At 39.9% G+C, this 144179-nt stretch overlaps 5 protein-coding genes across 5 annotated transcripts; 1 reads left to right on the top strand and 4 right to left on the bottom strand.

The window, feature by feature from the left end:
- Positions 1-4190: 4190 nt before the first annotated feature.
- LOC110959292 (solute carrier organic anion transporter family member 1C1-like) lies at positions 4191-50952 on the top strand. Its single transcript, XM_022206105.2, has 15 exons — positions 4191-4746; positions 9306-9478; positions 21007-21148; positions 25004-25136; positions 25478-25599; positions 25687-25833; positions 28198-28296; positions 30523-30771; positions 34046-34210; positions 35038-35233; positions 38294-38459; positions 39449-39621; positions 43643-43707; positions 43958-44075; positions 45967-50952. Exons 2-15 carry the CDS (start codon positions 9383-9385, stop codon positions 46202-46204), a joined length of 2109 nt encoding a protein of 702 aa, XP_022061797.2. The 5' UTR covers positions 4191-4746; positions 9306-9382; the 3' UTR covers positions 46205-50952.
- Positions 50953-51010: 58 nt separating this feature from the next.
- bcap29 (B cell receptor associated protein 29) lies at positions 51011-57499 on the bottom strand. Its single transcript, XM_022206113.2, has 8 exons — positions 57361-57499; positions 55977-56109; positions 55730-55830; positions 55076-55223; positions 54860-54995; positions 53174-53276; positions 52692-52792; positions 51011-52276 (listed from the first exon to the last, which is right to left on the bottom strand). The coding sequence occupies exons 2-8, from the start codon at positions 56066-56068 to the stop codon at positions 52241-52243; spliced, it is 717 nt and encodes a 238-aa protein (XP_022061805.2). The 5' UTR covers positions 56069-56109; positions 57361-57499; the 3' UTR covers positions 51011-52240.
- Positions 57500-58669: 1170 nt separating this feature from the next.
- dus4l (dihydrouridine synthase 4-like (S. cerevisiae)) lies at positions 58670-61699 on the bottom strand. The gene is made up of 6 exons (XM_022206045.2): positions 61356-61699; positions 61128-61249; positions 60189-60306; positions 59774-59896; positions 59120-59346; positions 58670-59016 (listed from the first exon to the last, which is right to left on the bottom strand). Exons 1-6 carry the CDS (start codon positions 61445-61447, stop codon positions 58751-58753), a joined length of 948 nt encoding a protein of 315 aa, XP_022061737.1. The 5' UTR covers positions 61448-61699; the 3' UTR covers positions 58670-58750.
- A 1348-nt stretch (positions 61700-63047) lies between these two features.
- On the bottom strand, positions 63048-65713 carry rflnb (refilin B). Its single transcript, XM_022206135.2, has 3 exons — positions 65090-65713; positions 64591-64685; positions 63048-64499 (listed from the first exon to the last, which is right to left on the bottom strand). The coding sequence occupies exons 1-3, from the start codon at positions 65285-65287 to the stop codon at positions 64181-64183; spliced, it is 612 nt and encodes a 203-aa protein (XP_022061827.2). The 5' UTR covers positions 65288-65713; the 3' UTR covers positions 63048-64180.
- Positions 65714-65867: 154 nt separating this feature from the next.
- vps53 (VPS53 subunit of GARP complex) lies at positions 65868-96262 on the bottom strand. The gene is made up of 22 exons (XM_022206124.2): positions 96110-96262; positions 95615-95695; positions 92632-92681; positions 92479-92545; positions 86172-86258; positions 85557-85672; positions 84742-84861; positions 80865-80943; positions 80627-80770; positions 80354-80496; positions 79787-79928; positions 78832-78930; positions 78599-78693; positions 77262-77504; positions 74937-75084; positions 74564-74646; positions 74381-74459; positions 73918-74066; positions 73751-73820; positions 73506-73643; positions 68810-68914; positions 65868-67134 (listed from the first exon to the last, which is right to left on the bottom strand). The coding sequence occupies exons 1-22, from the start codon at positions 96194-96196 to the stop codon at positions 66964-66966; spliced, it is 2496 nt and encodes an 831-aa protein (XP_022061816.1). The 5' UTR covers positions 96197-96262; the 3' UTR covers positions 65868-66963.
- Positions 96263-144179: the final 47917 nt, after the last annotated feature.

Genomic DNA, 144179 nt, shown 5'->3' on the forward strand with positions numbered 1-144179 from the left:
CGTATGCTGACATAACTATGCCGTTCCTTTGCAAAGTAAAAATTGAATTGAACTGACCTAAACTGAAAATGAAGCTATGTCTGAAATCACAACCTGATTCACTTCATCATAGATTCTTACATAAAAGACAGTCAGTATAGTTCTTCATTTGACAATGGTCATTTTAGTTTCTGTAAAAAGGGAGAACTGCTTTATGAGCTTGTGAGCAGAAAGTTGTGTACATGCCACAGACACTGCTTCTTTTGGTCCGTAGGATTTCTGAGGGCATAACATTGTGGATAAATTTATACACTAATGATCCCAACACACACCAATTAAATGACACAGTTAATGAAGAGCACTATACTATATTATAGTGCCATAAACACAGGGCTGGTTTTAGACACAGTCTAAGTCTTGTATGTGGCCTCACAGAATCAGCTATAAACAAACAGCGGCAAAATATACTTACTGAAGTCACACTATTAGTTTTGTGAAAGGGCAAGCATGGAATTCTTTTCCAAAAATTATTTGACTTTTATCTATTTTCAACACAGCAAATTTAAAATGCACAATTTGTCAAGCCCAGAATGTGATGTTCTGTGCAGATAATTAATGGATTATTACTAAAAACATTTTAAAAATATGCTCACATGATGGCTTGATGTTTTTACATTGTGCTGTAATCCTTACCAATGTCATCAATAAACACAGACAAGCTAAACTCCATATTCCTATACTGGACAGGCACAGCTGATGAACTAATGACACTATGAGCCGCACAACAGTTTGATTAAGAACATTGAGGTTTTATTTAAGATGAGTGGATGAGTTCACGGAAATGTCTCTGCAGCGATCTAATCTTCATGGGTCAGCAAACAAGTGAACTATCATATTTGATCATGAGGAGAGAAGTCCAGAAACTGCAAAAAAAACAAAAAAAACAACAACAACTCAGAATACTCAGCAGAGTCGACTACCTGTTGCACTGCAATTTTTAGATGTTGTCTATCCTCCAAGTTAATGGACTTTAATTTATTTTTCTGAGCCCAAGAGTCAACGACATGAGTGTGTCTGTGTGTGTTTTTGTAATATGCATAGTTACATAATAATGAGCGTCACTGCTAACATGTGCAATGTGGCATAACAGGTGCTGTTAGAGCGCAGTGGAAATATGCTACTTGTCACCTTCTGTTTTTACATCAGTCTGTCTTCCTGCATGCGAAGGCTAGGATTTGCACTGTTATCAAGTATTATGATCTGTTCACCTCAAAGGGGAGAGTCATGGCACAGCTGAGCGACACAATATGATGCAGAATCTGGAATATACTGACAGGTTTAAGAAAACTGATGGAGGGAAAACACACACTTATGGTTTTGTATTTGTAAGGAAAACTTTACAAATGGTGAATATCAAATGGTGACACAATCGACCACAACATTTTATTACAGCGTCTAGAACATTCAATTGGCATTAAAGGGACAGCACTGGACTGGTTTAAATCCTACTTATCAGATAGGTTCCAGTTTGTGCATGTCAACAATAACTCTTCTGAGCATACTAAAGTTAATCATGGAGTTCCTCAGGGTTCTGTCTTAGGACCGATACTTTTCACATTATACATGCTTCCTTTAGGCAATATTATTAGGAAGCATTGTATTAACTTCCATTGTTATGCAGATGACACACAATTGTATTTATCTATGAAGCCAGATGAAACTGATCAGTTAGCTAGACTGCAAGATTGTCTTAAGGACATTAAAACCTGGATGACTTTTAACTTCCTACTGCTAAATTCAGACAAAACTGAAGTCATTGTATTTGGCCCCAAACATCTTAGAAACTCGCTTTCAAAGCAAATAGTTACTCTGGATGGCATCACATTGGCCTCCAGTACTACTGTGAGGAATCTTGGAGTTATTTTTGACCAGGACATGTCCTTTAACTCACACATAAAGCAAGTCTGTAGGACTTCCTTTTTTCACCTGCGTAATATTGTAAAAATCAGGAACATTCTGTCTCAGAGTGATGCAGAAAAATTAGTTCATGCTTTTGTTACTTCCAGGCTTGACTATTGCAATTCCTTATTATCGGGTTGTCCAAATAGTTCTCTCAAACATCTACAGTTGATCCAAAACGCTGCTGCGAGAGTACTGACAGGAGTTAGCAAAAGAGATCATATTTCCCCTATACTTGCCTCTCTTCACTGGCTTCCTGTTAAATCCAGAATAGAATTTAAAATCCTTCTTCTGACATATAAAGCTCTTAATAACCAATCTCCATCATATCTTAAAGATCTGATAGTACCTTATTATCCTAGTAGAACTCTTCGCTCTCAAGCTGCAGGCTTACTTGTTGTTCCTAGAATTTCTAAAAGTAGAATGGGAGGCAGAGCCTTCAGTTATCAGGCGCCTCTCCTGTGGAACCTGCTCCCAGTTTGGGTTCGGGAGGCAGACACCCTCTCTATTTTTAAGACCAGGCTTAAAACGTTCCTTTTTGACAAATCTTATAGTTGGGGCTGACTGGGTGACCCACAGAGGTTCGGCTTGTGTCTTCATTGCACAGCTGACTCCCTCTTGGACGTCCCTTCGTTCTGCCTCTAGTCATGCTGCTATAGGCCTATAGGCTGCTGGGGGACTTTTCTTGACGCACTGAGCCCTTCTCTATCTACCTTTACATTTAATATGTATACCGTTATTGCAGTACATTCACTCTGTTTCCCCCTGTGCTATTTCTCCGAGTGTCCCTGGTCCCAGAGCTGGATGCTTCAGATCTGCGGTTGATGTTCCACCAGCTGGTCCAGTCTCCACCATGTCCACTGTGGGATGCTGTTGCTGACCTTCCTCCAGCCCTCTGCTTCCAACTCCCTTTTTCCACCAGTCAACTCTGCATTGCCTTCACTATACTGTTATGCTAACTTACATACTGTTTGAATTTTACTGCTAGCTATATATGGAGTATGTTTAATGTCAGAGCCGTACATCATAAGAGTAAATTATGAGTCAGTTTTCAATGTTAGCTTATACTTTGTCTGTGTCACATATCCTGTCATGCATGTATCCAAATGTGTGTTGTGTTTTCCTTGCTTTCCCACCCCTCCCTCTTCTCCCATCCCTCCCCCTTGCCCTCTTCTGTCCTTCTCAACCCGCCCGGCCAGCAGGCAGATGGGTCCCCCCTATATAGAGCCGGGTTCTGCTCGAGGTTTCTTCCCTGTTAAAAGGGTGTTTTTCCTTGCCACTGTCGCCTTTGGGCTTGCTCTGGGGGTCAGGCATTTGGGTTCTGTAAAGCGTCTTGAGACGAGTTGACTGTAATTGACGCTATATAAATAAAATTGAATTGAATTGAATTGAATTGAATTGAATATTTAAAGTCGTGTTTGTACTGAAAATTTTAACTGATGTCAGTAACACCTTTCGTTTGCCAGAACTCTGAGTTTGTTTGGTGGACATTGGAAGCAAACTGAGCCATAATGCACGTAGCTTTACTCTCACAAGTCCCAAAAAGCAGTTTGGTTAAATAAATATCTGAATCCGAAAAAAACCTTGATCCACCGCAACTACAAGTGAAATGAATGTAAGATTAAATACAAACCCTGACACCCTCCAACAATCTGAAGTTTTCCAGGAACTTAATGGCATAATCTCATCATATGCCTTTTCTAAATCTGGACTGGGTGGATGTTTTATAACAGAAAATAATAAGTAAACAGGACTTTTATGAGAGTGTTCTGGTCTGAGAGGAGAAGCCATTGCTGTTTGTGTGGAGCAACAGAGACCGAATTGAATCACCAAAACAGTCGGATCTATGAATATAGCCTACCACATGCACACACAGAGCTAATATTCTCTCAGTTATCCAAATCATGGGAAACACGGCTCATTACTGTATGCTGAGCATGACTCAGAGACAAAGAAGGGGATTCCACAGCAGAGGCAATTTTGTAAACCAAATCAAGGATGAAAGCACAGCTATGACACAAGTATCTCTTTAAATGTTACATTTCTTTCAGTTTTGACGTCATTAATGTTATTTTACTCTGGGAACTGTGTCATATATGCTTTATATGATCCTGGAAGCACTTTGCAACTTTGTTTCAATGAATGCTGCGCTAATAAAGGTGGCACTATTAGTATGCTTTCGAATAACTCTGTGTTGGCGGTTGATAAATAACACCATGTCCTGTTACAGCTTGTTGACGAAGCCACGACACAGTAAATGTTGCATGATTCCAATAAAGCTCAGTTGAATTGTGCAGAAATTGAGGAGGAGGAGGAGGGGCAGGCGGTCGGGAGAGAGAAAGAAATGGAGAGAGGGGGGAGGAGAAAGAAGGGGGAGAGAGAGAGAGAGGGAGGGAGGCAGGGAGACAGAAAGACAGAGAGGATCTGCAGATTCGCACACCCTCCGTTCTGTGAGAGCACGTTGTACCGAAAGTCTGTCCGAGAAGAGGGGAGGCTCCGGGGTCACTGCCGGAGCGCATCTAACGCGCCGCATCTCCAAGCGGCGACGCACGGAGCCGCCGAGGACATGTGTGACAAGACAAGAAATCCCTCTTCGATTCGGACCAGTCTGCCTGAGAGTAAGGTTGCTGTCGGCTGGAAATTAACTCACGTTGGTCTCACAACCTTCACGATAAGCGCTTCTCCTCGTTTCCCATCCACATGAGAAGTTTGGCCGGAGCTGGCTGAAGGGAGGCTGCCTGCGCTTCCGATTGGCTGTTAAATCTCTGTAGCTCGAGCAACTTGACGACTGTTTGGCAGTACGCTGAGGTAAAGTGGCTTCATCCTTCCTCCCCTTAACGTCCGTGTTGTAGGACATCCAAGCTGGATGAGACAAGTGTTCAGGAGCGTCTGGCTTCGAAATGGCAACAGCATTTTTTCCCCCCTTTGGTCTGACTGCAGCATTACGTCGTCACAATCTGACCTTGTCGGATCTATTTCCATCCCAGTGATCGTAAATAACACCTTATGAATACCTGTGTTCAACAGCAACAAAAAAAAGTCTAATTAAACCTTTTAAATCTTAAAAAACAGCAAAAATATACACTTAACTATGGTGTTGTAGGTGAAAACTTGTGAAATACTTATGTAGTGAGCAGCGATAGTGAATTGTAAACTGGCTATAAGATGTAAAAGCGATATTTTTTGTCCCTACAAGGCACCTGCAGTGGCTGCAGGGCATCCTGCATGAGGAGAGCATCACAGCATCCTAAGTTTCAACCTGAGAGGGGTGTTTCCTGCATCTCAGGTTTTAGAAAAATGATTCTTTAATGGAGATTTCTTAACCTGCTTCATAAAGATATCCCCCACTGTGCACAATGCACAGTTAATGAACAAAAGGATAAATGCAGGATGTAATTATCTGTATTGTAGCAAAAGTGCTTAGTTATGCCCAACAGGTAAATGCTATAAACATTATAAACAAAAGCAGTGACAGCATGCATATAAAGAAACCTTAAGCCGTTGTTGAAAAAGTCTTAAAGGTTGGATATGTAGAACTCTCCCTTGTTGCGAGTGGTCGGCTACTCCAATATTGATCTCCCTGTACGGACGGTACAGTTTGTCCAAATGTCCTACACGGAACCTCACTATCCCCTCTAGTGGCTCATGAGTCATGATTCCTTCATTCTCAGTTGCTGGACTACAGCTCAAAGTCTTCTTGTACCAACGGATGCTGGAATGATTAACCTCTTACACCACTGCACCTCATCATCTTTTTTAAGATGCCCAACAGTTATGAAGGGGTCATTAAAGCTGGCGTCAGGAAGGTCGGACTGATCATTAGAGTGGAGAGCTGATTGAAACGAACCTTCTCCTCACTCCAAGCAATAAAAATCATCTAAATATAGTCGCGTTTGACCTTCACTCGAAATCCACGTCCCTGTTTAGTGGTTGGTGTCAGCATGTGTTTGATTGTGTTTGACCGTGTTGGTTAGATTTGATTACAAGTAGATGGAAAGTGAAGCAAATATTCCCTGGTGAGAGTGAGTACCTTTACCTTTGAGTTGCTTGTGGAAATTTGGTTTTGATTGCAAATGAAAAAGTAATGAATGTTTTTTCTTGGGACAAGCTAGTGTATTAGTCTAGTTTTTGTTGTTCATACAGGTGTCTGTGTTGACTGGTCATTTTGTGCAGCTTCATGGACAGCTGTAGAGTTGGTGTTGCCTGTGACTTCTGAAGTGCTTTGTTTTTGCGGCCCTGCTTTAAAAAACTGATCCTCGGTAAATCGATTGGTAATGCTGACATCATGACTGAGTAACCATCACTTTCTCTTTCTAGGATGCTGATTTTTTTTAGCAGCTTGCTAAAGATTCAGTAGAGAGTGATTATCACCCCCAGGGCATCACGGAACAGAAACCTATGGAGCTATAAAGTAGAGAGTATAAGAGGACACAAATGCCATTTAAGGTATTTTAAATAATAAGCAAGACACAAAAGAGAAGGATGGGACAGCCACTGCTTGAGGCAGGTTAGCTAACCAAATATTCTTTTTTATTTTTGAGCTTATGTTGTTTTAATGTCTTTTTTGTTTATGGAAATATATCTATTATGATCTGAGGACTGTAGGCATCAGTTCATTTTGGGTCCACTGCTTCACATTGAGTGAAATAAACTGTTGTTATATTTGTTACAGAACATTAGACCAGAAAAATGTATTTAAAAAGGAAAAATCATAAAAAAGTATATCATCTGTGTGAAACAGTCTGGACTTGGGAACAATAAGAAAGAATGTATACAGATATATATATACAGAAACCTCAGAGTTTCTGTATATTCTGCGCAGAAAAAAAATCTAATAATTGACAGTTGTGCACTGTCAGTTGTGATATTGTCTCAGAAAAGATAGAATTTTTAGTTTTTTATTGATGGATATTCTGTTGTGTAAAAATGTGTGCTTCAACTAATAATTAGTACAAACAACTAATTATTGTTTGGACTGAATGTATTCAGTACAAAGTCCGCTCACTAGCTTCAGAACTTGAGTGCTGCTGCACTTCTAAGCTCTGAAGCTGGTTATTGGACTTTGGAGTTTAGTTTATCATCAACACAGAGATGTACATTCATATTCCAGTATCTAATTTAAATATATAGAAGAAATAACCTGTTGAGCCTGACTGTCTAGTTGGTGAAATTCTCCACTTCTGTACCTGCTTGGCTTGTTGTATGAGACATGACATAACAGTCACAGATTATATGTTGTTTTACACAGTACTGTGTTGACTGCAGCACAAAAAATTGGTATAAACTTAGTCTGGCGACACACAAGTTAAAGTTGCCTGAGCATGTGTGTTTTTTGTTTTTCCAAACCTGTTGCTTCTGTGGAATTCTGCTTTATATTGGTCGACTTAAAGCTGCTGTTGGTCTAATTCTCTGAAAGTAGGGCAAAGCTGTTGCAATTCGCCGGCTGCTTTAGCCTGTTCTGCTCCTAAAGACAGAGCAATCATTCAGGGGAACATGTAAACGTGTAGCACCGGTGGCAGCCTTGCCGACAGAAATGGTGGCGGTATTGTGTTCTTCTCTGCATAGCAATCACCAACTCAGTCCCCTGGAGCAATTACATCAGTCTTTCACATGACTACTGAAATGGACTGAATGGACTGCAGTACGTGATATAAGCAAGACAAATTAGAGAAGTTAGAGAGAAGGAATCAATAAGCAGGGAGAGAAAAGGGGGGGAATAGAAGAATAGAAGGAATTTGTGGATGGAAAGAGGGGTAGTTCAGCTTCATTTATCCTTTTCATCTCCATTTAGACAATAGATTCGAATAAATGAATACCTGCTTTCCATAATATATAAGTCACTGTTGTTTAGGCTTTCAGGTTTGCTCATAGTTGTTAATATTTCTTTGAAATACCCCATTTTTTAATACACTATTCCATCCCTGCTGTGTTCAAGCACATCAGCCACAATTCAAAAAAGTCTGTCTTGCAGCCAACAGTGATTTACTGCACAGTGACTTGTTTACACCAAATTTCTAATACATAAAAGTCAAACACTCAGATAATTTAAAAAACACTAAATGGCTTTTACAGTGAGGCCTTAGAGACAAATGAGGCAAATAATAACCAAGTCAGATAATAAAACACTGGGGTGCCTTTCTGTTTAGATGAATGGCAAGAATAAAAATGGAAAAATCCTTCTATCATCAACAGGAGCTATAAAACCAGTGAATGTGTAGAAGATGGGTGTTTTACATGATGCCGCTTTTCATTGTTTGATGTGCACAGTTGATGTTGATGACGTAGCTCTATTCAGGGCAACGCAGTCGTGGTTTGACTTGGCTTTAAAGCACTGCATGGATCCAGCGCCGGGTGGTTCAGGAAGATCCTGCTATAAATGCATGTTTGAACAGACTGGCACAACATGGTACATCTGAAGTGGGTCATAGGTTAAAAGTACATGTACATCATCCGGCCATTGTTTTCACATATTCCCATAATACTGCTCACAGTATAAGCAATTCACCCTCCTTCTCGTATGCATATATTCCTTTACATTCAATATTTATATGTAGCATACACACGTTCAATAGTTAATTCCATTCTTCAGTCAAAAAATAGATGTGGGACGGTGGTGGAGACTGCAAAAAAATCTGCAAAAGACAAACCCATTTAAGTTAAACATCACCATGTTGGCTCTGGTGCTTTTCTTATACCTCAGTAGGGGTCTCCAGGGTAATAAAGAAGCACCAGAGTCTTGCATTCCTCTGCCTTTATTAGCACATGTTGTAGATAACTTGACAGCACAGTGAATGTGAGCAGTTATCAGAGCAGCAGTGCCATGACACGGTATACATTATTAATTTTAATGTTGTCACATTTGACAGAATTCAAACATATTTTCACTGTGTTCAAGTGGCCTCGAAGGCAACTGAAGTTCACCTTATAGGAAATCAAATGTCCCCTGAATTGGTGTATCTATGATTACCGTCCACTGAGGCTCTCAAGCTTAAGATTATGGTTGTGACACACTTCACAGCCCGGGCTTATGCCTCACTGAATCTGGTCACATGATATCAGTTACTGCCTGAACAATACAGCAAGGTATGTAGTTTGATATGTGGGAATGTTTAGCTCGGACTATTTGATATTGTGGCTTAAAATAGTTAACTGGAAATAAAAACCTTTTGTTGTGAGAAAATGCACACGTGACCTCTGTCATTACAGAACTGAAGTTTTAGTTGGGACACAAGATTTTTGGAGCAAAACACAGAGATCAGTGTTTGTTTGTATGTTTGTGTGTCAGTCACCTCTTAGACGGTTGCTGTAGACATGTTTGTGTGCTGAGGATGGGAAGTGGGTCACATGCTTGAATTATCCATTTGCAGGGTTGCATGCCTCAGTGCCAAGAAATTGCATTACGTGGGAGACTTCTGCTAAGGAGACGCAGCGACATTTCTGGAGGATGGAGGAGCGAGGCGAGCGAGGACGCACACAGGAGAACGGACGCAGTGATGGCTCGGCCAGAGAACCTCGATCCTCTGCCTGCACCAGTCTGAGGGTAAACGAACAAGCATGTCTTTATAAATGCTAGGATTAAGGCACACCTCTTGTAGATGCAGTATGTGTTTGTATTATGTGTGTGTGTGGGTGTGTGCGTGTGTGCGTGTATGTGTGTGTTGTAGTCACATGCTGTCATAGAGTGTACAGTGCGTATAAACAGTGTTCACCCACCTTGCAAGGTTTCCCCTTCTATTGCTTTCCTGCAGTAAATTATGGTCAAGATAACTAGTTTTATTTGTTGTGTTGGAAAAGAATTTACAAAAGAAGTCTTTCAAGTCAAAGTGAAAACTGATTTCTACAAAATATTGTCAATTAATTCAAAAATATCAAGTGTAATGCGTTGTTTAAAATAAGTCACCTAATTCAACAGGTGCATCCAGGTGGTGCTAGATGTCACACAATTAGTAAAATGGAGATAATCAGAGTGCAGTTAAATGTCTCAAGTCATTGTAGTATAAAGACACCTGTATCTGGAGGGCCCAGTCACTGGTGAAGCCTTACTCCTGGTTATAATTACACCATGAAGACAAAACAACACTCCAGACAACTCCCTGAAAAGATTATTCAGAAGCGGATGGACTCAATAAACATTTTAAATCATGAATGGCCCTCAGAGTGCAGTTAAAGCCCATCAGTAAGAAATTGAAGAAATGTGGCATATATCTACAAAAAATAATAAATAAAGCGTAACAATAGTGATTGCACGACTATTCATCCTCTTCAGGTCAGTATTTATTGGGTGCACCTTTGGTCACAATTATAGCTTTGTGCCTGTGTGAATAGCATGCTGTCAGCCTTGCACATCTGGACAATGTAATTTTACACTATTCTTTTTTTGCAAAAGTACTCTAGCTCTGTTGTTTTGCACAGTGATCATGACTAAAAAGCCATTTTCAAGTCCAGCAACTAATTATTAATTGGATTGAGGTCTGAGCTCAGACTCGGCCACTCTACAACATTCACCTTGTTGTCTTTAAACCATTTCTGTGTAGATTTCACTCTTTCCTTTGTCTCAGTGTCTTGCTGGAAAACAAGTCTTCATCCAAGTCACAGCTCTCTTGCAGACAACTAGCCTAGCCACGCTAGACCCATGCTCTGAAGACGTAAGGGTCTAGGCACGCTCGACAGGGAGGGAGGCGGGCTAAAAGGTTGTCTATCAAATCACTCTGCAGCAATTGGGTAGGTATACAACCAATCAGCGCAATGAATAGGCTCCTAGAGCGCCGGAAATCAGAGGATGCGGGAGTTCAGTGAAGCCTTATTTATACAGTCAGTGGGTGAAGCTCAAGTATATTACAGACATGTTAACAGAAAGATTATTCAGAGTCAGTGCTAATGGAGCTCAACGACTGTTGTCGTTTTTGTTGTCGACCCTGGCAGAGAATTAAATTTGTTGCCGTGAGTTGTCTAGCGCGGCTAGGCTAGTTGTTTCCGGTTGTTTCTGTCAGAATCGTCGCGCCTCTGTCGTCACTTAGTTACACCCGCCTTCTGACTCAACACTTCATGGTGATTCGTCGGCCAGTTTTAGGAGCATCCAACCTCGAGCCTTATGGAGGGTAACTAGACCCACCCTGGCAGAGAATTAAATTCGTTGCCGTGGGTTGTCTAGCGCGGCTAGGCTAGCAGACAACATCAGGTTGTTCGTCTGGATTTCCCTTTACTTTGCTGCATTCATTTTACCCTCTACCTTTACAAGCCTTCCAGGGCTGCTGCTGAGAAGCATCCCCACATTATGATGCTGCCACCCCCAGGGTTCATGTTGAAGATGTTGTGTTTGTGATGATGTGTGGTGTTTGGTGTCTGCCAAACAAAGAATCTAGTCTGATGGACAAAAAGCTCCATTTTGCTCTCATCACACCAAATAATCTTCCAGTTGACTTCAGAGCCATCCACATGCTTTCGGGCAGACTCTAGTCATGATTTAATGTGAGCCTTTTTTTAACAATGGCTTTCTCTTTGCCTCTCTCCCATAAAGCTTTGACTGGTGAAGAACAGACAACAGTTGTATGCTGAGTTTCCCATCTTTGCAGCTGAAGCTTATAACTGTATCAAATGAGTCATAGGTGTCTTGGTGGCCTCCCTCAGTGGTTGAGAACGGCCTGTTCCATGTAGATTCACACGTGCTATATTCCTTCTGTTTCTTAATGACTGATTTAACTATATTCAAAAGGATATTCATTTACTCGAAATTTTTCTTCTAACCATCCTGTGACTTATGCTTTGCAATAACTTTTTCAGGGAGTTGCTTGGAATGTTGTTTCTTATTCACGGGGTAGTTATAGCCAGGAGTACTAAACATAGGAGTACTTCACCTGTGACTGAGCCTTTCTGTTACATGTGTCTTTATGCTACACAATGTTAGGCAGAAAGCTTTTAATACTGTGACTGATTGGTGTATCATTTATAAGAAAATCTTTTTGTGCAGAATCCAGCACCTCAAAATTAAATTGAATACTTCAGGCTAAAAAACACAAGTCTGATTTCTTTGTGTTGCTGAAAGTGAAAATCACATAATGACCCAAATCAAGCACACCAAGGCTTTCTACTCTAGCAGCCACTTGCTTTTACAATAATGCTGCACTTGTGTTCGGTTGCCATAGTGAAAACGTCATGAGGGTTATCGACATTTCTTTCTAAAGCAAGATTGATGAAAATAATGCAGGACATGATGTGAATATCACATTGTTAAAAATAGACCACCTCAGGATTATTTGTCTTTTCGGTCTCCCGCCTCAAACAGCCGTTTCAAAAAAAGGGGGTGGGAAATAACACAATGTCCAATTGGTTGAAAGTATGACTTGTGCTACCAACATGAAAGTTAATACAGGCCTAAATGAGATCAGACACTCTCTTGTTGCTTGTTCCCTACATGAAAGTGTTGTGAGACAATGGTGTTCAAGCAGCTTATCATAATACAGACTGCAGTGTCAGGACGGACTTATTTCTTCTCAGAATTGTTTGGGTCCCTGACCGGCTGGGTGGGGCATGGCACAGCCCGTTTCCACTCTAATCGGCTGCTCCGTGTTACTCTCTGCTTTTTGTTAAATTCCACCGATAAGATGAAAATTTTGTTGCCACAATGTCTCCGTGTTTCTTCATTTCTCGTTCTTTTTCTTTGCTTCAAACACCATCTCAGGACCCCATAAACCCTTTAGAATAATGACATGTATCATGTATAATTCATTATTTTCTACTTTGGCCCATTGCTCTCACAAACAACTGAAAAGCGTGTGTGTGGGTCAGATGCCGGTGTTAGCCTAAGCGTATTAGGTGGGTGACATCAAATGAGCTGAGAACAAAAGCGTTTCGCAGGCCACGAGGAGGCTTTGTCTCGATTTTCACACAGTTTTATTGTGAATCTCTTTTTTGTCATTTTTACTCACAATGGGGACACTGATTATTTGCCATTTGATAGAACACTAATTAAAAGGATAAAACAGGATAAAAATGTCACAATGGATGCCATTGTTGCAAAGTTCCAAAACCAGTAGCATGTTATTCAGAAAAGTTAGTGCTTTTCTTAAATTGTTTGTACAGATGATTCACTCAGTGAGGAAAAACGAGTCACTGATAACGCTACTTTTACAGCAATGTCTTTATTGCGCTTTTTTCTTCAAGCCAAAGCCTTCACTGTCACTGTTCTCTGTAACAGAAAAAGGTTTATTAAGGAGAACTCTTATTGCGGTTTGCTGTTGACATGATTCTAACCTGTACATATTTTACAGGGTAAATGTTACCTTGGCACAGTGATGCAGCTCAAGATTATTCTGACAATTTGGAATGTACATAAGGAAATGTTTTTTTATTATTATTATTATTTTCCTCTAGATAATCTGAAATGGTTGCAATTTGAAAAAAAAGGCCAGTTAAAGGCTGTTTTTTTGTGCAACAATAATTTGAACAAATAATGATTTGGACCTCAGCCAGTTAACTTTATCACCGGTAATGTCGATGTCATGGTTTCCCCCTCTCATTCCTACACTGCAAATAACTTATAAAAAAATAAAAATTATAGTAGTGTAATGGGCTGACATGCATCAGCCATCTAAATCAGATTTCCAATTATTATTTCCTCTAGCCCTCTTCACCCCAAGCAGTCTGTACATTTTCTGCTCCTGTCATGTTATTGCTCACTTTATGCTTGTTTTTAATAGCAATATAAAACCCTACACCAAAAATCTTTTGAGCAGCTCAACAAAATTATAATGCCATTAATTGTAAACAGGACAAAGAAGTAAAGTTAAGTTTCTTTCTTATTGCTTCTTTTACAAAAAACTGTAAGAACCTGGAATCAACATGTGCAACATCCAGGTGTCTACAGGTTTTACCAATACTGGAAAAAAAGAAACTCTACATACTTAACTGCATAGATATTTAATTTATTTTCATACTCCTATTTGCTGTTCAGCACCAAAAACATAAAGTCCATCTAGAAAGAACAAAGATACAAAAATAAACAATTTTTAAAAGCATATGCCTTTAAGAGACACTGTTGCTCACTCTGGTGAAAAGAAATCATTTTAAGGTACAACTAAACAGAACTGGGCTGCACAGTGGTTAGCACTTTCGCCTTGTAGCAAGAAGATCCCTGGTTCAAATCATGAGGTGGGCCTCATTTATTTCCTTATATCTGATCTATAGCTCAGTGAGTTAAGGGTTTGCCTATGGAGCTGCAGGTCGCTGGTTCAAGACCAGACCCTTCTTAAATTTTTTTGAAAAACTTAGCCAAAGACAAAGAAAGAAAAATGCTGGTGGTGGGTCTTGCTCCTGCTACCTTCCACTTGGTAGTCTCTCTTCTTACCCCCTGAGCCACTCGCTCAGATACTAATTCTTGTTTTCTGCGCATTTATCATCTATTTTTTGTCGTTTTCGAGTTTTTTTTTTTAAAACTCGAGTCTCGTCTCGACCGTTTTTCTCAGGAGGTTGGACTTCAGCCTTTGTGCTGGAGGGTTGAACCCTCAGTTCCAAGATTTTCCAAAGCCTCCACACCTCCTGAGTCCTCAGGACCTGGGGCCTCATTTATAAAACATTGCGTAGGATCCATACTAAACGTTTCCGTACGCCGAAAATCTGAAATGGGCGTATGCCCCTCACCCCTGATTTATAAAACTGTGCGTGTGCACAGCTGCACGCAATTTCTTTATAAATCACACACCAGCTGGTAGATTGCCCAGGTGGATCCACCTCACATCCCACCCACAGCACACCCACATTTTACCATGAATGGTCAATGCAAAGTAACTCATGAATGTAGCTGTATATAAATAAGCTGCTGATGAGAACCAGAGATAATTAAGGCCTCAAAAAAGGCCACCAGGGAGAACAACATGGCTCACAAGAATTCATTTTTACCTCTTCTTTTCCTGATCCTGTTTACAGTTGTGCCGTTTATTCTGAGTTTACAGTCTATATTATTTATTTTGTGCCTAGTTAATAAGTTATTCACCCTGCTCCTGTGAGGTCCAGTCAGACCTGCTTTAGTCCATGTCATCCTGCTCCTGTGGGACAGAGTTTAGTGTCTGATTGTAATTCTGTTCAGTGAATGGATAATTTAAGATATGAAGATATATTTTGCTTTTGCTTCAGCCCTTTTTATTGTTTAGTTGGCTGATGTGGCCAACTTGAAGCTGTTGAGTGCATTAAAATCCTCCTAGACAAATGTGACAAAGTGGTTGCTGGAGTTATTTCAATTGTACACATATTTATGGAAAATGCTGAAATGTATTGTGCTCATCCAGCCACAGAACTTTCATCCATATTTTACGAGAAGAACCATTTTCAGTACTGCCTGCCCTTACTCTTTTTTCAGTTTTTTTTTTTAGCTCAATAATTTTTTATTATCCCTTAATGTTATCTCTATAATAAGATTTTAAAAGGGCAAAATGCTCTTAAAATACACCAGAATGCAGGAAATAGGATCAATAGTTTTCTAAATTTTCTGGGGGAGGGCCTCCAGACCCCCTGTCAGCATCCCACCCAAACCAAATCTCACTCTAAGGTCGGGTCACAAATTGGCCGCGCTGCATTATTGTGTTATGAGCAAAAGTCATGGCCACTGTGGCCTAAAACATTTACACAGTAAAGTATCTCTGAATAAATTTAAATCTGTCCAAAAAGTGGAAAAGCAATTTCTCAGTTTTTGTTAGCTGAAGTTAAACGTTCGCTCACATCCTGTGCATCTCCTGGGGGCTAAGCCCCCCTGTCCTTGAAACCTAGTGACGCCCCTGGTGTGAGTAAAGCTTGAGTGCACAGATTTAAACAGCTTTGAATGTGAAACAGTTAAATGTGATGTGTGGGTCACTGCTGATAAGATATGTAGAGGTCTGAAGGAAAGCAACTTGATTTTGTGAAATTTCTTCTTAACCTTTCCCCTGAACATCACTTCAGAACTGCGAATGAGATCTCTGTATCAATACGAGTGCCTCACTGAATTAAATGAATCAAATAAATGAAACTTATTTAACAATTAGTGTGAATTGTTGTTTGAATTTGAGACCATTTTGATTGATTAACGAAGTGTGTGAGGATGGGCTGGAAATAGCTTCCTTTATTTTTAGGGAAACACATGTGATGAGTTACTGTTGTTAATGCCATGCAGCCAGCCCTGGAGGACAGCATGATATCAGCAGTAATATGTTTGGATTGATCTCTCATCATATTGTGTAAATTAAATGATAAAACAAGTTATTTCTCTTAACAGTAACACAGACTCCTTATTATCTTACATGTTGTTGAATTTGCTAACAAGACTTCCCTTCAGACTTTGCTTCCCTCTTTAGCTTTGCAAATGTGATTTTATCTGACAGAGACAGCAGAATAGTATAGTCACCTGTTTCCAATTCAGTTAGCACTAAATGACCAAAAGGTCAAACTGTGTGCTGATTATTTGCACTTTCTATCTGATTTGGGTGGTCTGCATGCTACATGTTGGTCTGTATGGATGTATAGTAATCACAGACATTGTTTTATCTATGCTTGTCACATGTCTGTAAGTTGTAAGGATGATAGGACGCAGTACAAGAACCCTGACTCAAACCACAACCCATTACTTATTTAGAAGCACTCAGAGAGACAAACAGAGATTACTTACACGAGGGCTGCATTCTTCTTCTGTCTAAACCCTGTTCAAAGAAATCATTGTAGTGCAACAACAGTAATTTGTTGTTTTTTGTAAGGAAAAAATATCCCAAAAGAGACAGTAATAATCAAGTGTGTTCTACTGTAGCATAGGACCACGTAACATTAAAGTATTCATTGTATGTTGATTCAGTTAGAAGGAATTTGGGAAATACAGAAGCATACGGAAAAGAGACAGAGTTTAAAAACACTCGGGTTGATACAGCAAAAAGTTCCAAAATCATTTTTTATGTGCATAAACATCTTTCACTGGGTCTGGGATCTTTCTGCATGGAGTTTACATGTTCTCCCTGTGCATGCGTGGGTTTTCTCCGGGTACTCCGGCTTCCTCCCACAGTCCAAAAATATGCTGAGGTTAATTGGTTACTCTAAATTGCCCGTAGGTGTGAATGTGAGTGTGATTGTTTTTCTGTATGTGTAGCCCTGTGACAGACTGGTGACCTGTCCAGGGTGTCCCCTGCCTTCACCCGAGTCAGCTGGGATGGACTCCAGCACCCCCCGCGACCCTAGTGAGGATAAAGCGGTGTATAGAGGATGGATGGATGGATAAACATCTTTCATGTAATTTGCAATTCTTTTGTAAGATGTTTACATCTTTGAAGTTTCCCCTTGTTCCTAGAAGAGGCTGGAGAAGTCATTTAAAAATGGGGAGGGGTGTTGTTTAATAATATACAATATACTATTCACCAGGTCATTTTGTAATTTATCTCCATTTGTCTCATTGATGTCGAGCTGCAGTTTGTTAGCTAATGTAATTGAGTAATTAGAATGAGCAGGTCCTGATTCTTTTGCTGTTACTGCATGCTAGGGCTGTTGTGGTGGCTCCTGTGTGTCTGCTGGAGTTGTTGGAGCACTTTGCTCCATAAATAGGCATTATATAAATATTTTACCTTACATTATGACTTTTATTCATGCATATTTGTGCATAATATACACTTCCCGCCAAAAGTGTTGAAAAAGTGAGGCCAACATCATTCAACTTTTCTTACCTAGAAAAACCTCTTTGTGTCACATTCATGATTTGATGTCAAACCTGAATGTTTGCAGTCTACAGAAAAAATAAAGGAATTGGCCTCACTGTTCCAATAGTTTTGGAGAGAAATTTATGTATGCCTTTGTGCTTTCTCCATATATTTTGTAAAAGGAAATAAATTGATCCTGGACACCATTGTTTGACGACACATATATGTGTGGTGTACATATACCACTATTTTAACTGCTACAAGAAACAAAAATCAATAATAAAAGAGTTGTTTACATTATGTTACATTATTTGTAGTATTAGTACTGTTCAGTGGATTGAAATGACTGGTATGGATAGTGCACTGTACAGATTAGATTTCTGTCTGTGCTTTTTTAATTAATTTTGAGAAGGAGAAAGACTACAGGAGATATAAACCATTAACTACAAGTGGACTTGATTCAGTACATAAACAGGAATCAACATGTCACTCTAGATTAAATGAGAACAGTCAGCCATTCCTGAACAGCTTGTTTCATGGGAAGTTTTTTTATTTAGCAAATAACCAGTGTTTGAAATAATTCAGCATCAACTATTTCCTCATTACAAATGCCCCGACAGGTCAAGACAGAACTCTCCTCTACAAAGTTAAACACATTTTAAGTATGAAGTTTATGTGAGCTTCTCTTTAGGAGAAGTTTAGTTTGTGATATGACAGGAAAATATTTATCAACTCAATAAGTACTTCCTACTAGATTCAAAACACCCTAATGTATAAATGTTTTTTTTATTAAATATATGGAATATATGCAAGTAAAGCTGGTAATTAGAGAGAGATTTGAATTCTCATTTAACTCATCAGGCTTTACCATTGAATCCAAATTCATTCACATCTTTAAAAGATCAATACCTCAGGATAACATCATAGCTTTCATAAATTCACAAAATTCCAAGAAATTTGAGGGACTGTGGTTGGCCTTTAATAAATGCACAAAGACTGCACAGTACATGTTGGTATTTTTTTTCCCATTTCTTCATTGCTTTGAATGATTGCTATTTGCTTTCAGAGTAGCTGTGGATCAGGTGGTAGAGCGGGTCGTCCAATGATCAAAGGATCGGCGGTTCGATTCCCGCTCTCGCCTAGTCATGTGCTGCTGTGTCCTTGGGCAAGACACTTAACCCACCTTGCCTCCGGTGCTCTTCACTGGTGTATGAATGCGTGTGAATGTTGGTGGTGGTCGGAGGGGCCGTAGGCGCGGATTGGCAGCCACGCTTCCGTCCGCCCCAGAGTGAGAATGTGTGAGCGTATGGTTGAATGGAAGCAATTGTTGTATAAGCGCTTTGAGTACTCTGATGAGTAGTAAAGCGCTATATAAGAGCAAGTCCATTCATTCATTCATAGTTGGCTGGTATGTTGGTACAGATGTTTGTTCTTGACAATTTAGTCTACATTTATGTGGCATTAAGTAACTCAGTTCTGTGCACTGACTAGAAGCATGGAACCACAGAATAGAATAACAATATTTAGAAAGAAGTGGGGTAATCAAATTAATGCTGTGTGCAGTGCAGTCTATGAGGGATTTCTTTACTTCTCAGTTTCTTTCAGATTTTAAGACACCGAAACAGAAAGAAGAATTTGTAGTTTTTTTTTGTCTGTTTAATCAACTGCTGTCCTGTTAGATTTTTGGGGGATCCCTTTAGATCCACAGATATATTCCACAGAAAAAGCATAATACTGCTTCCATTACTTTTGTTAATCACAACTGAAAATGAGTGGAATATGGCACTATTAATTAGGTGACAGTCATTATGTTGTGGGAGGGTAAAGAGACAATACTTTGGAATATTGTCATTCAGAATATGTTTGTGGCCTTTGAAGGTGTGTAGTGTATGTAAGAACTGAAACGGTTTTATAGTTGTATAATGTATATACTGTGTAGCAAATGCCAATGTCACTCATTTTTATGTTTTGTTTTTGGCATTCCTACTCAGTGAAAAGTGCTTCAGGCTACAAGTAGGTTCTGTACCACTCTAGTCTGGTGTTTTGGATCTCTCTCATCATTTGATCTGTTCAATCTATTTAGTTACACTGAAGAATATTTTGACCTCAACAGCTTTGACAGACTTAACTGTTCCAGTTGGTTCCTCTCGCTGTTTCTGAGTGTGATCTGCTGCTCACCTGTGGGACTTAAATGATACATAATTTTCAAATCAAAATTGTGATCTGACACAATGCAGTTAGTAAATTGCGGTTTGGGATGTATGTAATGCAGCGTATCTGTACCTTCATACTGCTCTGTAAAGTGTCAGGTTCAACTGCATTCAGTGTTACCTGAATAATTACATTGTTTCCCAGAGTGAAAGAGCACTGCCTTTTTATCCCCCACCAGCTGAAGGCACGAAGGAGGATATTGGCGTGAGCAAGTCCGTCTGTACGTATGTACGTCCGCATTTCATTTTCGGAGCATATCTCAGGAACTACTTGAGGGATTTCATTCATATTGCACCCAGGCCATCTCTATATAGTACAGATGTGCCTTTTGGGGTGTATGACCTTGACCTGATTTTCAAGGTCATACTGAGGCACTCCAAATATTTTTTGGTTTCCGGAGCATAGCTCAGAAACTACTAGAGGGATTTCATTCATATTGCGCACACTAAGCCTGTTGGTAATGTAGATGTGCCTTTTGGGGTGTATGACCTTGACCTGACTGTTTCTTTTATTGTAGTGAAGATGTATCATTTTGTAGGTGTATCGTCCAGTATATATTATTATTTCTTGCACTTAGAGGCACTATATATAAGGCGGGGGATGTTTTAAGCAGAGCGTGTTTATTGTCTTTTTCTGGCTTGTGTTTATTCACACTTAACCTCTTTTGGATTTGGCCTCGGAGCTGTTTAGCCTACTTGATCTTGATTACAGTACCAGTCCTAACTGTGTGAGAATTGTTGATCTGGAGCCGGTTACCATCAGATTATTGCAGAAATTCTGTGTTACTTGTGAGAAACTTACATGTTATTATGTACTGTCCTATGTGATATTACTGTTCTGTTTGCCAGTGACACTCAAATGTTATTGTCTCATTGTTGCTGCAGTTCATGCTCTCTGACGCCCCACACCCCTTCCCTCATCTGAACCACATTCATTCCTGTGATGCTGGCACTTGCTAATTAGTGAATGTTGGATGAGTTTGCATAGATTAATGATGGAGGTCCATGTATTATAGCTGTAGCTGCACAGCAATATCACATAAGTGCTTCTTTTTTCTCAGTGGACAAAAAAAAGAACATCACATAATCAAGTAGATTACAAAAAGGAATAATTAGGTAAACACTACATTTGCTCCTTTTGAAGTTTTGTGCTTCTGTGCATATCAATGTAAAATCCTTTCTCTTTCTTTTTTTTCCCCTCATTTCCTTTCCTCCAGATGTTTCTGGTGGCTTTGTCCTTTGCCTATTTTGCAAAGGCTCTGTCAGGGAGCTACATGAAGAGCACAATAACTCAGCTGGAGAGGCGCTTTGACATCCCCAGTTACCTAATAGGTGTCATTGATGGGAGCTTCGAGATAGGTGAGTCGGCCTGCCAATCACTGCTCTTATTTTGTTGTTCTGTTTGCAGCCTGTGTGTCATGGCCTCCCCTCCCTTCTCTCTTTCTGTCTTTGGGGCAAAAATATGAATGGGGCATCAAGATATTCAAGCTCCAGATAAAAGATTCATCTGGCTTCCGAGAAGAGGCAAGAGGGGTGTGTTTGTGTGAGTGTTTGTGCGTGTGGTGAGTCATAATGTCGAGCAAGGACACAAAGACACAAGCCCTGAGCTTCCTTTGAGCTGCGCACAAGCAGACCCCATGAATTTGTAAAATTTGGTTACGCAATAGCTTGTCTATATTACCAATTTAACCTCTGCTTCTTCCAGTAATATATATGGAGATCAGCTGGCAATTACTAATTAGGCACAGGGTCTGGTTGCCGGTGTTTTTGTTCACTGTCCTGGTTGGTCTGTGTTACTATGCAACCCTTGTAAGTGGCCCTCTGGGATAAATGAAGGGTTTTTTTCCTGATTCTGATTTACTAGCTTTTATCTAACATGTGAATCAGTTACCAGTGACCCTTCAGGCAAAACTAGAATAAGTGTGTTGTGTAAGTGCAACACATTCTGTCGAACCCTGTGCTTATATTTAATGTCAAATTCACTTTTTTTCCCCCCTCCCAGCTTTACTACAAATATAGGTTATCTTAGGGACACAGAGTCTTTTCAATACAAAATAAAAAACAAAACACAATGAAACATAGAGAAAATGGAAAGACTGGGACTTTGGTTTTATCAACTCATTTAGAATTTTGTCTGTGCATAATTACTGAGTCAGAAAAACTGAAGATATGTGATTTTGAAACTATGCTTCAGGGCAACTAACCAGCTGGAAACTAGCTGAAATTCATGAATGAACTAAAGGAAAGATTTAGCCTAGCCGCGCTAGACAACCCACAGCAACGAATTTAATTCTCTGCCAGGGTGGGTCTAGTTACCCTCCATAAGGCTCGAGGCTGGATTCTCCTAAAACTGGCCGGACCAATCACCATGAAGTGTAGAGTCAGAAGGCGGGCGTAACGAAGTGACGACAGAGGCGCGACGATTCTGACAGAAACAACCGGCGCACAATAAACAGTTATCTTTCGACTCGGCTTTGGCCACAGCCCTTAAAGATTTGAAGCTAAAATTCAACTTGAAAGATAAACAAAGGACGGCACTGAAGTGTTTCATTGAGAAGAAAGACGTATTTGGACTTATGCCGACGGGATATGGCAAATCCTTAATATACCAGTTGGCTCCGCTGGTTGGGAAGCTAATGGGACTTAGCCACAATCCGCCGGCGCTCTAGGAACTACGTCAGCCTATTCGTTGCGTTGATTGGTTGTATACCTACCCAATTGCTGCAGAGTGATTTGAAAGACAACCTTTTAGCCCGCCTCCCTCCCTGTCAAGCATTCCTAGACCCTTGCGTCTTAAGAGCTGGGTCTAGTGCGGCTAGGCTAGGAAAGGTTAATTAATATTATAAATTGAAGCCAGTGTAACATCAGTAAACGTCAATGCCTTCTATCGATTCACTTGTTTTAATGCTTTGTTTTGGTGATCTTACTCAGTGGAAAGAGCTTCAAGCTATGAGTAGATTCTGCAACACTTTAATTTGTCTGCTGTTTTGGATCTCTCATCATTTAATCTGTTAAATCAGTTAACTTTGGTCATACTAAGAAATGTTCTGAATTGTTTTGGCACACACCTAACTGAGTCCAAGTGGTTCCTCTCTCTGTGCTACTGTTTATGAGTGTAATCTGCTGCTACCCTGTAGGGCTTAGTGATTCATCCAAATGGCTGAAATTTATGAATAAACTGTTTTTAAAGGCAAACTCAATTAATATTACAAAGTAAAGTCAGTGTCTAGGGATTGGTAGATGGTACTGCATATGTGTGAACAATTGCATTAAACATTTCAGAGTTCCAAGTAGAGAAATCTGAAAAAAAAAAAAAAATCTATGGCCTTCATTGGGTTGAATTATTTGGTCAAAACACATCAACTTTGTAAAAATGTGCAGCCGTTTAGTACATCTTTCTTGCAGCACTACTGTATACATGCCACAGCCACAGTACGTACTGTATGTAATCAATGGTTCCTCTGCACAGCGGGGAGTTTTTGATGACATTTTGCAAAATGTGCTCCTGATTGTACCCTGACCACTTTCTAGGACGGTTATGTAAGTCGACTCCATTCAACTTAAATGTCTCCTGTGGGTTATAAATCATACATAGCTTTCAAAACGAGATCAGACCCAAAGAAACACGAGTCTTACAGGATAAAAGTCAACATCTACTGTAAGCCGTTCTACTTTTGTTCTTGTGCTGTCAGACAGGCAGTTTGGATCCACTGTGACACAATAGTTACGAATATTTTACATTTCCCTTCAGTAGCATCATGAGTTGTGTGTGTGTGTGTGTGTGTGTGTGTGTGTGATTGTGTGTGTGACCTGCTGGTAGTGTATCTGCCACATGGAAAAGGTGATGATGGCACCTGAGGTGCGGCCAAAGCTGAATACCTTGATTCTCTCTATCTCCATCTCTCCATCTCCTGTGAAAGCTGCTTCATTCATGTGGCCTTGGCAACAAGCCTTTTCTATAGGACTGTTGCCAGGGTAACATAGAGGCAGAGCAGGGCAGCGTGAAGAGGAAAGGAAAAGGAAAGTGCAAGAAACAAGAGAGGAGTAACAGAACGCAAGAGAAGACAAAAGGGGAGAAATTAAGGATAATGACAAAAAAGAGAGTAGAGAGTGGTATTGACAGATGCTGATCTTTATAGAGGCAACGTCTTGCAAGATAAAACCAGAAGACTTGTTCTGTGTGTACTGTGCATGACTCATACTTTGCGTGTGATTTGCACATAGTGTCTATCAAAATTTTAAAAAGTTAAAGAAACAAACCAAAGTTATTTCAAAAGCATAATATATTGAAATTAGCTTGAAGGAAGCACACAGCCCCTCTACTTCCAGTCACTAACACTGTAATTACCTTGTAGAATATTGTGTCAAATATATGCCCTTCCAAGATTTTCCTGAAGCCATATGTAAAGGTTACAAACACACATTTACCAATAATTACTGACATTTCTCTCTGTTTGTCACAGACACTCCCATTTATAGGATGACAGGAGTATGACTGCTTAATGTCATCCCATCAAAAGAACCTGTACAATAGTAAAAGGTCGGATAGCGTGATTTATCTTTCTAGGCAAACTTTCCACCTCATTTACAGCGGAGTTTCCGTGTGTCACTGATGAGGGATCAAATGAATTGGACAAATTCCACCTGGCATTGTTTCATGTTTATGTTTCCTACCACGTGCTGAAGGTAGTAATAGTCAAGCAAAAGCACCTGTTCTTCTCCTCAAACTATGAACATTCACAGCAGTGTGCAGTAGCTGTCAGTTTTTATCTTTTCAAAATTGAATGCATATGTCATCCTACAGTGGCACACGATAATAATGGGAATGCTCTTGTAATATGTATCTGCGGAATATAATAAATATTTTGCTAGCTAAGGCTTATTGGGATCCTAAAGGATTTGTTTTTGCTTGTCCGTTGCAATTCTGTGCCCTGTTCAAGTACACAAAGTAAAATTGACGCTCCTTCTTTTCACATTTCACAACAAGCAAATTTACCTTTAATCTACTGACGTGATTTAAAACAAAGCTGTCAGAAAAAGAAAAATACTTGGCCAGCATGCAGAGGCAGGGCTGAATCAGGCTCTGCACAGGAAAGCTGTGAAAATCAGATGTGATGACTCTACTGACTATTTGCTCTACCTCTGGCATTTTTTCATTGTAGTACAGTTCAGTGGCTTTCTAAGTCAATGGTTTTTCTGGCTCCATCCTCCCAGGTAACCTGTTGGTGATAGCTTTCGTCAGTTACTTTGGGGCGAAGCTCCACAGGCCAAAGATCATCGCGGTGGGTTGTATATTGATGTCCATTGGCACCTTTATCATCGCTCTGCCTCACTTCATCATTGGACGGTGAGTAAAAAGAGCCAAAGGTGTGTTTGTTGTTTGGCTTTAGCCATAGAATCAGTCTAAGATGTTAAAATATTTACTGCATAGTTACACTGAAAAACCTGATGTCAAATGAAGAGTTCATGTTTTCCATATTTTGTGTATACAGGGTGAAAATATGACTCATTTCTGCCATTAATTTTTGTATATACCACATTACTTCATCTCTTATACTTGAACGCACAGTTAATGGTCCATTACTTTCATAAAAGCTCCTTCTAGCACAGTGTGAAGCCTATAACTAAGTGAAATGAGGATTTTCTCTCTGTCCCTCAGGGTTTGAACTATTTGTATTTTATGTGCAGCTATGAATACGAAACCTCGGTGCGTTGGGTAGTGAACTCAACTCTGAACCCGTCCCCATGTCCGGTGGGCTCACCAGCAGAACAGACACAAGATGGTAAGCTGCCTCAAGTGCCAGCCACAGGTGGGTGTTAACACGCATAACAAAACACTAGTGTAAACAAGTAAAGATGTCCGACTACACGCTGTCATTCTGCATCTTTCTCTCCAGGTTGTGAAAGTGAGTCCAACCTGTCTATGTGGATCTACGTGCTCCTGGGAAACGTCTTGCGGGGGATTGGGGAGACACCGGTTCAGCCTCTGGGGATCTCGTATATAGATGATTTTGCTACTGAAGAGAATGCTGCACTATATGTTGGTAAGAAAAACATCACCCAGTGGTTGATACAGATCAAAAAAATGAATGATTTTATCATTAATATTCCATGGACATGGCCAACAAAATGACTGTCAAAAGTAGATTTCACTAGCCCTAGCCGCGCTAGACCCATGCTCTGAAGACGCAAGGGTCTAGGCACGCTCGACAGGGAGGGAGGCGGGCTAAAAGGTTGTCTATCAAATCACTCTGCAGCAATTGGGTAGGTATACAACCAATCAGCACAACGAATAGGCTCCTAGAGCGCCGGAAATCAGAGGATGCGGGAGTTCGGTGAAGCCTTATTTATAGAGTCAATGGGTGAAGCTCAAGTATATTACAGACATGTTAACAGAAAGATTATTCAGAATCGGTGCTAATGGAGCTCAACGACTGTTGTCGTTTTTGTTGTCGATCCTGGCAGAGAATTAAATTTGTTGCTGTGGGTTGTCTAGCGCGGCTAGGCTAGTTGTTTCCGGTTGTTTCTGTCAGAATCGTCGCGCCTCTGTCGTCACTTAGTTACGCCCGCCTTCTGACTCTACACTTCATGGTGATTGGTCCGGCCAGTTTTAGGAGAATCCAACCTCGAGCCTTATGGAGGGTAACTAGACCCACCCTGGCAGAGAATTAAATTCATTGCCGTGGGTTGAGATTTCACAGTAGTTGTAGGAAAAGCACATTTCTTGTGTATTTTTTATGTTTTCATGGTTCATCTTTTTCCATAGGCTTTATTTTATTTATTATGACGGTGATGACTCTTACATGCAAGTTTGCTTGACACTTAATAATAATATCATGGTCTAAGGGCAGGGTGGGGAAATTTACAGCTATTAAAAATGTCAAGCAGCAATTACTCACTGTGAGTATCCTATAATAACGTTTTCTATCTCAACCAGGGGAGCATGTGCATCAGATGTTGAAACACAGCGATCAGACCAGAACACTGTGTAGTTTCATAAAGCTACAGTTTGGTTTGCTTTGGTATTATCACATGGCACTGAGCCAGGGCCAGCAGGCAGCTCGGCCAACTCGTGGCTCTCGCCATTGATGAATCCAGACCAGAGCACAGATCAGTACTGTATTAAAGAGACCATATTATACTTTTTTGGCTTTTTCTCTTTCTTCTCATGTGCCATAGCTTTTCTGTGCATCTAAAAGTCCTGAAAATTTTTAAAGTACAAAGCCCACACCAGAGGGAGTCATTCCCCTCACAGAAAACACTGCTCCTTACCTGCCTGTAATGTCATGTTTGAAGTCCAGGCTTTTCTTCTGTTACTTAATTACATCGCCAAGTAATGTTTGTATAACACCTTGCCTAGTTGTTGGTTTGCTTTAACAAAGAACAAGCAGCATCCTTGCAGTTTGCTGTAATTTCCTCGCTAGAACCACTTCTGCTAGGGGTAGATCTCCAATATCTGGGGTTACAGTACAGAACCAATTTTTGCTTGCTTTTTCAAGTCATCTGACCAATCAGAAGATGAGATTTTTTTGGAGGGGGGAGGAGCCCCTAAAGAGAAAGTGCCTAACACAGTGAGTGTTTCAGATAGAGGTGAGAGGAGGTGCTGCAATATGAGAAAAGTGTTGTCTTTTGTGAGCATTCATTTCATATTCTAGTGACTTCATGAGTAAGATTACAAACCTCTAAATATGCGCAATATGGGCACTTTAAAAATCCTCAACAGATGTCACAATACTAGATACCACAGAACAACCAAATTCCACCACACGGCCACAACTTGGACAATATCTTCTATTCATCATCAAAAACAGCTTCCTCATGCAGCTTAACCATTTCACAAACTGAGTGCCATCTTTTCATCCTTCTTTTGCCATGGAATGAACACTGACAATGAGGCTGTTGACGCTGGTTATGTACGAACAAAAATGACTTTCATGTTGTGTGAAGCAGAAACATCTCTCGCAATGCTTTGAAGTCCCAAAACATCTGTGGTGGCAAATCCACAATTTTCAGCATTCTTCAAACTAAACAGTCAAATGATTGTGCTTTTTAGCGTAGCTTAAAATGTATTTTTAAAAAAATAATCATTCGCCATGCTCACATGTAACAGTGAACACAGACGTCTTCAGTTGCTCAGAATAATGCCGTGCTTGCATGAAGCTCTCCCATGTGGTGTTTTTCTCAAGCATGAGCAAGGCAATAAATCTTTGTGTTACTCAGCAAGCCTTTTCCAAACAAATTAGGGTTTAAAATAAGCTTTGTATGTTTGTAATATAAGTACCAATATCTATGTAACATCTATCGTACAACATCTGTGTGGAGCTTTGTACGGTCTACTGCATCTCAGTGGAGTTGCAAAAGTGCTAACCAGATTTTGTGTCTCTCTTGTTTTCTTTACCAAATCCTAGGCTGTGTGCAGACCATTTCAGTGGTTGGTCCTGTGTTTGGATACCTGTTAGGCTCCCTTTGTGCCAAAATCTACGTGGACATTGGATTTGTGAAAATGGGTGAGTTTAAACACAAGTGCGTTTCTATGTATTGTAGGACAAGACCATCAGGTACATTTACAAACTGTCAAACTAGATACATTTGTTATCATTAACCCCCTCACTCATTCGTTCATGCATAGGTCCAGCAGCAGGTACAACATATGGCAACCTATCCATCTTCAAAAGTTAGTATACAATTGTTCCATGGAATAACGGCTTGGCCACAATATATTGGAAATATACATCCATTTGTACATTAAGGGCTTCCCATCTTTATGTTTGGTCAGATTCAGCCATGAGGAATTTTAGTCTATATTTGTATGGTGCAGCAGTAGTGCAACCATGGCAGCTGATAGGAGATAATAAATACGTAGTGATTTCTGACCCCTAGGTAACAATCGAGTCATCAGTAGGAGGGTCCTGACTCAGACAATGACATAAAATGATTTTTCCGAGCACAACATTTCATAACCAAAACTCCAAAGTGAGCTTTTTTTTTTGCAGAAGACATTTATCTGGGCTGAATATGGTTTTAGGTTGTAGGGGCCAGAATCACAACATTATGTGTAAATTCATGACTAAACTGTGCGTAAAGCCCAGAAAGACAGACCTGCTTCTGTTATATGAATCCAAGCCAACTTGGAAACATATGCATATGACTGACTTCCAATTTCACAGTTAAACTGATGCATAAAAATTTTGTTTACTGTAATTTTTGTAACCGAAATAAACCATTCATTCATTCATTCATAAATGGAACCTTTCAGTGAGAAGAAAGGTATAGAACTGTTTAACCAAGTGTCCAGCAGCAGAACAGCTGCCTTTATGTACAGCTGTGACATGTGACCACCAATTTATCACACATTTGTAAATCCTCACTGAAGTGATCGCTCAGACATCATTATTAAACATCAGACAGATGATCAATCAGTGCACTAAAGTGCATAAATCACATTTCACAAACAGTTCTTAAAAACTGAGCCTGTGATTGGACAAAATGCTGTGTAGATTTCAGGAATAAAAACTCAGTCAAGGAAATGGGCTTACTGAAAAATTTAACTAAACAAGGCTGGTTATAGGATACGTTTTCCAGCTCACATTTTATCTCTATTTCACTTGCAGCTTGCCTTAGAAAACTGTCTATACACCTGGTCTGAACTATGCACAGAGTGCACAGTCTCACCATACATTATTCTTTTAGACTAAACATGAGTAAATATGTCTAAAACGGCACACAAACAGCTTTTTCTGCATATGTATCATTTATACATCTGGTCCCAGTCATCGTGCAATTTGAATACAACAGAGCCATTGTTAATGTTATTAGTATTACCTGGACTCTTCCTGCCGCCACTGGTCAACATGTCTGCTTTTCATTCATAAAACTGAGGCACCGTGTTATCAGATGCAGAACTGGATTGCAGTCAGAGTGTGCACAATTCAAGACTCAGAACAGGTGTGCAGCATTAGCATCAATTAGCTAATTAATGAGGCCAGCGGAGATAGAAGAAGGACAAAGGCCTCTGACAGACACCAATCAAATAGAGTGCAAAAGGAAGAGTGAGATGAAAAAAGACAGGTAAAGGTTGCATGACAAATCACAGAGCAGAGAGAAAAAAACATAAAAATGAGAAAACAGTGATGACAAGGAAGGTAACCAGAAACAGGAAAAGAGGAAACAAGTGTTCTTCTGCACTTGATTTCAGTTAATGCTCAGTCGAAGAAAGAACTTGAGTTTGTTTTTTGTTTTTTTTTATACCAAATGTAGTTCTCTCCTTCTGCTCATAATAATAGACACATCTATCAGTATGCTTAAAGGGCCATTTAATAAAACCAAAAACTATTACATAAATTCTTGGAAAAACCTATCTTGATTAAGAATAAAAAACTACAGTAAATGATCAGTTTTCAATTTACCACACACTCAAAGGTGGAACAAATGAGCTTCTACTGCAGAGCTCATTCACATGACAAGGATGAGACTTAGAATTCAGAGAGTGAGGCAAAGACAAGACTGACACTGTTTTTTGGTCTGTTCTCCTGATCTGTTGTGCTTTCATGATGAAAAGTATTCTCAGTACTTCGTTTGGCTTTAGAAAGCCTGTAGACGAAAATATTTAAAACCAGCATGTATATCTCACTGTACAACTATTCAGCTAAACCGTACAGCAGGCGTTAGACATTAGGCAACTAATATGTGCATCATTACTTACTGTACCTTTTGCCCTCTGTTCCCCAACATAGAAACCATCACCATTACCCCAGCAGATGCCCGCTGGGTGGGGGCCTGGTGGCTCGGCTACCTCATAGCTGGGGTCATCACTCTGCTCTCTGCAATCCCGTTCTGGTTCCTGCCCCGCTCTCTACCCATGTCCGGGCCCCGGGTCCCAGAGAAGTGTACGCCAGAGCAAACGAGTTTCATTAAAGAGTCTCCACTCCTGAAGCACAAGTATCCAGCAGACGATCACACTAGTTTTATAGAGATGGCCAAAGGTGAGGATGGATAGATTTTCAACTTCCCGACAGTCACTGAACTCATCTGTGTGATTTCATTCAGAAAGTTGACCAAAACTATATGGAGTCACAGGAGTGCCAAATCAAAATATAAAGAGGAATAAATAAATAAATAAATAAATAAATGTGGAAATATAAAGAGAAATAAATAATTAAATAAATAAATGTGGAAATATAAAGAGAAATAAATAAATAAATAAAAGGAAAAACGGAAAATGTAAAAGCAAAGACAAAATTTTCCTTTTTATTTATTTATTTATTTATTTATCTTTATATTTCCACATTTATTTATTTATTTATTTCTCTTTATATTTCCACATTTATTTATTTATTTATTTATTTATATTTTGATTTGGCACTCCTGTGACTCCATAAAACTAAGCTTCACATTGGGATATTTTATCAAAATCACTTTATTCTTCTTGTCTCATTAAAAAAAATTGCCAAAAAAAAAACTGTTTGCACCAACCAGAGACTGTGAAAAACAAACAACTTGATGCTGCTCGACACATCCTGGAAACTGTTAAATACTTCACAAAAATTTGACAAAACTTTGGGATCTTTTGGCTGAACTGCAGGCAGTGTTTACACAGAGCAGAGAGGAGACAAATATGGAAACTAATTTAAAAAAAAGACTATCTTTAGTATGTAGAACACACTTTTTGTAGTACTAGGTAAAGCTCTTTACTTTTAGAAAATGGTTGACTCCAGGTTTGCTCAATTCTTGTAAAATAAATTCTTTTTCAAGATATATGGCATTATGATGGTCACATACGAAGAAGGAGACATTTTTTTTTAGTTTTCTCTACTTTTAGACATGGTTGTGTTGTTTTCATAGAGGTGTAGAACTTTCAATTGCAGTGAAAAACGAGCCCAGAGTGAGTAAAACTGTGACAAGAACAAAACACAGGCATAAACTGCTTCAGGTTCCGAGGGTTAAATAAGGACAGAACATCCTGATACGAGAGGCAAATCCATTACGACAGGTACAAACAGATGCTAAATGATTCATGATCTTGATTTTAAATTGTTCAAGGGTTACCGAAGAATTAATTTGACTTTGTAAGGAGTTCCATGTGGTCGACTCATGAAAACTAAAAGCAGATCTTCCAAACTCAGAACAGAGTTGAGTTACATGGAGTGAAAGGCTGTCACACAGCTTGATATAGGCTGGAGCACTAGTTTACTACAGAATAAAGGCCCTAATAGATAAACAACAACATATGGCTGTCGCATCTTCCAGATAGAGAAGACTACCAGACTCCTTCACAGAACAAGCAATGCTGAGTGCTGTGAACAGAAATAAACCGAAGGGCAGAATGATAAACAACGTCTAAGCGCTTTAGAGTGGAGTCAGAGGCAGGCCTATAAATCACTGTAATCCAAAACAGAGAGGAAAAACAACTTCAACTCTTCGTCCTATAAAACACAGGACAGTTAGTCCTATTTCTACACACACAAAAAATGTCGGTTTTCTTAAGTATTGTTGAACTATGTACTAAATAATTTTAAACCCCATATGTAGAAATGAATAGGCTGTAGAATGAAATGCAACAACACATGGATGGTTTATTTCTTTTTAAATAGACCACAACAATAATTCTGTCTTGCCTCAATAGTATTGAAATTTTACACATCAGATCTTTAAAATTTTCTTTTTGACCAATGCGACTGTTGGAATTTCAGTCTTTTATCCTGAGCAGTTTCCTTGGAACAAACCATTTTATCACCAAAATGCACTGTGAATATCTTGCAAAACATGTTTAGGTTGAAGGTTTGATTTTTAAATCAACATTTTAAATCCTGAATTGTTTATATCCCATATATCGCTGTCTTTATTTGTGAATTACCATGCATGTCAATGTGCTACATACATGTGTGCATGTTCTAAACAAACAATGGTGATTCGTGTTAAAATGTTGCTTCATAGCATTTCCAGAAAGCAAAACCTTACCAGCTATCTTTAAGATAAAAGTAACTACTATTGGAAGAGTTTGTTTTCATCCTTGAGGGCACTGAAATCATTGTCAAACATCCAACTAGCCTAGCCGCGCTAGACAACCCACGGCAACGAATTTAATTCTCTGCCAGGGTGGGTCTAGTTACCCTCCATAAGGCTCGAGGCTGGATTCTCCTAAAACTGGCCGGACCAATCACCATGAAGTGTAGAGTCAGAAGGCGGGCGTAACGAAGTGACGACAGAGGCGAGACGATTCTGACAGAAACAACCGGCGCACAATAAACAGTTATCTTTCCACTCGGCTTTGGCCACAGCCCTTAAAGATTTGAAGCTAAAATTCAACTTGAAAGATAAACAAAGGACGGCACTGAAGTGTTTCATTGAGAAGAAAGACGTATTTGGACTTATGCCGACGGGATATGACAAATCCTTAATATACCAGTTGGCTCCGCTGGTTGGGAAGCTAATGGGACTTAGCCACAATCCGGCGCTCTAGGAACTACGTCAGCCTATTCGTTGCACTGATTGGTTGTATACCTACCCAATTGCTGCAGAGTGATTTGAAAGACAACCTTTTAGCCCGCCTCCCTCCCTGTCGAGCGGTCCTAGACCCTTGTGCCTTCAGAACATGGGTTTAGTGTGGCTAGGCTACCATCCAACCACACAGAGGCTGGAATTTTTCACAATGCAGTGATTTATTCCCACTATTCCATATTGACAGAAATGCAATCTTTAATGCAAAGTAAATTCAATTCAATTTTTATTATTTATATAGCATCAATTACAATCAAATCGTCTCAAGACGCTTTACAGAACCCATATGCCTGACCCCCAGAGCAAGCCCAAAGGTGACAGTGGCAAGGAAAACACCCTTTTAACAGGGAAGAAACCTCGAGCAGAACCCGGCTCTATATAGGGGGGACCCATCTGCCTGCTGGCCGGGCGGGTTGAGAGGGACAGAGGAGGGCAAGGGGGAGGGATGGGAGAAGAGGGAGGGGTGGGAGAGCAAGGAAAACACAACACACATTTGGATACATGCATGACAGGATATGTGACACAGACAAAGTATAAGCTAACATTGAAAACTGACTCATAGTTTACTCTTATGATGTACGGCTCTGACAACATACTACATATATAGCTAGCAGTAAAATTCAAACAGTATGTAGATTAGCATAACAAGTATAGTGAGGGCGATGCAGAGTTGACTGGTGGAAAAGGGGGAAAAGTAGTAATTAGGAATCATTATACTCAGCAGCCACTCTTACTATTACCATTTTTGTCCCTCCACAGACTTTTTCCCAACCCTACGAACTCTGCTGGCTCACCCAGTGTACCTGATTTACCTGTGTGTGACAATCATCCAGCTGAACTCCCTCATTGGCATGGTCACCTACAAGCCTAAGTACATTGAGCAACACTTCAGGCAGTCTGCATCAAAGGCCAACTTCCTGATGGGTATGGGACATGATTCATGAATATTGCATTGTGTTTTATAAATTATTTGCATATTACAGCTGGGAAAATCATCACGAAACAGACCTGGGGAAGGCTTTTCTGCTTGGTTTCTGTTTGATTGTGAAAAAAACTCTTGGATGTGCCTACTTTGCTCGAATTAACTCTAATGTCACGTATGTACACAACATCACACTAATGTTTACTCATTTGGAGTGTTTAGAACTACAGTTTCATAGGGTTTCCTTTGCATTCAGCACTCCCCCCTTAGTTTTTGGATTTGTTGAGTGAAGCAGATACAGACCTACAGAAAGAAGATGCTGTTACAGAAAGGAAAACTGGGTTAGCTATGGTCTCATTAAACCCACTCACTGCCACAGCTATAGAGACAGAAGCTTTGTGAATGTTCTGCTCTGCACATGAAATAAAATCTCTAATGAAGTTTGTAGCATAAAATGAGAATATCTAGGTTCATGTAGTCACATCAAGGGAAATGGCTGTGCTGACCAGACTGGCTGCATATGAAAGAGAATGTAATATTAGGGACCAAAGCTAAAGACATTGGAATAGATAAAAGACTTTGTCTCCATACTGATGTTAAATGAAGGTAAAATTAAGCAGTGCTCTTGTTTGATCATGGCCACTTGGAACTTGTTTAGTCTTATTTTTCCTCTGAAAGTCTCTCAGTAGTTAACTTCACTGCAGTATTTACAACCATGAAGAAGATTTTGAGCTTTGATAAAATATGAGAGTGTATTGTTCAACTTTGATCGTGCTGTTAAAGCAACTTGGGTAAATTCTGATCATGCCTTTTGTTCTCTTTATTTCAGGTGTGATAAATATCCCAGCTGTGGCACTGGGGATGTTCTCAGGAGGTCTGCTGATGAAGAGGTTGAAACTGAACATCATGGGAGCAGCCAGGTTTGCCTTTGGCACCTCTTTAATTGGTTACATCCTGTCACTGTTCTTCTTCGCAATGAGCTGTGAGAACGCCAAGGTGGCCGGGGTGACGCTTTCATACAACAGGTGAGCCACAAATAGCGGTGTGTTTGGGGACCACACATCACGCAGACCTCTGTCTGTTGTCTTGAATGCAGATATTTGTTATTCTGAATCCACCAAACCCAGTACAATTGGTAATCTAACAGCCAAATGAGTATTCTACTTGGAGAAATTCAAGTACATGTGGTTCGGAAATAACAAGAAATTGCATTTTTTACAAGATGAATCAAGCCCAGAATTGAGTGGCCTTGATGAAATAGATAATAGATAATAAATAAACTGAAATAGATCTGTGTCACTAATATCAAAGTTTGATGATTTCATAATTTTAAAAAGCAAAACAAAAGTCATACATTTAGATTCTCAGTGAACCACAACATGGTATTCTTGAAAGCTTAAGGCAACCGTTCAGTTTTTTTTTTTTGATACCAAGAGACTTCTTAAAGTTCAGACTAATGAGGAGTCTCAGATTTATATTGTCAACCCCAACTCACATGGCTAATGATCTATTAACAACTAGGGCTGGACCCGAATATCCCGAATATCCGAATATTCGTTCGCTACGGCATTATCCGGATATCCGGATATTAATTTGATAACCGAATATTCACACCCCCGCCACCGTCGGACGTCACCAGGCGGAAAGAATATGCAGCCTTACTGTCTTCCCTCCACCTTCTGCCCACATCAGCTCATCTCGTCCTGTGATCACAAATAACATATACACATATGTCTATGTGATCACCCCTTTCTCCCCCCAGATGAAAATATTCGGAGCTCGTCTCTTCTCTGCGCCTTCGGCCCATTTCGGCTCATCCCGCCGTGTTCTTCGGCTCATTTCGGCTCCTCCATTCTTGTTTGTAAACACCACCCGAATGGCCGGGTGGCTGCCGACTCTGAAGTCAAGCTTCACTTCGTTGCATAAACACAAGACAAGATGCTGAAGACTGGTGTTTGGGAATTCTTCAGTTTAACTAAAGACTAAACGAGGGCAAAATGTGGACCCGGGAGACCAGATGAACGGATCCGAATATTCGGGCCGTCTCCGCCTCCGCCGCGCGCAACATCCCCCGCCCCCGCCGGTTGGACGTTAAGGTGCGGAACGAATATCCAGATATTCGTCTTTAATAGGGCCCGAATATTCGGAGGTCAGAAACCACTATTCGGGCCAGCCCTATTGACAACCCATGACTTGCATGCTTTGAGGTGTGAATGGCTGTGCAACTGCTAGTCAGGGATGACTTAAGATGCTAATAGTGGTGAAACTTTCTGGAGAAAGCCATCGAGACTGCATTACAACTACCTGATAATTGGTGTCAAAGACCCCCCAATTGTTTGGAGATGGTTGTTCTAGGTTAACAGAGATGGTTTCCTTCAGTCCTCTCTCAAATCATGTGTCCAAGATCAATGTCTTCAAAGGATTATCCCTCATCCTTTAGATGCAGGTGAACTGCTGAGTCTTGTCCTGAGGAGCTGGTTTCCCCCTTGTTTAGTCATGTGTTGTCTATCTGTTGTTTAGTCTCACCTATATACAGGTCTGTGCACTACTTGCTGCATCTTAGTGCATTTACAGTGTTAGAATGTCAGCTTGTGTGTGGATGTTTTATCCTGAACCAGTGTTTCAGTGTTTCTGGATCTGAAGTGCACTCCTATGTTTTGTTTGGATAAAATTCTTCTAAATAACCCAGATACACCAGCTATATATAGATCTTGGATGGGTAATAGACCACCAGCCGTGTGAGTTGAGGGTGACAGTATAGATCTGAGTCTCCCCATTAATCAGTTAGATTGAAGAAGCCCCTTGATTGAGAGGTGAAACATCTTCAAGAACCCAAATATAATGTCCACTTGCTTTTTACTGAAGCTCTTAGGGTTAACATGACCTAGATTACTGAGAAACTACATGGACCACTTCTGACAAAAGTCAAGAGTGAGAAAAGTGAGAATGTAGACTTTTCTCCAGGCAGAACTGGGACCGAATGGGTTTCCATTTCTATGGTTACTGCACATGAAAGAACAGCAAGAGAAGTGCCAACAAAACAAGCCAGAACATGCAGGCTGGTACGACACATCGTCCACAACCAGTGGGACATCACAACTGATACAGAAAAAAATATTACAAACTAGCAAAAATGGTCCTGTGGGTGTGCCCAGTGCACCGCAGTCTTAAAACTGAACAGCAGAAGATGCTGAAGTGACTCTGCAGGCAAAGAAATTACGAGCATTGCTAATTAACTTGGGAATGTGGTGAAGCTTGCACACACATTTAAAATCCAATACCACATGTAGTAAATAAAATGTTCAGTTTTAATGAGTGAACACTGTCCTGGCACCAACATTTTCTAAAAAAAAAACAAAAAAAACCCCTGTCAAATACAATCAGTTTTCCTGCATCACTTCTTCAGAGCAGTTATATTTGATATTCTAACAATAGTGTATCAAATGACTGTAGAAACACATTTACAGAGAATAAGCACCTGCATCTGCAGTTCCCCTCTGCTTTATGAAGCTTGACAGTGCATTTCAGCTCACTGTATAGCTGCAATTCTGGTTCCCTCTCGCCCCTCTCATAGCGTCGCTTTCAGATGGTGTTAGTACAGTTAGCAACTAGCTGATGAACATTAACAGGTACAGAGCCACATTTTCCCTTAAGCAAAGACCAAACAGTGGCCTGAAAGAGAGTGACTTAAATTTCCCTGCTGGTCAGGAACATGGCTCCAGATTAATGATGCTGTTTGCTCCCCAAAAAAGTCCCACACGATCAGTTACAGCAGGTTTAACTTGTTAAAAATGGTAATATAAACCTTAAAAGAGCACATTATCTCTGAAGATTGTCTTTTTGTTGTCCACCAAATGGCTTAAAATGCATGAAGTATCTGCTGTTTCTGCCTCATCAGTGTGCAGTAATCTTTTCCCTAAAGAATTAGATGCACGCTACGGATTTAAAGTTAATACTGATTTTGTAATGAGGGATGTTGGTAATTTATATTTAAAAAAACGAATTTTAGGTAATACCAATATATGATGGTAGTAAGGAATATGGCTCTCTCAGATGCACTTCTTCGTCTGCTCTCTTTCCTCCAGCTTGGATGCGATATCTTATGATAAACACTCAGTGTTCACAGCCTGCAACTCAGACTGCTTTTGTTCATCGAGCGACTGGGACCCCGTCTGTGGAGAGAATGGCATCACATATGTTTCTCCTTGTCTTGCTGGCTGCACTGCCTCTGCCGGCTCAGGGAAAAACACGGTACGCTGACAAAGGACTCAACCTATATAAAATACTACACATAGGAATTAAATGGGAATTATAGCGGTACAGACCTCAGTAGTGCGTTGGCTGCGGCAGAACTTAAAACACTTTTGCTTGCCAAGTATATATAGCGCAGCTTTGGCCGGCTCTGAGAAATAACATGACAACAGCTGAGCTTATGTTAAACATATGCTTAGTTTGAACCGCACACTGTTGTTATCTTGTAGGTTTGTTGGTGGTAACTTTACTGCACACAGAGATGATACAGAGCCACCTGTACATGTCTGTGTAGTCATTTATACTCCGCTGTGAGAGTGAATTAAGTTTCTACCACTTTTGCTGTCGAAACATAACAATCCCTCTGTCGTTGTTGGAATTTTTATAACATGCAATGAATGCTATAACTCAGATAACCTTGCTACACCTTCTAAGTGGTTTAATTTCCTGTTATTTTGTAGATGTATGCGAGTGGCATTATTGTCAAACTTAGCTTTAAAAAAGTGTTTTTGTGTCACTTCATCATGACTCTAAAATGTTGGAAATGTCTCAGATTTAGGCAGTAAATCAGAGATCTGGGACCAGACTGGGTGGGGCTTTACTGTACATGATTGGACTCTATTTTTGAAATCATTATTGCTGATGGCAGCTCATAGCAGATCCTCCAACAATAGATTCAGTAGATTTTAGTAGTAATCTCCTGCCGCATTCTTTTAGAATTATAAGAAAGAATATAATGTAGGGCCAGTAAGTCAGAAAGTTGCTTGTTAGTGCTTTATAAAAAGCAAAAAAAAAAAATCACCCACAATTGCTAAATCTTTCTGACTGCCTGAAAACAAAGGCAATAAACACTACAAACTACTGCACCACACATTTCCACTTGTATATTTGTAAATAGTTTGTATTTTTGTGTCCATATATATATGTGTGTGTGTGTCTATATCCTGCTATACGTGGTCATGTGTGTGCGACTATGCATATCTCTCCAGGTCTTCTCTAACTGTAGCTGTGTCGGTGTGGCCGGTAACTTTACGGCCAGTACAGGTCAATGCCCTCAAAAGGACGACTGTGACAGGATGTTCCCGTACTTCTTGGCTCTCTCGGTCATCACCTCCTTTATCATCTCTCTCGGGGGGACACCAGGCTACATGCTTCTCATCAGGTTAGATTTAAGCTTGAAGTAACTAAACTGCCATTGCTTACACAGATACAAAGTGTCGTTTTAGCAGTAATGTCCTGATGGCCATTATTTCAGTGTAGCACAGCTTTTTGGTTGGGAAATGTAGCGTATTTGAAAAACAAAGAAACTTGAAAGCAGATGAGAGCAGGCAGCAGCAGTAGTGTGAAATAACTGCTGTTTTAATGTTTGTTCTGTACAGCAGACTAACTCATTAAAATGCTATATAGGCGACTTTATCATTATGACATTTGTAGTTTCATCCTCTGAACCCCAAACAGTTTCTGGACGTTTTCTGCTCACATTTTTAATAACTGGCCTCATTTTTTACTGTAATATAAAGTCCTACTGCTCTATGGAAACAAGGGGAAACGGCTTTTTGTGCAGTATAATAAAGTTACGATGCCATAAATCACAAAAAAAAGGTGTTAAGTACAAAAGTTGATTTTTTTCTTTATTAATTGTACAAAAACTTATAAAAAAATGCAATCAACAAGTGCAACACTTTATCAAGTGGCCACAGGTGTTAGTAGCATTGGAAAATGGTAACTCTACAAACTATGCATATTTTACTGCATTCATTTTAAATGTATTTTATATTTGTCTCCTAATTCGTTCTCTGTAATCAAAGCTGGCAGCCCAGCACAGTTCAGCTGACAAGTCTCTGAGTTTTTGTCACGTGACTGTTCCAAGCTGACACATTCATATCTTTACGGTTGTTCCAAGTAGCAAAGAAATCTTTGTTTTGTTTTTGCAGAATCTGGTTTGAACCAGTGGTTTATATTTGGAGAAGTTCTAAATGAGACATGTAGAATTAAATTATTTTCATGAAATATCACAGTTTTCAGTTGGGTGTTAGATAATTTTCTTTTTTTTTTTTTGCAGCTAGCTGGTAAATTATGTTTTATTTTTTGTGATTGTTTTAAAGATACACACAGAGAGCACTGTCTTTAAAAATGACATCTAACCTATGTTGTAGTCAGTCTTCCGTTGTTGATGCGTTCTGTGTGTTTTTGCCTCCTTTCCAACTTTCAAAAGCATTTCTTGTGTTATTCGTAGGATGCATTACAGTGCAAATGGTGCTGTGTCACATTGTACAGTATGGTGACCATTTAGGACATGAGATACAACAGCAAGAATAAATAAATAAATTAATACTTATGTGATCATATAAATGTTCTGTTTTAATTTGTACCTATCACCATTAATTAAAGACCACACTTGCCCTTGGCTGCTGAGGCCTTTCTCCATTTGTTTAGCAATTGAAATTATGTGTCGCTGTGATTGGCACAACTTTTCAGAACAATGAGGTCACTGATGTGACTGGTTAAGAGGAAACGATTACCCACCACCCTGCAGTGTACATTGCACTTCAGCCAGTCCTCTTTTTCATGTTGCACTGTTAGACATGACATGTGAAGAAATACAAGGCTTGGAGACACATGGTCCTTGTGCAAAAGACCCACTACTGTGCACTTGTGGTAGTGCTATCTTGCATGGTCAATATAGAGCCCATGGCCTATGTTCCATGTGACATGCATATATACGTTTACGGGTTTTATACTGATGCAACTTCAGATCCAGCATAGGTGATTTGGACCCCTGAGAACTACATGATTTGTGCTGATTTCAGAAGCCCTTTTAATGTCAACAAATGTTGGTAATTATCCTATAGGTTAGTAGAATTCTAACTTGTAGCAGTTTTTGTTAAATCGGTTGTTCAGAGGCACGTTCAGATTCTGTTAGAATATTTCTATAATTTACTGCTATGATTCAGGTATATTTAGATGTTTTTTACAGGTTTGCAGTGGGTTGTTCATTTCTGATGCTTTTCACAGAACTTATGTGACTGATTTGCTCATTTCTAGAAATCATAGAAAGTGAATATTTATATTTTGCTTCCTGAAATGTTAAAGCCTTCAGAGACAATTATTCCAGCCATTTACAGCTGACTTACTGGTATTGGCAATACTTCTCTACTTGTATTTGCCTTTGTCTGTGTGATCCATGTGGCTTTGTCAAAAAAAACCTGTTAAAAAACAGCCTGTTGAAATGGTCAGTTGAGGATCACGGAAATTCTCAAAGGCAAATCTCTGACGTGTTGCCTAGAAATAAGTTTAAGAAGATTGTTGAGAGCAAAGTGAAAAAGAGCTGCTGCTGCTAACTTGTTGACCCGGCTGGTCTTGCAGGGGGAGCACATTAAATGTTCGTGAGAACACTGGTAATTACCTGTGACAACAGGTACCAGTTTCCACAAAGCACATCCTGCTGAGTTAAACAAAACCTGAAATGCAACGTGCTTAGTGTCAGGTATGTTACAGATCTGTTCTTTAGAACTACGAGCGCTTTGGGTATCTTTCAGGTGTAGTAAAGCACCATATAAATACAGACCATTTACCATTTACATGATCACTTTTAGTTAAGTTATAAACTCTGTAAGAAGCTGCCACAGAATGATAACTTTGTTGAAACTGAATCAGTGAGTTGTGTTACCAGTGACAATAAATGCTGTTTGGGGTTGAAATAGTGAACTCATCCTTTATTCACTTATGATGATAACTAGCTCTCCTCATACAAAAGAAGTAGGTCATGACACTCTGCTGCATCTCTCCCACTCATTTTTCTCAAAGGAGACTGTGAGGCATGTCTGTAATCTCCCGTCCCTGCACTGATGATGGGTAGTGAAATAAAGTGTCAAATTAGTATGACAGGGATATGGCTTTCTGAGTGCAATCTGTGGGTGCTCAGGCTTCACAGGCCCTGACACTTCTGTAATCAGCAAAAGTAATGGAGGAACGTTTTGGCTTGCTGGCAAGAGGCTGGCTCTTCTGTGTTCCGATTCAATTTAAATCAATTTTGTAGAAATTATTGTCATTCGGGGCGTTAAATTCTCAGTGGGAACAGTCAAACTGAAAGGTAATGGTATAAATCTAATAATCCTTGTGACTGTAATCTGAAGCACCTCTGTGTGGCTAATCATCTGAATTAACTCCGAGCATTTCATCTTGGATTCAGTCTTTCCTGACAGCTGGATTAGAAGGATTCATTTGATAACACAGATCTTTCTGCATCCTGTTATATTTGGGTTTTCTCGGTAGCTCCGAGGTGTGGATGAGCCTGCGAACTGAAACACAACCAATATGACTCACACAATAATTATGTTTTCAAGGAAAAATGATAAAATCTAGTTAATAAAATACAGACATTTTGGGGTTTTACTATGGGTATTGCATGAGTATATATACAGTAAGGGCTGCATGGTGCTTCTGTGGTTAGCTGGGATAGGCTCCAGTGCCCCACGGCCCGACAGAGGAGTAAATGGTGTATAAATAATGGATGGATGGATGGATGGATATATACAGTATACATGTGGCTCTGCCCAAAATCATGCACAGAGCAGTAGCTGTAAAACACTCTGTACAACAGCAGCCTCTGCTGGCTGATTTTTCACTTTACATAGAGACATAAGACCTTCCATAGATACTTTTGCATTTTTTGTCCTGTTTTGCTCTCTCTGTATCTCCATATATATTCAGATACTGGTGTTTTTCCCATCAAAAAGCGTGAATAAAAAGAATTTTTACATCTACTCACAACATGTGAACCCAAAGACACACACATACAAGATCTCCTAAAGCCATGTCAGCTGACCCTGTTGGAATGTTACGGCCTGGCAAGAATGTAACTACTCTGTGTACTGTGTTCTCTTTGTTTGATTGTACTGCCTATTTAATGTGTTTTCTTCATCCCTCTGTTGATTTCTGAAATGGTTATAGCTTGCTTTAGAAGATGGTAACATGCCCCATAAAACATTTCTTTATCTTAGGGGACATCAGCTGTTTATAGTTTGTGTGTACAATGGTGTCTCCTTGTCTGTGGAGCAAGAAAACAACTTGGTTCACTGAACTTGAACATGTTCTGTTCTGTGCTTTGGACATAGCTGACATTGTCTAACCATTTCCTGATGATATTCCCTGAAAAATGTTTGCAATTTCTCTCCGTGCAGGTGCATTAAACCCCAGCTGAAATCTTTGGCCTTGGGTTTTCATGCTTTGGCTACACGCACCCTTGGTAAGTCCCCTTCTAAGCCCATCCTGTACTTGGCATGTCTTAGTCACTTAGTGTTAAGGTAAAATGTGTTACCCTTGGTTTTAAATTTGTTTGAAGACCATTGCAATGTTTTTTCCCCCAAAATGCATCTTTGCCAAAATGTCAGTGCTTGAGCCAGGTGTTTATTTTGACTGCTCTGAACAGTGCTGCCAGAATTTGAAGTTTGTCAGTTCTAGGAGATGTGACTGTGAAAATGACTGTGTTCTTGCAGCAGGGATCCCTGCACCCATCTACTTTGGAGCGATCATAGACACCACATGTCTCAAATGGGGTCAGAAGAGGTGTGGAGGTATAGGAGCCTGTAGAATCTACAACACTACTGCCTACAGGTAGTACTACATGCACAATATTCAGTCTGATATATCTTTCAACTGTTTTTAGTCATAACATTCAGAGTTTGATCCATCTGTCGTTGTTAGTCATCAGAACATTCAGTTAATTTTGCATTCTTGGAATGGTCTACTTAAGACTTTTTAACCTATTATATTTCTGCATGCAAAACCTGAAACTAATTTGAAGCAGAATATCCACTGAGTTCATTAATGTTGGTAAACATTTGACATTTTTGTCTAAATCTGTTATAAATCTAAATCTGTTATATATGAAAGCAATGCAAAGAATCAATATTTATAGAAAAACTACTCAAGCCGCAAATGGTCAGTTCTTTGTTTTTCAAATGTTACATATAGGCCTATACTATGCCATGTTGCCATGTAAAAACACCTACTGCCTAAATGCCATAATGTTCTCAAATCATACCCTTTTAGGGACACATAACCCTGTAAAATCTGAACACACACTTGAAACAAACACATTTTTAGATTCAGACACTTTGTGAGAATGTTACAGAACTTCAAATGGGATCAATCTATGTCAATTCAGGCAGAATTCATTAAATATGTTGCTGCATTGACTCAGATTTTATTCACTCTTCATACATGTGTTCACTGGGGCCAAAAATGAAGGTTTTTTTGGCGTCATTTGGAGAATTTTGGAATTATTTTATACCATGAAAATTCTCCATTTGTTGGAAGCCACATTTTGGTTTCAGTCTCTCCAGGAATATAATTCCAAAAGCCATAAAATCTGATGTGGACAGAAAAAAAATCCAGCAGATCCAAATGGAGTTGCTCAAGCAGATGCCAATTTTGAATTACTGGAATGGAAAATAGTCCACCATCTTAAAACTAGGGTGTTAGTCGGGCTCCAGAAAGTTCCTGTAACTCTATGTATATGAATGTATCCATGTTTCCTACTATCTTTGGTCGACATTTCACTAATTTAGAGGAAGGTACAAAGTCATATGTGGCAACTATGGCAAGTCATTGTTCCAGTTTTCTGCTCTTTTGACATGTCAAACGTTTTTATAGAACTAAATTCTGTCTTCCTAATAGCAAATAAGTGAAGATGATTTCTGAAGTAAGGGAGTGAAATAACAGACTGACCTAGTAGCTAATTGGGAATACTTCAACAGTGCTACTTTTCTGAGATATGAGCAAATATTTGCCAAAAAATGGTACTTTTTAATTCCTGTTTAACAGCCCACAATTTACTACTGAATCATGTTTAGCCATAGCCTCGCCGCGCTAGACCCATGCTCTGAAGACGCAAGGGTCTAGGCATGCTCGACAGGGAGGGAGGCGGGCTAAAAGGTTGTCTTTCAAATCACTCTGCAGCAATTGGGTAGGTATACAACCAATCAGCGCAACGAATAGGCTCCTAGAGCGCCGGAAATCAGAGGATGCGGTAGTTCGGTGAAGCCTTATTTATACAGTCAATGGGTGAAGCTCAAGTATATTACAGACATGTTAACAGAAAGATTATTCAGAGTCGGTGCTAATGGAGCTCAACGACTGTTGTCGTTTTTGTTGTCGACCCTGGCAGAGAATTAAATTTGTTGCCGTGGGTTGTCTAGCGCGGCTAGGCTAGTTGTTTCCGGTTGTTTCTGTCAGAATCGTCGCGCCTCTGTCGTCACTTAGTTACACCCGCCTTCTGACTCAACACTTCATGGTGATTCGTCGGCCAGTTTCAGGAGCATCCAACCTCGAGCCTTATGGAGGGTAACTAGACCCACCCTGGCAGAGAATTAAATTCGTTGCCATGGGTTGTCTAGCGCGGCTAGGCTAGTTTAGCCATATTCTGAATGAAGAAACATCCATCAGCGAAAATAGGTTGAATTTTCATCAAATCACTTGTTCTTTCTACTTCCTTGCTCCTCAGGATAGCATACCTGGGCCTGACTCTGAGCCTGCGGACTATCTCGTTTATTATATGCATCCCAGGCTTCATCCTGCTCAGTCGACAGCTGAAGGAGGAGGAAAGAAGCGGCATCCACGGAGCTCTGACCAACGGCGGAACTGAACTGGAGGCACTCAGGAAGGAAGAGTTTGTGATTTGCAACTCTGAGCAAACACAACACACATCAGACAACAGCACAGACAGACAGACACGGCTGTGACGGATCTGACAGAGCTGACCCCCTCTTGTCTCTTTCACTCATACATATACAGCCACAGTATGTACAGAGTGACACTGTACACGTGCACACACTCACATGAACGAGATTTGCAGGGAATCACATGTTGTATCTAATCATCTCATCTATGGCATAAAAAATTCTATATTTGTACTACTGGACCTGTGAAGGCTTTGCGAATTTAACACAAATTTGATATAACTGAAATAGTTCTTGAATGTACATGCTGTTGTTGTTCTCTTTTCCTTAAGAAAACCGTACTGATATTTTTCAGTTTTAATGCTGGCACAAGAGATCAGACAGGAAATGTGACTCGTACAGACTACTGCAAAACTATTGTTGAACACCAGCATTAATTAAGCTGCCTCTTAAGTTTTTCTTCCTGACGCCAGTGTTACTGAACAGAAGAGGTAAAGTGGCCTTAGAAACCAGAGCAGAGGCACAACACACACACACACACACACACACACACACACACACACACACACACACACACACACACACACACACACACACACACACACACACACACACACACAAATAACAAAAAAGGGCCTTCAAAAAATGACAGGGGATATTTTTTTCTGAATTTTAAATAAAATATACACAGGTTAATGTAGAAATACGTGCTTGGACATGTATTTCAGCCACTTAAACAAGACTTTGCAGTTGTCTATTTGACGCATGTGCCTCATTCCCTCAACAGTTACCTCCAAATGTGTGTGTCATCTGTCTTGCTGATGGTAGACAGCAATTTTGTTACATTTTGAACAGAGGTATTTGAGTACTATTTCATACTACCTACAAGTCTTTATACTCATTCAGCGACACAGGTTTCATTTCTGACTGACTAAAACTTCTGCCTTTTCCCTAAAGCCCACAGTTAGGTTTCACTGTAATGCAGTTTGTGTTGTGCGCGTTCTGGATGTGAACTTGTTCCTTTGGTATTCAAATTCACTAAAAATGGAAATTGTGTTTTGCTTGTTTAGTGGAGGTAGTTCTGGTTTTAATATCAGTGATGACTATAAGGAGGCAGCTGTATTTACTTTCAGTAAACAGCGGCCAAATCTGTCCCTAGTTTTACATGATAGAATTGGGGGAAAAAAATATTGTAATCAGAGTACACAGCACAGTAAACGTGTTTAAACAATGAAAATGAGTATTTATTTAAAATTGCCCAAAATGATCTCTATTGGGCTTATATGGTTTCATAGAGAGACTAACCATTGTTGTGCCTTGGATGAGGCATTGTTAATACCGTTGTAAAAATTATAAATGACATAGTGTTTATTGTCCTAGTCTTTGGGCAAAATCCCCTACTGTGTGTAAAGTGTTACCACTTTGTATTTGGTGCCGATGTGTCAAAGCTCTGCTTCCTCTTCTCCAGCCATTGATTTATATGTGTCACTGGTTAGTTAGTTTTTATGCTGTATTGTTTTATTGTGCATATTTTTGTATGTGAAAGAAGTCAGCTGTGCCATATCCTGAAACATCAAGGTCTCCACTCAGGTTTTTCCTATCGGTTTATTCTCATAAAAACTCAAAATCCCTTTTTGTGAAACCAGACAATAAACTTTCAAAATAACGTCAATCGATGAGTAACTGTAAGACAGGAGCAGGTGTTTATTTTCTCAGACTTTTTTAACTTTGGGGCCAGTTTTCGGGTCTTTCCAAATGAGAAATGAAAAACATGTTGGATATTTTCAGCACGTCTGAGAGCAAACTATCAAATATTCGTAAGAACTGACATATAGAATTGGGGCTGTGTTCAGGGACTAGGTTAAGTTTGAATAGCAGGATGAGAGGAAATGGACTTCTGGTTATGTTTTAAAACACTCTAAATACCTCACAAGGTTTTGCTTTTTTTGAGTGCACACAAATTGATGGCCAAAGTACTGATATCAAATATCAAAATATTTGCTCCATCACAACATTCTTCTTTAGTACAATAGTATTTGGATCTTTGCTGCCGTCGCACAATACCGGTGCTTAACCACCGCTCACATTCAGCGTTTACAGAGACTTTAAACCTGTTGGAAAGTAAATACTGGACAACCTCACTCAGTACCAATCTGTAATCGGTATCATACAGAGATCATTTAGAATGTGTTTGATTTGAAATGAGTTCTTCTGATCTTTTCTTTATCTCAGCCCATAATAGAGTTGATGTCAGGTATGACTTAACCACCACTTTCACCTTTTGCCACTGCAGTCCTTGATTAAGTGATCAACAGAGAAAAGGACAAAAAAATACCCCAGGTTTGGCAATGATTATAGAAGTACATTGAGAAATATCAATGATGCACTAACATCAGAAATGATGGCATTAGTCTCCTTTATATATCACTAAATTAGCTGCTTTTAATAAACAGTATCTTATATTACTGCTAACCAAAACGTGTATTAAAACCAAATGTTGTGGTATCGCCCAACCTGAACAGCAGCTTTACCTGTTCATGTCTGAGTGTGAGCATCTTTTCAAAATAAAGTGTAGCCTTTGCTATAATAATAATAATAGTAGTAGCATAACCTTTGAATCCTTAATGAAAATAAAAATGCTCACAATGCAGCACATGTATTGTTCATCTGCTGTAGGCTACGGATGTCTCCACACAGAGGGCATAAGAAGCTGTTTCTGACAGTGCTGAGGCTGCTCTCTGGTTTCATAGTTAAGGGGAACTTAAATGACAGTATTAAACTACTGATTCTCAGTTGTCTTATTGTTGCGAAAAGGTGATAGATGGCCTTAATGTTATTTAACACTGCATCAGACAATATTCTCTAGGTTAAAGGAATTTGGATTAAAGCTTTCACAAACATGAAACTCAAGTCTAAACTCTTAAACTATTGTAGGACTAATTTGGGAAAGTCCAAGTATAGTTTGTGTCGCTGTCAGAGAGAAGCTCCGCTGAGAGCTCCCACATAACATAAGAAGATATTCACCAAATCAGAAAAACACGGAGACTGTAACTTTTACTTGCAAGGGTAACACAGCACAGTGTAACAAGACACATTAGTGCGAGCTACAAAGACTGCTCCCATACGAAGTTTATTTTATACACAAGCAGGAATGAAGACATTGCATAAGATAAGAAACAGCTCGAGTTACACAAGGGGGTGTGCTAAGCTGAAAGAGTGGAAATATACTGGGATGTGGAGACTAGGGAGAGAGAGGGAGAGATGTGTGCAGATGGAAGTGAGTGAGTGGTATTCTGATAAAATAGTCATGTAAAATACTATGCACACACAGTTAATGCTCTAAGGCTTGATTATGATAAATGTATTTACAAATTCAACTCTAACAGTCGCTCAGCTTTTACAAGTGTAAATATGGAGATTTTTAAGATAGATCTAGTTTGTTTTTGTCTGTATGGAGAAATTAAACTCATTTTTTTCAGTAAAAGTTGTCCTAAACCTGAAAGCAGGTCAAAAATTGCTTTTATAACTAGGATATTCAGAACTGTTCCAGCAATTCAAAAGGATAAAAAGAGGATCTGTTAAAACTGTCGGTGAAGTTTCCCTTAACTGGTGAACAGCAAGTAAACTACAGGGTTGTTTGTCTCGGTTATTTGCAGTTTTTTCCATATCAGGCTACTACAGTTTTTCATCAAACTGAAAAGTGAGTTTGATTTGAATTCAGGTTATTCCGAGAGTCAGTGGTTGTTGTCCTCCAATTACCATGGACTTACACTTAAAGGAGACTTCAGTAGAGAGGAAAATGGAATAGGGAATGATCCCCAAACATAGCATCCGTACGTCAAAGAAAATTTCCTGATGATTTATTTCTTGAAAAGAACGGGAGCCCACCTCATTTCTAAAACGGACCCATACCATTTTTCAACTTGCAGTATGTGGCGACTGTGTAATCTTTTGAATTCAGGTTCATTTTCAGGCACAGAAAGACTCAGAGAGAAGCAACAAGAGGTTTAGAGGAAGACACTCATTTTCTCAATAATGTAAGGAATTTACTTGCATTAAAGAAATCAGAATGTAAATAATTTTTAGGGCTGGCCCGAATAGTGGTTTCTGGCCTCCGAATATTCGGGCCCTATTAAAGACGAATACCCGAATATTCGTTCCACCCCGTAACGTCCGACTGGGGGGGGGGCTTTTACACAGACGGCCCGAAAATTCGGATCCTTTTTCATTTTTACAAAGTTCTGGCCAACATTTCCTGATGACAGATTGAACCCAGTGTAAACCGACCTTCGTTTGCCTTCGTTTTGTCTTCAGCAGAGGTCTTCAGCATCTTGTCTTGTGCTTATGCAACGAAGTGAAGCGTGACGTCAGAGTCGGCAGCAACCCGGCCATTCAGGTGGTGTTTCCAAACACGAATGGAGGAACCGAAATGAGCCGAAGAACACGGTGAAGTGGGCCGAAGGCGCAGGGAAGAGACGAGCTCCGAATATTTACGTCTGGGGGGAGGAAGGGGTGATCACATAGACATATGTGTATATGTTTATGTGATCACAGGACGAGATGAGCTGATAAGTGCCGATGTGGACCGAAGGCGGAGGGAAGACAGCATATTCTTTCCGCCCGGTAACGTCCGACGGGGGGTGGGGGGCGAATATTCGGATACCAAATTAATATCCGGATAGTACCGTAGCGAACGAATATCCGGATATTCGGGTCCAGCCCTAATAATTTTCTTGGATTATTTTTGTAAAATTTCAAGGAATATCTTAAATGTAACACTAAAATAAAACTTTTAATATGCAATCAAATAATGCTGTTGGTGTCATTTATTGATTCCGTTTATGTAAAAAAAAAAGGCAAAACAAGGCACAGGATCAAGATTTTACTTTATTTATTAAAGAAAATGTTCTATATCTGCTTAAAAGGCACTTCAATCTGATTTCTGTGTACAAAAAAAACATAACGGAAGCATTTATCTAATTTCATGACCAAAAATGAATTGTGGTGAACCCCTATAACAGCTACTTTAGCATAAAGAAGCAGCAAACCTTAGTACATGGTAATTACAACCTAAGCTCCTCTTTCACAGTCACATAGCTCTGTCTAGATAACAGAAACACAGCAAGCATACAGTCCTGTTTCATGGCCCACACTGTAGGTAAAAATCCTAGCATGCCCTAATAAGTGTGTGGAATTCAATGCAGCAGATGTAAATGAATTTAGAACTTCTGTGAATCGGAAACATTCGGAAGACATTCTTTGACCCGCATTAACTCTATTTTATTCCAAGGCTAAAATACGATCCTAAGTGCCTGTTTTTATTTATGCTTATATGTATGAGATTTGCAGCTTTAAATTAACGGAGGAAACTCAAAAGGGAAACGAAGATATGAACTCAATGTTTTCCAATTATTATTATCATCCGCATACAACCAAAACCTGTCAGGATGATTTGTCCAAGTGCAAGCGTACATGCAAACTCTACCTAGACAGTCGTGCAGGCAGCCACACACTGACTTAATATACTTCTGTCAAGCGCAAAGTGAGTGCAGCAGGAGTCTCTACAACATACAGTAATAAAGAAGAAAACCTTTAATAGAAAAATACATTTGAAGACGTTTAACGCAGGAATAGGTTGCTCTAGCTCTCGACACATCTTGCACTCCACGCTATGCAAATGGCTGAAACAAACAACACAAACCACAAACACCTATCTTTGTTGCATATTTAACACACTAAGTGCTCTGTGATTGTACCTGAGTCAATTACTCACTGAATTCTCTCCAATTACCTCGTACAATTCACCAGCCAGATAGCATACACTTGAAAAAGCAATCCTCTTAGTCACACTGCACCAGGCAGAAACAGGAAACCGTCTAATATTACTCAATTTAAGCCAGTCTGGAGCCCAAACAGAAATTCACCTCCTTTAAAACCGTTACTGATACCAGCCAAAAGTCTGTTCTTCAGCCCATCCTGGTTTTGGGATATGCACTATGACACACAGCATTATATGAAGGTCAAGCATATGCAGTGGCTCTCATGTGATTGGTCTAAGCAGCCGTGTAAACACACCAACCGTGAAACATTTAAAGAAAGCTAGTCATCCTTTTTATTTCCACTGTCTTGAAGATTCTGAAAGGAAAAGGATATGAAAAAAGACATCATTTAATATGCTCTGATCCTTTATAAAGCTACATAAATATATTTGTTGTTTTAATATTTGACAAATTAAAAAAAAAGGGTATTTAAAAGAAATAATGTAGCGGTAGCTTCTGCTTGCGTGTTATATTAGTTGAGAGTCTGACTATTAATGGGATTTGCAGTCATTTAGTAGTAATAAACCTTCCTTTCAATGTTTTCACACAGCACAGGCCTCAGTACTTTTTCAACTGACTGTAGTTTGATGACAAAATGAAAACTCCTTAAAATCTTCCAATCTGTGGCTGCCTGATGCTAATGGATTTGAATGCCACTCTGACAATGTTTTTCCTAAGTGGTGAATGACCCAACAAGTCATTATCCTGCTGCGTTTGGAGCTTAGTCTTACCTGGAGCTCCTGATGTTCTTTCAACAATCTGTCATACTCCCTGGCGAGGCCCTCCGTCTGCTTCTTCATTCCATCTGCCTCTGACTGGGATTTCTTCAGGGCTGGAAAAGAAAATCACACATCAACAAAAGCTGCCTTCTGTTTTAAGATATAAGACGTAGCAAGCTGTTATATCAGCATTTCTTTTTTTTAAGTTAAATTTTGGGCCTTTTATTGTTGATAGTTGCAGTGGAGACAAACAGGAAAGGAGGGAGAAGAGTGGGAGTGTGTGGGGCGGGATTGCAGCAAAGGGCCACAAGCGGGAGTCGAGCCCGGTCCTCTGCATCAGGGAAGCCCCTGTACATGGGTCGCCCGCTAACCCGTTGAGCTATTCGGGCACCCATTATATCAGCATTACTGACACTATAACAACTATAACACTAAGCCTGAAAAAGCAACACAAGTATTCAAGTGGGTATGTGCACAGATATATGGATACCAACCATCTCCTGAAGTCTTCAGTTCTTCCTTTAGTTTCTCTACTTCTTTCCTCAGCAGTTCCATGCCCTCTGCAGTAGCTTTGTCACCCTTCCCTTCCATCAGAGTCTGAAATACATGAAATTACATGAATTTGAGGTGTACAAAATCAAACAGCTATTAGACATGCATAATTAATATAAAATGTTGTGTATTTACATATAAAGCAGCCTCATGAGGGGAATCAAACTGTGCTATACAGCCAAATAAAACAGATGATCTGTGCTGGCTTAAGCTCACTGGATGTCAGGAAATCTGCATCACACAGATGCCCAGGATGAAACAAACATAACCCTCAGACCTAATATCGCAGGCTACACATATAGATGCAGTACAGATGCGGATTAAAGGGTGAGGCTGAGTTGCATTGTGGGTAATGTAATCATCAGTATCTGACAAGAAAGAAGATGTGCAGAAATAACAGGGATGTGATTTGAGGAAAGTGAAATTATCTGAAAAATTCAGCCGGGGGTCTGGGGGTCAGCGGGTCCAGGGCAGCGCCCGGTGGGGGACATGACGTATGCATACTTAATTAGGCAGCTGCGCGCGCAGACCCGGTTTAAAACAAAGCCTGTTTACCTGGCCAAGGCATGATATTGTAAGCACATATTACGCTAAATATGCCTTCTTGTTGTGCTGTCGGCTGTCAGAATCATAGTAAAGCAGATGATATGGCAGCTGTGACAGCGAGCAGGTGGAACTTGCTTTGTTACCGCGGCTAAACGTTTGGTTTACTTAATACTGATTTCCGCGTTCTCCGGAGCAGTCGTTACGTTGATATCACAGTTCCTGCTGATATACCGGAGAAGCCCTGAGCCCGTTAGCAGGACAGTGCAGTATGTCAAAGTAGTGCCTGATAACGCATTGAAGGACTACTTTAATACCCAACATGCCGAACCAGGCCAGCAGCAACAGGACAGCACACCATCTGCTGCATCCAAACAGCAAGAGGCCGTGTCCGGCAGGCAGCAGGAGGCGGCTGTCAGCGGTTGTCAGCGGCGGCAGCCCCAAACAACAGCCGCCACCGCCTTCTCAAAGCGAGCCCATTGATGCGGCCAAAGCCGAGACGTGCAATTTCCTAAACGCTATCTTTCTGTTCTTGTTCAGGGAACTCCGAAACACCCCAGTCATCAGACACTGGCTCACCCATTAAATTAAAGTGGAATGTGGAGGAGCTCCTGCACCGGGTCTGCACGCGCTTACCTAGTGTTAGTAAACACTGCAAGGGGTCTATACGGTCTCGGAATATCTAAAAGCCGTACCTTGGGGGAAACGAAATCTGATTTTTTGGGGTGAAAAAATCTGATTTTTTTTTTTTTGAAACGTAAAAAAAGCGGAATTCCGCGAATTCGCGGAAAAATCACATCCCTGAAATAAACATTACAAAAACATCAGGAGTCAGTAAATGTCATGGGATTGCAGTGCTTAATTAGTAGAATACATTTTGAACATGAGGACTAGAGTAACTACAAGCTTATATATGATTAAAGATTTGGAAAATCTGTCTTCTTTTAGTAGCACAGAATGCCTTAATATCTGGGTAACGCATTCTAGGCAGTTTCAGTTCTAGAGTGGGCTCTCAACAGCGTACAATAATAGTGGAGGGATACCTGGATACCTTTGAGTCATTATCCACTGTGTGTAGAGCCTACCTGTTTCAGCTGCTCATTGTCTTTCAAGTATTTCTCAGCAGTCTGGTTTGCACTCTCAGCCTGCGCCTGAAGAGCAGCTGTATTTCCAGACACAGATGCCAGTTGGTTAATTAAGGTGACCAGTCGCTTCATAACCCTGAAACAAAAAACTGTTTAGGAGGAGATCTGTTTCAAGGTATAGATTTGGGGTTGCACTATATAACAGTAGAGACTCACAGCCAGAGGAAGACGGCAAAGCCAGAGATGTAGAGGTTCCTCTGGGCCCTAAAGAGTTTCATGTGCAGATGGTCAAACATATTTGGTTGCAGCTTGGCATCTGTGCCAATTTCTTTGCCAGAATACTTCCTCACTTCACGGACAGCATCTAAGAAAAGAAACACACACCACAGGTTACAAATCATAAATTTCAGATTTATACCTTCTTCTTCTTCTTCTTTTCCTTTCGGCTTTTCCCTTCAGGGGTCGCCACAGCGAATCAATTGCCTCCATCTAACCCTGTCTGCTGCATCCTCTTCTCTCACACCAACTACCTTCATGTCCTCTTTAACCACATCCATAAACCTCCTCTTTGGTCTTCCTCTAGGCCTCCTGCCTGGCAGTGGGAAACTCAGATTTATACCTGTTCTTCTGCATACTATTTTCACAGAGAAAATTTACCAACAGCAAACAATGTCTTAATGGACAAGATTTAAAAAGTTTAACATGGCTTTCCCATTTGAGCTTTCAAAGTTACACTCCTCATTTTCATTGTAGTGTCCAGTAACTGCACCAACTCCCCAAAACTCTGCACAGTTGACAACTTCGCTTTAGAGTTAAGACCCAAAGACAAAGCAGATGAAACAATACGGAGACAGCTGAAGTTATGCTTACCAAGGAAGAGAACAATAAGTATTATGATCATGGTGAGAAACACTTTGTTCCAAAACCTCGCCATAAAATTCCAGATCCTCAGTTGGAAAATGCTCTGCCATCTGCAAAAACACATGCACACATGACGCATTCAACCAGTTGTCTGCAGGATCAATACAATGTTAAAGTATTGGTGTCCCTGCAAACCACACAGGCTGCTCCATTTGTGGAATGCAAAGCTTTAACACATGCAGTGACTGTTACTTACCTCCTGGCGGAGATGAAGGGTAAGCAGAGGATGACAATCATGGCAATCTCTGCATACAGAAAGATCGCCACAGCTGTCCATTGCAAACCCATCTTTGCTGAGGGCTTCTGAAGCTAACCGGTTACAGATAGACCTGCAACATTGGAGAATTTCAGGAAAAACCTGAGTCTGACTCACCTCTCGGACAAACAACACAATAAAGAACACACACCTCAGTATAGTTAGGAGGCTATGCTACAGAGTGTGTAGGATTTCTATTGTGAAACAACAATACCACCAGTGCTGGGAAAGAAAATCTTCAGCTGCTCAGCCACTCTGTTCACAGTTCACATACCTTAACATGAATTCACAGAGGCTACAGTTAATGCCGTCAAACTCCTGTTCATTCATTCAACCGTTTAATCTTTACTTAAACATTGAGAACATTAAGGTGTGAATATAAGAAAATAAGTAAAAAATAAAGAAAATAAGAAAATAAATGATGTAGGTACACAAAAGAAAGAAAATAAAGTAAAATACTAAAAGGCGAAGTCAGCAAAATTAAAACATTAAATGGAGCATTTAAGTTTAAAATCAAATGAAAGGTAAAATCTCAATTGACATATGGACAAAAATGACTCAAGCTTTGGACCATCCAACAGGTTATACTAGATTGCAGGTGAACAGTGGGTGAAACTGGGTTACTAAAGCTCAGTAAAAATCTGAACTGCATCATTTAGTTGTGCACAGTAAAGAGGTAATGCAAGGGGCATAAACCAGTAAGTGCCTTATAAATAAATAAAATCCGGTGTTTATCAGGCCATACAGAGAGATAGTACAACCCAACCTTAGCATACAGCTTACAGGGATGATTACCATCTCCAGTAATAAAATTTAAGGTTGAATGACAAACAGTGTCAACCACTTAAGGTAGTATAAAATGTCACCATCATCAAGTACTGATAGAAAAGCTATATTTGTAAGAGATACATTTTTAGAACTTATTCTTAAAAGAAGCCATATATTCTGCGTATTTTAGGCGTTATTGTGGACACATGATACTTAAACGTCAGCTTCTAATCTAACCAAATTCCTACACATTGTTCTATTGTTAAAAGCAACGTCATTGTTTCCTGTCTTAATGGCGCCAACACAAACAGTAGATAGCAACAACGTGCATGTTAATATGGATATCAGAGGCAAATATAGACATTATTTCCCCTCTTTCATCTTCACTTCACGTTCAAAATCATAAACTCAACGTTGCGTTAGCATACTAGCTAAAGCTAGCGTTGGACTAACGCGGATGATGCGGACAGAGCTAAGCAGTTACACGTTTAAAAGTGTCGTTATAGTAAATATCTAAAGTTACGTAATAATTCGGGTGGAAACATAAATAACTTACCAACAAAACGCCAAACGACTGAGAATTGACTCGTAGTTAACTTGTGAAATCAGCCACAGCAAACTTTCTCTTCCTGGTCCAGCGTCTTTGGCAGCCAACCAACCGTCTGGAGGATCAGTCCAGTTTTTCAAAATAAAACTAACATGAAGCGATTTAATGAATTTGCACTGTCACGTTATCATCAAATATTGTTCCTCGGAAGTACGTCTGTTTGTTAACTAGTTTAGCAACAATTACTTGTAATTTTTTACAGATCTGAAATTTCAGTCTGTGTGCGTGGTTTTGTCTGCTCACTTCCCTTCTTATTTTTAACGTATTCGTGACTTTTATTTTGAAGGCACACTTACATTACTTGGGTCTACTACTAAAAACCAAGCACAACCAAATTACCATTAAGTATGCTGGTATTGTCACTGATTATGTATTTATATTCTTTCTGTTGTTATTGTACTAATCGTTAGTAAAAAAATAAAACAAATTACAATAGTTTCTAACAGCAGAAAATAAATCACTATATTAGTATAGTATTATAGCTTTTGTAACTTTTCTACATTTTTTACCCAGAATTGTTAATTTGCTGTATTACCTTTTACACTGATGGTTTTTTTAAAAATCAAAACATTCTTGTGTTCCTTGTAGGACCTACAATGGTATATAGTATACATGCTGTGAAAGTAAAATCGGTTGTCAGCTCTTAGATTATCATCTGTTTATATGTTAATCATCTATTCATAAATAACTGTTTATATACTTTATTGATTTTACTCAATTAAATTGCTTACATTTGGGGTTATAAACATCAGTTTTGGCACATGTGTGAGTAGCATGATTCAGGTTAAAAATAGAGATCTCAGGTCTTCTCAGGTATGGAGTTTCAGAGACTTCTCTGTCAACTTTTTTAATGTAGACTATACTCCAGGTCTTATTCAGAGGATGCCTTAACATCTCTGTTATCTTTCTTAGAAATACAGAACTTTAAGGTTTTATTACATGGTATGGAAACCTTACTACAGGTCAAGTCATAGTGCCTTTTGCAATGATTCAGTGACAGTAGCGTTGCATTCTCGTCATGATTTTTGTTCCATTGGTGAGAGAAGGATGCTGGACAACTTTTCTGTCCCTCCCCATTACAATGAAAAAAAAATATTGACAACCCAGTAAAATACTTGGTTGTTTAACTGTTTTAGGTAATAAGAGTCATGGTACAATTAATACCGGTATTAATTACAGCTACACATAGTGTTTAATTTCCTTCATGAATACTGTTTCAGCTTGAAGAAAAAATAGGAATAAAGACAGACATCAATGATTCAATCACAGCTTTGCAATTTTATTCGGCATAAAAACACAATACAAATGTTAAAACGGAAACCATCACATTTCAATATGCTCATGTTCTGAGATCATGAACTGACCCGTATGTGTTCTGGAGGTAATCTATTACAGCTGAGGTACTTGACAGAGAATTGAACACTTTTCTCTCAGGCTGGGAGCTAACCCTCTCCAACATGTAGATAAGATGGTGGTGGAAGCATGTGAATGGAGTTCCCTGTTCTATAGAGATGTCCACCCAGTCCCATATACACTCTAACGGAGTGTCCTCGTAGCCGGCGAACATGGCAGGGTTAGCGAGCAAACCCCGAGCTGCCATCACACCTAATAAGGAAATCCAACAAACAAGAGAGGACTGTTGTCATTTATGCATCTGTGATACATAAATACTTGGTCAATAGTGAAACTGTGTGGAAAGCAAACATACCATCAACACCAGTAAGCTGGTGAGTGGACTCCACATCACGGAGGTACTTTATGTCCCCATTGGCAATGACGGGGACGGAAACACTGTCTTTGATTGTCTTTATGGCGTCATAATGAACCGGCTGGTGGCGCTCTTCGGCTGTACGGCCGTGGACTGTTATCCAAGACACACCGGCAGATTCAGCCTTCTGACACAGATCCACTGTCCGCTTCAAGTCCTTGTGAATTCTGTGGCGGAAGGGATTTATTTTTTTATTTTTAAAAAGTACAATAACTATTATCAGTATTATAATAATTATTGTTATCCTGAATTTGCAAATAAGATGTTATAGTTGCATAAACAAAATAAATTGCATGAATTTGGATATACCCAACATTTTATCTGCATACAACATATACAACACTATCAAGACCTCTTGGATTCATTTTATTAATTTAATGAAGTTAAATTGTAAGAGGAACACTGAGCAAGACATTTTAGTTGAGATCACATGGTTTCAAAATTACCATAAACTCAGTTTCCCATATTTGCACTGCACTTTGCAGTTACTATTACCAGCCAGCATTTACATACAGACTGTTGTATCTGCAGTAAGCTAATATCAGTCAATTTATCAAGTACAATTTCAAACTGTAACTTTATTTTATTTTGTACCTTATTTTGATGGATGCGGTGTAGTTTGGATTGTCCACTTGGTTTCTGACATGTCTGACCATGTCTTTCACAAGTTCAGGCTTGTTGATGAGGCATGCACCATACCCGGCTGACATGGCCCACCTGAAAACACCACAACAAAACTGATCAAACAACTTTTGCAAGATCTGTAGCCATTTTCTGCAGGCACACGGTTTGAAGGATTTGTATCTAACTTTCCATTCTGCTAATTCTAATTAAGTATCTGATATAAAATGGAAATAAAAAGGATCAAAGCAGAAACATACAAGTTTCCACGGAAAAAAATGAATAAGTCAAGCCCACAGTTTGATCTGCTGTAAAATCTGCTGCTAAAAACGGTCTGCATGACAGTGTAATAAAAAAATGACTGGAGGCCTAATGCCAGTATCTGCACCTCTGGGGACAGCCACAGTTCAGATCAACTCCATCTGAGAAAGGTGCTACCACACAGGCTGCATCAGCCAGGGTCTGGGCATCATGGGCAGCAAACTGTACTATCAGGGGCCGGTCACCTGAGGAGAAAAAGGATAAACAAACCTTGGTAAACATTTGTCATTGTCTTGTCATTTCTCAGGGTTATGACACAATGGCAGCATGTATACTGAACAGAAATATCCATTCAAGTATTTGTTGTTTGAACACACAGCATCCCTATAACAGAATGAACATCATAAAACAACCAAGTCGTCGTAATAGAATCAGTTCTAGAGCAAGGTCACTAATCAGAAATCTATAGTCAGTAGCTAGTCACACATCAGCAAGGCATAGAGCCAATAAGGTTGCTGATGTAGACTTGTCTAATGTTCATCCTGAGTATAGTGTAGCAGATTGTCTGCTGTGCCACGTTGTCTGAAATGATTTCTGAGATGACAAATGGTTCTGCTGTGGACATTCATGTGCCTGGTTATGGCTTCAACTGACAAACCAGCACCCAGCAAGCCAACAGCCTGTTCTGGTCCTTATCTTGTCATCTGTGGGACTGTGTAATTTAAATAAAGCTGCCCGGTTACAGCGGCCTTTCATAGTTTTAAGTCAAATGAATATCTGTGTTCAGGTCACACAATCTGATCATTGTCCTTTAAAGCCACACCTCACTAGAGTGAAGTAACAGTTGAGAATTTGTGACCACTTAAACAGCTTCAAAATCATTTTCTATCCATAACAGGAGCACTGAGATTTTCTTGTTAACATCTCTCCAAGTCAGAAAACAACACCCTTAGCGTGCTATGTTTATAGTTTCGTTCAGTGCACAACTTATTAACAATCTGACAGGAAATCTAACAAACATAAACACATTTAGGCGACCAACTGTTATTACAGTGTTCCTACTCACGTTCATTCGTAGTGAACTCGCTGTCTCTGGCTTTGACAGATCGCATGAAGTCGGCAGCTACTATCATGGGTGTGAAACAAATATCACAGTTGTACTTCCGAACCAAGGACCTGAACGCAAGTCTGTGGGACAACAGACACAAAATAGCACATATGCTTCACGTGGTTCAGTATTACAAACAGTTGAATTATCAGAAACAATTACTGAAAGAAAACAAATTCCTCTCACTTTGAGTATCGAACCATCGGTGCACATATTTTCAGTACTTTTCCTTTTTCAAACATGTCCATGATGTTCGTGCTGCTGCTAGAAGTCTTCATTCTTCGCAACGTAGCGCTGTTAGCATAACAAGCTAACTGCCCCAGTATCCGAGAGAAGACTTTGGCTTAACAATAAAGTCTGTCGTCTGACATTTATATCATTGTTTAAAGAGTACAAATAGGCTTGATATACACCGTAAAGCACAATTCTGTGGCACACACACAGACACTATAACGACGTTTACCACCATGTAACAACGATGCTTCAGAGGAACATGCGAGGAAAAAAAGTGGGCGTGTTTACGACCTCTGAACTTTTACGTCACATAACTCACTGTTTTTTAAAATTTCTTTCTTTTTTATAATAATTTTTGACATTATAAAAATCAATTGTTTTTTCAAATTGTTTAAGTTGCAATTTTAGTTATTTATTTAGCTTACAAACACTGATGTCAACCGTAGAAAATGTAGTCCCATCTAATTACGATATAACTACGGTCATGCAATGCTGCCTTCAGGTGCTGTGGGGAAAAGCAGCTTTCGAGTTTTCTGATAACTAAGCCACATCACTGCATTCGGATACTGGAATACGAATTACTTGTTGAAAGGTAAGATAAAACTTTATTAATCTCGAAGGAAATTCTTCAACAGGGTTCATTACATGCATGTGAGTACGTGCATTTTTTTTTAATGTCCTCATAAAGTTTGATTTTCACAGTACATGCATTATACATTTATTAAAACAAAAAAATTGAACATATTTTTCGCTGTGAATTACTTATCTCCATTGTGTTCTGGACAACAAGGATGATGTGAGGTATAAATGTGTAGATGAATTAAAAGTATCTATTTTAACAAAAATGCCAAAATCTCAGTATAAAAGTTTCATTTTAACTGATCAGTTCACTGCTTGTGACATGTCACAGATGAGATGAATTCTGCACAGTAAAAAGACCAAAAAGTAAATAGGTGGTGTTGCAAGAAGTTTCCCAAATTCTATTCCTCACCTCTCATCAGGGCAGGACTTACTGAAGGTGGAAGCATGTTTTGAAGAATCCCCTCTGGCACTAATCTGATCAAGACACATTTAACTAATGGAATAAGCTCTAACACTGCTGTGATTTATTCATACCCTAAAGCCAATCAGTGGAGAATACACACACAATATACAGGGTAAACCTTGCTCTGAAAGAAACCAAATAATCTCTTGCACTTTCCCTCAATAGCCATAAGAGGGCATTGCAGTAACAATTCAAAACATAACATATCCATGTCGTTTTAAAGGGACAATTTATCCTAGAATCAAACTATGCATTATTGTGATGCCTCAACAAGTCAACAGCACATACATCACTCCTGATTATTTTAGCAGCTGAAGTATGAACAGCTAAACCCAACTGATCAGATACTCAGTGACATGATGCCTGACATCCAAAGCTTCAAAAACTAATAAAAACCCGTAAAAGTTATTTTTGATCAGACACCAAAGACCTTCTCCTGTGCAGACAGTCGGTTTTCCGATGTTGAGAAGGATCACCTACTTTGATAATTTATACATGAAGTTTACATTAGCGCATTTATCATTTTGCAGGCCAAAATAGTAGCTATCAGTTGTCATCCTATATGAAGGATGAGCCCCACATCCTCATAAAACACACAATTGTTGAACTGAAGATCACTTTATTTCAAACTGGCACTGAATAAGTGACTAATATCAATAAGAAGCATCAACAGAAACATCAAAAAAGTACAAAAAGCATCACAAAAACATCTCTTGCCACAACAGTGGAGAGACCCCGTTATTCAGGTGATAAAATCTCAGATCTTAAAACTTCAACAGAATAAATACAATTTCAATCCAAGTCACGGCAAAGAAAGAAGGTTCTAGCAGTGGAATGCAGCTTGTTACTTTCACTAGTTAAGCGAGTGAGTGATATCAACATAATCTCCACTTTTCAGTAAACTCCACATTCATGATCCATCTGTACTACCTACTTAGTTTTAGCTTACACATCTCAATGAACAGCAAAGTTCCCTTAATCTATCAACATGTTAAACTGCGGCTGTAAACGGTGGTGAGGATTCAGGCCTGCAAAGAGCTTAGTTTGTGTTACGCTGTGCACAAACACACAATACCCTCTGGAAAAGAAACGTGAAAAGTATCAACACATCCTTTGGACAGTGTGGCTATGTTAGCGATTTATCATCAATCTAAACCCCAGAAACACAGCTAAATGCTCTTGCACTCTAAGTGATTACTAAACTAGCAGTTTTAAGATTCTCCTCTCTTTGATTACAACAAATTATATATGCACTGAAGCAGGCCTTGTTGCTTTAAAAATTTAAAACGGCATCACTTGACCAACTTGATATAACACAAGAGTGATTTTGCTCAAGGCAAATAAGCATTCTCTTCATCTTGGTCCATATTAGTCCGTACGACATCCAATAAAATATGATCATGCCTCTGAAAACTTTTCAACGAGCTACAAACTGAAGCATTTAATAAAACAGCCATGCCAGTGGATAGATTCACTCATTGGCAGGGGTAAAAACATATTAAGACACGGACTGAATAAATGTTTAATCAATTCAACTCGTGTCTTTGCCAATCTTTGCCATCTGTAGCAGCACAGCACAGATGCCTCCAGTCCACAGCTTGTGATGGGTACTAATAGGACAGCGGGCTACACAACTGTAAAAAGACAACAGCAGGTCAGCGGCAGCCAGCTTTAGAGGAGTATCGAGGGCATGGGAATGACTGTCATTCCATGTCCCTAGCTGGCTCTGCTCTCACTGAGATAACTTTCTGTGGCCCGCTGTCTGCAGCTCCACACTCGAGAGGAATCTTCTGGATAGCCGGTGGCAGTCATAGCTCAGCTCTGTGGTGTAGACGGTGCTGGTTTTCTTGGGGTAGACGATGGTGGTGCTCTTGAAGCGTTGGGGACGATGGCGGGGTTCGAAATCCAGCTGCGTCTTGTAGTGTCGCCAGGTGCTGTCGGACATGGCCACGATGGTCTGCCTGCAGTGTTCGAGGCCCTGACCCCAAGGCTGCAGGGCCACGTCCTGGATGAAGTGGCGGTCCGAGTCATAGTGCACAGATGAGGTGTATCTGTGGATAAAAGGAGAGTATATCATGATTTTATTTGGTGAAAAACAATGCAAAGTCTGCTGTTGCAGCCGTCATTCCAACTCCAACCCACCTCACTTCCTTTGGCGGTAATGGATCGAGTGCAATGCCTTCCCCAAAGGACAGCGGGTGCAGCTGTGGGAAAGATCGAGCAGGTATAACTGGAACCTGCAACACAGAAAAATGAATCAGCCCCACAGTCAACACATGAGGAGCTGCAGGTTCTCATTGACCCAGTTCAGTGCTGAATTGACCCACTTTCTCCAGCTGGCCAGAGCATGGAGAAAGTTTTCCCCTTAAATCAAGTTACTCAAAAACATTATTTCACTAAAAAAAAAAAAAACAACAATGGTGTGACTGACAGACAGCGGCAGTATCTGAGCCAACTTCCTGCAGATAGTGGCGACATCTACTCAAATGCAAGACAGCTTGAATTGAACAGGACAAACTTAAGCATTAGTGGAAGGCATTTGGAGAGTAATATGCCAAATGCTACGTTTGCGGCCTTGCTGCAAAAAATAAAGACTTTAAAATCAGAGGAGTAGTGAGAAAGTAGGAGCGGTGTTACCTACCAGGGAACCCCGTCCTTCGTCTTCAGACACCGGGCTCACACCTCCGGCTTTATCTGGACCCACAGGCAGCAGCCAGGCGCTGGGGCTCGGACTGGGGGGCAACCCAGAGTCCGGGCTATCAAGTCCTCTATCAGCCCTGCAGCTCATATCCAGAGGATCTCCTTCACACACATTCGGCAAGTTCAACCTGCCGACCATTTCTAGTGAAAAGTTGCAAAACTCCAGCGAGTAAGACGCAGGTTGCGAAAGAGAAATACGTCCTGTTTACAATTCCTCCTCTTATTATTTTCTTGCAAAGTCCGTCGGTGCTGCTGCTCAGCTTCTTCCCGGACAGCACGCACAGCTGCACGCCGAAAAGATCATCAACCAGGAGGATCCACAAACGCATCCAACCTGGATCTCCTTCCCCTTCACATTAAAACGCATGAACCAGCTCCACAGTGGATGTGCGCAAAGAAAGCAGAGAAAGTTTTACTCCCGTGAAAGGTGGAGAAAGAGTGAGTAGGTCCTACTGCCCGCGGCTCTTCTTCAAACTTGTTGCCCCTCAAACGGGGCTTTCAGATCCGCAGACACAGAGAAGGAAACGCCCTTCAGAGCCTTTTCCTGGCTGCTGATTGGTTGGAAGATAATTGGCAACCAGACACGAAGCCAGCAATGGGAACTTTTCCAGATCCTCATTTAAATTAGTAAAAAATCAGGTTGATGTGTCTTCCTGGTATTGTGCAGAATGCGTAAAGTGGAACAGCATACACCCATTTGAAGAAACATAAGGGGAAAATCTGTGGGAATGTTTTAATAGTGTTGCCAGTGGAGCATACAATTCAGACAATAGAAACGAGTAACATTTAGTACCCAAAGGCAGGACTTGGTACACTAATGCAGTTGTTTATCTGATCTACAAGGACTCGCAAAACTGAGAGGCACTGGTATCAAAACAAATGAACGCAGCCAAATAAGTTTTCTTTCCTCTCTGGAGAGCGTGATCCATTGTGTTTGATATCATCGAGAGAGCACTTGGAAAAATGACGGGACAAACCTAATCCTGTGATCATTTTTATGACAAAAGATATTGTTTTGATGTGGAATTTTTCAATGTGCCCGTCGGTGCTGATTAAATGAAGCAGAAATGAAAACACTTACTGAAACAAACCTTTGATTGTTCTAAGGAGGCAGAAAATAAAAGAATATTCTGGACTTTAAAAATTGATGTTTACTATGTAGTTAAAAAGATGACCTTGTGTCATCCGGAAAATGCACGGAATCCAAAAATCCTCTTTGTCCCAAGCTTGTGAAACTATATAAGTTCATTTTAGGCCACTGTCCCCTTTATTGGATGGCTGAGAGCCACACCAATTCCAACCCATTACTCCCCATATGAAATTAAACAGCTGAGGAAAACCATGGCTACCCTTGAATTAATTATATTCAGAAAACATCAACTTTAATTAAGATCAGGCTTCCTAATAATCACTGTTGATTAGATATGTCACAAAGAAGCAGCCAGAGGCCCTCTGAGCTGAGTTTAGTTACCAACACTACAATCAGTCTTCTGAGTGCAAATATACTGTGCAACAATGAAGTAATGTTACAAAGCTCAGAGGTTAGTGTTGCAAAAAAAAAAAAAAGGTGGACAATTACAGAAGTACATGACATAGAACAACAGCAAGTAACAGTTGAAGTTTCTTCATAATCCAGCATCAGCTTGGGTTCATGACTGTCAGTCAGAAAACTCAGTCAACATTTTGCTCTTTCTGTAATTCTCCACACAAACTGAAAGGAGCGTAATGAAGTCTTTGAGATGAATAACTTCAAGAAAGTCGAAGGCCATCCCAGCCTACACTCTTTTTCACTGTCGAGATGTGATTTCAGTGTGTTCACAGTCTCTTCTTGATGAGTTTCTCTAGTTTGCGGATACGAGAGGACTCCTGCTCAGGGGTGGGGGCACTGAAGGACAGAGAGGGTCCACCGTCGGCCCCAGAGGGTGGAGTGGGCAACCTCTGCCTGAAGAGATCCAGCATGCTGCTCTGTTCACTGCGCTTCAGACCCTACATCCGCGTATTAAACACATAAAACAACATGAAGACATAAAAATGAGAGCATGTTGGGTCACAATAAAATATCAGACAACATAGGCAATATAACATTTGTGGAAAACAGGTAAGATGGGATAAACTACAAAGATGTGACTTGGAAGGAATACTTTGATATTTTGGAAATGAGTTTATTTGCAGTCCTTTGGAGAACTGGATGAGAAGTATAGTCGTCACACTATAGTTTTGTTTTTTTTTTTTTACTGTATTTTTGAGTGGAAAAACAAACACGATATATAAAATGTGGAACTGTAGAGGTTCTGGTAGCTGCATGTCATTGCCATTGCATTGGAGATGGGTATGGACTTTAGACTAGAAAACTGGCAATACAAAATATGGGACGCAAGAAAATGCAAAGATATGATTAGAAATTATGATTACCTTTTATCCTTTACACAAACATGTGCAAAAGTGTTTATGAAAATAGATACATTTTAAAATTTGCAGATGACACTGTTATTGTCAGTTTGCTGCAGAATAATGAATCCAGCCATGGTCCAGTCCTGCAGGATTTCATCAGTTGGTGTGACCTTTCCTTCTTGGTGCTGAACACGTCAAAGACAAAGGACATGCTCATTGATTTTAGAACACAGGGTCCAAACTGCGACCCCACAATCATTAAGGGCCAGCCTGTTGACCGTATGGATTGCTACAAATACCTTGGGACTGTTACTGACGCCAAACTGACTTTTAGCAGGAATTGTGAAGAGCTGTGCAAGAAGGGACATCAGCATCTATTTTACTTGCAGAAGCTGTCCTGTTTTAATATATACAGATCGATGCTGACCCTGTTTTATTATGCCGTATTGAGTCGGTATTATCTTTTGCCCTGGTTACCTGGTCTGGAAATTTGTCTCTACAGGACAAAAATTCCCTCAACCAAATGATCAAGTGGGCTGGTCGGTTAATTGGGAAGCCTCAACCCACTATGCCAGCCTTGTATAGCACACAGCTGCAGCGCAAAGCCAGCTCCATTCTAAAAGACTGCTCACATCCCCTGAATGGGGAGTTCCAGCTCCTTCATTCGGGCTGCCGGCTTGTGGTCCCGAAGGGACGGACAAAACGCTATAGGTGCAGTTTTGTACCCTCAGCTATTTTAATGCTTAACTGCAAGTCCACCAGGTGAACACTCTTGTGCAGATTGTTTTTAGCTAGATCAGGATATGTTGGAGCAGTTCCCCTTTCCCTTTTTCTGATTAATTCTGCATTTTTGTTGTGATTTGTCTGGTATGAATGTTTGTCGGGTGTTTTGTCATTTCATTTGTTGTTGGGATCGCTGAGTTCCTTTTTGCACAACAATTTTACCATTTGGTACAATAAAGAAACCTTGAACCTTGAACCTTGATAAAGGAGTAGTTTGACATTTTGGGAGATAGATTTAAATGCTGTCTTGTCGAATATCCACCTTCTTATCTGTATGTTCAGCTTTTTCCAACAGCTACAAAATCAATCTACCACAACCTCTAACATTCACGTGCTATATACCTTGTTTATTTAAATTTTTAAAAAAACAGCTTGTTGTTTAACAGGAGGGTATGGCTCTAATCTAATTCTCAACAGGAATGCAAATAAACATATCCCATAAAATAAACTACTAATTCACATAAATGATTGAATCAAAGTACGTCACCTTCATATCCAGGATCTTCTGGAAGGTCTCAGGGTTGCCATCAGCCAGGAGCTTGATGTAGTTATCAACAAATACCACAGGTGGTTCATGTGGGGCCATCACCACCTGCAGAAAAACGGAGCGCAATGTTGGCTTCACTGCACACCACACACACATGCACATACACACACACACACACATCCCTGTGAACCATCATGCGACGACCCAAGAGATCTTTAAATGATCCCACATGGGCCAGCTATGGCCCAAATGAAGGAAAGAGGGGGGGCAACAACTGACAGAACCGAGCAGTTCTAGCTGCAAACAAAGTGGAGACCATGATTCTATATTTAGGTGCCCAATCCTCAGACTTTTTCTCCTTTTACACACCAATTATTCCACGCACGAGTGGGCAAGAATTAGCTTCACCGGTAATTATTTTGGGGGTATAATGGGTCTGGGCAAAAATCAGCATTAGTCAAGAACAGGCAAAAAAAGTTTAAAGGGGCACAATCTTTCTGGATTGAATTCTCTTGGTTGATTTTTTTTCCAACAATAGAGACTGGGTGGAAAACGTGAATCGGACAGCATTTCTTGAAGCCGCAACAAAGAAGGCAGACCAACACATGGCTGACAGACCCCCACCTACCATCTCAGAGGGATCAGCTCACAAACCCTTTCTCCTGTCCTTCACTTCAAAAGTGACTTAAAGTCTCCTCTCAAGATTTACTTCTCTTTTAACTTGAGGTAAAATACACGAGAACACGAGCTGCAGAGGGAGTGAGTGGAGGAATCACAAGCAGGAGAGACAGAGAGGGAAGAGCTGGCATGAAAGGCTCAGGATTGTGTGGAATTCTTTGCTCTCTTACTAGCGTTGCTGACTGAGTGATTTACTTAGCAACTGTCCTGGAGCCAGGCCAAAGGAAAGGCCTGTAGGGACCTTGTAAAAAAGGAAAAGAAGGGGGGCAGAGGGAGTTAAGAATGAAAACGGCTATAAAAAAAAGGGAGAGAGAGAGAGAAACAGAGTGAGGCAGGGGGGCACTCAGGCTGAACAAGGGTGGGGATGGGGGTTACCTTTTAAACACTCCCCAGAAGAGAACTTCAGAAGAGGGAGAGAGAGCTGGGCTATGGTGGGCTGGGCTGGGATAGTGTGGAAAACAGCCACGTCTCACAGGCATTACACCGGCCAAGAGACGCTGTCTCAGACAGACAGAAAGAATCCTATGTACTTTGAACATAACTGAGCGCTGGTTCACAAAGCAGACAGTCCAGAAAAATGTATCTCTAACAATCAAAGCAGATACTTTGACAGCTACACAAAGATTTAGGAGATGGGATCTTCACTGGGAACATCACAGTAATTACTCTCCTTTGAGAATTGATGTCTAAGCCAATATTGTACCTGTTTAAATCTACACTCATCGAGATATTTTTACATCATTTTTAACATCAGATCAAATGACTGTGTGGAATGTCAATGGGGTCTCTGGAGTAATTATCAACCAACAAGTAGTTGGCCTGAGCTTTATGGATTGTTTTTGCATCTTTCAGGTCATTGTTTTGGTTGTATGACACATAACCTTATTGATATGATTCAGCCTTATCACTGGGTACTTCAGACAGCAGCTGTTTATCAAACAAGAGTTAATATTCCCACCGTGCACTACCTACACAGCAGAGAAGCAAAGCAAACAACCAGCAGGCGAACACTGAAGTCGGTGGAAACCGAGCTAAAGTGTATGAATATTGGGTGCACATTAACCATGAAGCCAGAAATAGATTTTTTTTTATATTGTTCCATAGTTCCAAGATGTGCAATGTTTGCTAACCCACAAACTATAACTCTATAAAATGATACTACATCGCTGTTGTGTTTACAGCTTCTTCTGTTGCTTCCAAGAGGCACACAATGACAATTTATGCCAATCTAAGTTGTCGTTACATCAATTCACAACATCAACAGCAGAGTGTTGATTAGTGTAAGATCTTTAAATAAAAAAATAAGACAAAATATGTGCAGCTTTTAAAGCAAAAAAACAACTGTCTTAACCTGAATATGGTGAATAATTATTCTTCTTTTTCTGAATTGTAGCACAACAACATTATGGCAATGTCTTAGATAATTCACAGAGGAGCTCATTTAAATACTAACAATACAAAAACAAGCTTTTTTTCCCACTCCAGTTTATCCCTCTGGATTATTTATACAAGTTCTATATGAATCAAAATTTGAAATACAATACTGTTTAAGTTCAAAGAGTAAAGACTGCAGTTAATTAATTCACTAATTAATATGAGTATGCTGCAGTGGGCTGTCTGCCAAAATCTCAAAGTGAGCTTTAAATACTTAAAGTGCTGCTCTCTCCCACTGAATTGCAGTTTCTCGGTAGTGGGAAGCCAGATTTAATTTCAAGCCACAGCATCACTGAGTGTAATTTAAAACTATCGAGTCCAGCCAGAGGAATTCTTGCATTGACCTTCTTTCAATGGGTTTGCCTTTCAGGAGCTTCAGTCTTAGCCAAAGGTGGAAGCAATTACCTGTGAGGAACCTTGATGTTACACAAAGTCGATGGCTAAAATGTTGGCCACGGTACAAAGCTTCTCTCTTTCCAAAGCCTCAAACGGTCACAGAAGTAATCATTGAGTGGCTCTTTACAAATAGTTTCTTTTAGACTGACAATACAGAGAGCTTTCCCCTTTTTCTACAAGGGGCAACAGTTGATTATATTTTTTCTGCATATTTATATTACTGTGCAACATTTCTATTCCATTTAAATGTCAACAAATTGGATTGTATCATTTGTCTGTCATTATAGTATTACCGAGAATTTTTCTTCTTTTGTGTTTTTGGTGTCAGGGTTTTTCTTTTCCAGCTGCCAGATTTCTATCCTTCACAATGATTATTTCGTGCCATGCTGTCATAGTAATGCAGGTGGATCAATCAAAGGCCTCATGGCAGTGTCAGCTACGTCTGTGAGAGTTCTTCAGAAACCTTATAGATCACATTCCAGCTGTAGGGGCCCACAGGCAGGCGAATTCAGAAAAAGCAGACAGTAGAGGGCTGATGAGAACGTATTCATATAGCTCTATATAGTGAAAGCCTCTTTAATGTATGGCAGATGACTGGAAATTCGCGTATTTACATTCAGAGCATTTTTCCAGGGGACAGACAAGCTTTACACAGGCCACATGGAGCAGTGTGCATCCCAGGAGAAAACAGACAGACCAGACAGTCAAATATGACATGGTGACGTGGTTTGCTTGACTGTCAGTGACGGAGACAAAACAACGTTAGAGTGAATATAAGACAGGGCGTAAAAGTGGTCAGCTATAAATCAGAAACTATTCCGTACACAGTCTGCCACCGATCCATTGATCTTTATTTTGAAAGCAGGGCTGGCACAGCATGATTACAGGAGGTCACACTCGCTGATATAAACATCAAGAAAGGCCAACTGTAGGAAGGAAACCAAGCCCCCTGGGAGTTGAAGGGAAGTCAAGCGACAGACAGACGTGCACTCTGTGTGTGTGTGCATTTCTCTACACTCTTGGGACAGTTAATTAGGGTGGGGTTAATCTATGGCAGCCACATACCAGTGTCCTCTAGAGGCTCATAAGGTAATTCTGAGGCGAGGCCAACTGAGTCCTGCGATTGCTCTCCTCACTGAAAACAACATCCTATATACAGCAAGGTAGTCTGCATGCGTTGGGGGGTGTTTTCGTGAGTAGACGCATGGTTGCAAGTATTTATTTATTTATTCACTCACACCTTTTGACTGGCTCAAAATCAACCACATACCGAGCTGAAGAATACGCGTGTGTGTGTGTGGTGTTGGACAACTTCTCGCTCATTAAACCAGCAGTACATTAGTTCCATTCCTATATCTCTCCGCACTTCATGTGAGATTTTGTGGAAACATGCTCATAAAGTGCTATTGTGAGTGGGGTTAAAGACACAATTAAGGGGTTATTCTGCCGAAAATAAACTCTAAGTAGACAATCTGCGCAAGTGACTCAAGACAAACATTTAAAGCTGGCTCACCAGTTCAACCACAAACACTCACAGGAGCAATGTTTGTTCAGTCTTTTGCTTCTTACGATGAAACCTCAATCAGTGGAAAAGCAGTTAGCTGCAGGTTGTGCCAGAATATTCTCGGTCAAGTGTTAGCGTCAGCACCGCAGCTCATGTTTAACTGGATGTGTCAGAGTTTCAAAATCAAATCTGCTCAACGGCAAACAAGAGATAAAGAAATCCCACTTCGACCGCACTCGCACAAAAGGGTTTGTTCAAAGTTCCAAGCCTTTAAAGGTCAGAAACTGCAGCTTTGGTTGTAAAAGTGGACAGCATGAATTTAACCACCCAGTGTTGAATACCATAAAATCTGAAGTGTCCCATAAAGATTGAGTATCACCGATACTGTGTTTAACTTGAATTGTCTAGTATTTAGAGTTAAACTCAGGTTCTCATTCAGATCCATCAATTAAAAGTGCAAGCTCTTTCTGAGTTTATCTGTGAAGGGTAAACTGTTTAAATGAATCTCTAGTGGTCTTAGGAGCAAGGTTGAGTGTTTTTCCAACATTTATCTAACAAAGGTTAGGCTGGCTTCTTTTAAATACCGACAAATGTACGCAAGAAAGCTGCACACATATCAGTGTCTGAATAGAGCTGCTGCACTGAAATGTAGTTCTGGTAAAAGACCCCCCATGCACTCCTCACCTTAAGTATCATCTCTGCACGCGTCATGCCTTTCACCACTATCTTAGTGTAGCTGGCAGGTGCTTTGCGTAGCACCTGGGAACCTATGGACGGCAGATCCAACAGGACTGTCTTCAGGGAGTGTGTGTCAAGGAGGAGCTGGTGGAGTAGTTAACAAAGACAGAAATGTAGGCATAGAAAATCCTTTATTTGGGATCCAACCAATGCACATAATGCACAGTCAGATTAGAGTCAATTAAACTTACCTGCTCAGCTCCCACCATGCTGATGGGCTTACATCTAAACAGGTGGTTGATGAATTTGGGAATGAAAGAACTAAGGAAAGAAAAAATGACAAATACATCAACTTTAGGAATATTTACATGTGGTTTATAGAAGACTGCATGCGTTTGTGTGTAATTATGTGCCGTACTTTGTGAACTTGATGCAGAACTGCGTGAAGTATTTGCGTGTCGAGGCAAGATTGTCTCTGATGATTGGCACATTTTGTTTAATGTGCATGATAATTGATGTCACATAAGGACTCTGGTCACCCACATGTTCCACACTCTGCCACGGCATCTGAAGCAGAAAGATAAATGTCAGAGAGAGAACCTCAGCACAAGGAATTACACACAAGTAAGATACTATTTGAAATATTTTTTATCACTTGGCGTATGTGATAATCCCTTTAAATACACTACACATTAAAACAAAGGCAAATGTTTGATGACTGACAGCGCAGAGACATTCACTAGAAAGCGTCTTCTTACATTATCTCGAGGGCAAAAAATATGCTAATTTTTATTCAACTTTTGTCAAACAATTGTATTAGATTCCAATCTTATATATCATATAGTACAAGCTGAATGTGTGCATGTGTGATTGTGCTCAACCTTGCTCATAGCCGTTAGAGCAGGATCGCAGGCTGCATCGAGATCTTGAACAAGCAGCTGGATACTGTTTGAGATCACACTGTAAAAACATAAAAAGGGACACCAATAAAATATCCTCCTCACATAACAGAAGGTAGCCTCGTTTTTATAAGGGAAAAAGCCTGGTCTGCAGTCGTCACGTACGTGCTGAACGTGTCCATCTCCCCAGTCAGATTAATTCTTTCCACCAAGACTTTATCTACTTTCTCCTTTAGCTTCTCTTCCAACTGGAACACACACACACCATAACATGAATGCTTACATACACACATAAAAAAGCTCCTTGAATGAGAGCACATTTGTTTAAAATTAACTTTAAAGAAATTTAAACTGATGTATGTCAGTTGCAAAAAAGAACAGATGAAACCTATGAGTTTTTTGAAATATCAATTTAACACATGCCCATCTCTTAACTGCTATCATGATAGGTATTTTATGTATTTCCTAGCAATTACAGTCACTGCAGATAAATATCTATTTCAAATCATTTAAAGGCAAAAGTAATTTGTAAACATGCCTGTTGTGTGGTAGCCAGACAGTACTCTGCAGTACTAAGAATGCTACAGATCAGGCAGAGCTCATCTACAGTGAACTTTGCTGCTTCAGAACCTTCTTTTTCCTTCAGCAGACTGCTGATGGTGAGACCCCCACTGTTACTGCTGGATCTGGATAGAGATTGAAACAGCAGAAGGAAAAAGAAACAGTAAAAATAGAAAGAAGAGAAAGACAAAACGAAATGATGTTTAATATAAAGATCAGAAAACGTTTCTGGCAATATATAGCATGTTTTATGTACATGGTGGTAAGAATTTTGTCGTCATAAGACGATCGTTCTCCCAACATGCTCTTTCTACATCTCTATAGATTTAAATCTACGTATTTAAAAAACTATACATGTTTAAGTGATACCTGTGGTCAGTCTCGGGCATTTTAATCGTTTCTGGCAGGACTTCAGATTGTTTACATTTCAATCATAGGTTGGTTTATTTTGTTTAGTTATAGGGTGAATTAGAGAGATCAAGGGTTGAGATTAACCTTAAGATCCTGTGTATTGTTCTTCCTGAGACTGGCTGCTGCAGACCCCCTTTGCTACAGTTTCAAGAAAAACACTGCGGTACACATAGTTTTGAAGCACAGGTAAAGAGGACCATTTTTAGTAACTGAGACACGATGGGTAAAACTACACACAGAAACAAACGTGGGGATGTTGGACCAATGGGGCTTCACTGGCAACCCTGTCATTAATAAACGTCATAACAGAGACATGTGGGTAAAACCACAACATAGTTCAAACTCCTTTCGAGGGCCCCTTTCAAAACCTCACAAAACTAATCCACAGCACACCACACTGGACGGGTGTCTGCATGTGTCTGTAAGCGTATGCACTTGTACACAGACTAAGTGCATCTATGACAGCGCATGTAGACGGCTCAGAATATGGTACACATTAGTCAGCAAACACAAGTGTGTAATTATCCTGCATGCACATCTGAGAGAGAAACAGAACACGCCTGTTTGTGTGTACACAACAGCCGGTGATTAGTTTGAATATGGCCAATAAGCCAGAGATGTTTAACTGGTATCATATTAGGCTTTGCCTCAACATAACCAATTCCAGATCTCTCATAGCATGCCATCCTAATCCGTCAAATACAGTGAGGACTGAACATGTTGGTTCCAAACTAAACTCCTAAACAGCCCCAGCACCATACCAAAAGGATGAACAAGCATGGGCGTGACATTCTTGTGTGAAAAACTGATCCCCCAGAAATTTGTGTTTGTGTTTCTGCCTCGAAAAAAATCTGATCCTTATAGATGGAAGCTCTCAAAATACTAGAAATACTACTTTTTATTTTGTATTTTATTTCTATTGAAATTTGATGCTTTTTGTGGCATTATAAGCAATTCCAATTACAGGTTTGATGTGAACATCAAATAATCAATAAGTTGCTTGAGGGACATTTTGAATCTTTGAGTTACATTCTTGCTGCTAAATCACTGTCATGCTTGTGAGTTCACTGAAGCAGAATATTCAAACTTGAGCAAAGAACAAGCAGTGTGAGATTACTGTGTACTTAACTTGATGTCAACATATTCCAAAAAGTTAAAAATGAAAACTGTTTAAGTATATTTCTCATTACTTTTTTAAAAATTTGTTACCGAGCTCATTTAATCCTACTGAAGAAGTAAACCTGAAAATACTCTAATTAAAAGGCAAAGTTAATTTCTAAATGATTAATTCATTGACAGTTTGGACTTTCTAACAAATTAAAGGGAGTCAGACTTTCTACTGAGAATCTCCCTGTTACCTTACAGTCTGTCTTACAGGTCTGAGCAGCTTCAATACTACCTTCAGCAAATGACTGTGGCTGTATGCTGAAGCAAATTCAGAAGCAGCTAAATAATAATGTTGTGTGATTTGACAATGCCAATACAAAGTAATAATGTCATGTGAGTGCTGATTTTTACAGTGAATCTCTTTGTTACCAGCTGTGATGTGAAGCTGGTATTGTTTCAACACAAACTGTGGTGCTGAAGACACGTACTGCAGAAGAACAACAATGAGATGGTTTTGAATATTTTGGTAGGTCTATATTTGTCTGTCTGAGTGCCTGTCTGTAGATTTTAGTAGATTAGATTTTGTCAAAACAATATCATCATAACTGTAAAAGATCCAGTGAGGAAAAATGAAAGCGGACATGAAATAGGACTAACTCCACTATGGGGCAAAGGTTACTTACTGTAAAACACCTCTAGCTCCATGCTCATCGTATATCTTAGAGAAATTGCATTTTTAATGTAATACCTGTGGTGTAAATGACCAAACCTGAACCAGTCTTACTTGGGCAGATTGCCAGAGAGAATTTTCCAAGCATACTCTCTGAGGAATTTCTGGAAGATGGTGGTGAGGGCGATCATTGGTTCTCCTGTGCTCAGTTGGGAGCACTGCACCATACACTTCTTGTAATAAACAAAGAGATCAGCACAGCTGGGCAGTACTGCTCCACCCTCCTCGGTGCCTGCCTTGGGGGGTCCTTGTGCTCGGAAATCAGCCACAAATCGGTCAATCAGTTCACCCAGGTTCCTGCAGAAATCCAGAAATGTACTATCAAATCCACACAGGTTCACACACACATATGGGTGGTTGGATTAGGGGCACATGAAAGGCATTAAATGAATTAAACACAAACTTGAAAACATATGTTTGTTCCCTGACCCTGCTAAATAAATAAAAGGATAAAACAGCAAATAAAAGGGCAGAGAGTCAGATGGATAAAACTGAGAAAATATTCCAAGCATCAAACTCCTCAGTGCTACAGTCAACAGGTCCACAGCCAGTTGGTGTGGCCCAGTCCTACTGAATCTAGGAACTAAAGCCAAGGACAAAACAAGCAGGCCACTGTTCTCTCCTGCTATGTCCCACTGGGGACAAGCTGATTTGGCCCTTGCCTGTTTAAGGCCTTTGGACTGAACTGAAATGAGGCTGTAGTTGTAGAGTAGGTCAAGCCTGTCTCCTTGGACAGACAAACTACATTTAACACTCCAAAGAGCCAAGAGCCAGGCCCTGCATGCAAACTTTGTAGTCCCATAACTGTGTTCAGTTTGAGGAGCCATCCCCAACACTGAGGGAGGGGAGGGACTGCCAGAGAACTGAAGGATGGTGGTAAAATAAGAGGAAGGGGAGGTGAAAAACGGGCAGGAAGAAGATAAATAAAGAGTAAACCAGACTGGAAGACAAAGGGATAGAGTTAAAAAAATCAAGGACAAGATACTGACAAGAAAGAAAGAAAGAAAGAAAGAAAGAAACATAAATTACACAAAAGGAGACTGAGGAAAGGCTACTAAAAAGAAAAAAAATAAAGAGGTGGGAAAGAAAATAGGCAGATCTGCTGTGGCAGCACTTATCCAACCTCCTTCTCTCTTTCTCTCAGTGTCTGTGGTTGTGCAGCTAATGGGAAACATTTCTGCCACAGTGGAGACTCAGGCATGTACAGGAACAAGGGATGGAAAGACAGAAGAGGCAATGAAGTAGAATAGGAGGAGGGGGCTCTGATTGATGAGTGGGCAGTGGAAAAACCACACATGTGCCAACTTTACACCCAACCTGCTCCCAATTCTGGGTTTGTGTACCACGACCCAGTGTGACCTTTTCAGCTTCAATGAGTGTGTGTTGCTCACTTGTCTTGGGATTCTATGTAGACATATAGATGAGGTTCAAAGCACTTCGAGACAATGCCGTGGAAAGGGTTGTCCGGAGCTTTGGGTTTCCTGGGCTGAAAATGTGAAGAAAAATGTGCTGTTAGTGAGACAAACAACAAGACAATTTATTCAGCCAAACTGTACATCATAGGAACTTCTGAGGGTGTCTTTATGTTGCACAAAAGATCAGAGGTCAATTCAGGTCAACTCACTTTAGCAAGATCCTCATCTTTGTCTGTGCCCACATCCTCTCCTGGCTCATCCTCCAGAAAGGGGTTAGTTGGGTCTAATGGGCTTTCTGGCCTTTTTTGCTGTACAAACAGAGATATAGCATAACTTCAGCACTAATCACTATCACCCCATTAAAAACCCATCGTCATTAAGACATTCCAAGCGTATGTGTTACATATTTTTGCAATATTACACAATGTCATTTCAAATGAACTCCAGATTTCATCACCTTCTTTCATGTGCGGTTGTAATGAAACTGTACCTCCAATTATAAAATTCCACTCAGCCAAATCCCTGATCGAATGACAGAACCTGACAGGAATGAGTGCAAATTGAACTGAAGACAAAAGGGCCTCTGTGCAGCCTAAACATGATCAGTTCTGAGCAAGGTTGGCCTAGTTGGCTTTAACAGAACTAATCGCATCGCCTATGATCTGTCCGCTGTGTGTGTATCGTTTTCACCTCTACATGCCACCATGACCTGGATTAAAAGGTTTATTCAGTCTGTCCCACTCCAAACACACTCAATATGTGCACAAGTGTAGGAAACAATAAGCTACAAATCCGTAGTTTTTATGTGAATGCTATTGTACAAATATAAACAAGGAATATCAAAGAAATGCTTTGATGCAGTGGGTTTAATCCACATCTGACCAGTTTGCTAAGACTAGCACAAAACTTGAGTGGAACTATTTCATCAAGTTCTGACGGAAGAACAGTGTATACATACCGTACATAAAATTTTACATGAACTTGCTATATGACAGATCTGGATAAGACATCATGAACCAACAAAGGTGCCAGAGACGGATGCATTTATGCTGCACTTATCTATTTTCTTTTCTTAAATTTCAACTGGGTTTGTACATTTCAGCCTGAAGTTAACAGATTTCTATTGTCAGACATGTATTGTGCATCTGTGTGTGTTTTTCTCACTCCAGGTACGTCCGTCAAGGTGCATCCCGTGAAGCGTTTGGCCAATAAACCCTCGAAGTTTGTGGTCCTCTGAATGGCAAACAGAAGCAGTTTCACCTCAATCTCTTTAGCACGTGTTCGCATCACTTTAGCCAGCTCCACCCTGTAGGTACGAACACACAAAAACACACAAAACATAAAGTGTCAATTGTGTATATTACAACAGTCTTTTTAGCAAAATCATGCTTCGTCAGGAACTTCAGAAATGACACAAAGACTGAGAAGTGTTGACACCAGGTCACTGCTCATGTAGGCCACTTGTGTGAACTGTGCAGAAAATTGCACCAACTCCCACAGTCACGCCACACATGCCATAAGAGCTTAAAGTCCTAACGAGCAATTGCTTTATTTGTACCTGATTAATCTAAATCAGTTCCTCCTCTTTTTTCCTTTCCTTCCTCTTGTTTTGGACAGACACTGTATTCCATAATTTTCATTTATTAGACCAATAATGTACCACAAGATTCCCAGCTTAAGCTTGGTGTCAACACGTCTCTTGCTCGTATCACATGTTTTGTGTTTCCGTACCTCGTGATGTGGCAGAACTCCACAGCAATACGCTCCGTCATGCACCACTCCTCAGGAAACATGCGACCATATTTTTCTTCGTAGTCTATAAGTTGCCGTTTGATCCAGGCATAGCGACGATCGATTTTGTCCAGCCATGCAACCTGAGCAACAGGGCAGGATATTTCTTAATTAATACTTCCTGTCCCCAATTTCATTTAGGTTATTAGATTAGACCTGGAACCTCGAGTAAGAAAATAATTTAGTGATATTTTTCTTCCAGCCCTTACTCACATCTTGATTTTCCTGGAAGAGGACCAGATACTCCGAGAGATGCTGCCTGATGAACTTTTTGATGATCTCCTGTTTGATGCGCGGGTCGAGAACATTTGCCACCAGACAGGCATCTCTCAGAACATTACTGGGTCCACCTGGTCTCTGTGTGAACGGATTAGATCATGAATGTCGGCATTGCTTTTCTACAGAGAGAAAGAGGAACATTAAAATAGAGATTTTATATAACACGATTTACCTTCGTTCCCTGCGAGGGGAATGCTTCTTCAAAATCTGCCAGGATCTGAGTCCCCAGCTCGCTCTGTGCTGCCTTTACTCTGGAGACGACAAAAAAAAACCAAACATATTGTCACTGTACAATAAATTGTTTTTTCCAATCAGTCCAGTATGTTACTGTATTGGAACAACATGCGGCAGTTTCCACAAAAGATTGAAGCTTCCTGCAGGGCTTGAGTGTTCTGACTCACTGGCCATAGTGGTTGAGGTTTTTAATGGCGAATGGCCAGCTAAAAGATTCCTAATCTAATTATTGTCCAAGAATTGAATAGAAAAACACACCAAACCTTTAAAGATACCAGCTTTCTATTTACAATTTACTTGCGGGAAACCATGAAGACCAGTGATTTTTTTGAAGTGTCACAGCACCCACTACAAAATTGCTATGCTATAAAACATTGTAAAAACTTGAAATATGGCCTGAGTGTGTCCAGTACTTGGGGCGTTTGTGCTTGCCCAAAGGTTTCCAGGCCAGGTTAGCCAAGGACAGCGTCCAAAGCCGTGACAATCATCCAGAATAAACAGGAGAGGGTGGAGAGATATTATCACAGCTAGATGCCAGTCTTCATTTCAGTACCGACTACACACAAAAGTTCTTTTCAGGTGACTACCTCATGAAGCTCATCGAGAGAATGCAAAGAGTGTGTAAAGCAGTGATCAAAGCAATGGGTGGCTATTTTGAAGGATCTAAAATATAAAACATGTTTTGACTTATGCCACACTTTTTTCGTTTACCACATAATTCCATATGTGTTCATTCGTAGTTTTGATGTCAATGTAAATAGTCAATGAAAACAAAGAAAACTCATTAAATGAGAAGGTGTGTCCAAATTTTTGACCGGTCATGTATTTTTAATTATTTATTCGTGTATTTGATAGGGACAAGTGTGTACAATAAACAAGTAGCACACCAAAAAAAACAAAACATTCATGGCCAAGGCTAATTTGCAATGTCTGTCCCTAGATGGGCTTTTACAATACAAAATTACATTACATTACATTACAATCTGACATAAAACAAACACTGTACAACAGTACTAAAAATGAGTACAGACCTGATCCCTTTTTAAAACAGACTTCAGTTTAAGTTTGTATATACAGTCATGGACTAAATTATTAGATCACTCCTGCTTTCTTCAATTTCTTGTTCATTTTAATGTGTGGTACAACTAAAGGTACATTTGTTTGGACAAATATAATGGCAACAACAAAAATAGCTCATAAGAGTTTAATTTAAGAGCTAATATCTGGCCATTTTCCATTGTCTTTTTGGAAAATCCAGTCATTGGAGGCAGGAAAGCGTTTCACAGCTGATGGAGGAAGACTGTTTTCAAGAGTAGTCCTGTACATGACCTGGTTCATTCAGCCTTCACACAATTGCATTTGCCCTGTTCCACCCATACTAAAACAACCCCAGATTGTCACTGATCCACCACCATGTTTTACTGTAGGCTTAAGACAGTCTGGTTTGTAGGCTTCTCCAGGCTTCTTCCGAACCAGTAAGTTGGCTGGAGTGGGCATCACTGAAAATAGGATTCATCACTGAAGAGAAAATTAGTCCAGTCATCAACAGTCCAATCCATGTGATCCCCAGCAAAGAGTAATCGGGCTTTTCTCTGCCTTTCATTGATGAAGGACTTCTTCTGTGCCCTGTGTGACTTCAGACCAGCTTCAAGAAGTCTGTTTCAAACTGTCTTTGTCAAACAAATCACATTTCTTGACAGCGCCCACTCATTTTTAAGGTCCCTGGAGGTCTGACGACAATTCCTGACACAGGAACGGATGAGTAACGGTCATCTCATAGTGTAGAAAGACATTTCCTGCCGCAGCCAGCTAGCAGTAAGGTAGAACCATGTTCAGCTTGTTTTTTTCTTGGTGTAATGAACGGTCGCCTTGCAGATCTTCATTTTTTTCGCTACCTGTCTCTCACTCGTGCCAATTTCCAGCAGTGCCAAGATGGCTGCCTTTGTGGCTTCACATAATTGTTTCATTTTAGGCTTTATGTGAGAGCTGACAGCTTCTGAGCTGTGCTACAGCTTGTATGTAACCAGGAAACCACTCTAGGCCTTTGTATGTGCAGTGCTGCTGATGACATGAAATGTCCTCTTATAAACCCTCTGGGACTACAATTAAGCTTAAGCATGTCAAATAGGACACAAAGCATGATAGAATCAGCTGCATTTTATTTTGTGTTCATTGTATTCTTAAGATAATATACCTTTAGTAGTATATGGATTTTTTTGGATGATTGTGTGTGTGTGTGTGTGTGTGTGTGTGTGTGTGTGTGTGTGTGTGTGTGTGTGTGTGTGTGTGTGTGTGTGTGTGTGTGTGTGTGTGTGTATACACATGTATACATATCTATAAGATGCACACAGTGCAGCTAAGCACAGTCAGTCAATCACTGCTTCTGTCTGTGCTGCAGCAGAGTACTGTGGTTTTTACATGCAGGAAAGCATTAAGTGATGAGGAAGAAAAGGCTCATTAAAACATAATCAAAGTTGAACTTGTTCAAAGGTGACAGCTGCACTGGCCCCATTTAGTCATGGTTCAAAGTACTGTCAGGTCAAAAGATTAATTTCTCAGTGAATTAAATAGAGAGATGTCAAGGAGAGGCTGTTATAATGCTCTCATTTGAATATTAGCCTGTAACCCTCTTAAAAGTTTTACACTTAGAACTAGAAGAACTAGACATATCATCTTTAATCCTAATATAATTTATTACTAAATCTATAGATTATCTGTATCTTTCTATAGTCTATGTCTGCTGTCTGTAACTGTATGATGACTGATGTCTGTCCATGTTCCTTAAAGACAGGCTTTGATAATTTCTATTAACTGTTTGCATCCGGCTGTCAGCCCTGCCTTCATATCTTCCCCTTCCCTGTGTCTCTCCTCTCATCCTTTTCTCCAACAGTCACTTCTTCCACGCAGCTGTTATTTGGTATGAGCACTATCTACCACACCTCAGTCATAACAGAACAGAAGGTCATCCTTTTTTGCTTTTAGGGATCGGCATCGCTTTGAACCTGAATATTAAGCTGGCCAATGTGTCCCAAACTGATTCTGGCATTCTTGGAAAATATTAGTGAAGATGGGAACTTAGTCAGAGCTGTGTGAAACAGCAGCTCAACAAAGAACTTGTCTGTGTGTGCGTGTTTGTGTAAATCCTTCTGTGAATTCTTGTGTGTTCAAACGACAGCATTTAGATATTGGGATGACTGACTCAAGACGGAACAAACATCAGCAAGTGAGCAAATAACTAAAGGTTACATGACTGATAGACATGTTGCAATGTGATCGACCCCACACACACACACACACACACACACACACACACACACACACACACACACACACACACACACACACACACACACACACACACACACACACACACACACACACACACACACACACACACTTAGAAGAGTGTGGCCCGGCTGTCTCACAATGCAAGAAATGCAGGCATAATGGGACCCTATTCAGCAAGTTTCCTTCCTGTGTTTTCCTGTATCTGTGGAATTGTGTATGTATGCGTGTACATCTGCATAAACAGGAAATGATATGCAAAACACCTCACCAAATACTGTGACCCTTTTTCCACAGAAGCTGCTGAGCTATGGAGTATTTCAGTAATAAAAAGGATCAACCTCTGGCTTTGGGAAATGTGCTTTAGAATTATGATGCTCACCAAACAACCTACATGAGTTTGAGCAAGGCATTCTCCTTAATGTTCAAGAGTTGTTGCAATGGAGGCACCTTACAGCAGCTCATATATCACTGGTAGAGGGTATATATGTGCCTGTGTGTTTCTGTGGAAGAGTGTGTATATTAGTTACCTCTCAGAAAGCTGTCTAATCTGGGGTATGCCCATGTACTTGTGGAAATGTTCAAGTACATTCACCACTCCCTGCAGCAGGTTGGCCACCTCACCATACTGCCTCTTTCTGGTCATGGCTCTGGAGCAAAAAAAAAACCCAAAACAAAACACATTGAAGACTTCTAGTATTATATTAACAGTATATTTTTAATAAATATCCATCTTTACATTATCTACAGATGTAAAGCCAACCACCTCTGTGAATACGTGTATAAACACTGGTCTAGCAACAGTCTAGCTGTATCTAATAAACACATTTTAACCACAGAGATTAAGATGCTTAAGCCGAATTTGGGAACAATGTTTCAATCTATCTTTTGTTTTTATCCGAAACAAGATTAAATTCTATAGGATTTTCTCCTTGTTCTGCAAATAAATCGCATGCTCCAGTATGCAGTGGAAGCTTTAAAACCTTTTTAGTTCATGATTATATGTATATATTTTGATCAAAGAGAATCCAACAATTAGCTATGAGCAAGCACTTGGAAACAGTTCATTCTTCCCACTGTTGCCAAATGCTTGCTCAAAAGGAATCAATAGATTTGTTGGGTTTCTCCCCTTAATACAATATTGTATGGTCTTCATTTCACTACATGAAGCGCCCTAAGATGACTTATGTTGTGAATTGGTGCTACATAAATAAAATACACTTGAATTGACGACAAAATCCATCTTGTGCCAGCATCAACTAATCCCTAATCCCTTAAATTTTGGTGAAATGAACTTGACAGAAATCTGGAGAAGCATGTTGGTGTCGGATGCGATTGTACCCACTCTAAAGAGTCGACGCCTCCTGCTAGCATGTGTAGGTGGTTCAGGGTGGTGATGGAAGTTGTGAGGTGGCGCTTGGCATGGTCCAACTGCTTTATGTCCCTCGTAATCTCCTTGACCTGTGCAAGAACATGTCAGAGGATTTGTGTAAGTTATCCAGATGGAGAAAGAAAGAGAAAACAGCATGGAAGGAAGGAGGAGGTGAATGTACACAGATGGAAAACCAAGATGAACAAAAAGGTGAACAAATATAAGAGAGTGGTGCATTGGACAAAGCAACAGGACAAAGATATAGAACAAAATGAATGGTGCAGCCGCTGCTTCTACAAACAATTTCTCCTACATGCCTCCTAAGGGAGGGTCTGCTCGCCAATCCCCCCACACCACCCAAACCCCATCCTTTCTGTACTCACCCAGCCTACTGACCTTCCTATGACTCTCCCTGACACACACACAGTGCTCCTTGTAACAGAAACACATGGAAGGTACATTACCTCGACTTTAAATAACTCAGGAGGATAAAGGCTGTATCTTTGCTTGCTAAGGTCATGCTCCTGATGAGCTTCAACTAGCGACTTTTGTGTATATGGTTGAGTGTGTATATGAATGTGTGTGTACCATTTGTTCAGACTTCTCTGCCTTGTCCTTAATGTCTTTGATTTTGCCAAAGAGCTGCTGGATGGCTATCTGAGCCTCCTCCAAAGCCTGCACAAAACAAAACAAACAGAACAACATTAAATACACAAAGATGACATATTTCAGCTACTGTATCAGAACCACCTAAAACGGATACTCTCACGTACTGTTTGAAGAATGTTATGATATCAAAGCTTGACTGAGTGTTTTGCTTCTGGGTAAATATCATCTTCATTGTTGTAAGTGGAGAAATGTGAAGCCCTCCTTTAATTGGTTTTTAAGTGACTTCAAGCTGTACTATCTGTCACTCAATAAGACAAATTCCAATTCACTTGCCAGAATGATCAGTGCTGACTTTTCCAATTTTCTGTTATTTTAATTTTGTTTTTTGGACTACAAGGCTATTGCTCCTTTTTCTCAAGTATATGCCTGGACTCATGCACAGGTTTTCTTTTCAACTCCCCCTTTCCTTTAGTTTTAGTTTATTTTTTATCCGTTTCTTTTCTCATGAATGTCATTTTGCTTGTATTCCTGTAATGTGGCTTAATATACATTCTGTACTGTCATCCTCTACGAGATGTTGTATGCTACATATGTTCTGTTTAACCGTTAAATAAAGAAGAAGAAGAAGAAAAGGCCCATCTGGGGACAAGAGTTGGAAACTAGCATTTGCTATAAACTCTCTGTGCAGCACATCAGATTCATGCTAAGTAATGGAACTATGTTAAACTGCATCGTCCCTATCAAATAAATAAATTCAATTCAATTAAAAAAAAAAGGCTTAGGGGGAAAAATACTAAAAAAAAAAAAAAACAAAACTTGACTGAGTGGACATCAACACAGTTTTCTACCTGTTAGATGGTCAATCAGTCGATCTGTATAAAACGAAAAAGTCTTCACAGTTCAATGCTTCTGCATGAGGTGCAATACGTGTGTATTTGCAGCCATACATTTTAACATCAACAAGCCTTATTCATTACAAATTGTATTTTATTGTACTTTCTATGTAGTGTGCATTCATAAATTGAGCGGACAGACTGTGAATGAAAAAGTGTGAATGAGTCAAGCTGACAGATGGACATCAAACTGTATTTGTCTGTATGCATAATAATAAACTTTTGTTTTACAGCTCAGTGAAAGAGATGATCTGGATTTTGTGTTACATATACATGCATTCATAAGGCCGACGGGTTTCTTTTCAAGCCAGCATATAAACACCCCCCAAAAAAATCATGAGCATAAAACACACAAAACCCGTCAACAGTAGATGGTGAAAACGGATGTGTTTTTCTTTTAAAAACTGCAGCTGAAATAGGAAATCTTCTTGACAGATTTTCGTTAGCAAAAGTAAGCTGTTCCTCCAATAATGTTCTGCTGTTGGGAAGCAGGTGTTGGGTAGAATATCTGTGAGTTATTTGTGGTTGTGGTTGTCTGGGTCAAATTTCTAAGGAATATCTTTTTTATCCAGTCTCACAACTGGCTTTGCACCATGTGAAAAATTCTCTTGCTCATGCCCATTCCCAGCTTGAGAATAAGGGGAATGCCAAACGGACTAATTGCGCCTCTAATTGACAAGCTATCTAGATATCTTACACTGAAAGATCTTAAGTTGACACACAGGCCATAAGGCTGAGCTCTGAATAGAGGCTGTCACTATAAAGGTTAAAGAGATCATTAGCAGTTTTAACAGCCTATAAAGCCAGGCCAGATTAGATAACACTAGACAGCTACAATTGTAAGATAGCTTTGGTACTATTCTAATATTTCCCCATCATCTGACAGAGCAGCTGTGCTTTGATGGGCCTAAACAGAGACTTTGCTCCGACATCCGATGCCAAGGTAATTGGCTTCATTTGGCTCGATGCTGTGGTGGCACTGCAGACACAGCTTTGACTCTCCACAGACTCTCTCGCACACACTCGCACACAAATGCACACAAGGAATGCTAACAGCCGGCACCAGCTGTGCAAGGAATTTACCGCTTTTACAAGCACCTCGAAGAAACAAGTGGACAGTGGGTTAGCGAACGCACAGAACCGTGCATGTGCATACACACAAGCGTTAATACACTTGTGCGCTGACGGCAGAAGATTAATTTCCCTTCCTGACTGGTGTCAAACAGCAATGACTGGTGACAGTGTCATGAAAACAAGGTCAAGATGGCCCCATATGAGCAGATTATAAAATGCCAACAAAATCATTTTGGGATTTACCCTACAGAGAGTGTTTAAATCTGAATATTTCAAACTCAGCTACAAGTTCAGCTACTCTACACAAAATACGATTTTACATCACAACAGACTTCCATGGAGGCCAGACGGAGACCCTGGTACTGATTACCCTTCAGTCAAGATGAGCAAAATTTGCCTCTATCTTACATACCTCCTTCTTTCTTTTAATGCTTCATACCACTCTTTGATTGATAAGTGAATTAACTGAAGCCAGGTTCAGTGATTATTCTTTGATCTGAAGGTATGGGAGGAAGGGAGTGCTACTGAATCTTTAAAGAGGTTCCCTAGAGGAGTTCTTGAGCAAACAAAGTGCATGTAGAAGAGACCAGGACTTCCAAAGCTGCAATTGCCGCTCATGCAGACTCAGCTGAGTGAATCTGGCTCACTTCCCAGTGCTCATTTCCTGTATTTAGCCTTGAGGAAAGCTGAGAGAGACCACTGCCCAGCAGGCGCCTCCATGCCAGAGATGTTATCTGCACTCACACAAACACACACATGCAAACCAGTGTATCCCTAACATGCAATAAGCAGCAGATGTTCCATGGCACACATATATAGTATTATGGAATTTAGACAACAAGCACGCTCTTTGCAATGTTTGCACATGCTTGGGATGAACTTCACTATTCCTTCTGGCAGATTTCAATTTAACTTTTTAAAGTAGAAGGCATATTGAATTGTACTTCTGAGTTTTAGGCCAAATAAAATAAATCAGATCAACCTAACAGTGCTATTTTAACAGTTGGAACGCTGCCCGAGCACAAATCTTCATGTAAACATGTTAAGGGGGACAATTTAGAGAGAAGAGACGAGCTCGAGAAATCACTCCTCAGGTCAAAATGTTTTGTTTTTTTAATAGCTTACCCTGACAGAATATCATATCAAAGGAAACACTTTTTTGAAAGAGTAATAGGCTACTATGGTGCTGCTACTATTTTTCTTGATAGTTTAATTTTCCCCTCATATTCAGTTCTGGAAAATATAAAATACTGGCACAGTTGTTTTTTGCAGATGATTAAAAAGTCAGATTTAATAGGTTATACCAAAAAAAAATAATAAAAAAAATAAAAAATCACTGAACATAACTGAAGCAAAGGCTCATAGAATCTGCAGAGTGACCCAGATTTTTTTGAAGACATACAAATACAGAAAACAGAAAGTTATAAACACTATAAAACTGTAAATTATAAAACCAAAAAAAGACAGTGTAAGGAGGGCAGGAGACAGAGTATAATAGGACTGAGCTTAAACAAGATGAAAGCACGGAAACTAAAACAAGCTGCGAACAGTCTTTTCTGAGTTAACATTAAATATTTACATTAGGCCATTTCTACAGGAAGACCACCTGACACTGTGGACATACAGTATAATGACTGTCCACACATGGACATGACTGAAAGAAAACACAGATGTCAGGCTGCCAACCATGCGAGGAGCTCAGCCTCACTACAAGGCTGGAAGAGGATGTGACTGTATATATGTAATGGTTGTACACCGCTGTGAACAGCAGCTCTCTCTGCAGGGTTCTTCCGGCATATAGGAATCTTTAGCACCCCCACACAGGTTTTAGCCAGCACTGACAGAAAATCACTTTTGCCAAAATGATAGTAATTAAACATCTAAAAAAACATTGATTTTTAGAAGAGCTTTGTCAATATTTTATTCAGACACACTTTTGTTCATCAAATGGTCAGAAAAAAACAGAAAATCAATAGATTCCTGTCAAATAAGGCAATGCAGAGACATTATCTTTACTGTATACAAACTAATCATGCTTACTATTGTGCATAGTCCCCCCTCTAAAGGTCTATTCTAAGCCAGGAAAACTCCACCTCTGTGATGAATCTGAGCAGCAATCGATTTACAGGGAAATGAATAGCAGGCAGTAAATGACAACAAATGTTTGGTTTGGTCTGCTAAGCCCACAAATAGATTCAAGTCAAAATGATTTTGTTATCCTTTGTTTTCATGACAAAACATGAATGAATCCAAAATAACCTCTTCGATATTGGGCTCAACTGACAGGAGCAGGTGCCTTATCGACATTACCATGACAACAGGCAGGCGAGAAGACACACTAGCAGCTGTTTGTGGCAGAAAACCTGCAGACCACAACCAGATACAGATATTTTCCATGTCTATGCTCTGTTGTGTACACAAAGCCAGATTGGGAAGGAAATTCTAACAACATGCCCTCATCATCTCCAGCACATTCGGTAATAGCATCTGTAATATTTTGGCCGCATGAAATCATTTGGGTTAGTAGGTTCCTATGAAGCCACAAATGAACACAGTCATCATTTCTGCTTAATACCACAGTTCTTGTCATTATAACTTAGTTTGTCTTTTTGTCTCTGAACACCGTCTATTACAGTCATTCATACTGTCACCAATTTGGCTTGATTTGACTTGTGGGTCCCTCAGTGTGTTCAGTCTTTCCAGGGTTTTACTGCCCGTAGAAAAACTACATCAACTTTATAAATGAATCGAGGTTGTTCCTAAAAAAACATCTACCAAATACTGATGTCATAAATCACTAAAATCCTTATAAAACTACATCACCTCTCCAACATTCTCATCAGCATTTTTAAGAGTTGGTAATGCCAGTAGTGCTGCATGCTGAGGATCAATTCCATGTTTTACGACAGCTTTAATGACATTCCCAACTGTTAGAATAAATTCAGGGAAAAGCAATGCAGTAAATTCAATACAGTGTGGGCAAGAAAACAATGACATGTTAAAGCAACACAGCCATCGCCACACTAAATATCATCTCCAGTAGCCGCCAGACTCTGACCACTAAGACAGTCACATTTCCACATTCTCAGTCAGCAACCATATTACTGTCTGACTCCCTGCCGAGAAAAAAAAACCCAAGGGAAGTTATTCCCCAGAACTCCTCAACTTTCTCCCTCCATCCTTCTCAATAAATGTTACCATCTTTGGTTTCAACTTGGGGACAGCATTCAGCTCAGTGAGTGAGTTCAGTCAACAGCAGAAACGACTACACTGCTGATCTTGTTATTCTATTGGTGTCTTTATGTTTCAGTCGCCTTCTTGAAATGAACACCTCTCCGTCTTTCCGTCTGCCGAAAAGATTTTCCCTCTGGAAATATTGGAATGGCTCTGAGGGGTTGGAAAAACAAACTAAAATTATTGTGTGTGACTGTTTAATGTTATTAGTCTGGAGGGGATTACAGTGTTTCCGCTACCAAACAGTAGCTAACAAAGAAAGACAGGGCCACCGAGCCAGACGCCCCGACGATAATGCACACCTAATCATGTCAGCTGGTCAGAACATACATTTCTCACCCATCAGGTGTCACATTCCCTTTAAACCACAACTCCTAGACAGGGCAAAGACCTGGATTAAATCAGCAGGAGCTGCTCTTTTCCATCATGCTCCTACAAGAGACGGCAAGGATTCAAAAGCGAGGGTTTTAAAGAAATCTAAGTATTTACATCCAGGAATCTATTTCACAGACGTGTTTTCCGTAAAGAGGGGCAGTTTGAGCTGCGGGAATGGATCTGAGTCATATTGTCCTTTTCCATGGAAGTAATATGGAGAGAGGAAAGAGCAGGAGAGGGGGAGGAGCACAGCTTTCTGGGTTAGCTATAACCAATAATACCATTGTAAGTTCGGGAGAAGGACACAAGTTCTAACGCAACAATTGATGATTACATACATGTATTAACCTTCCTTGTCTCCACCACTACAGTGTGACACGTCTACAAGGTCTCCACAAAACTGTATAATAATGCAAGCTGATTTTCTCTCTAAGACCAACACACATATCAGTCCACCTACAGGGACAATTCCCCTGTCCAGTGTAAATATTCTGCTGTTGTGCTTGATCACCATCACTATAACAAAATATTATTCAAGCACTTCTTCAAAATGCAAATCTGATACTCAACTAAAACAAAAGCAATGTGTTTTTATTCCAGTCATACTGCCAGAAAGATTATCGAGTCATTTTAAGAAAAACAAATTCAAACTCAATCAATTTTGTCTAACTACGACAGTCTGCTCCTTTGTGAACTGCAGCTCATCTTACCTGTCGGCCATCCTGACCCACATTGGTCTGGCCTCTCACCACCGTCCTGATGTTGTCATCTAGGCGTCTGGCAAATGTGACACAAAACAGCATTTAAGACACATTGGGGTTAACTTAGAAGCAAATAAAAAGCACTATTTAACATGAACTCACCGAATCTTCAGACGTATCTTGTTCACCACATCGTCGATGTTAGCCAAAGACTGAAGGGAAATACAAACGTGGGACATTACGGAAACATACGCTTTTTATGAGTAACACCTTTTACTCGATCATTTTGGCACTTTTCTTGATGGTTTATGTGCGCTTCTGTTTATCCTATATTCTACACAAAACAATTAGCATCTGAATAGAAATACAGATTTTGTTTTACTCCATACATTTGTGCTTTCTGTCCTTCTCAACCCGCCCGGCCAGCAGGCAGATGGGTCCCCCCTATATAGAGCCGGGTTCTGCTCGAGGTTTCTTCCCTGTTAAAAGGGTGTTTTTCCTTGCCACTGTCGCCTTTGGGCTTGCTCTGGGGGTCAGGCATTTGGGTTCTGTAAAGCGTCTTGAGACGAGTTGACTGTAATTGACGCTATATAAATAAAATTGAATTGAATTGAATTGAATTAAATAAGCAGATGACTCTGCTGCAGATTTATGTAAATTTCCTGGAATATATCTACATGTTATATCTACGGCATGCGTTACCTCTCATCTGTTTTAAATAATATGCAGAAAATACAATTAAGTGAAAAGGCATGCACAGCTATGAGCCCTTCTGGAGAATAAAAGCACAAACTATAAGGTTACAGTGACCTCTTATGGAGATTTAATATACATACAAGTGCACAAGAATGGTACACAAAGAACTCAGTTGTTGTAGAAAATTAGTAAATAAATTATAACAAATGTTGACATAATACATTTGTATTCATTTGAGCCAAAGTCCCAGTGGAATGCAGCCAATTAATTTGAAACACATACTGTCTGCCTAATTCAACTATGCTGAAAGGTGAGTATTCAGAAAAGAAGTGCAACAAAACCAACAACAAAAATCATTCTGTTCTCTTATTTATGATTTTTTTTATGTCTGATTTAATCTTCCAGGGCATGAATGATTGTTGTTCTATCAGTCTTCTATTCGATTGAAATTGTGACACACTTAACTAAGTCAGACTTTTCACTTTTTTATTTTTTAAAAAACTTAAAGCATAGCTGTATGAGTATCTCAGTGTGTTGGGATCCTTGTCCTGTTGCAAAATTCCTCTTCTGCCAAGCTTCTTCAGACCAGTAGTCACCTTTTCATTTAGTATTTGCTTTCATAGTGCCATCAGTATGAACGTCCCTCCAATAGAGCCATTTCTCTGACACAGCCCTCATATCAGCACAATCTCACCTCCAAATTTCACAGAAAATGTCAAGGCCCCCTCCTCCACCCCTGCCTCAGCCCCCCACCTGACCCCCTCTGCTGGTCTTCCCCAAACCCCTACCTGGATCTCTCCCCCTGTCTTGGAAGGCTCCTGCTCCACCAAACCAGTGTTCATCCTGTCCACTACCCATTACAACCGGCCCGTGCTTCCCCCCCAGGAATCAGAACCTCCTGTCCGCTCTCCGCCGCCGGCCCACATCTCCCTGGACGTCGACTGGACCGCTGATTCCCGGTCCCGTCACCCCCTCCCCATCACCTCTTCCTTAGTTAGTTTCCTGAGCTCCCTCCCTCATATTCTCCTGAGTTTATTTTTCTGCCTCAGCCTTGTCTCCTCTGTTTGCTCTCAGCATGGGTTCACCCCTCGCATCTTGACAGAAATCATGATATAACCCTTGTGTTGGTCCTGGCCAGGCTCACACCAAACACGCTGGACTCCGTCTGAGCCAAGCAAATTTGTTTTGGTTTCATCTAACCAAAGATTGTCATGCCAATTTTCATCAGACTTCTTTTCCTTGGCAGTTTTATCTGACAGTTTTGAGCCATTTTGTAAGCAGTGGTTATGTTCTTGGATAACCATTGTCATGTACTGTCATTAACAATTTTCACAGATAATCCTTGCACCAAGTCTGCTCTTGTACAGTATAGTTTTTCCTATGTCTCCTAAACATTGGTTTTGTATTTAAGTGTATATGCTGGAGCGTACTGATGTGTTCGCGTCCTTTCCCAGTCTGGTTTCTTTCTTGTCCAGGCAAGTGGAGCCATGATGCAGTAGACACAATGCGGGGCAAAACTCAGACAGTTGTGGTGTGTTCACATGTTTTATACCATATTCATGCAATTAGCCTTCAGTAGAAATCAACTATTTTTTCAACTCTTGCACTGAGATTTCACTTTGGTGACCATACAACTTAAACATAATGCCATTAGTATAGGATGATTCAATTTAGAGGTATTACAATTGAGTGTCCTTACTTTCATACATCTGCCAAATTGAATGTATACAGGACCTATGCATCCATACTTTCATTGGCATGTGCAGTACGTATATTCATATCAAATGAAAACAGTCATACATACATTTAATCTGTTCAAATCATTTTGCCTATGCTATAATGTTACCTACATTGCTCCTGCTGAATAAAACATACATTCAAATTCAATGTACAGACTGTATAAATTCTTAAAATTTCTGCATTTTTTGGGGAAATTTTGCAAAGTAAGTGTTGTGCTTATCAATGGCAATCACTTCTTTTTCATGACATAGTCAAAAAAGCAAAGGCGTTAACGTTAAAATTAAAAAATCTTCATTTAGCTGCTCCAAATTCTGTGGTATTAGATTTCAAGGCTAATGAATACGTGGTCGTACCCAAGCCGCTGTGGCACAGTGTCCTGGGTATGTGAAAGGCTTAATGTGCAACTCTAAACCAAACACAATGGAAGACATGAACCTGTTCCCCAACCTGGAATCTAATGACTCCCACTCCAGGTCCTAGTATCATGCATGCTGGTTCATTCTCACACTGCCATCGCATATTGGGACATCTTAGAAGACGCTACATTGCAAATCGAAATGTCTGATAAGAAAACGGGTTATTATTTCGATATAAGTCACAAACAACTCTCAAAACAAAACCTGCCACTGCATTAATCATATTACAACCTATAGCTGGGTCACACTAATAAAGATATCGGTGTGGCTGTTTATTCATCACTTCACTGTACCTGCTCCGTGGGGAAAAGTGTGTTGATGTACTCCACAGCATTGAAGTCTGCTCTGTCCAGTGGATCCTGGCTGGGGAAAACCTTGTACAAAACACACAGTCGACATTTAGTCTGGCACTCTGTTAAGTGGATACTTGACAGCTTACCGTCATGACTATAACAACCCCGTCATGTTGGCCGTTGACCGACTACTAACGTGTAGCAAAACCAGTCGTGAGTAGCTGATAACATACAAGCTACCCTGACATTCACAACAATGCCTCAGATGAAGAAGACAGCTAGCATTGCGGTTAACAGATGTATTAACTATGTGATAAGTATTTCAAAGCCAAACACTTTAAATATTGTAGGGAATTCAGTGTTTTCTAGCTAGCAGTGTCACATCCAGTGAGTCTCCCCGGTTAGCCTGCTAGCAGCTGTCTGGGCGCTAGTAAGACACAAAAGCAATAACGGATATTTCTTAAAAAGGCAGAAAGAACAAAGTCAAGCGGATACCTGTTCAATGGCTAGTTGCACCTCTGGTGTTAGGTGCAAAATAGCCTCCAGGTCCTCAGCAAATTCAAATTCTTCTTCCTCCATCATTGTCAAAACAAAACCAAAGCAAAGTGCTCTCCGGCATACTACTTCCTGGTGAGGAGGATTCTGGGATACTCGATGACGTGCCGAAACATGTTGCATTTCAGGACGGTCGAAAATCAGAATTTTTAAGTTCACAGGTTGATTTTAATTACAATATATAATAGGGTAAACCCGTTCAGTCTGTGGGTAAACTAGGGTAAGATGCCCCTCGAGGTAAGAACACCCCCTCTCATTGCTAATAGTGGCTTTGCTCATATGTAAATAGCATTGGAAATTCACTGGTGGGAAGAATTCAGAAGAAATGAATTTGAGGTATGTTGATGGAAAATGTTAACACCACAAAGTCAGCCTCCATTTAAAAAAAAAAAAAAAAAAAAAAAAAAAAAAAAAAATATATATATATATATATATATATATATATATATATATATATATATATATATATATAACAATGTACATATACAACAATTTTTTATTGTTTACATGAGAGTCCTATTGAGGGTTAACCATTAGTTTACCAAAACAAACAAACAAACAAAAAATATAAATACAAAACTTTCTCGAGATATATATATATATATATATATATATATATATATATATATATCTCAAAACAAAACAAAGAAAGATGTTGTCAGAGATTTAAATTATGTGCTAAAACATTTTATGATCTTCACAGCTTTACTCCTTCTCACAGTGGCATTTTCATACACCAAAACCGGTTCTTTAAAAAAACTGCCTCATACTACAGAAACATACTGTGGTCGTCTGGAGCACACACTGTCATTTCAGGAGCAGCAGTGCCTCCTGCTGTTCCAAGAAGATGCAACACACAAACACACGCATACAGACATGCTCCCATAAGCCCCAGCTTCAAGGCACTACTTTTCTTTTTTAATTCATAAGAGAGCTTTTTGTACATCTAAGCTGGGCAAGAAGAGGGAAAGCAGCAAAGACGCAATAAAGCAGAAGATGATAGAAGAGTGAAGGGAAAAGAAGACCAAGTCTCAAAAAGCAAAGGGGGGATTAAGGAGAAAGAAGAGGACAAAAAGAGAGAAGGCAGTCACAGTGGTATAAGGTTTAACTAGAAATTATTGTAAGGATGTAAATCAACCTGGTAGGAAGAAGGTAAGAATAAACAGTCTCCATAATGGCCCATCTTTATAGGTGAAAAGTAAGACATGCAATTTAGAGAGTGTGAAATTTATGACTCATAGCATGGAGATATGAAAATTAATTAACAAATAAGGATTGCCTGACATTTTTAAAGGATGCAGGGATGCAATGAAATGCAAAGAAGTGTGAAAGTGGAACAAGACGAGCAATGAGGGCAAGAAGATTGAAGACGTGGCTGCAGAGGAGCATTAGTGTGGGACGGAGCAGCTGTCATATAAATCTCTGCAGAAACACATCATATTGTGTGACTCACAGAGGTCACAACTAGCGTTACAGACAACCAGTGTGTGTCTGTACATGTGAGCATGCATTCTGTGATAACTTAATGTGAAATTGCAATGTATTATCAAATCCCAGTTTGGTTAAAAGGACAGAAGAAAATGGCTTCTGGGTAATCTAGCTGCATCAAAGTGTGTAACTTTGATGGAGATTGTTGAAAACTGAAACGTATTTGAAAAATGTGGAGTTGTAGTATCCAGCTATGTAAATCAGCAGTTGAGAAAAACAATAAAACATTTCACATAAGTAAATATGCAAGTACAAAAGTGTAAAAATACTGCACTACAAGTAACCGTATTGAAGGAATAATTTTAGGAAGGAAGGAAATGTTATTGGTGAGCGTTCAATAAGAAATTTAATACAATCAATCAATTTATTTCAGCTGCATTTTATTTATATGGTGCCAAATGACAACATCAGTCACCTTAAGGTATTCCTTATAATATTATGAGAGAAACCCACCAATTTCATATTTAGTGGACATTTCACAACAGCGGAGAAAAACTACCTTTTTACAAAAGAAAACCGCCAACAGAACCAGACACAGGCTATGTAGTCATCTGCATCGAACAGTTAGGGTGAGAAAAGATCGGAAAGAGAAAAGATGAGAGATTCAACAAACAGTATAAGAATAAACGCTGAGCAGGTTGGCGAAGCCAGTAAGTCCAGATCAGAAATGTGTAGCTCCAGAGCCAGACATATTTGCAGGAAGGTAGATGCATAGAGAGGACAGAGAGGAGAAAGCACAGACTGCAGGAGAAAGTAGACACAAGGTTAATGACATGCACCAGTGGCATATGAATGCACGGCGAGTAAAACAGAGGAGAGACATGGGAGGTGTCCAGGCAGCACAGGGCTCCAGCAGCATAACTAAGGGATGGTTCAGGGTCACCTAAGCCTGTCCTAACTATAAGCTTTATCAAAAAGGAAAGTGTTAAGCCTAACCTTAAAAGCAGAGAGGGCGCCTGCCTGCTGAACCCAAACTGGGAGCTGGTTCACCAGAAGAGGAGCCTGATAGCTGAAGTTCTATTGGGATGATATTGTACCTTTAAGATATGATGGAGCGTCTTCATTTAAGGCTTCGTATGTGAGGGGAAGGGTTTTAAATTTCATTCTGGAGGAAATAATTAAGATAATATGACAGAAATATGACCTCTTTTGCCGGTTCCTGACAATATTCTTACTGCAGCATTGTAGAGATGTTTCAGAGAGTTATTGTGACACCTGATGGTAAAGAATTACAGTAATCTTGCCAAGAAGTAACAAATGCATGGACTAGTTTTTCAGCATCACTCTGAGACAGGATGTTCCTCATTTTGACAGCACTGCACAGGTGAACAAAAGAGACTGTCCTCCTTGAAAAAATGACCACATAGGTCGTCTGTACACGCCCGCATTACGACCGAGTGTTACATTTTGAAGTTAAGCGACCTCTAACGGTTGAGTAAATATCTCAGCTGAAACGTCACCATGAACAAACTTTGACCTAACCCTAACCCTAACCATAACCCTAACCATAACCCTAAACCCGTCTTGCGAAAGTGAGGGAAAAGCCGTTTCGCGAATTAAATCCCGCAATGCCTTCCTGTCCCCAGTAGGGGCGCTAACCTAAATACGCTCTCATGGGTCGTATTCAGGAGCACGTACATACGACCTGTATGGTTGTATGAGTTTGAGGGCTTGTTGGAACAAAAGCTGTCCAAGAGACTTCCTTTATACGTATGTTAAAATGAAGGATATATCCTGGTTAAAAATAATACCATGCATCTTTACCGTAATATGGAGGCAGAACTATGTCTTCCAGAGTAACTCTATGGTTGGATAATCCGCTTCTTTTTTATAAAAAACAAAACAAAACACTAAACTGTTCCTTTAAAAGAAACAAGACTGACTTTAAATGGCCCCTGTGAATGATAGAGTCTGGTTTTAATAACAGTGCATCCATAAGCAGCATTTTATTGCTGTAGCTGGATGAGGAGGAGCTCATTTTAATTGCTTCATATAGGGTGTTTAATTCAGTGCTTTCCAACCTAGAGGTCGAGCCTTCACTAAAGGGTCGCAAGATGAATCAGAGATGGCATAAAGCACGTCTGAGTCTGAGACTGTGGGCATCCCTTCAGACAAAGCTTAGAAAAAGATGCCCCCTCTTTCTTCTTCTTTGTTTACTCTCTTAGTTTTGCTCAATTCCTTGATGCCTGCAGGATTATGATTATATTGTTTGATCCCATAGGCACTCGACAACTGAGCCAAGATACCCTAATATTACTGTTTGATATAACTTCAGACTACACAAACACTTTAAAAAAGGCCCGTCCTGAGGCAGTCATTAGTTTCTGACTCACGGAAAGTAGGAAAAACAGTAAAACCTCACAAAACTACTGAATCTCTGAGCTCTCTTTAACCAAATAACATATTTAGGCGATTCTATGTGATCTTCTTTTAATAACTAATTTTATTTTTTCACTTCCATTCACTGAGCCTCCCTTCAAGCTGTTGGGAGACCCCCTAGTGAGGCCCAGCTCTCATTTTAAAACCCACTTATAACATGATTAGGGTACAAAAGGACAAAAAAACAGCACAAGAAAACTCTATTCTGCCACACACACTGCCACGAACATTTTGAAGTTTTTCTTTTTTATTGCTGTTGGATCATTTCATTGCTTTGATTCTTGAAAGATTTTGTTTCCACGTGATAATGGACACAAATTGTATTAATTAAAATGGATTTTAGAAGCGTGTTGTGTGTTTTTGAATGTAAAATGTTAATATGCAAGTAACTGTAGCTGTGCAGTAATTGTAGTTCAGTGAAATATACAGCATGTCTCTTTGAACTGTTGTGGAGTAGAAGTATAAAGTAGCAGAAAATGAAAACACAGCAGAATGAGTAGATAACCACAATCATGATATAACTTAATTAGCCAGACGGTTTTTGATAGCTTGCTGAAAGCCATTTGCTGCTAATGCCTGAGCTGAATATCCTGGACTGTTGTCACTAGCAGCCTTTTCTGTCCTGCTGGCTGGGCAGCTTTCACCACAAACAAGAGAATTCAGGTCTAGCAAAAACAAATGTTTCAGCAAGGCAAACCATACCTAAGCTTCTAGGGTAGAAAAGCAAGGCAGATGAGATTGCTGCATGTCAGGATTGAGTCGTCACCAGGTCTTGGAGATATTTCTGGAGATGGAGTTGATGTCTTTCGTGGTCATGAAGAGGTCAAGATCTAGAGCAGCTGATTCAAGGCTGTGAAAAACAGACACTTGATATACACCTCTATGTTGAGGCTGAGCTACAAATCAATTTTCTGAATCTGAACATGTGTTTTCAATCACAGTTTTTCTTTCGCAACATGAAAGTCTACAGTATTACCTGAGTGTCCACCTATCAGTCCCCCTAGCAATCCTGAGAAGTAGCTGTGACGGTCACTATTCATCACAGCTTCCAAAATGTAGACTCAGCTGAGATTCTTTTCTCCAAAATCAGCTACTTTGGGCATAATTTGCTGCTGGAAAAGCACCGACGATTTGCAAAGTGGATAGAGCAGCTGGAGTTTGCAGTGTGGTCCAAGGATTTAACTCCTCCTGAAAGAAAAGGAGTGAACTGTCAAAGATCTTAGCAGAAGCAAATTTCCCTCAACATCCAATCATTATGGTTGCATCTGTTCAGTGGACTGTTTATTAAATATTTAGTCTTACTAAAGCAGAGTGAAAGGATGCTGAATACCGGATAATGTGCAAACAATGTAAAATGCTTTCAATGCTGTACAAAGGAGATCAGACTTGCCAATTCTAAAGAATATGCCTTTGTCTCAAGTGTCACAGAGCTTCTGAAAACAGATAAAATCTTGACCTTGAACCCAGCCTAACTAGAGAGGACTACAACCACTTTTAAGATTAAGTTACTAGCAAGTGCAATACAGTGATTTTAGCTACATTCATCTGCTACATCATCCTAACCAAAGTGTGCCAACTAATACAACAAAGAAACATCTGACTGTAGTGAACCTCAGAGATTAAATTGCTCAAGCTCTGTGCTTTGCAGCACCAGGCCAAATTCAAAAAGTAAGCAAAATGTTGTGTCACACTAACATTCTGGGACACAGCATCAGCTCTTAAAGATGTCTTGAAGAAGCAAAGAATCAAAATGAGCCAGTGGTAAATACAAAATTTCTGAGTTAAGAAAAAAAAGTATGAGTTGGCTAAGAGCTCTGATCAGGTCGTAGAAGAAGAGGAGAAAGAACAAGAACAAGGAGAAAAATACAAGAGGGTGATGAAGAAGAATTTACAAGAAGAGCTATAGGAAAACAACAGGAAGGGACCTAAAAGAAGAAGAACAACTGTAAGAAGAAAAACTACACAAAGAACTGCAACAAAAACAAAAATAAGAAGCAACTAAAAGAAGAAGACAAACTACAAGAAGAGTATAGGATAAAGAACATCTACAAGAAGAAGAAGAAAGCAATGAAGAAGAGAAACTGCAAGCAGAAAAACTGTAGGAAGAAGTGGAAGAGCTACAAGAAGATAGAGGAAGAGGAAGACCTGCCAGGAGGTACGTACAAGAAGAGGAACTACAGGAAAAAGAAAAAGGTCCTCAAGAAGAAGAAATACAAGAAGATCGTCAATAAGCAGAAGAAGAATGCAAAGAAGAACTAAAAGAAAAGAAACTGCAGGAAGAAGAGAATGATCTACAAGAAGAAAAAGAAGCCATACTACAAGAAGATGAACTACAGGAAGACTAAGAAGATCTACAAGAAGAACTACTGGATGACCTTTAAGAGGAAGAAGAAAATGAAGAACTGCAAGAAGAGAAATTACAGGAAGAAGACGAAGCTCTACAATAAGAAAAAGATGACAGCAAAAGAAGAAGAAAAAGAACCACGGAAACAAGAGGAAGATCTACAAAATGAAGAAGATAAATAAGAAGAAAAGCTACCAGAAGAACTACAAGAAGCACTACAAGAACGAAACGAGAAGAAGAAAATGACAGACATGGAGGCAACATTTCATATTCAAGAAAAACTAATTGTATCTTATTTTTGTACACTCACTTGCCACTGGTGAGAAACAAGTAGCATCTACACAGACCTTGTGACCTTCAAGCATACAGTAATAAACATGCATCTTAGACCCTTATTTCTATTGCTGCTAATAGTCTGCATAGATGTGGGACTGCCTGCTGAATGTCAGATGACACGCTTTTAGCTCTCAGGGTCTAAACCACTGGTCTGGTCTTTTAAAGGTGACCTCAGCGCATAAATCACAATGCATGTGGGACATGAAAACAGCATGAAACAAACAATCCACAGTCAATCCACACCCAGTATCAGTGTAAGGGAAAAGCTGCTGCAGAGGAGAGAAACTTGCAGAGGCAGAGATCCAAAGCTGGCAGCACTCGATGCTTGGCACTCCAGCCAGTCTTCAAGCAGCAGCCAGACAGCTTTCTGATCAAGCTTGAAAACTGATCAACTGAACATGCAGATCCTGCCATATGAGCACTCCCTTTTTATTTTCTCTTGGTCTCCGCTACTCATATAGGAATTAAAATAATTTTAAATTAGATACCGTTGTAACAAAATGTGGCTTGAACATGCTGTCATTTAAAAAATTGCAAGAGTTAAATTGAAGTGACATTCAGGGGAAAATAAAGAGAGCGTTTCTGTTCTGTCTTGTATATGTGTTGCCATGAGGTACAAACAAATATAAAAGAGGCTAAAGGCTAAGAGTTGTGTTACTTTGTGTTGCACTTTGATGATAATCATAAAAGTGTGCGTCTTGCTTAAGCATGATTAAGCAAAGTTAAATATCATCTTGAAATCTCATTTGTCAACCATCAGTCCTTTGTGGTGCAATACGTACCTGCGATGTGTGACACTGAGCAAAATAACAGCACACGGTTTTAACCCTCCCTTTAGCATTTAAAATTAACATGCAGATTTAAATGTCAAAGTTAAATCTGATGTGAAGATTTAAAGAGCACTGGAATCATCATATTTTGCCAAGATTATCTGTCATGGTGGATTTAGGGTCTTATTTGTCTTGAAGTCGATTGAAAAAGAGGAGATGGAATCGAAATTATGGTTAATTTTAACTCTTAAACGATTTCAGTCGTATGGATTTTGTTCGTAATTGTCGCAGCGGGATGTAAATTCAAAATGATTGCATTCATTTATTTGCAGATACGGGTACAAGAAGACAACTCCCTCTGTGAAACAAATTATTTAATTACTTATGTAAATTGTGGGTTCGCATGAGCAATTATGTAAACCTGACAAAGTTTGTTCTCTCAGTTGCAGACGAGTTGAGCAATTTTTTAATTAACTTTCACTGACACGGTGCACTTTTTCACAAAGTGATTTCTAATGGAGATTTTACACTCTCTTCACACCATGCTAACAACAGCCTGGAGATACTGAAGGAAAGGTTAGCATGCTGGATTTGGATGCTCTTTAGCAAGCTGGCTGAAAGTAGGAATCTTTTATTTTGTGCTTAGTGTTCAAGTCTAACACTCTCCTTTATCATTCACAGATTGTTATTAAAGCACTTTGTCAAAAGTCTCATTTTCAGCTGTTGCAGAGAACAATTCATTGTACACTCTGTTGCTCCAACATATGACTGCATAAACAATCATTTACACATACAGTATTCCCTTTATTCGTGCAGTTTAGTCCATGTAGGTGTGTCCATGTATGTATGTGTGAGAGCTGATCGCCTGACTGGCTTAACCTTGTATCTGCCTGCACAGATATCTTTCTGCACTGCTAAATCACAGGAGACGCAGAATATAAAATCCCCTGAACCCTAAAGACCCACATAAACACCTTCCCCTGGTGTGCACTAATTTAAGTGTGTCCATGTAAAATACGAGTGAAATCATTTGTGTTTATGCACATGTATGCTCATTGTGTGAGTTGTGCTAGGCGTGTGTGTGTGTGCGTGTGAGTGTGTATCTGTGGTGACAGATGGTCCGTTTAATAAACTTGCTAGGATGGCTGCCTGTGGCGTTGGCATGCCCAAGATGTGGGAAGTGACCTTGCTTTTTATGACCTGTTACACAAGGGAGTGTGTATTGTGTGTATGTGTGTGTGTGTGTGTGTGTGTGTGTGTGTGTGTGTGTGTGTGTGTGTGTGTGTGTGTGTGTGTGTGTGTGTGTGTGTGTGTGCGTATAACATCATCAAAAATTGAAGGTCAAAGTTTAATAGCTCCTAAACTTCTCAAGCTTTTATAAACCACTTACACACTTGGATACCTTTACAAAACATTGCCTGAACGCCCCAGCAGTGGGATGAGTTCATTCAGGCTAAATGTCCAGGAAACAAAGGTAAACATTATAAAGCATTTAAAAATGTGCATGCTCTCACTGGCTAACTTGATGAGAGTAAATTAAGATGAATTTAAGTTTGACATAAGTTAGTTCAACACAACAACATACCACAAGCATCCACAAATCCAAGAAAAATCCTCTCATCACTTAACATACACACCCTCTCAGTTTGGTCGTTAATTTAAGGTGCGAAAAAGTTCCCAGCTCTCTGTGGAGCATGACAAGTAGCATCTCAACGCTTCTGCCGCCCTGCATTAACTGCCAGCTCTTTTAGCCCCTCCACCACCCCAATATCCACCTGCAGGGGGGAGATAATTTCTCATCGCTCTCCGATATATATTTGTAAACATATCTATGGGGAGTGATGAGCTCGGAGCCTAGATGGCTAACTTACACTGCAGCCCTGATAAACCATTCTAGCATGAGTTGCCTACCTGACATGTGCAGCAGAGGAACTGATAGGTGGATTTTTTTATTTTTGAAAAGAATCTGATGAGCTGTTTATTTCTCTGTATGCGGAGGGGGGTGGGGGTGGGGGGTTGGGGTGGGGCAGGCTCAGGCAGGGGACACCCTGGACAGGTCACCAGTCTGTCACAGGGCTACATATACAGACACACAATCACATTCACACCTACAGGCCTACAGGCAATTTAGAGTAATCAATTAACCTCAGCATATTTTTGGACTGTGGGAGGAAGCCGGAGTACCCGGAGAAAACCCACGCATGCACAGGGAGAACATGCAAACTCCATGCAGAAAGATCCCAGGCTCAGGCCGGGATTTGAACCGGGATCTTCTTGCTGCAAGGCCAAAGTGCTAACCACTACCCCACTGTACAGCCCGATTCTGAGCAAGAAACCAAATAAGTATATTTTATAAAATGTCAAACTAAAGAATTTAGCTGTGTTACCCAATCAAATTGGGAAAAAAAGACTTTACTAACACTGCATCAAAATTTACATGAGATACCATACAGTCAAGTCAGAAGACAAATTGAGCAGGGATTTTAATCAGCACAAAGGACGACTTACTACACATAATGTGCAGTTTCAGCAGTGAAAGTCTGGTGTGACATACAGCTGAGCAGGAATGAAATCTGTTTCCTTTAATGCAGCATGGTGAAGAACGAGACACAGCATCAGAGTTAAAGAGAAAAAGATGAGTCTTAAACACACAGCATATCGCATTCAGGATAGACAAAAATCCTCCTTCTGCTAACTTAAAAAAACAATTTCTATTTCATTAAAATAAATCCTTTTACGGTTTTACTTCTCTCCGATCTCCCTCCATCTGCCTGTGCCTCTGTGCAAAATTGCATTTCTTTCTTTTGTGTTTCATTTCCCATCTTATTGTCTGCCCTACACCTTAATTGCCCTTTCTTTCTCTTTCCTGCAACTTAGCTCAGCAGTGCTTTGACAAATGAGAGCGCTACCTACCGTTTGTGGGCGCGTTTGTGTGCATGCATTGAGGTGTAGGTGCAAATGACCATAAAACGGTGTGTGTGTGTGTGTGTGTGTGTGTGTGTGTGTGTGTGTGTGTGTGTGTGTGTGTGTGTGTGTGTGTGTGTGTGTGTGTGTGTGTGTGTGTGTGACTGAGTAGGGTTTGCTTGCTTGCGTGTTCCAATGAGCATGTCAGTATGAAGAGTGTCGATCTGTGTACCTTCTGTGCCACGAAAGCGAGGCGCTAATCAGAGCAAGGAAGATCCTGGAGTGGCAATAATAGTAGCAGAACAGTAGCAAGGCGATAGAGCAATGTCTCTTTCTAACTTCTCTCTTTTTCCTTCCTCTCCCGATCATGATTTCAATGTCTGTCAGAGAAATCAACAGGGTAATTACAAGCATGATTACGTTGCTCGCTTTTATTCTGCCTGTCTGGATGGTTCCTTCTGTTCCGTTGCTATTTCCTTTTGACTTTTTTCGAAAAATATTCCAATGTTCTTCCTTCTTCCCTCTCTCCCGGGGTATTTTTGAGCGAAAGTGAGGCTTTATGCTGATGTTCAATCGAGACAGAGAATGTGAAAAATAAGACGATGATATGGAGGAGAGAGGGGAACATGAGACAATAAATCATATGTGCAGGAAGAGAGGCCAAGAAAAGATGAAAACAAGGAGGAAATCAAAGACAGAGACTCAAAGAAAAATGAAGCACTTGAGCAATTTTGTCATTTGAACTTAAAAAAATCTTAACATTGAGAGATGGACTTGCCGATGTCATATATACACTGTACTTGAAGGCTGCTCGGAATCTATTTAGGCCTTTTATCCTTTTAAAATGAACAAAATCTATGTATTTTATAGAAACAAAGTGGATTCTAGATTCCACACTTTGATTTTTGGCTTTGAGAGGCATTTTCTTTCATGTTCAAACACTCTTAGGACTTTTCTCAAAGTAAAAAAAAAAAAAAAATTGGCTTTTTCTATAAGAAACACTCAGAAGCCCGGCTAAATGTGCTCTCCAAAGGGCTTATTGTTAAACTATACAATCCCTACACAGTACACAGCTTTATTTCAAGCACTAGAGCTACTCTCGTCTCTTCGAGGATGCAATCAGTACCTGTTAAGTCTGTGATTACCCCTAAATATTGATGAGTACATTACAGCTGTGTAATTAGTTCACTGAACTCATCTATTTCCATTGCCAGATAAATCTGCCCTCAAGCTGTTGCAACGCACACAGGGATACGGACACGCAGGCAAACACACACTTCATCAGACCGGATTTCTGGGATCTTCAGGAAAATCCACTTGTGAAATGAATGGCATATGAGCCGAATGGAAATTCTAGTAAATTTAAATCTATGTATGTCTGAAATGTTATTACCATTAAGCCACTGAACTGTGTCCTACACTGTGGATTGTACGTGTCACTTCCCTGATTTTTCTGCTATGCTACGCTGTTTGATGGAATTCCACGGAAAATTCAGGGAAAAACTCCACATTTTGCCAGTTTTGCTGCCCCTGATACGGACTTTGTGCTCTCTATCTGCATTAACACTACCAGTCAAAAGTTTGGACACACCTTCTCATTCAATGCTTTTTATTTTGTTATTTTCAACATTGAAGACATCAAAACTATGAAAGAATATGTATGGAATTATGTTGTAAACAAAAAGTGTTAATCTTCACTAACAATTTACAAAGTAGAAAATAAAATAAATAAATAAAAAGCACTGAATGAGAAGGCGTGTCCAAACTTTTGACTGGTAGTGTAAGAAGCATCTGGTTTACTAAGGTCTTCACTCGTACAATCAGTTCTCAAGTGTTTTAAATATTAGCTAACGATGTTAATTAGGTAGCCATAGCCTGAACATATTTAAAGAAGGGAGCATTTCAGCTAATGAACACTGATTTGCTGACTGAAATGATAACCACTGGTGTAAGATCTGCAACATGTGATTAATCAACTTAAGAAATTGAACAATTGGCTGACATGACAGTGCCGAGTCTTCCCTGCAGTAGGACTGGGACCCACTGATTCCACTGGATGGCTAGTGGGTAAAAACTGAACCTACAGGGTAACAAAACACATCAGTTGTTGATGGGTGCATGTAACAAAATATCCAGTGATGCATTCTTTTTAACCAGTAGGGTAATGTGATTATAGCAAGCAGTCGTGCCACTTCAGGGAAAATGCTCAGATACCACTCGAAGTTCTCTCTTTTCTTTAGGAACAGTGCCAGAAGCTAATGCAAGTCGAGGCTCAGAAGTGGCACTCAGAGGCATGATGAAAAACATACATAAATAATGTGAGTACACATCATGTATCTGCAAAACTAGGTACTTGAAATGAGGAATTGTACGCACACGTCCTACAAAGAGTTGTGAGTAAATACTGGCCATTAATCTAACCCAGACTGCCCAGATAGCCTTGTAAGTAATTTAAGGCAGACTTTCCTCAGGATTCAAATAAATAGGAGGCACGACAACTTACCACAATATTTTCATCTGCAGTTGTAACACTAAGAGAAGCGTAACAGGAATAAAGGAGACAAGCTATTAGGAAAGACATGCAGCAAAGGTTTGCAGCAAGATGTCAGTGGTCAGTGCCTTAACCTCTTGGCCTTCTGGATGCCCCATAAATGTATTATTGGCTCTTCATTCCTTGTTCTCTCTGTGAAAAGTATTTCACCCTTTTCAAGGTTTTGACTTTGCTTTTCAACATTGGATCATGGTCAATTTAATTAGTTTTTGGACAAGACATTACGAAAAGTGAAAACAGACTTCTCCAAAGTAATGTCAGATAATTAAGAATATAAAATGTAAAAATAAGTGATTGTGATTGAAATGGTTGAAGTATTCACTCTCTTCATGTCAGAATTTTGTAAATGCACATTTGGCCAGAATTACAGCATTGAGCCTGTGTGGATAGGTCTCAGTCAGCCTTGCACATCTGGACACTGTGATTCTACCCTGTTCATCTTTGTAGAATTGCTTGAGCTCTGTATGGCATTCTTGAGTGAGCAGCCTTTTTCAAGTCCAAACACCAATTCTCTATTGGATTAAAGTCTGAGTTCTGACTCAGCCACTCCAAAACATTCACCTTGTTCTCCTTAAACTATTTCTGTGTTGTTTTGGCTGTGTGCTTCGGGTCATTGTCTTGGTAGAAAACAAATTTTCTCCCAAGTCGCAGTTCTTTTGCAGACTACACCAGGTTGTCCTCCAGGATTTCTCTATATTTTTTTATAGACCCTGTATATTTCTGGCCATTCTGACCCACAATCCTCTGTGCAGTGGATGATAGGTCAAATCTGTCATAGTCTCTGTATATGTGAGTATAAACATGTTTGAACCGCTGAGAGCACAGGCGGACAACAGCTCATTTGACAGATGACATTGCATTCAGATGTCACTGCTTGCGTGCCACTGCGCTGAGTTTGGACCTACAGGTGGGTCAGGAGGAGATGAAATTCTCTCAAAAAATGACTAAACCACTAGGGAAGTGTTTGCTTTCAAAATCGTACAGGCAACCGAAGAAATGCCAAGAACAATAATATGGGCTGATTTAGACTTGCTTAAAAATGTCTGAATATTCAATTTACACGTTTGAAGAAGTTCATTACCAGAGCATTTGGGTTATTTCATACTGCAGAAAGTGATTGGACACAGTAGGATGCTGGTACTTATGCCAAAACCGTTTTTAACATACTATGTACTGGGACGTGCTAAAACTTTCTTCTGGCACTCTAAATAGTAATGTAGTACGGGTAATGTAGCACCCATATTTGTTGAAGTCCAACCCTTGATTCCTTCTGCCTCCTCCTCTGTCCGATCATTTCTCAATTTTATCGTGCCTTGTCTCAGTTGCACAAAGCAAAAATACCTTCAAAACAACGTAACGCAAACAAAGAAAGACATTAATGTTTTGTTTAATGCGCTGCATTGTTGCAGCTTTCGAGGGCAAGTCTCTTGCTAGTTGGTGTTAATCTTGCCTTCATAAAATGTGGTAATGCCCAGTGTTAATCAAGGCTTCTACCACATGTGACTGTGTGAACAACAGGCTGCTAAATGTCAACTGTTACTGGATTATCTGCAGCCTGGAACCCCGTGATAATGATATATGCGTTTCTGTGTGGGTGCTTTGGAAAAAACGGCGCATGCATGCATGATCGTGAGTGTGCACGTGGTGATTAAGACAGGCTATTTCTATTTTCCTGGCTCCCTGAATGATTCCCTTTTTGAGTGTAAACCTTTTATTCTGCCGCTTTTATTAATCAGAGGAGGACAGACAGAAATCGCGACAGAGGGAAGAAAGAGAGTGTGAAAGAGAAAAAAAAGATGCGAAGCCCGAGAAAAGGAAATGCTGAACAAAAAGACAGAAAGCCAGAAGGAGAGGGAGAGACAGAGATACATGAAGGCAGACAGGAAGAGTTTTAGAGGGGTTTCTAATCCCTGTAGTGTTTGTTGTCGCTCCTGTCTGCAGGGTGGTACAATCTGAATGCTTCATAAAAGCCTGGCTTGGGTTCAGCCATCCCAAATCACACAGCAGTTTTCGACATAAATGCCTCATTTATTGTTCTGTCAACCTGATCACAAAACCAAGAAAAAAGGATGAAATAAAATTCAGTGACACAAAAATGATTAAACACTGTTTAACCACAACTAGAACAATCAGATGCAAGAAAACTCCTGATTGTCTATTACATACAACTCTACTCATCTAATAATCAGTATGCATGATGGTGCGAATTAACATTGTGGTCTAATAACCTGACTTAATTGAGTCATTCCGCTAAATAATGAGGTCACTTTAAATCGTTTGGATCTGTGGGACTCAATTTCAGTGTTTAGAAAGTTTAAGAAAAAAATGGTTTAATTAATCACTTTTTTTCAACCTGAGACTCAATTTCTGTGAAGATCATGTTCAAAGACATGTTTTAAATCTATAAATACTACATAAACATCCACACACGCACATTTATATCCCGTGTGTCGTATATAAGTGTGGAAACTGTAAGTAACAGCAGGTTAAAATATATAATAAACAGTTTGTCGAAAGCTTCTGTATTGCTTCGAGGATTATCTCTTTCCGTAACTGGGCCATCGGACCAGCTTGGCAGGAGAGAATCAGGCTATCCCCTGGAAACAGACAACTGAGCTCCACCCAGTTGTATTCCAGTGACCTTTTTGCAGCTTCTGACATGGAGGCTAATCTGAGGGTGCTGACATCATGTAAGGGGAATCCCTGTTGGCACCAACAATGTAGGGATTAAGCAATCAGCTCGCAAACAAACACCAGGATGCTTGAGTTTGCCAGAAAGATGCGTTCACATTGATTAATTGTCTCTGTTCCATTACAACAAGGCGTAATGATGACATATGCAATAGGCTTACTTCACTGAATTGCTACAGGAGAAGGCTGGCAGTCTACTTTCTGGGGGAGCTGCAACCTCCTGAAAGACCTTCGTCCTACTGGAATAAGTTCCACGATTTTATTTAGCAGTATAGACAGGCTTTTACATCATATAGGACATTTGGGACTTCATTCTTGGTGAGCTGCAGGTGAGAGCTCCCAGGTTTATAGATTGTGCAGATGTGGGGTACGCTATCTTATGCAATTTGACCAGCCAGGGATATCTTCACACTGAAGAAGATAAAACTGATAAGACGGTATACAACACTGAGACTGTGTTCTTTCCCCCTGGATTATTCACAAGTTCTGCTTTACTAAATATATTTGTGTAGATATAAATTTTTTAAATCTCAATGTTTTTTTCGTCTTTTCACCAACACCAGACCCACAAACAGACAACAATCTAACAGATCTAAGGTAAACACAGCTCTATTCCCCCAAAAATGGTCTATTTAACTTGTCTACTGCAGTATTTATTTGTTATTAAGATTGTTAATGCATGATTTCATTCTTCAGCATAATCTGGACATGACATGCCCTGGATCTAATCCACTGTGTCAAAATGCTTCAACTTTAATTTCATTCTGGGGAAGTGGAAGAAGTTGTGGGGAGCCAAATCTGGCAAGTAGTGGGGAGCGACAACTGTGTTAGTGCAGCCAAAGACCCATGCATTTTTAATGCGCTGTGAGCTGGTACAGATTGGCATGGTGGCATGTGCCACAGTTCATTTACACCGAATGTTCTCACTCAGACGGACTTCACATCCAAATTCCCCTTTGAAAGGCTCAACTTGGGAGATGAATTTAAAGTGCAAAGCCTTGTAAATGTTGTAAAAAAGCACTAATCATTGTTTTGCTGGAATGTTGGTTCTAAAGACTGCTGCTTGGTCTCTAGGTCACAGTTGGAGACTAAACCTCTGTCAGCAGTCATGGCTCCTGACACTAAGGTTGGCTCAGTTTGATGCAGAATTGATGTTTGCTATCTCCTTCAAAGACTGCTTCAAAGTATAGCAGTCAGATGTGAATCAGGTAAGCTTTTTGCTTTTTTTTTTCAGTCTTGGAACTTTTTGATTGCACCTTGTACACAGTACCAATACCAATTTAACCTCTAAACTCATTTGAAGACACCAACTATTAATTCTAACTGACTCTAACCATCACTGAGGTTGGAGTCTGTTGCAACCACAGTGGATGTGGATGAATTAGTAAAATTTATCTGACATTTTCTTATTCATTTTGATGAGATTTTAATTAGTGGTAGCTTTCAGTATTTACCTGAGTAAGGCCTAAATGACATAACTCTTGACATTTTTGCAACACACAAAAACTGCTCATCCAGTCTTTGTATTCACTGCAGTGGTAACACCCTTAACTTGATTCTGTCTCTGGGGTTGATGCTTTCTGCTCAAATTCCAGTGTCACATCTGTGATTTCAGTTCCCCTATTTAAAATTAAATTTAAAGTGGCAATAGTCTGTCCTTCTAAAATAGTTCCTGACACATTTACCACTTAGAGGCACATTCCACAGTGCACAGGATCGAAATGATCCACTGCCAACATCCCGGTGCCACACACCACAGGACAACTTCAGAGGTCCCAATTCTAGCTGAGGATTTACTGATTTTTTTTCTCTCAACTCTTCAGTTTTATGTTTTGAAAGCTAATTGTTGGTTGCAGCACAGTTCACTCTAACAGAACATGAATATATTTTTCATAGCTGTTTTGACACTGCAATACTACACAATATTAGGCTGGCGGCTTTAATTTCGTGGCCTCTGCTGTAGACAGGAATCAAATCTGAAATTATTAATTGAAATGAACAAGTCATCCTGTGAACACTCACATCTCTGCCCTTCAATAAAAACATCCATAAGCGTTTTCCTGCAAAATGTGACTAAATCCAGAACTGCCTCGGCGTAACACCAGCTGCTGACTTCATCACTGCAATAACAGTTCATTGATCTGACCTGTGATTCAACAATGAGACTGCCATTTCTTTCAAAGACCTTGGCTGCATATTCGATTGAAAATTTGAAAAAGGACTACCCACTGCTAGGTCAAAGTCCTGGCCACATTCCTACCTGTGTGAAATAGATTTTTCTACAGCTGCCTCAATCACGACAAAATACCCGTCAAAGCTGGACATTGAAAATGAGCTAAGAGTAGCAGTCTCACGGCTGCTGCTCAGCTCTGAATGATCTGCAGCACAAAGCAAATCCCCACCAGACACCGAAGACTGTGGAGCTAGAGATGTAATTCTTGAAGACAGAGTGTTTTGTTTTTTGTTTATTCTCTGTTAGTTTGTAAACACAGCACTCTTGTGCAGAGGGAATATTTAACAAATTGCATAAATGATTTTACACATTAAAACTGCTGAATTGTTGTTGTGGTTATGAGCTCATGAGTGAATCTGATTTAAAAGTGAACAAAAATCTGAATAGGTACAGTGCAGAGCTGTAATTATTCCAAATTTAATTACAATGTTCCAAAGAATTCTGTATGCGCTTTTAAAAGCAAATGACATCTGAGAGTGTGTGTGATGTGGGTGTATACTTTTCTGTCTCTTTATTTCACCTCTTGAGAGATTAAACACTGTCATGTAATTATTTTCCATGGTGAGGATCATCATCTTTATTTGCCAGTAAAGCCAGATGATCACTGTCAAATTATTAAATTACAGGCCTGCTGGGAAAAATGTAATTTTCGGCTCCTACTGATCACTGACCCCACTTACCATCAACACTAGTTAGATCAAGTAACGCTTGATAGATGTATGATTCTTAATGGCGCATTCATTTGTCTGTCTTTGTTCTCTCTTTCAGTCAGCATAGCTTTTGTTCTGGTCTGCAATGGTTGAATGTAATTCACACTTTTGTTTCATCCGACTTGATTATTTGGCATTTTATCTTCAGACCTGCAGTGTGCTAAGGGTTGACAAATGGTTGAGAATGCTGCTGCAGAAAGTGTAACTAAAATGTACACAAATTTTTAGCTTCCCTTCATTGGTTCATGATGTGTGTCTGATCAGATTTTAAGGTGCTTCTGATGTCTTACAAAATTCTACATGGACATACCGCTTCGTAGCTGTCTGCCCTCAAACTTCTGATCTGCTTAAAATGCGGGACTTCTGTCTGTCCTTGGATTTTGCTGCCGGCCTTTTCTTATGGCCTCTTCCTGTGAAATAGAATCCCTGCTGACATCAGACAGTCCAACTCTGTAAAGGCCTTTAAATCCAAACTTAACACTCATCGTTTTTGTCTTGACTTTCAGTTAATTGCTATTGTGTAATTACTTCAGGCCTTGTAACTGCAACCGCTAGCCTTCCAGCAGCCCAGTTTCAGTTTGAATAATTACATACATGTACAACTACATATATGTAATTATGGGGCGGCATGGTGGGGCAGTGGTTAGTACTGTTTGCCTCACATCAAGAAGGTTCTGGGTTTGAACTTGCTTGTTAGCTGAGTTTTTTCCTCCTGCAGACAAAATATGTACATGGTCGGTTAATTAGCGATTCAAAATTAGCTGTAGGTGTGAATTTGAGCAAACACTGTCATCTGTCTCTTTGCATTAACTGAAAGGAACTGGCAACCTCTCCAGGGTGTACACTGTCTCTGATTATCTAGCTGGAATAGGCTCCAGCCACCCATGAACTTCTGTGAATAAAGCCTGTACAACTGATGGATGGATGGATATTTTCTCAATTATGTCAACAGGTTCCTTTGCGAAGTCTCACATTTATCAGCTGCACTAGGCTCAGGCAGGAGGTGGCTGGAGTGGACAGTGGATGCACAAAACACACAACCACAATCAACCAACCAATCACACGAGAGATTTAGGTTTTCTAGAGTTTTTATACCCACAGTCCTGTCAAAAAAAGCACTTTGGGTTCGGTAAGGTGAGGGAAAGTTTGTTGTTTCAATTACAGCTGGGATTGAAAAGGGAGTCGGTTAGGACCTTTTTGTTGGACAACTTGGGCATGCTGAAGATTTGGCACTCAAACTGCCCTCTTAGGACCAAAAGACTCACCATATGGATGTGTCTTGGGGCAGCCTGGAGCAGCTAGAGGGCAACCCAGAGTTTGTGGACAGTACTATCACTGGGGATGAGACCTGGGTCCTCCAGTGTTACCGCGAGACCCCAAGTGCCAGAGGCTCCACTAGGAGATGCTGTGTCACCCAGACTAAACAAATCCTGCATGCCCCAATCATCCAGATTGTTCCTGACTGACTCCCTATTCAATCCCAGTTGCTCAGTCTGCGATCACTGTGCACCAGTTCCTTGGTCTTCTACATGTTGACCTCTGTACCTGTTGTTGAGGGACAGTCCGGTTTTGGACCATCCTGCTCCATTGTGAACCTCTTGTGCCACTCACAGACACATGTACTGGACATCGTTTGCTCCTTATACTCATTCTTCAGCATGGCAAGGGTTTCTGCTGGAGCTTTACCACAAGTAAGCCAGGAACATTTGCTCCAAGTTCATTCTGTGACAGAGGGTGCTTGATTGGAGCTAGAAACCCACCTGTGAAACAGAAGAAGGTCAACTGAGGTGTTGCTTTTCTCATACAGTGTTGCCATGTTGGGCAACAATATGAGGTACGTCATGACTGTGCTGCTGTTGAATCGTGTGATCAGCAATCAGTGTCCCAGACTTTTCCCACTGTGAATGCTTATTTTTATATGCAAAAAAAGTCAGATAGTGCCCTAATTAGTATATTGGATATTGTTTGCATAATGGTCTATTTTGATGGAAAGAATAGTTTGACAGAGAAATTATATGCTCTGTGTCACCGCATTTGCCACTTGCTACTGCAGTTTTGTTGAATGTAAGTATAAATTACAGAGGACAGTGTTAGTCTGTATTCATTGCATAAGCTCTTTTTTACTCTCTTCTCAAATACCCAGAGTTAAACAATAGAGACCTCTGACCTGTGAGTCTGCACTGGCAGCTGGAGTCTGCGCTGAAACAGTGAAGGTATGCTTGAATTCATCAGTCACTCTGACTTTAATATAAGTGGACTGAACGAGGAGTGAATTACAAAGGTGTAATGTGGCCACACATTTATTCATCCTCAGCATGTAACACTGCCTGTCATTACTTTATAAGCTGACTGAGATTTGACATGATACATGCCACCACGTGTGCTGCCTGCAGTCATTGGAAATGGGTTTCTTGACACATGCGGCACAATAGAGAGCAGCCATTTAAAAAGTGTTTCTACATTATTAGTTAATACCTATGACTACATAGGCTGACTTTACACTATTTTCAAACCATGAGGGTGTTTATTTGCTAGGGAATGGAGAGAGAACTACAAAGAAGTCAAAGTCTCAGCCTCCACAGTGGTTTGAGGAAACCGTGAAAGGAGCACAAGTGTAGCTATGAGAAATAAGTGCTCTGCAAAAGCAAGCTTGAGACGAGTCTTTTGAAACTCGCTGCAGTTACTTGTATGAGGTCCTTCATTAGCCACTTTTAAGAAGCCAAACTGCCCACTTAGAAATGACTCTACAAAAACTTTTGGTATTACAGAGTTGAACAGTAGAGATTTTGCCGCAGTAACTGAATGCTTCAAAGTTTCTCCATATATTTTCAGTGTACAAAATAACAAATTTGTCCATTTTCATTCATGAAATGGTGCTTTTCTATAAATGTATTCTCCTGCCATCAAATTTGATATGTAATGTCACCCACATGACGGCCTTGCTATGCATTCAAAGCGTAAAGCCTCACATTCACAAATTTCACCTGTCGCCATATCTAGAAAATCAGCTTTCTTCTTGGATTAAAAAAAAAAAAAAGTCGGGTGGTGGATGTTGAACTTTAAATGTCATTGCTGAATCTGCCATTCTGTCTTTTACACTGAGTGCGATACAGTCGACCTCGTCCCTGATCACCACTGCGATAAGGTCTTCGTATTTTCCCCTGAGAGTCATACAAGGAGATTCCATCACAGTTTGCACAGTCTCTTCAGCAACTCTACGATCTCAAGTCCAACGGTTCGGTGTAGCGTTTTCTTTCTCCACAATTTTCATGGACATGGATTTTAGTATGTTTCGTCATCATTATCAGCTGCCGTTTTTACTCTTAAATCATCTTAATTTCTGAACTGAAACACATCTTTTTCTATTCTAATGCACAGGGTCATGAAGTGTGTCTGTTCAGGTAATGTTAATTGTAGTTTCTCCTCAAAAGGCTTGAAATTTTATAGAATTTTAACAACTGATATTTTGCACCACTATTTTTAACAACAGAATGGCTGCCTTTTGATCACAGAGTAGCAGTAACAGTTTGTGGAACAGACTTAGCTCCACTGTGTTTTTTTGTGTGTGTAAAATCTGAAAACAAACCTGTGTGCAAAGATTCTCTGAAGCATTGTGGCAATAAAAGGATAACATTGCGTTGTTTCAAAATAGGCTGATTCCCCCACTGGTACTAACTGATGTTGCTGATGTAACAAATGATCTTGGCACTGTTAAGATCTCAGTGCAGACAGAAACAATGCAGTGTTCTTATAGGCTGCATGGCTCCACTTTGAACCACACTGCTGTTTATCTGATCCATAAAGATGACAAAAAAAGAATAATGTCGGCCGCTTTACGACCCAGGCGGTGTATTTATGTGCGTTTCTAAGCTAAAGATGCAGCGACTGCTTTCACCTAGGGTAGCACATCCCCCCCCTGACACACACATACAACCTTAAACACAGATCTGGAAGTACAGATATATACTGCATTCACATTTGATCCACACAGAGGGTTATTTAATTCGGCATCAAGGCCACTTGAATAGTAAGAATTTTTGAGTTGGTTACTTTTACACCCACAAAATAAAACATTAAAAAAACTCACACACAAACATAAAGTCTGAGAGGAATCACGATGCAGGATTTAAGATATCTGTGATAACTTCAGGTTTAACCCATGTTTTTTGGGGTTAAGAGCGTGGTTCACTTCTTATTGCCATACATCGCCATGGTAACCTACATTGCTCCACAGCAGGTTATGTTTGAGACAACAGATCAATGCATATAAAAACACAGACTACTGACCAATCAATTCTCCTTAAAGCCTGGGTCTCGTAAGAGGGTAAGCACCTTAGATGACTGTTGAAAATCTTTTTCTTTCCCTGTTGAGAAGAGATATGAGAAATATAGATTCTCAGTGAAGGAAACTCCAGTCTTTCTTGCTTTAGTTTTCCACGTTGACTGCAAACAGTTCCAAAGCAATTTATTTTATTGGACTGACTTTATAGTGTTACTCATATCCTGAAACAGAGACTGATAAATGACTAATGTCTTGTACTTGTTGACCGAGACTGTCCTCATTTCAAAAACCACCACATAGGTCGTCTGTACACGCCCGTATTACAACCGAGTGTTACGTTTTGAAGTTAAGCGACCTGTAACGGTTGAGTAAATATCGACACTCCGGTGTCTCAGCTTTGAACAAACTTTGACCTAACACTAACCCTAACCATAACCATAACCCTAAACCCGTCTTGCGAAAGTGAGGGAAAAGCTGTTTCGCGTATTAAATCCCGTAATGCCTTCCTGTCCCTCGTAGGGGCGCTAACCTAAATACGCTGTCATGGGTCGTATTCAGGGGCACGTACATACGACCTGTGTGGTCCTTTGAGGGCTTGTTGGTTGACCGTATAAGATTTACAGTAAGTCGTTTAACATCATCCGGGCAAAAGAATAACACTGTCTCTGTACCATAGGTCCAGGCTACATTTAAGCAACATCAGATCTATTCATGCCTTGATGATGGAGCAGTGAAAATTATAAGCATATTAAATTACAGCATTCACCAACTTTCCTGCAGCTGCTGCAGCAGAGGTATTGCTTTCAGTCTGTATTATATTTTTTAATTCTTCATACGTGTTTAAAAATTATAGTTTTTTCTTCTTGTAAGAAATATGCAGTTCTACATCTGACTGCAATTGGTCCCTTGGTGACATCACCGCCCCTTTTATATGAATATGCTCATTGCAATAAAGATTCATTCAAATTTGGAAACTTTGAGTTAGCTGAGTCGATAACCAACTTTATCTGAACCCTTAGTGTGACTGCACCTTTGTCAAGCCAGATAACAAAAACATATCCTGGAAATGTTGAACTTGCTTCGTATTACAGGCCACAGCTATTGACAAAAGCTCCAAGCTGTGATTTACCTTCCAGCTCTGCAACAGATAAATACAATGTCCTCTGTTGTGTCTCCTTGTATTTTATTCTGGTCTGGTTTGGTCCGTCACCTGGCTTGGTCTCCTCTGTCTATCTTTTTGTTGTTTTTATTGTTGTTCTTCTTGCAAGTGAAAGCGAAGTCTTTTTGACAGTGGTTAAGGGCAGTGGTGTAGTGGTCCCTGGAGAAGTGGGTGTGCTCTTAATTTTCACCTTTTTTTTAATTAGTCCAGAAAAACGCCCTGTTTTAGAAACAGTGACATAGAAGACTACTCTATTCAATTTTTTCAGTAATTTCTACTTGCCCACTATTATAAAATTATCATGACTTGATTAGGAGCAGTTTGTAGTTATTACTGGTCACAAAAGCAAACTGGATTAATGTAACATGTATTTATCATGAGGCAAACATGGTGTTTCAGTTACTTTTGAGCATTTATTTAAATAAAATACTTCAAATATGAAGTTGACAGTGCATCCTTGTCCATATTTCATCATGAATAAAACCTCAATATTGTTTTAGGTCGAATCTTAAACTACCTGTCCCCATTCTTGTGTTTTTGCTTACTTTAAAATCAACTACCAGCCTAGAGGTTTTCCCACATTATCCCAATCTTGCTAGCTTCAGACTTACGTTAGAATAACGTTAGCCTTTCAAAACGTTAGTCAGACTCGGCCCGACACTCATTAACCCGCTGCGCTTCAGTTACACTTCAGTGTCCCGCCCGCGGAACACTTTGAGATCTGCATAAGCAATTTGCTAAATGTCTGAAACTGCAAACGCGATTATACAAACACTATACACCGATGGAAACCTTAGATTCTCATGAATCCGCCGGTATAAACCACTTTCAGATGTGATTACCACAGCGGATAATATAAACACATTTGTCCGACAAACAACGAATATCCATCCATCCGTTCTCTATACACGGCTTTAACGTACACAGCGCGACTCACATTTCCGGGTTCATTATTACACACAGATGAAAATATTCCACAAAAAACGGCCATAATCCAACCTTGGACATCCAGACGACACAAGCCAGTAAACTATTTTGTCCAAAACATGTCTTGAAGTCGGTATATGATCCACGAATTGGTCGTTTTCGAGGAAATGCACCTCGCGATGCGTGTCCAATATTCCCTGTATTTCTCGTCATATTTTTATTTACAAATAGAATATTAGCGATTTTTTTGTACTGAAAATGGCTGGAATTGACTGCAGCTTTAACCACTGGCGACAAAATATCCTCTCCTTGAAATGTGCAGTCATGTTGCCAGTAGTTTAAAACAATAATTCATTTGGAAACCACTTTAAAACTTACCTGAGAATTATATCGTCCATGAAAGTAGGTTCGCTCGATACGTGCCACTCACTTGAAAGGTGTTTATTCTGACTTTCTCGCATTTCCGCGCATCTTTCAAGCAGACCTGTCAATCAACTGGAGTGCCACAGAGGTGTTAGCAAAATTTTCCTCTGTATGACCCGCCCTACTCTGCCTCTGATTGGCTCATCCCTAAAGTTAACCAATTGAATCAGTGAAGGTAGCATGTACCAGCCAATTACAGGCAGAGGAGGGTTGTTCATGGCTTCATCATCCTTAAGGAAAAGAGGGTTACCTGGCACAGATATTACTGAATGATGCGCACCAGGGAGCATTAGAAGTGGGTATACGCAATGCTAACTGAAAAATAAGTGGGCATACGCCGTATACCGCCGTATACCCTGGACTACACCAGTGGTTAAGGGCCTGGACTTCTTGGATTTCGCTATTTTAAAAAAAATGCTATCCTCAAATTGTTATGTGAAATACCTTGAGATTCCATATGTTGTGAATTGTTACGATAGAAATAAACTGAGTTGACTTTGAATTGAATTTTATTGTACTGAACTAATATGTTCTACTTTTTTTGCCATGTTTCTTTGTATGTCTTATGCTATTTTGATGTATGCGCTGCTCTGGTTTCTCTAGATGTTTTGCTTCTTTATTCTCTCTTCTGTGCTTCACAGTGGCTAGTGTTGTGTAATAATATTATGCAGAGTCATTTAAAACTATGATAGTTATTAAACTGTTCTGTATTTGGGATAACAACATTCCTTTAGATCAGGGGTGTCAAACTCATTTTGGTCCAGGAGTTGACCATACAACTAATTTGATCTCAAAGGGGCCGGACCAGTAAACCTATAGCATAATTACAGAGAAGTAGGGCTGGGCGATAAATCGAATTAATTTCGATTAATTCGCCTTTACGGGCCGTGGTAGTGAAGGAGTGAAGCATATTTTATTTTGTGAAACTACGTGAACTTTGACTCTTTGAAGAATATCTTTCTGAAAAGGTTGTCCTGACCAAGAAGAAGAAACGTATCCGAGGCTGGGATTTTCACAGCATGGATGATAACTTGTCACTTTATAGAAGAATGTTCTATAATGTGCTGTCCACAAAACACCCTCAGAATATTGCATGTACTTGCAATGTTCTATGTGAATATGTATCATTATCAGAACATTTTAAAAACTTTCTGTCATCTGAGGCCTGGAAAACATCTTGGAAACATTTCTGAATGATGGCTTGTTCTTCTTTAGTCATCATGTAACATAATCTGATAACATCCTCTGGATATTCCAGTGAAAACGCTCTGTCTTAGTTAACTTTAAACCTCATGGGAACATGATTCAAAATGAGAAATATCATTAAAATATTCTTTGAACATTAGATTGAAATGTTTTCTTTGAAACACTTTAGAACTTGTAGGTAATTTTTGCCAATGCTGAACAACACTGATTACGTCTGAAACATTACAGTGTTCTACAGCCGTCATGTCACTTAGCACTCATGTTTTTCTCATATTCATGTTTCATCCTTAAAAGAACAACAAATGTGACTGTTGACACAGTTATTAATGTGAAGTGTTTGTGCACAGACCAGGTAGCTTAGCCTACTTTGGCTAGTTTATCACCCAAAGACAGGTTGTGAAATGCTCATTCAACATGAACTAATTGAACTAATGAACTAATAACAGTTCCTTCATCATGAGTAGCACGACTGTGAACAGCAGTATTATGCACAATCCAATGTGTTTGGAGCTTTGTTTGTTCAGGGGGAAAAAAAGCCAGGATACTTGGACCTCTGCTGATTTAATTGTGACCATTATATCTTTAACCTGCCTCCTGTGAGTCCTTTAACTTTATGGAAGCACAATGCTAAACTGCTGAAGTGCCCCTTAAACAGAAAGTATGCTTAGATTATATTTTAAATAATGTAACATTGGAACTTGAATTATTCAAACTTTCCCAACATTTCACACCTAAATACACCCATGTGCATGCCAGTGCCAGTGAACTGTGTTTTGAATAAATATGGAGACCAATTTAGGGAAAGAAAGTGCACAGAGAATCGTCTCACCTCCCCATCTCTCTATCTCTAACTCTTTTACATTGTTTTTCTTCCCACTCCTCCTTTCTCCACGTCCTCCTTCCTGCTAATGCTGATTTCTCCATCTTCTTCTCCTGTCAGTTGTCCCCCTTCACCACTTCCCGTCTCCCTCCCTGGCTGTCAGTTGGTCCTTTCCCTCGAGGCACAGTGGGTTCCTAAAGAAACTATTTCCGACAACAGACAACAATGCCCTGAAATCATTCTAAAGGCAGCGAGAGAGCGAGCGAGCTGCAGAGACAGCGACACGGTGTTTCTCCGGGGAGTGGAAAAGAAAGGGAGATAAATAGAGATTAGACATGCTGACAGAAAGAGGGGTAAATGAGGAAAAATAGGATCAAAGGGTGGAGGAAAGATGACATAAAGAGGTCTGTGAGGTAAGGAAATAATAAGGGAAAAGTAAACGATAATAAAAGGATGCCGCTGAATCTGTTTTAAAGGGAATATTTTACACACATCTTACAAACACTACCCTGGCATTTGTGCCAGATTTTTACAGAGTCAATAACTGACCTCTCTGATTGTTCTGAGCTGCTCTGATTATATCAGACCTAGTTGACATTTAGAGTCTGGAGGGTTTGAGAGCTGAATATTTATTCCACACTGGAAATTGAAGCCAGTAAAGTTCACAGTGAGATAAGTTGCAAATAAATTCTTGCAAATATTTGCATTTCTTTTCCAGTACATTCATGTATTTTTAGTTTTTTTTTTTGTGTGGACATTTTCACCTTTACGAGACTGTGAAAAAAGAGAGACAAGAAATGTAGGATAAGAGGGCAAGAGAATGGCATGCAGTTAGAGTTCAGGCTGGCCAGGAATTGAACCGGCAACTCACTGCTGACAGAATCTGCTTTCATAGTGTAGATCTGAATCATTCAGCTATCAGGTCGCTCATCTTGCCCATTATATATTAATCCCCTATAGACTGAACTACATAAAACCTGCTGAAACCTTGAGCGAAGAAGTTTTAGAAGTCATTGAATAATCTTTATAAATATCCGTCACAAATAGTTTATAGTTTTTAATGTTTTTGGTTTTGACTAAAAGCTACAGAATTCAGAGAAATATGCAATCTTTCTTTTTTTAATGTAGTTCAGTAGTTCAGAGCGCATGCTTCACTGTCACGATTAATAATTCATGAAATATGTGTTTTAGAATTTAAAACCTTAGTTTTTTATACATTGGCTTATTGGCTTATTTATAACTTCAAATGGTTGGCAAGTTACTGCTATCAGTTTGCTGCTAAATCCTTTTGGCTTTTTTGCATAAGCCTATTACTGTTAAACAGTCTCCTTACATTTTACCTCCTTCAGTCGTTTATTCAAATTTACCTCAGTATACTTCATTTAACAGTTTTTAGCTTCAAACCTTGTTCTAAATACACTGAGGTCACAGAAAACTCTCCAGAAACTGAAACAAGTGAGTAGACATTACTGGTGCAGATGTGACTGTATTTCACACTAAACCTTTTTCTATTCAAAAAAATGTTCCATTGAAGAAATACGCATAATTCAAGCTGTTTCGTTTATTCTTTCTTCGAAACTCATCATGGTGTAGAAGTGATCTCTGCAGCTGGTAGTAGTGCTCGCTCAAAGGGAATCACTAGACTTGTTGGGTTTCTCTGTCTAATAGAATGTATTAAAGTATTGACTTTATATGTGAAGTGCCCTTAGATGATTTATGTTGTGAATTGGCGCTATTAAAGAATGAAACTGAATTGAACTGTATTGAAATGGTAATAAAAAGTAAATCTATATTCAGGTTCTGATGTATGCATGTGCGTGTAATGTGACATTGACTGTGTACTTGGATCAGTCAAGTGTGTCTTACAGCTTGGGTTGCAGGTTAAAGAATGCAGCTCAAAGACTCAACACACAAACTGGAATGTTTCTTTCACAAGCTGCATGAACCCGTACCTCCGTCCACGATGAAGTTTTGTGTTTCTGGTGGCTTCTACCTGTCTGTTTGTGATGCTCCTGTCATGAAGGTTAAAAGTTTTGCTACCGGGTAGATAAATTCCAGAAGAGTGGAATTAGTTTAATTGCAGAAATAGATGAAAGGCGTCTGTCAAGCATCTATTAAACATGGTGTCACAAAATGTATTGCCAATGGTGGGACAGTATTTGGTAAAAAAAAAAAAATCTTTCCATAGTTCAAAAAGCTTCTAAGAGGTTCAAAGGTGTGTAAACTAAAAAAAAGCTACTGAAGAGATATCAATTATCAGCAGGAATGCAAAGATTCTATTTTTTTTTCCACAAATGATACCACTTCTGTGATCTAAACTGCAAGATGCCAAGAACCTATGGAGCCAACTTGTTCTCATTCACAAGGTTTGTCAAAGGCACTGGGATATGCACAAGGTGTTCTTTGGCACTGGTGCCACCTGAGCCAGTCTTCAAAAGCGACAGGTGTATAGGATTTTACAGTTTAAAAGAGCTTCCTGAGGAGGCTGGAAAGCTGTCGGCAGAACATGTCACAGGACTCTCCCCTAGACTGAGTTTTATGTCTAAAGTTTTCTGACCTGTACTTGACCATTATTTTTTCACTTTAGTTTCATTTTATTTTGTGGCATATGTCTAACTTTCATTCAATGCTTACTTTGTTTTCATTAACTGTTTCTGGAACCAAATGACTTAATTTAGCAAAAAAAAAAAAAGCACCTGGCTTGTGTTAAAAAATACCCTTTCACAACATTGAGTACATGTTAAAAGGCAAACACCAGCAAAGACATTTGGCAATGGACTCATGGTGTCTATTTCTGATGTTCATTGCTTTTCATAATTCTAAGGAACACTCCTGCACATTGAAACATTGCTATAAAGGTACTCAGTGCAGACAAAGTGGCCATATGTAACATGTTGGAAGTGACACCAGGCGTATGCAACAACAATTCACATATTCATTTTCAATTTAATGAATTAATGAAATTTTTCAGTGGTATAAGGTAACACGAAGCAGCAATTCCATGTCACATAACTAAGTGGAAACATTTAAACACCATTCTTTGTAGACTTTTGCAACTTTTGTTGGCTAAAATTTGGGCAAATCGTGTCAGCATTCTGTGCGGGAGCTCCGCACCTCACGATGTAAATTTGCTGAACAGCCTACTCACCAACCCAAGGAAAGCTCGTAAATCAGGTCTTAATAATAATGTTTGCCATGAATACAAGCCATTTATCAGTTGAAAGTTACAAGACTTATATAACTGTTATTATTACAAAGAGCAAGGGAAACAAAAAGAAAAGGACTAGAAAGAAACAGGATGACAAATTTCATCCATGTACAGAACATCCATCTTCTGTGTACTGAATTTTCAGCAGACAGCAGGGATTGAATAAAGGTGCACATGTATTTAGAGACCAAATGAAAATGTCATTGAATTTTGCTATTATGGCCGGGATGATTAGCACCTGAGAGCGTGTGTTTGTGTGTTCTCACTCATGTGTGTGTGTAAAACTGTTTGTCAGTGTGTGTGTGTGTGTGTGTGTGTGTGTGTGTGTGTGTGTGTGTGTGTGTGTGTGTGTGTGTGTGTGTGTGTGTGTGTGTGTGTGTGTGTGTGTGTGTGTGTGTGTGAGTGACACTGTGTGGGGAATATCTGAGTGCAGGCTGCACAGCTGAAGGTCATTCTGAATGGAGCCAGATAAATGAACTGGAGACACCAACAAGCTTATTACTGTAGAGAGTATGGCACGCACACACACACGCACAGACATGCACGCAAACACACACTGGCACCACACTGCAGACTTATTACAGCTACTGTAGTGACATGAATTGCTCCTCCTGATTCCCTCTCGCTGCCTCTCTCTATATCTCACTGTGATAACCTCAGTTGCTGAGACTTAGGGCCACTGATACAGAAAGGCTGGAAGCGAAAGTAGGAAGCGAAAGTAGGAAGACCTGTACATTATAAAGCAATCTGGCCTGCAAAGATAGAACTCTTTCTGAAGCTTACAATGATGGCATCCTCATGTTTTTGACTCAGGACCTCCATCAACTAAACACTTTACAATAAACGGTAATAGTTTAACCAAATGATTTCCCATTTGAGTCCAATTTCCAATAGAATTGTTGAGTCTCATTGTGCCATCCACCCTCATTGTGTGTTTAGGGTAAAACGCCTAAACTGCTGTCTATCCACTGCAGAGTTGTTCCAACTTTTTCACTTTGTCACTTTATTTTTTCTGCTTGACTCGGCATCATTCTGACAGACTGCCAGGATGACTGACAGTAACCAGAGAGAAATGGCTCTGTTTGACACGAGATGGTCACCACATGCTAAAGTGCTCTGAAAAACACCAACATCCAGCAGTCATTTTGATATTAACCTGTACTGAACTGAGTATCAACAGCACTCTATACATCATACTTGAACCTGATTTTCTTTGTACTGGTGAAACCTTTCTCTAGGATTTCAGTCTACTTCATGATAAATTGACCCGTGTAACCCTGCAACCTCGTCTGTTCACTGAGAGAATATGGGTTGGGTCTTTGCTGTCAGTTTGACGATTTTGAAGCAGGTGCAAAGATGAAGTCTCAGATAGCTGTGAGTCTTCTATAAAGGCAACACGCAGCGAGTGACAAGACAAAAAGGGACTGTCTGGATTCAGAGTGTGAAATGTCTGGCTCATTTGAAGTTTTTCCCCATTTGTATTCAAACTGGTAATTGACAGACTGTTGGCTGAGCCGGACAGAAATACAGCTCAACATAACAGAAATGTTCAAGGGCGGTTTAGCATTTGAACAAACATTCTTCAGGTGTTGAAGCTATCTACACATTGAAGCTGCAGAGGAATTCAAGGACACACACAAAGAAAGAAATATGGCTTAAGAGAGGGTTAAACCATGCTTGCGTTCCCATTTCAACACACCTGATAAAGGCTCTTAGATACAGCTTGACCATTTGATTGCTTCTATTAGAACATAAATGGTGATCGAAAAGTTGATGCTGCTGAACACCACAAGGTGGTTTTTGCAAGAACTGTTGGTGCACATTTGCAGTTTCTACATGGTTTCTTCTGAAGACGTGCCAACCTTCATGTCAAGGATCATCACTGGTGATTAGAGATGGATCTGTGGCTACCAACAAGGGAAGAAACAGCAGTTTTCACAGCAGCTGCCTAAATCAGTCAAGCATCAGATCAGTAGTGCACCAGGAGCACTCTATTTGTTTTTCCCGGCCCCCCAACACTGGAGTGGTTGTGCACTGGGAAGTAGTCCCCCAGGGCTGGACTGTCAGGACAGAGTTCTGATGCATCGTCCTGGTGTCTGAGGGAAAATATTCTTTTCTCTGCCCTTTTACCCTTACTCCAAATGGTTGAGGTAGATGTCCACCTTCCTTGAGCCTGTCTCTGCTGGTCTTTCATTGTAAAGGGGATTTTTTTCTTCCAAGTGCTTGATCAAGGGGAATCCAATGTAAATTTTTGATGTCTTGGTTTTCCCTCCATGAAATTTCTATGGTATTCAGCTTACTACATGAATTTTCTTGAGGTGACATATGTTGTAAATTTGCTCCACATACATGCTCCAATTTTTCCATTTTTAAAAAAACTGAAATTCAAGTAGTTCAAGTCCAATGAATAGTCTGAAATGGTACAAAGGTGAACTGCCAGAGGTAAAAAAAAAAAAGAAAAAAAGGTTTAGTTACCCCAAACTGGAAAAAAAAAAGCTTGTACTTTCAATTGTTTTTTGTTCATTAACATTAACATGCATAATTTCCTATTAAAAACTGGGAAAATTGGGTGTTCTAAAACTTTTGACTGGTAGTGTAAATACAACTGAACTGGATTAACCTGTACTGATTATAGTGCAAACAACAGCAGCTCTGGTCTGGTTATTCTGTGGTAATTATACACAGTTAACAAAAAAACAAATGTTTCTTTTCACCTGCTCTGCTCACCAGATTAGATTTTTTAAGGTACAGTCTCTCATTGTCTCATGCTGGCACCTTAAGGACCCTCTGTTAATTAAGATAGCTTGATTTGAATCCTTGACTTTGCTCACCCAGTAATCTCTCCCTTTGGTCGGGCTTCGTGAGAATATTACATTGTAAATAACACTGCACAGAGAAGTAAAAAATAGAATACTGCAAACAGCTTTTCACAAATCTGAAAGCAACGGTTAAACTGCTACCAGATTTACTCACACTTACATATTTCTTGAACCTTTATCACACACAGCGCAGAGGAAATAATAACAGTGTACTGTATTCGGGGTATGATGTGTCTCTCAAGTTTACACTGCTGTTCACTTACTCTATCAGCATTTGAAAGGCCCATTTCAGAGTATTGAAATGCCACTCAGCAGGGAAGCAGAGACCTGGCAAGCTGACATCAGGGGAAATTTCCTAAACCATCACTGCAACCTTTAGAGTCATGAGCTGCCTCCTTTCACTGAGGCAGAATGCATGTGAAGGTTTACAACATGTCCTTGATCTCAGTGCCCTTGGCAGAAATACAGACCAAAAAAGGTGGTCATTATGAGTGCAGTTTAAACAAGCAAGCAAACAAAATGTTCATTCAGAAAATATAGTAATAATAAATACATTTTCACCTCTTATAAATGGTTATAAGTGCACATGTTGCGTTCACTCACGTGGATGTGAATTTGGCTGATGCAAAGTGTCCTTTGAAGAACCGCTCTTTAGACTCTCATTTTATAGTTCTAAATGTGGTTCACAGAATCCAAAAGAGGCCTCAGTTTTTTGGGAACATGAAGATCTGGATTCTCTTGTCTTTTCATTCAGTCTTATTGTATTACATCTTGGCTTGCACACAACCCTTCATGGCCATGTCCCAACAACCAGATTATGAAAAAGATTAAGCAACATTTCTGACAGCTTTAATGAAATCTGATAAGTGGATATGTCACACTTATTTTCTGTTCTGTCTTGTTTGATGAAATAGAACCAGAAATGGAAACAAACAAAACATTTTGTTGGGGGAAAAAAATGCTTTTGTAATGAAGGTAAAGTATGTTCATCTAAATCAGTGGAAACCACATTTTTGCATGTATTTGTGAATCCATGCTGTGTATACAGGACATCTACGGAAACACTATATTAGGTGTTTAAACAGGCAGCATGGTGAGAGGTGATTGAAGTTAGTTTTCTGAAACGACAGAAGATGGATGTGTTTTATTTTCTGTGTTCTTACGTGTGTGTCACCATGTGTGTGTTTGTGTGTGTGTGTGTGTGTCTTGCTATCATTGTGGGGACATACCATTGACTCCCATTCATATCTAACCCCTTACCCTTACCCTAACCCTAACCTTAACCAAACCCGAACCCTAACCAAAACAATGGTTAACCCTAAAGAAACGTTTTTGCACTCTCACTTTTTTCAGTAACAACAACATGGCCAAGAAAACACTGTTTAAACTTGTGGGGACCCAAATGAGGTCCCCACAAGTGCCATAGTTTTCGGTTTTCCTACAGTTGTGGGGACATTTGGTCCCCACAATATAGCAAAAACATGGGCACACACACACACACATGCGTGCGTGCGTGCGTGCGTGCGTGTCTGTGTGTGTATGTGCGTGTGTGTGTGTGTGTCAGAAAACAAGTAAATTAAGGTAGCCAGACATGCGTCACTCCATCCTGAGTGCCTGGAGGAAATAACAGACTACTGAGTGTGGGAGGATTCCTCTCACTTTTATTCTCTTTCCCCCTCTCACATGTTTTTTCTTTCTTACTTTCTCTGTCTTTCTTTCTGACCACAGGCCCTCCTCTCATTTCCTCCCACTTGCATTTAAGAGAGAAAGCATCTTAGGAGAGACTGTCTTCCTTTTTCAGACCCCTAATCCCTTGTCTATTCATCTCCTTTTCTCCCATCCTCTCTCTTTCACCAGACACCGAAATGTCAAACACATGATTATCTGCCTTTCTCTCCTTTATCCCTCCCAGCTGCCCTTCTCACCCATCTTTCACTTCTCTCTACCTTCTTTCCCACTTTCTGGTTAGTATGTTTCTGATGGCCTCTAAATCTAAGCCACAAAAAAACAGCAATTTTGTCACCTCATATTAGTAAGTGTTTACTTTTGACTTGACATGTGTTAATTGGAGTTTGTCCAGTGAAATAAAGCAGATATGACTGTGAAGTGGGTGTTGAAAAGTAGGTCAGACAAATATAAACATAGCATAGCATTTGATTGAAGACATTTTTACACTCCTAGAGTTAAAAGACATGGTTTCTTCAAGAAATCTGCACATGCTTCATGCACGAATACCAAACTGTTTTGTCATGCAGATGTGAACTGGACTCATTCAAATCTGGTAGGAATTATGAATTTGATTACTTCTGATCAACATAAAATCCCCAGGGAAAACTTCAAGCTGTATTTATGATGAGCTACTGATATCACACAACCACAGTACGTACATATATGTGCAACTTAATTGCCGTATCATGCTTTCGTTAGAGTCTTCATGGTAATTGTGCTACATTCTTTCATTCATTTTGTCACACAAGGCAATACTGAGCGAAGATAAAGTTATAGTCTGGTAAATTTAGTTTGGCATGTGTCATTAATAAATAGGAAACTGCTGCTTTGCAAGTACATTGTTTCTGTTATGTCATTTATTGTAGAAATTGAAGATTAGTAGTGGCATATCAATTATATATGTGTTTCTGGAGAGGATTCTCTATCTGCTTTAGAACCTTGTATCTACTCTCAGATGTACGTCGCTTTGGATAAAAGCATCTTCTAAAGGAAATTGTAGATTGTAGAGAACAGAAACAGCTCAAGTCAACTACTGATATTTCTTCTGGTCTTTAAGTGGTATCTTCAAAGCTGCAATAGCTCAGATGTGGAAACTAAAATCTGTAGATTATATCCTTATTCAGGCTTCTGCACTCCAAAGCCTAATGTCTGGGCTCAACAACAACAAAATAATGCAACAGTTTGCATCAATGTTTTTTGAGTTGATACGATTTCTGATGAAATTATGTTTAACCAACTAACTAACTTGAATTAAGAGAATTAGCTTTTTATTACAATCAAATGTACTTTTATTTACCCGCTTATTTAATGAGCACACACACAAGATTTTAAGTTGACGGCTCAAAAAAATTAAGTAGTTTCAACTAGTATTTCAACATTATTCAAAATATTTTTTTCGAGTTTTATGTACTTATCACTGCAATTATAAACACAAGCCTATAAAAATGACAAATCAAACCATTTTGGTTGCTCCAGTGTTAAGCAAGTAGAAGCAGGATTTGAAATCCTAACCTCAAGGTAAAGAAAAGCTAAAGTTTAGTTATCAAGCCAATTTCATGAAGTTCCCTCAACTTAAATTTAGTTTCAAATCAACTCATGAAAAAAAGAGTTCAAGTTACACACAAAAGTAAATGTCAAAATCAACATTAATATGGCAGTCCAACTAATCATAGCTAAATTTTAAACACAAAAGTTTTACCTAAATCATTCAATTAGAAATTGTATCTTGCGATCATGCATTCAGTTAAGTAGTGGAAATGCATCCCTTGAAATGCTATGCGGAGTGCAGCCACTTGCATGACTAAATAGTACTATATAGTGTTGTATGAAGTAAAGTTTTAATTTAATGTGAAGCTATAAAGTCCTGCTTCAATGCCATTTTGAGGTGTTCGGGTGAGTCAGCGTTAGTGAAATGTTCTACATCAAACCAGAGAGCCCTTGTACTTCCTGACAATGAGTGGAAGACCTGCATGAACTTGAAAATGTCACCAATGATAGAATATGGTACCAATCAATTTCCTCTCAACGCAGACCTGCATTTCTGTAACACATTTTCTTGATTGTGTCACAACCACATTGTCCCAGCTGAATTGCTATTAGATAGTAAAGGTTCCAATGTATCTAAACACACAGAGAAAGCAGATGTCAATAGCACAAACACAAAAGACGAATATACACTATAGTGGCAGAAAGAATGGAAACTACAAGACCGACCAATGATGCCTCTTTTACCGATTCACCTTCTGTGAATTGTGCATCTTTTCTCCTGTAATGTACAATACACTGACATTTGTGAGGCTAACTATATGGGTTAAATATCAGTCACACAATGGCAGTGCAGACAGCATACTAAGAATGCCAGAAAATATCAAAATATGTATACAAGTTAGTCCACAGAGTCGCCTGTCAGAATGCAGTCAGAACAACACAACAGTGCATCTTATGGCAACAAACAGAACAAACTCCACTCCTGAATTCAGTATCTCATCTCAAACACAGGATATGCTCACCACAGTTAAGCCAACTTCCAAAGATGAGATGCACCGAGCGTAACATCATGCCCCTGCTGCGACCAGCAAAATATCTGACAACTGACTGAGAAATAAGAGACGTGCTGCACACACACACAAAGGTGAGACTTCCAAATTTGACATTATAGCGAGGAAACTGGGTGACGACAGAGTGATTAGCACAGATGGAACCGCGATGCACAGGAGGAAGCAAACCAAGTGGTAACCTCTGCTTCCAGAAGTGTACCGTTCCCTCATTCTAAATGAGCGACATAATGGAAATGGGTCACTTGAGCAAAGAATAACCATTAAAGTTGATTAGGCTCTGTTTCTTTAGGTCCAAAATGCAAAGACACATAAATCATTTTATCACAAATGTGTGCAAGAGTCAGTGCAGTGAACAGAATGGAAACAGACAGGCACAAGTGTCTGTGATAGGGATTCAAACCCCTTTCAGTTGGTTTTACTTGACAGTGTGCTTAAAAAATGCATTTGAGGCTAAAAGAAATCCCCTTTAATGAACCATTTATTCAATTTGTCTGAGCAAATGCAACTGCCTGCTAATAAGCAAAGTTTGTAAGAGATGCTGCACCACAACTTGGAAAGAGACTTAACACACTTTTTATTATCTTTGGATCTCAGAGCCACCCATGTCATTCTCAGAGGGATGGACAAAGAGCGAGGTCCAATGCAATTGCTCTGTTAATGATAAGAACACTTACTGATGAGCAGAAATGGGATGTAACGAATAATAAATACATCCATCCATCCATTATCTATACACTTCTTAATCCTCATTTAGGTTGCAAGGAGGGAGCTGTCTGTTTCCACTTCATGCAGAAAGATCCCAGGCCCCGGCCACAATGGGAACCGGAGATCCTTTAGCTGCAAGGCGATGGTGCTAACCTCCGAGCCACTTTGTTAAAGACAAACAAATTAATTTCAAAGCTGATTTTCAATTATAAATGTAAACTATAATCTCAGTGGCCATAAACACCGCCAACCTTCAGGACATATCACAACACATTAAACCAACAAGGCATCCTACGTGGACAGAACTTGCCTACGGTGTCCCAGATAGGACAAAAACCTGCTTGTATGCCCCAGAGGCAGACTGCGCAACAGCATCACATAGTGGGATAACCAACTAACTCCCTTCCAAATGTTTATTTGCTTTCAGTATCTGTCTCCTATGTGTTGTGTGTAAACACTGCCTGCAGTTACCAATACTTAAAAAAAAGGGGGGAACTCAGGCCCCCCAGTAGCTCGACAGGTTGAGCAGGCGACTCATAAACAGGGGGTATAGGTCATGGTTTTGAGTCCAACTCACTGTCATTTGCTGCATGTCTGTCCCCTACTCCTCTCACCATGTTTCCTGTCTCTCTTCACTGTACTCTATAATAGTAAAAAAAGGGGGAAACTCTACATACTGTTGATAGTTCACTCCATACATGTGTAACCCACCCCTACCCGTTGTCAGCTGATCCCTCACGAGGCCCTTGGAGTCTGTGTCGTGTTTTTAATTGGTGTGTGAGGGATGTTTGTGTGGAGAGAGTAGATGAAACACTGGACACAGGGGTTCTGGATTGTGGCTGAGCAGTTTCTTGTAGTGTATTGGCCAAAATAAGACTGCTGTACACTGTTGCTGCTGGCGTGGATACCTTGCACATCCTATACAAACATGAACAAAGAGAAGAAATAGGAATAAATAGTCTACAAATAAGACCATCTTAAAACAAGGACAATTCTAGACTCCAGTTACCTCCACGTAAACATGCAACCCACAATACATTACAAATGGAAATGTAGTTCCCTGCGCTTTCACTGAAACGAAGGAAATGAAAGAAACTGTCGACCCAGCATGCAACTAGCTGACCAACATTTTAGTTTACTGGTAAAAGCAATATAAACAGAAGCTCTGTCTGCTCTAACTACACCATTTTACAACCAAGCCTCTTAAAAACACACCCCGCCCGCTTAAGGTCATGGAGGACCGTAATTGCACAGTTTATGAAACCAAAGGCTACTCTTAATGCCTTTTCACTATGGCAGGGCACCCATATTCCCAGTAGACCTTCTGTTCAGGATTGAATAGGACAACTGTCCTGGCACCTGTGGCAGGACTATGTAGAGAGCAGTGAGAGGAAACTGACAGCATAACACCATGTCCTATGGCCTAGGGACAAAAGGAGCAGGTAAAACCTGTTCATAGTGCAGGGACAATCCAAGTCAATATTGATGACATATGTGCCACTGACAGTCAAATAGGTAAAGACAGTACAATATTTGAAGTAGACAGTGAAAGGCAGAGAGCATTGAAATAAACTTTCTGACTGTTTACTTCGGATAACCTTCATGGTATGGTGAAAGACATTCTGTGACTCCTGACCCACACCAAACAATGGGTTAAAAATCTAAATTTGATCGCAGGAAAGATCTGATTAAAGTCAAGGGAAGTCTGAATACCACGGACATGGCTAAAAATAGTAAATATAAAAGCTCTATGTCATACAGCTGTGCACAGGAATTGCTGTCTGTATGTGAAATAATTTATTCTACGCTACGCAAAACTTTTCCTTGAATAAATATTCAAGGTGCATCCCAGATCCTGTGAGTATGTGGAGAATGGAGAATGCTGTGGACAGGAGTTGAGCCTCAGACTAACCCTGGCAATCTAAAGTGACATTCTCAAAATGAACGAGATAGAGCAATTGCCTCTTCACTCCCTTCTCGCACAGTGTCACTACACTGTGACACCACATATGGCCACTTCTTAAATGCACAACACAGAGCCACGAGTTCATGTCTCAAAGGCAGTCTTTCCTTGAGAAAAAAGGTTTGATACATACGTAGGTAAACAAATCTGACAAGAATTTGACAAAGGCAGGGTCCAAGGGAAAAGGCAAAAGTCAAAACACGCAAGGAGACAAGGAGAGCAAAAGGCTGGGACACTTGACATGAGCTACAAAGATGATCTGGCACACAGAGGAGGGAAGACATAGACTACATAAACTGAGAGGAGGGGCAGTGAGACACACATCATGGTGCAGCAGGTGATCACAACAGCAGGAAACACACAGGGGCAACAAGTGAAGCGTCTGAAGTGAGACGAAAGGTAAGCATAACAAAATAAAACACAAAAACATGCCGTATGACAAGAAAACAAAAGCTGTAACCCAAGAAAGTGGATGAGACCTAACTGTTCGGTGAAACTGGTTCCAGCACCTTCTCAGGGGATAAGCAGGCTCAGATATTGGACAATTATAAGTCCATGAAAGCATGCAGGTCAGATCGCCCACATGGCACTGAATGAGGAAAGATCAAATAATTTCAGGAATCAAAATGAAAAGAAACCGTTAGACATGCAATATAATAGAAGGATTAAAAGCCAAAATGTACAGGTCGGGGTTTCAGGGGTCTTTGCAAGTTTTTAGCCACAAACGTATGAGCTTATTCATGACAGCAAGCCACAGCTGTCTGGTAATTTGAAACAAGGTGTAGTCTAAATGTCACCAAACTGCTTACTGAATATCATTATCTTGTCTGTATTAATGTTGAAGGCATACGGAGGTGTAACGGAGTGTTGAGGACAAAAGTGTAGGCGACAGGCTTAATTTGCATTGCAAAGGTCATTTTCAAAAACATAAGTGTCACCTGATTTAATGTGAATCAAATTAATTTTGCTCTGCAATGTTTATGTATGTATGTGTTCCTTTAAATGCTGTGTAATTTTTCTAATTTTGAGTGGCTACAAAAGGATTTATCCACTTATGACGTGGCTTACAACCAGTCTGTGTAGCAGGTATTTAGCACATTAAATAAAAGCAAGTGTGTGTCTTTACTTTGTGTCATACATACTTGACAACATTCTGCATTGGGGATTATGGGATAATCATATAGCTTATGGCATAGAGTTGACACAACACCAAAAATACGGCCAAAGCTACGGGCGACATAAAGGAAACTCATTATACCCTCCACTCCAACACAATTCCTCCATTCTGAACAGCTCGAGGGAGGAGAAATCCATCAGTGGAGGTCGTTTCGGATGCTACAGTTCTCGTGTTACTGGTAGGAGTTGGCTCTTCAGGTCCCATAAATATGTCATTTCTTCATCTTAGCACCCACTCTAGTGATGATTAGTATAATGCAGCTGCAGTTTCTGTATTTCTCTATAATAAATTTCAACTATTTCTCACAGTTTTTTCCTGAAAAGCTTAATGGCATTTGAATCTTTGTGGATGTGCTCAAATTTGACCTCCAGGTCAAGTTGCCAGCTTTACAGAGACACTTTAGTGATGGTGCCAAAGTGCTGCTGGAAACATGAAAGGACTGTTGTGCTCCTCATGGTTTCATATTCTAGAGATTGTTATGCCAAAGCCTTTTTCTTAACTCCGGTCCTTGGCAGCGACGAATAGAGGGCATTGAAAGGCGTGCACATGCATCCAACTCTGCACAAGCATGATTGCTTAAAAGCAAATTAATGATGAAATTCGTGCACATTCTTATTTTAGAGACCTAAGTGAATGCCGGAGCTATTCTGACTTGAATTTTATGATAGACCACAGGGACTGATGGTAGTTCAGGTCTCCTGGTAGGGCTGTCAGACAGCTAACTTAAGCTTGCTGTCAGCTTTTTGATAAGTAATAGTTCTCGGAGTTCTTTTTTAGCCTCCTTCTGTGTCTCTCTTTCTCTTCTCCCTCCTATGCCAGACACCATTTCCCCTCAGCAGCTTTGATGTTTCTCTCTTCCACCCTTCCCTTCTGTCCTTTATTCTAATCCACTTAGTCTCCCCTTTCTGTGTCTCTCTTTTCTCCCTGGCCCTCCCTGTAAAAATTCAGGTGAAACTTCTCAAGCTAAGAAGCTGCTCCTCTCCGCTCCTGTCTTCCTATCACCCTTCCCTCCCATTTGTGATGATTAGCAGTTGCTCTTCTCCTCCCTTGTCCTTCCCCTCCCATCTGCCGCTATATGCTGAGAAAATTACCCTGATTTAGAGGGAAGCAGGATATTTTAAATAACAGCTAAACTGAGACACAGAAGCAAAACAGCGGGACAAAGTGCACAAAAGAAAGAAGAAAGTGGTTGCTGATGAGCGGACAGCGGGAGGACAGACGAGCGGATGCAAAAAGCAAGCTGTCGAGACACAAGACAAATTGATGGGATTCCCAGCATTAGCAAAGTTAAATGTAGTCAAGCAGTCAGACAGACAGGGAGACAAAGAGGAAGATGGTTACAAGCAGATAGAAAAACATAACAGACATGGACAAAAGAACTTCCCTCAGGCAGATAAATGTGGATGTGGCAGACAGACATTTTCAAATCTACAGTTCTGCATTCTGGAAGCATAGCTCAGGGACACAAAATGACTGCTACAGTAGTTAAAAACTTGCCGCAGACAGTCAAAGCCAGCAGAAAAGCCTTCAAACGGATAGACAGATGTAAAGGTTAAAGACAAGTCAGCAGATAGATAAGTATGCTGGCATACTGTATACTAATAGGCAAATAAGCTGATGCCCAAGAAGACAGACAGGACATTGCACAAAGTAAGAGAAGAGAGACAGAAATGCAGAATGTGCAAACAGTCAGAGAGGCAGATAGATTTGGCAGACAAACTCAGAGGTGTGCAAATATGCAGACTTCTGGGTGGGCAGACACACAAACAAACAGACAGACGAGCAAACTTTGAAATGAAAAGGCAGATACACAGACAAGTAAGAAAACAGGCACAATGAAAGACACACACACACACACACACACATGCAGGCAGATAGGAAGCAGGATAGAGATAGGAGGAAAATTCACTCAGCATCTCATGATGGTGTTGCTCAACTTTACTTTTCTTCCTGTCATCAGACGCCCTCTCTCTGACACACACACACACACACATGCTTACAGACACAGACATTCAGCCAAGCAATCCAGTGCTTACCCAGGCATGCAAGGCTGAGTGCCATCAGGAGCCTGGGAGAAGCAGCATGCGGCTTTTGAGTGCTTACACACACACACACACACACACACACACACACACACACACACACACACACACACACACACACACACACACACACACACACACACACACACACACACACACACACACACAAACCAACATGCACTCATACACACACAGGGGAAGAAAAAAAGTGAGAGAGAGCATTGACATCTGTTATTGGCTCTACTTCAGGCAAATCTACTTATGCCACTCTAGAACAGAATTCACATATGTTATTCCAATGATGTCAAACTGTTCTTTGAGTATTTCACAACAACCGCATGGAGCCACAAGAAAGAGACATGAAAAAAAAGGGGTAAAGCAACATAAATACAATAAAAGCAGTTTGTAAGTTCAGAGATTCGGTGCTGTAGCCTGATTTGCCAGGGGAAGCTTAAAAATCTGTGTTTTATTGCTCCTTAACAATTCATGTCTGTTAACCTGGGTCACTGTAAAGTCACTGCTCCCTCTGCAATCATTTGCCAAATGCAGATAAATCCTCCTAAAACCAGAACTCATCGGTGTCTGCAATTCTGTTTATGTGTGGGTTAAACATTGGAGCTACCTTCAGAGTCAATAGGTGTATTTTTGTAACTTAGGACCGAGCCAGCTGTCTGGAGCTTTGTCCCTCTGCCCACAGTCTTTGTGCAAAGCTCAGCTAAACACTGTCTCCAGCTCTGGAAGAGTCAGTCATTACCATTTTGTACATTAACAATGGATGGAGTGACTATATATGTATATAGTCAGCCCTTGCAAGAGCAGGCATTGCAGTTGAATATTTTGCCTTCTCAGTGAAGTCTTAAATTATACCCAACTCTTCTATACAGTGCAGCAAGGTGTTCATTTTGTAGCTCACGGTTTCAAAACAGTGAATGGCAAGAACATTCCTGCTGAAATGATTCCATACTTTGCTACATTGATACAAATTTCATGTCAAATTCAATTTGCGATGCAGTTTCACAAAGACATACCTACAGCACCGTCCATAATTATTGGCACCCCTGGTTAAGATGCGTTGAAAACCTTAAAATAAATTCAATTTTTATTGCAGAAGCATACTCTCACATTGAAAATTGTTGAAAAATGTATTATAGGAGAAGATTAGGTGCCGTTTTGTTAGCAAAAGGGGGCTGTACAAATCATTAACATCAGTTGTGCTAATAATTGTGGCACGCATGATTTGATGCAAAAGAATTATTTCTTAATGTGTGATTTTTTCCCCCACTGAATAAATGCACTTGAATTAAAGGTTGGGTTTTTCTCTTTTTTTCCATTGTGGTCCAGTATTATTTAGAAATAAAACTGAATTTATTAGAAGCTAAAGAACACATCTTAACCAGGGGTGCCAATAATTATGGAGGGCGCTGTACATACACTCAACAAAAATATAAACGCAACACTTTTGTTTTTGTTCCCATTTTTTATGAGATGAACTCAAAGATCTAAAACTTTTTCCACATACACAATATCACCATTTCTCTCAAATATTGTTCACAAATCTGTCTAAATCTGTGATAGTGAGCACTTCTCCTTTGCTGAGATAATCCATCCCACCTCACAGGTGTGCCATATCAAGATGCTGATTAGACACCATGATTAGTGCACAGGTGTGTGTGTTTATATTTTTGTTGAGTGTAGCTATAGCGACATACCTTCTGCTAACATATAGACATGTTATGACTGCTGTAGTTGTATAAAAAGGCAAAACTCAGTTTTCGTTCTCTAGGTATGCACACTAATTGATTTTGCTCTGTAAACTCACCATGCATATAATATGAAAGTGGTTGCTTGTTGAGACAAACTCAGACAGAAATCATCAGCTCTGTGCAGCATATTAACATCTTTCAGCTCACTGTTTTGGTTCTGGAGCTTTATTTCAATCTCATTGCTCTTATCAGCCTTCTTTCCTGCCATGTCAGGTAGATATGTTTACTATGAAACGCTCCTGCAGAACAACTGCACACAAGCCGCCAAACTACAAATGAAGGAGGTCAGAATTCAGTTTTGTTTATTCAAAGAATGAATTGATCTCACAATAAACATGACTGTAAAGATAAAACCAACCAAAATATAAAATTCATAAGCAGCCAGAAGCAAGAAATAAGGGCATCTTATTTGTACGCACCTCAACTTCGCAACCCCCTGGCATCCCTGTTTGTCTCTTCTGCATGCAGCTTGGAAGTGGGCAACGTCATGGCAGGTTCCCCACTGTGTAAAAACCAGATGACAGACAGACAGAATGAGTGAATAGGTGGTGAACAGAGGAGAAATGTGCAGCTGAAAGACAAACATATTCCTCAGGAGATGGTAAAGACCAAGTCAGAGCTGAAATAGGAGGATAAATGTTGGATACGGATTGTTTGAAGGCCAAAAGCATGACTTTAAATGGATGCTAATGCTGCTCTGTCTCTGCTGTCTGTGTGTTTTTTTGTGTGTTTTTTTTGCAAAACATTCCACAACAGTTTGGTGATATGGTGATGATATATCAGTGTTATCATGTTATCACAGCTTGTTTTGCTGCCCCACATGGCCAAAATTCAATTACTGCATGTTTACTGCACAGACAGTGGTGACTTATTGGTCCTCTCATCTCATACTGTCTAAGAAAGAATGCAAATAAGCACATTTCTCAAAATTCTGAAGTGTCCCTTCAGGATTTTAGGTTATTCAAACATAAATAAATATAAAGAGGCAGCATGAATTTCTCATTTCGGTGCTTTGGGGATAGAGTTCTCTCTGCTCTCTATCCTGAATTGAATTTAAACTTCATCCTGAACAGTATAGGTGCTATGTTGTACTTCTGCTACACCTATAGACTGTGCTGTATATGTTATTTTGTTGCTGTTGCAGTGACCCAATTTCAGCACACGGATCGTTAAAGTTTCATCTTCGAATGTGGAGCTAAATTTAGGGATCGTGGCAAATACTTAGAAAAATAACACCTGGTTAAGCTGTGACTGTCACCGTACTCCACACTCCGACACTTATCATACATTTTAAAGAAGTTGTCAAACTTAGTGATTAATATGCTGGACTATGACACACTATGCCTGAACCTCCATCCTGCTTTGCTGTGTTTGCCGGGTTTAACATTGTCTGTGAAGAGATAAGGGAAGACTGCGAGGATCCTCAATCGAGTCATGCCTTCGTCTTTAATATTGCTCACTTACAGCATCAAATCTCTCCCTTTCTGGTTTCTCCTCCCTGCATTTCCCCTGTAATTTAAGTGTGAACTCCTACATTTAAAGCCGCAATGTTCTGCCTCGCCTTCTCCTTTATGCCCGTCTCCCTCCTCTTCCCCTTCTCCACTCTTACCCTCTGGCAGAGAAAATGATCCAACTTAAAATGAAAGTGTGACATTTAAATGAGCACGAGCAAACAGAGGGAGTAAAAGAGAGAGAGATAGAGAGAGAGAGAGAGAGAGTGAAGGGATAGAAAAAGACTGGGGAAAGAGGCTGATTAGGCAGAAGGAAAGACTAAGTGAAAAGCGACAGAATATGGGTTAAAAACAGGAGAGAGAGCGAGGGAAGTAAGATGGAAAAGGGGCGCATTAGACAGGAAAAAAGTGAACTTCTAAAGGAACATTAAAGGCCATATATGGGGGTGGATGAAGAAATAGTAAAAGCATATAGTGCTTTTAGCTTCCATGTCTGCTAAAGTCTTTTAAATTCTCCAGCTAAGGTCAGTGTGAGTACATTTGTATAATCTTTACATACAAATTTAAGATTCCATATTTTTCTCCACTGATAGAGGAAACCAGAAAAAAATGCTAATGTGATGGAAAAAAATACATTAAAGTCCTTGGCCAGTAAATTAAATTGCAAATCTACATTGCTTTTGATAAAGGCAGGAGTTTTGTCCCTTCTGTGACTGAGTGACTGTGTGGACATTACTTTTATGCTTTCAATGTGAGACGGATGTAAAAGCCACAATTATGATCAAAAGCAGCTGCAGAACTTCACATAAGTTCACAAAAGTGTGGATTAGTTGCAATATTGTATAGATGCATTCTATATCTATGTTTATATCGTCTTCATCACATGCATATCTGGCAGAATCACAAATGCCACATAAAATTGTGAAAAATCAACAAATGATGTAATTTTTTTCCCCCCTGCAAATGTGGACGACCAGTGTTCCTTGTTCTGATCTAGCAAAGCTGGGAGAGAAAGAAGACTCAGAATCAGAGCTAAAATAATTTCTCATTTTCCTTGTTATATTTCACTTCAGTGAAGTAAAACATGTTGAACTGTCTCAGGTTGACCTCCTTCACACATCCAGCGTGGATGTTTCCCTATGACTGTGTTGGTGCGCACGAAACCGAAACAAAAACTGACGTGACAGTTTCATGAATCCCCGTGAGACCGTGTTGGTACTGGCCACAGTGACTAAGCCTCGCTGTGGTTATCTTGACAGTATCCCTCCTTTCATCTGACATTAAAATCTTTCCCTTTCAGTGACTTCTGGATCGACAAATCAACCCGGTGCCTCTCACCACTCATTTCCCCCTGCACATACATTTCAGTGAGA

The sequence above is a fragment of the Acanthochromis polyacanthus genome, chromosome 13, assembly GCF_021347895.1.
Source record: "Acanthochromis polyacanthus isolate Apoly-LR-REF ecotype Palm Island chromosome 13, KAUST_Apoly_ChrSc, whole genome shotgun sequence".
Classification (NCBI taxonomy): domain Eukaryota; kingdom Metazoa; phylum Chordata; class Actinopteri; family Pomacentridae; genus Acanthochromis; species Acanthochromis polyacanthus.

Coding starts and splice junctions, on each gene's coding strand:
- LOC110959292 (XM_022206105.2), top strand. CDS start 9,383: ATGGAGGAGCGAGGCGAGCGAGGACGCACACAGGAGAACGGACGCAGT. Junction 34,211..35,037: donor AAAGGCCAACTTCCTGATGG/GTATGGGACATG, acceptor TCTTTATTTCAG/GTGTGATAAATATCCCAGCT. Junction 43,708..43,957: donor TTTGGCTACACGCACCCTTG/GTAAGTCCCCTT, acceptor GTGTTCTTGCAG/CAGGGATCCCTGCACCCATC.
- bcap29 (XM_022206113.2), bottom strand. CDS start 56,068: ATGGGTTTGCAATGGACAGCTGTGGCGATCTTTCTGTATGCAGAGATT. Junction 53,277..54,859: donor ACAATGAGCAGCTGAAACAG/GTAGGCTCTACA, acceptor CATGTATTTCAG/ACTCTGATGGAAGGGAAGGG. Junction 52,277..52,691: donor AAGAACATCAGGAGCTCCAG/GTAAGACTAAGC, acceptor TTTTCCTTTCAG/AATCTTCAAGACAGTGGAAA.
- dus4l (XM_022206045.2), bottom strand. CDS start 61,447: ATGAAGACTTCTAGCAGCAGCACGAACATCATGGACATGTTTGAAAAA. Junction 61,250..61,355: donor CCGATGGTTCGATACTCAAA/GTGAGAGGAATT, acceptor GTTGTCCCACAG/ACTTGCGTTCAGGTCCTTGG. Junction 59,897..60,188: donor AACTGTGGCTGTCCCCAGAG/GTGCAGATACTG, acceptor TGGTGTTTTCAG/GTGGGCCATGTCAGCCGGGT.
- rflnb (XM_022206135.2), bottom strand. CDS start 65,287: ATGGTCGGCAGGTTGAACTTGCCGAATGTGTGTGAAGGAGATCCTCTG. Junction 64,686..65,089: donor ACGAAGGACGGGGTTCCCTG/GTAGGTAACACC, acceptor TCTGTGTTGCAG/GTTCCAGTTATACCTGCTCG. Junction 64,500..64,590: donor TTACCGCCAAAGGAAGTGAG/GTGGGTTGGAGT, acceptor TTTTATCCACAG/ATACACCTCATCTGTGCACT.
- vps53 (XM_022206124.2), bottom strand. CDS start 96,196: ATGATGGAGGAAGAAGAATTTGAATTTGCTGAGGACCTGGAGGCTATT. Junction 80,944..84,741: donor ATTAGACAGCTTTCTGAGAG/GTAACTAATATA, acceptor TGTCGTCTCCAG/AGTAAAGGCAGCACAGAGCG. Junction 68,915..73,505: donor GTGCAGAGATGATACTTAAG/GTGAGGAGTGCA, acceptor GTTTTTCTGCAG/GTGGTGATGGCCCCACATGA.